The following is a 107,770-nucleotide window of genomic DNA, read 5'->3' on the forward strand; positions in this document are numbered from 1 at the left end:
GCCTCCAAGATCATCTTCCGTTCCAGAGTCCGCTCCGTGGAGCAGGATGAGACGTGCTCACGTTTCTTCTTCCAAAAGGTACACAGAGAGCGCTCTGTGATCAGCAGCCTGAAGGAAGAAGACGGCTCAGTAAAGTCATCACGGTCCGACATTCTGAGGATCAGCAAATCCTTTTATGCCGGACTGTATGACGTGAAGCCCACGGACAGCACGGCCTCCCAGTCCTTCCTGTCCTCTATCACGGAGGTCCTAGACCACAGTACGCGGGAGAGCCTAGACAAACCGCTAACTCCTGACGAACTGACTAAGGCCCTCGAGTCCTTCGAGAAGAGTAAAACCCCCGGAAGCGACGGCCTGCCGGCGGAGTTGTATTCGGCTCTGTGGGACTTGATCGGCCCAGACCTGCTAGAAGTGTACGAGAGTATGCTCCTGGCCGGCAGCATGTCAGAATCCATGAGGAAAGGCATCATCACCCTCATCTACAAGCACAAGGGGGAAAGGGAGGAAATTAGAAATTGGCGACCCATTTCACTGTTGAATATGGACTATAAGATTCTGTCCAAGGTCATCGCCAACTGGGTCAAATCCGCTCTGGAATTGGTGATTCACCCTGACCAGACCTGCTCTGTGCCAGGCAGGAAGATCTCTGACAGCCTGGCGCTGCTCAGGGATACGATTGCCTATGTACAGGACAGGGGTGTGGATACCTGCCTCATCAGCTTGGATCAGGAGAAGGCCTTTGACAGAATATCGCACACCTACATGGGGGATGTGCTCTCCAAAATGGGCTTTGGGGAGGGAATTCGAAATTGGATCCAACTGCTCTACACTAACATCAGTAGCGCAGTCTCAATCAATGGGTGGGAAACAGATAGCTTTCCGATTAAATCTGGAGTCAGGCAGGGCTGCCCTCTCTCGCCTGTCCTTTTTGTGTGCTGCATAGAACCCTTTGCCGAGTCCATCAGGAAGGATCCGGGCATAAGAGGAGTGACGATCCCAGGCAGTGGAGGCACTCAGGTAAAAGCCTCCCTGTACATGGACGACGTCGCCGTCTTCTGCTCGGATCCGCTGTCGGTGCGCAGACTGATGCACGTCTGCGACCAGTTCGAACTGGCCTCGGGAGCCAAGGTAAATCGTGGGAAGAGCGAGGCCATGTTCTTTGGGAACTGGGCTGACCGATCCTTTGTCCCCTTCACTGTCAGGGCTGACGGCCTGAAGGTGCTGGGGATATGGTTCGGAGGGACCGGGGCATGCGTTAGAAACTGGAAGGAGCGAGTGGCTATGGTGAAAAGGAAACTGGGCATGTGGGAGCGACGCTCCCTCTCCATTGCGGGTAAGAACCTGGTCATCAGGTGTGAGGTACTCTCGCTGTTGCTGTACGTGGCGCAGGTCTGGCCCATTCCACACTCCTGCGCGATGGCGATCACTCGAGCCATCTTCCGCTTTATCTGGAGGTCGAAAATGGATCGTGTCTGCAGGGACGCGATGTACAAGCCTCTAGATAAAGGGGGAAAAAACGTGCCCAACATCGCCCTCATACTGATGGCCACCTTTGTGTGTGGCTGCATCAAGCGGTGCGTAGACCCTCAGTACGCAAACACCAAGTGTCACTACGTGCTGAGGTTCTACCTGTCCCCGGTGTTGCGAAGGATGGGTCTGGCCACGCTGCCGCGTAACGCTCCAAGTAGTTGGACCGTGCCGTACCACCTGTCCCTGGTGGAAAAATTTATGCAGAAAAACACCTTTGACCACAAGTCCATCAGGCAGTGGTCAGCACGTAACGTCCTAGAGGCCCTGAGGGATAAGGAGAGGGTGGACCCTGTGGGATGGTTCCCCGAGCAGACTGTCAAAGTCATTTGGCAGAATGCCTCATCGCCAGAACTTTCCAACAAGCACCAAGACGTAGCTTGGCTGGTGGTGAGAAAGGCCCTCCCCGTCAGATCCTTCCTACACGCCAGGAGTCTCACCCCCTCTGCACGATGCCCTCGAGGTGGCTGTGGTGGGGAAGAGACCGTTGTTCACCTCCTTGTGGATTGTGCCTTTGCAAAGAAAGTCTGGAGAGAGATGCAGTGGTTGCTGTCGAGGTTCATCCCGAGCAGTTCTGTGACACAGGACTCTGTGCTCTACGGGCTGTTCCCAGGGACACACACCGAGACAAACATCAACTGCAGCTGGAGGATCATCAACTCGGTGAAAGAGGCGCTTTGGTCTGCCCGAAACTTGTTGGTCTTCCAGCACAAAGAGTTGTCCCCGACCGATTGTTGCGGACTGGCACAATCCAAAGTCCAGGACTACGTGCTGAGGGACGCACTAAAGCTTGGGGCAGCTGCCGCAAAGGCGCAATGGGGAAGGGTCGCTGTCTAAGACCTTTCTACCACAGCGCACCGAGAGACTGGGAACTGTTTAGAGCCCCTCGGGCTGTACAGATCAAAATGAAAGGCTGTAAATGATTGTAATATTGTTTGTACTGATGCACCTGCTGATACATTTTGTAAAAGTTTAACCTGGATTGTACCCTTGTAATGTTGTTTTTGAAATGGTTCTGAATGTGATTGAAGATTTTTTATGAATAAAGTATATTTTTACAAAAAAAAAAAAAAGTCAATGTTGAAGATTCATAGGGTGGAAACGTGCAGTAGCAGGCGGGTAAAATGATGTTTTAACCACCGGCCGCGATGGTGAGGTTTTACGTTGTATCATCCCAAACCCGCCACATTAATTATGCACTCCTAGGAACCACGCCATTTCCATGGCGGGTGGACTCTCATTCACCTCCCCGCCATCACCCTGCCACCGCATCACGCCAGGCGCCATATTTAAAGTATAGCTGCACGCGCACACCTCAGTGTTTCCAGTCTATCACTGCTGCATGGAAGACATGGCCATGAAACTGAAGAAGACTGCAGCTCCCTGGTTCATCAACGCATCCCTTGAGTGCCTTTTGGGTGCTGTAGAGGCCCACTGGGATGTCCTCTACCCCCGCTCTGGCCACAAGATGGGCAGCAGCAGCACTAACCCGGCTTGGGAGGTGGTGGCAGTGATGGTCAGCGCCAACGCCTTTCAAAAGAGGACAGTTACCTAGTGCCGCAAAAGGATGAATGATCTCCATTCTGCCGGGTAAGTCACTCTTCTCATCACTCACAACTCACATACTCACAAATCCATCATACATCCACAGTGATCTCACTCACTGTCGGTTTAAGGGACATCACCATTCACCCTCTCACACTCACCATCATTGTCCTCACCCCGTCCATGGGACCACTCACCTACACAGGCCAGGCATATTTATCATCTGGCCTGGCAGGCATCCTGCTTACATTCTCTCCACCTCTGTTTATGCAGGACAAGCTGGCACACAACAAGAGGGAGAGGTTACAGATCGGTGGCAGAATGCCCAAAATCAAGGTCCCCATGGACTTTGAAAACAGAGCCATCCACCTGGCCAGCGAGGATCTGGATCATTCCTGTGCTGAAGGTGAGGTCGGCGCTGCTGTACCAAGTGAGGGTCCAACAGTACAACATCCAGCAGACAACCATGCTGTGAGTGATGTGTCCTCTTTCACCGGCCACTGCCACGCACTAATTATCTCCCCTTGCTTCCGCAGGCACATCTGGCAAACAGCCAACAGAGTCCATGACCCACGGCCTCCAATCGAGCCCCAAAAAAACCCCTGAAGAGGAATCAAGAGGCACCCTCCCTGAAGTCCCGTCACAGCGCTCACCCACACCCTCCACCAGTGCAGAGACAGACACCTCGGTGGGACCGAGCTTTAGACTAACCCCAGGATCACAATCTGGGAGCACATTGCACCGTCTTATCCATAGCAGGTGGAAGCAGAGACTTCCCAGGTTTCTGGCACTCGGAGGACTGCTGGAGGCCAGAACTTTGCTGAGTCCGAATCAGATGACGAGCTTCTGGACTCTTGAATTCTGGAGCTGCAAAGGCAAGCTTGGGAACATCAGGAAAGGATGTCCACTGCACTCCTTAGAGTGCAAGGCACAATGGAGGAGTCCATCCGCCTTCAGGCTGAGGTGATAGCGCCAGCATGCCAACGCACCGCGGTCAGCATTGGTAGGATGGCGGCCGCCATGGAGACCTTGGTCCAGGACTTAGCTGCTGCGCAGGCTCAACTCCATCGCTGATGGCATAGTTGGCTTCCAACAGTATGTACGTGAGAGGGGTGCCGGGCAGCTTGATCTCACTCCAGCTACCCCTGCTCCTCAAGGAGTCAGCCTGGGGCCCTCGGGCACCCACAGGGAGGAAGATCAGCAGGTGCACTCTCCAGGGCCATCCATCCAGGTGACTCTGAGACTGTCTGGCCCATCTGATTCCTCTCTTCCTGTGACCCCAGCAGTTCCAGCCCCACAAACCAAGGAGGGTGCACCGTCACGCAGCAGGACCCTGAAAGCAGGCCAGGGCCCTCTGGGGCCCTCCGGCCCTCCCTCCAAGTCACAGAATCACAGAATCACAGAATCACAGAGCAGAAGAGGCCCTTCGGCCCATCGAGTCTGCACCGACACGTCAGAAACACCTGACCTACTTACCTAATCCCATTTGCCAGCACTTGGCCCATTGCCTTGAATGTTATGATGTGCCAAGTGCTCATCCAGGTACTTTTTAAAGGATGTGAAGCAACCCACCTCCACCACCCTCCCAGGCAGTGCATTCCAGACTGTCACCACCCTCTGGGTAAAAGCATTTTTCCTCACATCCCCCCTAAACCTCCTGCCCCTCACCTTGAACTTATGCCCCCTTGTGACTGACCCTTCAACTAAGGGGAACAGCTGCTCCCTATCCACCCTGTCCATGCCCCTCATAATCTTGTACATAATCAGGTCACCCCTCAGTCTTCTCTGCTCCAACGAAAACAACCCAAGTCTATCCAACCTCTCATCATAACTTAAATTTTTCATCCCAGGCAATATCCTGGTGAATCTCCTCTGCACCCCCTCCAGTGCAATCACATCCTTCCTATAATGTGGCGACCAGAACTACACACAGTATTCCAGCTGTGGCCTCACCAAGGTTCTATACAACTCCAACATGATCTCCCCACTTTTGTAATCTATGCCTCGATTGATAAAGGCAAGTGTCCCATATGCCTTTTTCACCACCCCGCTAACATGCCCCTCTGCCTTCAGAGATCAAGTCTTGGCCCTGCAGAGGACGCCCACCAAAATCATCACAGACAGGGCGTCACAGTCAGCTGGCTGCCTCCACCTCCACTGTGGATGTCCAGGGAGCACCAAGACGTAGCGGCAGGATTAGGAAAGTTAAGGAGAATTAGTTGCACATCCTGGGCACGGGTGTTAATCGCTTGTACGTAATGTTCATTATTGTCAATAAACTCCTAAAAATGTCTCCCTGCCTATGTCTCCTTGTTCTGATGAGCAGTGTTCTTGTCACTCAGATGTGAAACCTTTCTGCACAAGATAAAGGCAGGTGTCTCAGCCCAGGGCCTCTTCCCTGTGCTTTGTGCAGCCTTCAGCCCAAAGTAATGGTCCAGCCTCACACTGCCTGGAACCATTACTGATGCCTGCACTTCGGTGGTTGTTATAGGGTTGATCATCAGACAATTTTTCTTAGTGGAAATATTTAACTTTATTTACAAGACAGGAGTAGCAACTACACATGTGCATCAAGCTCCATAGCTAAAGAAGAGGATCCCTGCTGTGTTCACGCATTGGTTTACATAGATCATGTGATTTTCTAACACAGGATTATTCTTAAAGCTACAGTCCAACATTTCCCAAAACTATAATTACTACATTCCTCCCCCTTTAACTTTTCTGTACATTTTGTATTTACAAGGATATTTATCTCATGACATTACAATATTTACACGGGTCATGAAATTACAAGTTCAGTCTTTCAGGTGGTTTCCTGAACCATGTGGAATGTTGCAGCTCCAGAACTTCAGATTCTTTTGTAGAAAACACATTCTCTGGAACTGCATTAACATCAGGTACCTCATTAGGCACTTGCAGTTCAGTTCAGTTCACTTCCACTCTGACAGAGACTTCGGGCATGTCTGACCTTGGTTGAGCAACTTCAACAGGAACCACTGGTTCAGCAATGGTTACAGGTGGAACATTATTTTGCTGGGGTATCTTTCTTTTTCTTAATGACCCACATGCTTACGGGTGATCCGGCCCTCCACTTCCACGTGGTATGACAATGATCTGGTCACTGAACTCACTTTACCAGGTAACCACTTTGGTCCTCTACCGAAATTCTTTACATATACTGCTTCTCCAACAGTAAATTGTTGCTCATGACTATGCAAATCATGAGTCACATTTTGGTTCCCTTGACTTTTCTCCACCTTCCCCTCCAAACTAGGACGTATTAGGCTTAGTCTTATATGAAGTAATTCTGCAGGTGTTGCTCCTGTTGTAGTGTGGGAAGTTGCTCTGTAGTGAAATAGAAAATGAACAAGTTTGGTCTCCAGCGAATCACTTGTTAACTTTATCATTCCTGCCTTCAAAGTTTGTACTGCCCTTTCCGCCAGTCCATTTGATGATGGATGGTACGGTGCAGTCTTCACATGGTTGATACCGTTGAGGCTGATAAATTGTTGGAACTCAGTGCTCATAAATGCAGCACCATTATCTGAGACGATTACCTCTGGCAACCCATGGATGGCGAAGCTCTGGTGTAGTTTTTCTATGGTAGCGCTGGATGTTGGCGACTTTACCTCATAAATGTCTAACCACTTGGAATGAGCATCTATAATCAGTAGAAACATGATTCCAAGAAAAAAACCGACGTTGTCAATGTGCAATCGCACCCAGGGTCTATCAGGCCACTCCAATGGGTGTAATGGGCCTGCCACTGGCAACTTTTGTAGCTGCTGACATTGCACAATGTTTTACCACATCTTCAATATCACCATCCATCCCTGGTCACCAAAGTTAACTTTGCGCTATCATCTTCATTTAGAAGATCTCTGGATGGGCACTGTGTAGCTCTACCAATGCTCTACTCTGCAGGAACTACTACCTGTGTGCCCCATAATAATGAGCATTTTGACTGCTCATCTCGTGTCATCAGTTAAAAAATGGCTTCAATTCATCGGAGACTGGTTCTTGGGGCCAATCATGTAACAACTGGTCTCTCACTCAAGACAGGACTGGATCACGATTCATCCAGTTTCTTAACTGTTTGGCACAGACTGGCGAGGAATTTAGAAAATTCATCACTAATACGAGTTCCTGTGGAACTGGGACATGTTCATTATTCTCTTGCAAAGGAAGACGACTCAGGGCATCGGCATTTGCTACATGAATCCCTGGTCCATGTACAAAGGTGTATTCATATGCTGCCAAAATTAGGGCCCATCTTTGTATTCTTGCACAGGCTATGGGAGGTATAGCCTTTTCCTCGCTAAACTGACCCAAAAGTGGTTTGTGGTCTGATGCTATCATGAAATGTCGCCTGTGCACATATTGGTGGATTTTTTTTACACCAAAAATAATCGACAGACTTTCCTTTTCAATCCTTTCTCAGCTGTGGTAAATGTCCTGGATACATAGCCTATCGGCCTCTCTGTGCCATCGTCCATTTTGTGAGATAGTATCGCTCCCATTCCATAGGATGACGCATCACAGGTTAGCACCAGTTTCTTTGGCTGGTCACAATGCACTAACAAATTTGAAGAGTGTAAGAGCTGTTTTACTTTCATGAAGGCTTCTTTTTGGGGTGCCTCCCAAAACCAGCGCTGGTTTTTTACTTAGCAGTGAATGTAGAGGGGCTAGAACTGTGGATAAATTTGGTAGAAATTGCCCATAATAATTGATCATCGCTGAAAATGATTTAAGTTCAGAGTGTTCCTGGGTGCAGGTGCCTCTCTTATTGCTTTAACCTTCTCTTCAACCGGGCGTAACCCTTGGACATCTATCCGGTGGCCCAAATACATGAACCCATTTGCTTGAAAAGTGCAGTTTTCCTTCTTCAGGTGCACTCCTGCTTCTAAGAATTGTTTCAAGATTTCCTCTAGGTTAGCCAAGTGTTCCTTTTCTGTGGATCCAGTTATCAGTACATTGTCTAGGTAGACCACAACCTGAGGTAGTCCCTATAGTAAGCTCTCCATTGTCCTCTGAAAAATGGCACAGGCTGAGGAAACACCGAAGGGCAGGTGTGTCTATTGGTATAACCCTTTGTGGGTATTTATGGTGGCAAATTCCCAGAAGGAGCCATCCAGCTCCAGTTGCTGATATGCATGACTCATGTCAAGCTTTGTATACATTGTCCCTCCTGCTAGTTTGGCATATAGGTCTTCAATCTTGGGACTAGAGTACCTGTCAAGTTCGGCTGCTCCGTTGACCTTTAGTTTCTAATCCCCACCGATCCGGATGGCCTGGTCTGGTTTGAAGTGCTGCCCACTCTGAGAACTGAACTGCTTTTATGACACCCAGCCTCTCTAGCCAGTTCAACCCAGCATCAACCTTCTCAGGGCACATTGCACCCTGTGGTGGGCAGGCCCCACAGAGTTCTCTCATTCTCTTTGTGTGCTCTCAGCGCCTTTAAGGAGGGGCTGGCCCCCATCTCTTAGCATCTGTGACTACTGATGCTGTGCTCCTTAAGGGCTCAGGTGCTGAAGGCAGACAAAGGATCAAACGCTTCTAAAGTTTCATGGCTGCGCCTCTGTATGATCCTGATCACAGAGCACAAGCGAGCTGCTCTTGGCCAGATATGAGTCAGACATTCACAGAGGCTATGTGAAGATTTATGGAGTGCCTTCACTGCATGTCGTCATCATCCTCCTGCAATCGAGCAATGATTAGGGACTCCACTGTGTCTCTATGAGAGGAACATTCTCACAGAGAGTATTTGTGCTTCCATAAGCCAAACTGGAGACAAATATTCACAGATGTGATGTGAGGATCTATGGGGACACCTCAGTGCATGTTGTCATCATCCTCCACAAATCTGGCAGCTATGTGGGCCTCCCGAGTGCACCTGCCTCGTCTAGCCAGTGAGAGAGCCTCATCCCCGTCATCGTCACCTCCGAGGACCTCCTCATCCTCATACCTGTTGGCATCCTCCTCATTGGAGGAGATGTGCAGCTTCTCCATCTCCTCCTCATCCAGCTTGTCTCCCCGTTGCAGCGCCAGGTTGTAAAGGGCGCAGCAGACAACGATGATGCGTGACACCCTCTGCGGACTGTATTGCAGGGCTCCACCAGACCGGTCCAGGCACTGGATCCTCATCTTCAGCATCTTGATGGTTTGCTCCGCCAAGTTGCGAGCTGCAGCATGAGCCTCATTACACTGTTGCTCTTGTTGCAGTCTGAGGCTGCTGCATGGGTGTCATCAGCCTCGGCCTCTGCAGGCAGCCCTTGTACCCAAGGAGCCAACCCTGCAGCTTCTGTGGACCCTGGAAGACTTCAGGGATCTGTGACCGACTGAGGATGTAGGCATCGTGCACACTCCCTGGAAACAGTGTACACACCTGCAGGATGTGTTTCTGGTGGTCACAAACCAGCTGCACATTCACCCTTGCGGTTGATGTAATCCACCGGGTGTAGCGATAGAGAGCTGAGCGCCACATGAGTGCAGTCAGTCTCACCCTGAACCTGTGGGAAACCAGAGATCTGGGCAAATCCAATCGATCTTGCATCCTGGCTGTCCTGGTCCCAGGCGAAATGCACAAAGTTGTGTTCCCCCACAAAGATGGCATCCGTGACCTCGTGGATGCTTTTGTGGGTGGAGGCTTGTGATATCCCACAGAGGTCACCTGTGGAGCCCTGAAAGGAGCCACTGGTATAGAAATTGAGCACTGCTGTCACTCTCACAGCCACTGGCATTGGAAGCCCTCCATGTCCCCGTGGTGCCAAATCCTGCAGTAAGTGGCAGATGTAACCGACCAGTTCCCTAATATGTGCAGTCTTCAGCGACACTGGTTCTCGGTCAACTGCAGGAATGAAAGGTGACGTCTATAGACCCTGGATGGCCCTAGGTGCTGACCAGTGACCTCGCTGTGGCTGCTCATCAGCGTGTGCGGGAGCCCCAGCTGCCTCTTCTTCCTGAGGTTGCTGCTCCTCCCTCTGCACAGCCAGGGGCCTCTGTCGCTCTCTTCTCTGTCGTCTTCGCTCTCTATAGGCCATCAGGCATACAGCTCATTCACCGGGCTCCATGATCCTGATGTACTCCTCCTGCAGGATGAAAGAGAGAGACGTGGTTAGCACGGGTGTACTAAGAACCTGTCCTGGTTAAGAGTGAAGGTGCCTTAACACTTCCTGGAGAGTGCTGGCCACCACTTGGATGACCAGAGATTAGTGCACTGGTTACCTTGTTAGCTCGAACCATGGGGGAGACTGGTCCAAACCAGGATGCTGACATTACAAGGGGCTGTGAGCACCTCCAGCAGTGACTGCTCCATGGCCAGCGTTAGGGAGGAGATTGTACAACGTATGCAGTCATCCAACTGCTCTGCAGTCCACTAAAATGCTCATGAATTTGCTGTCTGCCTAGGGGTGGGGCGAGGGGTGTTGTGGGGAGGGGTGTGAAAAGCTTTGGAGCACTTGGTGGCACTTTAATGCCTCTGCAATGCTTGAGTGGGCAGATAAGCTAGAAGCCCAACTCCAATCGTTCCAATGTGGCAGTGCCTGAACTTCTCATTTGCAGCGGAGTGGTCATGTTACACAGGTTTCCCTAATGTGTGGCCACTTCCCTCGCCCACCCTACCCCGACCCCGAATGCCTGTGTGCTATACTCAATGGCAGGGCTGCCCTTGCCCGTGCACCCCCACCCCCCCACTACTAAGTCATGGCAGGGCTGCCCTTAACCCCGACCCTCCCCAATACCCCTGAAGCTTGAAGTCCAACAGGTGACCCTGGCGAACGCTGCACAACGTTACTGTGTACTCACCTCCGAGTTCCATTCAAAGTGGAGGCCGCCAAGTGCACACCTTTTATGTGCTGTTGTGAAACACGTCGGCGTGCTTTCCCACCGATGTGGACTGACAACCCAGCAGTGGGGGGATGATTCTGGCGGGCTGGCCTGATAATGATATGCTGATGTATTATAATGAGGTTCCTGACGTCTGATGGTGGGAAATGCGGCCCACCATTGGAGGGCTGGGCAAACAATCGTGAACTGGTTTCCCGCCATCTTAAAACCGATCGTTCCATATTGTCCGCTCACCCCACCGATCACACCCAACGCTGGCGGGCAAGGAAAATCCGCCCATAATCTACTGAATGAATCATTTCCTCCATATATCTGTCCTAATTGGCCAGCCCCTGATCCTGAGATTATGACCCCAGTACTAGGCTTTCCAGCCAGGGGAAACTGCCTCTCTGCATCTACCCTGTCAAGTCCTCAAACCATTTTATACATTTCAATGAAAGCACCTTACCTTGTTCTAAACTCCAGAGAATATTGGCCCATTCTTTGCAATCTCTCAAATCCCAAGAATCAGCTCAGTTGCACTCCTTCTAAGCATATCCTCTTTTTAAGGAGACCAAAATGTTACAGGACAACAGATGTGGTCTCTCCAAAACCCTGAATAATTGCAGCAAGACTTCCTTACTCTTATACTCCAGCGCCCTTGCAATGAAGGTTAACATGCTATTTTCCCTTCCTAGTGGCTTGCTATACATGCATGTTAGGGTTCAGTAATTCATATGCAAGGACACTCAAGTCCTTCTAAATACTAACATTTACCAATCTCTCATCTTTTATCAAAATCTGCCTTTCCATTCTCTCTACCAAGATGGATAATTTCACATTTCCCCACATCTGCCTCCCTCTTGCCCAATCGCTTAACCAGTCTATATCCCTTTTGCCCCATTTTTTATGTCCTCCTTACAGTTTATTTCCCCACCTAGCTTTGTGTCATCAGCAAACTTAGATATATTGCACTCGGTTCTCTTATCAAAGCCACTAATGTAGATTGTAACTAGCCGAGACTCAAACGCTGATCCTCGTGACATTCCATTAGTTACATCCTGCCATCCCAAAAATGAACCATTTAATCCTACTCTGTTTTCTGTCCATTAGTCAATACTTTATCCACGCTAATATATTACTCAAGTCCTATATGCCTGAGCCTAAATGTTGTATTACAACCTCTTGTGTGATGCCTTATTGGATGCCTTCTGAAAATTCAAATATATTACATCTGCTGGTCTCCACATATCTATCCTGCTGGTTACACCCTCAAAACACTTTAACAATAATAGATTTGTCAAACATGAATTCCCTTTACTGTCAGGGACTAAGGCTCCACAATGTACATTTATAAATATATATATATATATATTCACTGTTATTTCAAAAACTTAACTCTTGACGTTGGCTGAACAAGATCCTTAAAATGGCTGAACCTATGTCTGTCTGTGATCCCAGAACAAAAGAAGCCCCTTTGCAGTGTCGGGAAAACTTACACCTTGTTATCACTAACGATCCAACTAATGGAATGTCACGAGGATCAGTGTTTGAGTCTAAGCTATTTACAATCTACATTAATGACTTAAATAAGAGGACTGAGTGCAACATATCTAAGTTTGCTGATGATACAAAGCTAGGTGGGGAAATAAACTGTAAGGAGGACATAAAAATGGGGCAAAGGGAAATAGATTGGTTAAGTGATTGGGCAAGAGGGAGGTAGATGTGGGGAAAGTGAAATTATCCATCTACACAGCTGAAATTCAAAGAGAGCTATACAAAAGTCATCTGCATTTAATAACCCAGGCTAAGGCAAAAGACCCTGCAACCTTTCTTTCAATTCCTAATGGCTGAGACATTTAGCAATCTTCGAAACCCAGCCACATTCCAAACAATGGATAGAGGTCCTTTCTTGGAGAACAGGTGGAGAGGTTGGGGTCATGTGACATAAGCCTCTGGCTTTTTAAACAAGTAATATTGTCTTGCTGAGCTGAAGAACTCAGTCTACTGTTTACCATCTAACTAGTATCCTCACAGAAAAGGAGCACTTCCAAGGCCCTATCTACGCTGCTTTTCTGCTGGAAATTCTGTACCATCGCCCATAAAATTGATTCATCTCCGCGTGCCTATCGCAATCAGATGAAGTCAACACCACTGGAAAAGTGAATTATACAGCATCACTTTTCAGCCCGCTGACTTCCATGAAGGAATACCTCATTGGACTTTCATTCTGGACTCTGGAACCCATGTGAAACAATATTTATTATCTCTGTGGTCCCTGTACTGTAAAACCTTCTTTCTATCCCTCTTTTTACTGTATAAATGCAAGGGGGTGATGTTGCAACCCTCCTTTCTGTGTTTTGAGTATGTGCAAATAAACAAACCCTTCGAATTCATCCCATCTCGAGTTTAATAGAAAACTGGATCCCACCAAAACTGAGGGATTGGGGAATACACCACTGCTTATCAACCTTTCTGTTTACAGACAGGTGGTGAGAGGAGAAATTAGTACTGTTTAAATTCGCCTCCCTCCTGTCTATAACATTTTCATAAAAATTTGTTGACTCTGCCTAATCATTGTGTGATTTTCCAAGATCCCGGTTATTCCAAAGTTAGTAGTAGATTCTAGTATTTTCCCTATTACTGATGTCAGGCTAACAGTCCTTTTAAATTTTTTTTTTCTTTTATGGTATGTTGACATTGCTGGCTAGGCCAGCATTTGCTGTCCATCCCTAATTGCCATTGAGCAGCTGGTGGTGATTTGCCTTCTTGAACCGCTGCAGTCCATGTGGTGTAGGTACACCCACAGTGCTGTTAGGAAGGGAGTTCCAGGATTTTGACCCAGCGACAGTGAAGGAATGGTAATATAGTTCCAAGTCAGGATGGTGTGTGGCTTGGAGGGAAACTTGCAGGTGGTGGTGTTCCCATGCATCTGTTGCACTTGTTCTTTTATGTGGTAGAGGCTGTGGGTTTGGAAGGTGCTGTCGAAGGAGCCTTGGTGAATTCCTGCAGTGCATCTTGTGGATGGTACACACTGCTGCTACTGTGCGTCGGTGGTGGAGGGAGTGAATGTTTATGGATGGAGTGCCGATCAAGCGGATTGCTTTGTCCTGGACAATGTCAAGCTTCTTGAGTGTTGTGGGAGCTGCACTCATCCAGGCAAGTGGGGAGTATTCCATCACATTCCTGACTTGTGCCTTGTAGATGGTGGACAGGCTTTGGGGAGTCAGGAGGTGAATTACTTGGCGTAGAATTCTCAGCCTCTGACCTGCTTTCGTAGTCATAGTATTTGGATGGCTGGTCCACTGAAGTTTCAGGTCAATGATAAAACTGCAGAATGTTGATGGTGGGGGAATTCAGTGAGGTTTTGCCAATAAATATCAAGGGGAGATGATTAGATTCTCGACTTTAAAATTCTTGGCCTTGTTTTCAAATCCTTCCATGGCCTCTCCCTATCACTGTAAACTTGTCTAACCCTACAACCCTTGAGATAACTGCACTCCTCCAATTTTGGCTTCTTGCGCATCCCTAATTTTAATTGTTCCATCATCAGCGTTCATGCCTTCAGCTGCCAAGACCCTAAACTCTGGAAATCCCCCCTAGCTCATTTTCTTCCTTTAAGACACTCCTTAAAGCCTATTTCTTTGATTAAGCTTTTCATCATCTGGTAAATGGGATTAGGCAGGTAGGCCAGGTGTTTCTCACATGTTGGTGCAGACTTGATGGGCCGAAGGGCCTTTTCTGCACTGTGATTCTGTGATCATCTGGTCTAATATCTCCCTATTTGACTCGGTGTCAAATTTTGTTTGATAATTCCTGTGAAGTGCTTTGGGATATTTTGCTAATTTAATTTAACTTGCATTTACACAAATGCAAGTTGTCCTTTTTTATCATTGTTGTCCCGATACCTCCTAGTGTGGCTTGGTTATGGTTGCCAACCCTTCGGGACTGGCTTGGAGCTTCTGAGGATTAAAGATTAATCTCCTGGATACTGTCGTGAGAAAGCCTGGAGAAAAATCATTGGGACTAAAAAAAAATGTGTATTTTTTTTCTTTTTCTTTGAACACTTCTGTTTATTATTGGTTTTTTGAGAAAAAAGGCTATTGGATGGACAATCAAGAAAGATCTTAATGAGTAAGGAATGGTCTTTTTGCTTTCCATTTGGTGTGAGAAAGGTGTGTGCCATGAGCATGGATCCATTGAATGACCAATGGTGGGAGCTAGAATGTGGAGCAATGGGTGGCTAAAGCTCAAATGATGTAGTCTCCAGGAATACATTCAACATGAGGTGGCAACCTTAGACTTCTTGTCAAATTTTGTTTGATAAGCGCTCCTCGGAAGCGCCTTGGGATGTTTTACTATGTTAATGACGCTATACAAATGCATGTTGTTTTTGTTGTTGACAGAAGGGACCAATGGTATCTGCTTTGGCCCCCGACCATGCGACTCCCAGCCGGAAGTTCAAATGAATTGCTTGTCATAGGAAATAAAGATCACATTATTCACCTAGAGTATTGGGATTTCCATGATGTTTGGAGAGCCTACAACTTTGCCTTTTCCCGATTAGAAATTCATATTGAAGAAAACACCAGCTCGCTTTGTTAAACTTAAATTCATCTGAAAAATTGCCTTCTAATCTTACTCAAACTGCCAATTGTTCTTTTCTGTAAAAAACGTGTTGCAGCAGCTCCCTGGAGGCTAGTTCAGGTATTCCAAAGATCTCAGTGACAGACACTTTGATCTACAAACAGCAGCTGTAAGCGTATTAGCTTGGTCTAGACTTGTAGGCTGGCAGCTGTAGTCTCCCACACTCCACCCTCCCATCTGATTAAATGCCCTGCTCACTTCCAAAGACGCCATGAGACAATTAGGTCATTAAACTCCGCCATTAATTCTAATTCACCCTCTTACTTCCCTGATGAGTGTATCTAATATTTTCCAAGTTTATTTCATTTTGCAATTTTGTTACATGTTTATTATATGTTCTGTCAAATTTATTTGAAAACTTAACCTCCATTTTCTTTCAGTGTGGTTGATTAATGGAAACACAGAAGTTGCACTATTCCTCTTTGCCAGAGGGTGAAAGAGAAGGTGTTGATTTTAACTCCCTACACCCAATAGAAGTGGGATGGCCAAAAAAAAATCAAAGTGAGGTGATCAAATTACCAGTTGACACGCTACTATAATTTCAACTTGGACCTCCTGTTGGGTAGCTTAGGCTCCCACCTAGATCAGACAGAAGCTTCATTATCTCATCATGTCAGGATCCAATGATAAACTTTGGGCACTATTGCAATTCTGAGGCCATATTCAGAAGTATTAATCTAGATTTATGTGCTCAGGTCCTGGAGTGGGAGCTTGCACCCATGACCTTCTAACTGAGGCATGCCTGCTATTACTGAGCCAAACTGACCCATTGAGGAATTGAACTTTATCCTCATACTTCATGGTATTAATCCCTTGGTGTGATATGCATCTGTAATGATCTGCATTTTCTATTGTCACACAGGTAAGGATCGTTTTCTTAGATTTTTTTTGCAATGTTTCAGTTACTCCTTACCTATGAAAAGCAATCAGCCACATGAAGTAACCTAATTTTAATCCTGACCGCTCAACAGCATTCACGCTTTCTATTATTTTAACCCATGAGTTTTACGAACGTCAAGCCGCCCACACAGGTAGGCAGGAGCCTCACGAATATTTAGATGTCAGGATCCAGTGACATATTTCGGCCTTGCTGCTATATTAACAGTGAAATACATATTTTATACACAGTTTGAGAGCCGCCAGCAAAATCAAGATGTTATTCTCTTATCCTGCTCAACTGCTAAAGTTTTAATGTCAAGCATGTTTTCAGATTTCTTGCTGTTCCTACATCTGGGGATCAATTCAGCTGTCCTTTCTGTAGCTTCCACCAATGAAACTATTTTATTTTTTATTCGTTCTCCCATCCCAAATTTGTGTCGAACAATCCACTCTGTCTTAATGGCTAGATTTGATATCACTAGTTCAGGTGCCACTATACTCATCCTTTTGCTAGCATCTTTGGGGGAGATGGTTGCATAGAGGTATTGTCAGTGGATTAGCAATCCTGAGACCCAGGGTAATGATCTGGGGACCTGGGTTCAAATCCCACCACAGCAGATGGTGAAATTTGAATTCAATAAAAAAAAACCTGGAATAAGTCTGATGATGACCATGGAGCCACTGTCAATTGTCATAAAAACCCATCTGGTTCACTAGTGTCCTTTTGGGAAGGAAATCTGCTGTCCTTACCTGGTCTGGCCTATATGTGACTCCAGGCTCACAGATTGGCTCTTAAATGCTGCCTGAAACTCAGTTCTCAAGGGCAATTAGGGATGGGAAATAAATGCTGGCCTAGCCAGCGATGCCCCTGTGAACGAATAAAAACAAATTTTTCTATCAGCATATGCTGCACCATACTTCCAGTCCTTGGGCACATTTTGCCTACTGAACCCTAACTATTACAAAACAAAAACAGAATTACCTGGAAAAACTCAGCAGGTCTGGCAGCATCGGTGGAGAAGAAATCAGTTAACGTTTCGAGCCTTCACGATCCTTCGGCAGAACTGAAGCATAGTTAGGAGAAAGGAGAAATATAAGCTGGTTTAAGGTGGGGGGGTGGGGGGAGAGAGAAGTTGAGGGTGTGGTGATTGTGGAGATAAGCAAGCAGTGATAGGAGCAGATAATCAAAAGATGTCACAGACAAAATGATCAAAGAGGTGTTGAAGGTGGTGATATTTGTCTAAGAAAAGTGCTAATTAAGAATGGAAGACAGGACACTCAAGGTACAGCTCTAGTGGGGGTGGGGTGGAAAGACTAACAAGGTTTTAGTTTTAGATTTAAAAATAATGGAAATAGGTGGGGAAAGAAGAATCTATATAAATTATTGAAAAAAAAAGGGGGAGAGGGGAGAAACGGGGTGGGGATGGGGGGAGGGGGAGTTTAAGATCTAAAGTTGTTGAATTCAATATTCAGCCCGTTCTCCCATTCGGTATTAGTAGTCACATAAACTGACACTTTTCATTCTAAATCATTTTTTACACATGGAGTTTACGGCATAGCGATGTCCACAATCACCTTCTCCAAAACAAAATGTTTAATCAGTACTTGCAATTTACATCATGATAAAACTCTCCAGTATCAGGAAGCTGCAAGAGCTGCTGTTTTATATTTCTAAAGAAGGAGAGATAATTATTTAGCACTTTTCTTTCGCAGTTACTCTGGAAGAAAATCAGGAGGTTTGTTGTCATTTGAAATGAGATGGATTAGGGCGTTTAACTGTAGATGGTCTGCCTCCAAATTTGAGGGAGGAAATCTGCTCAGTTAGTGGAAGTAATGGAGGGCCACATCCCAATAAGCTGCCAAAGAGAGTTTGTGAACACATTCTAGTTCGACTTCTAGTGAGGTCAGACATACAATTCCTGTTAGACTCAGAGGAATTTGAGTAAACAAAAAAAAACCCTGCATTTATATAGCACCTTTCATGACCATAAGGTGTATCAAAGCACTTTACAGCCAATGAAGCACTTTTAAAATGTAGCCACTGTTGTCGTGTTGGAAACGTGCATACAATTTGCACACAGCAAGCTTCCACGAACAGCAATGATAATCTGTTGTCGAGATGTTGGCTGAGGGATAAATATCTACCAGGACATTTCTTTGAAATACTGTCATGGGATCTTTTATGTCCACCTGAGATGCCCGACAACACATAAAACAATGTTTTTTTTTAAAGACAACATAAAACAGCTCACCCATATGTGCAGGTCACAATCTACAAATGCTGAAGTTGTGGTTTACATGGTGTAAAAGTTGGCTTTGGCTTCATATAGTGAAAGAGTTCCTGAATTGAAAAGTGCTACTGGAGGAGATGGGGGACGGGAGGGGAAGTGCTGAGAGAAGCCTAGTGCAAAATGAAAAGAAAAACCAACTTCACGCCATTGTTACTTGCCTGCTAATAACTGGCTCAAATAAACATCCCTCACGCTTTTCAGCAGCAGATCTGTGGCCTGAAAATTACTAGTGGAGTTGAGGGAGAAAATGGAAGGATTCACATCCTTGCCATAAAAATGAAATAGAGGGATGATTTAGTAAAACAATAAGATTTAACATTCGTCAATATTTTGTCTAGAAATCTAATTTGATTGTGCAGTGGCCTCTGACAACTGCACTGAAAGTAACTAGAACTTCATCACTGCATTTATGACCAAAGTTTCACTCATCTTATGTGTTCTGGATATATCATCAGTTTATGCAAAATTTAATTGACACCACAACCTGAAAATTTGCTCCCAAAATAATGCAGTTCTGCTCTGCATGGGCTCCTATTGTTCATCTGCAAGGACAGAATGGAATTGTATTATCTGTCCTGAAGACTTCATCCATTATGAATAAAGGAAGAACTGTACCCAATCCCCCATTACTCCCTGCTGGTGATCAAATTAGTCAGTAAATAAACAATCTTAAGAAAAGCCTCAACAACAGCGTTCGTGTTAGAAGTCAAATAGTTACAATCAACTGTAATCAACTTTGATATCTATTCCTGCTATTTTTTTTGAACATGTTACTGTAAACGCTGAATCCTCAGGGTCAGTGGTTATAGAGGATTGACTAAGCCTGATGGTGCAAAACAATTGAAATGACACAACTGAACAAACTGGTTTAAAGAATGCTGCATGCAATTGCTTCTGATTGCTAATGCGACCAAAATTATAAGTGGGTGTATAAGACGGATATGACCCCTGTACCTCTATTGCAACAAATTCAGCCGTTTGTTCTGGGGCTCAGTAGCTCTTCAAAGCCAGTTCTGGTGAAAGGTCAATGACTTGAAACGTTTTTATTCCAGTTATCTTGATGAGACCCTTATGAATCGCTGGCATAAAATAAAGGCATGTAAATGCTAATCATAATTTCTATCTTCCCCGATTATTTAGTCCTGAATTTAGGCCTCCATGACCTGCCTAAAAGAAAGACTTGCATTATATAGTGCTTTTCCCAATTTCAGGTCACCCCAAAGCCCTTTACAACCAATGAAGTACTAATCTCACTGCTAACGTCCTACAAATGTATGAGTCATAGAACATCCCAAATATCATTTCCTAGAAGACAACACATCCAACCACTATGATGTGGGATGTGGTTTTTAAAATAATTTTCTTGCCCACATGTTTTTAAATCTGTCATGGAAAATTCACTCCCATGTATAATCCTAACCTTCCCTGGTTGGTTCAGTGGGCTAAAAGAATTAACATGAATGCGTTAATTCATTTACTGCTAATATTGCACAGTATGACTTTTACTCATCAGAAAAAAATTACGAAAGAAAACAGAACTTGATGAAAATGTACAACAAGGGCAGGCCCTTCAGTAAGAGGAAGAGAAGTTAAAGTCTCCCTTCGGAAGAACAGCTCAACATAACATTTTGCTTACTGCAAAGAAATATTCACCAAACAGCAATTTGTAAGTGATTATTTTTCGATCAGCAATTTTCTTTGCTGCATCTCTGACATGATTAACTCTTTGCTGGAGTAAGGTTCTGCTTACCAGGGCAAGATTCAGCAGCGGCCACTGCATAATGATCAGGAGTAAAGATCCCTTGGCTGATTTCCCCATCCCACAGCACAGGGTAACAGAGGAATCAACCAACTTTGTACAGGTCAGGAATTGAACCCAGCACCTGTAATACACTGCCTTTACAAACTGAGTCATCATGGGAGTTATTTTTTGTGTCTGGAAAATGCTTTTACAGGATGTTGTTACGTTGTGATGGTGCTGATAATTCTCAGTCAGTAGCAGTGCTCTTTAACAAGTTTCATCCTGCACAAATGTTGTATTATTCATTCACAGGATATGGACATTGCTGGCAAGGTTAACATTTATTGCCCATCCTTAATTGCCCTTGAAAAGGTGGTGAGCTCCCTCCTTAACTGCTGCAGTCCATTTGCTGAAGGTATTTCTACTTTGCTATTAGGAGTTCCAGAATTTTGACCAGGTGACAATGAAGGAACGGCTACGTAGTTCCAAGTCAGGATGGGGTGCAGCTTGGAGGGGAACTCACAGATGGTGGTTTTCCCATGCATATTCTGCCCTTCTCCTTCTAGGTAGCGGAGATTGGGATTTGCAAGGTTAAAGAAGCCTTGGCAATTTGCTGCAGTGCATTTTATAGATGATACACACTGCAGCCATGGTTCACTGGTGGTAGAGGAAGTGAGTGTTTGAGGTGATGGGTGCAGTACAAATCAGGAAGGCTGCCTTGTGCTGGATGGTGTCAAGCTTTTTCAGTGTTTTTGGAGTTGCACTCATCCAAGCAAGTGGAGAGTATTCCGTCGCACTCCTCACATTTGCCTTGTAGACGGTGGAAAAGCTTTGGGCAAAAAGGAGGTGAGTCCGTGGATGTAGAATACCCAGCCTCTGAGCTGCTCTTGTAACCAAAATATTAATGTGGCTGATCCAGTTAAATTTCTGGTCAATGGTAAAACCCCAGGATGTTGATGGTGGGGGTTCAGCAATTGTAATGCTGCTGATGTCAAGGGGAGATGGTTAGACTCTCTTGTTGGAGATGGGCATTGCAAATGTTACTTACCACTTATACTTGCCACTTGCCCAACCCTGAAGTTGTCCAGGTCTGACTGCAAGCGGGCATGGACTGCTTCATTATCTGAGGAGTTGGGAATGGAATTGAACATTGTACAATCATGAGCATTCATCCCAACTTCTGACCTTATGATGGAGGAAAGGTTATTGATTAAGCAGCTGAATGCGGATGGGCCTAGGACAGTACCCTGAGGAACTCCTGCAGCGATGTCCCAGGACTGAGATGATTGACCTCCAACAACCTCAACCATCTTCCTTTGTGCTAGGTATGACTCCAGTGAGTGGAGAGTTTCCCCCCGATTCCCATTGCCTTCAATTTTAATAGGGCTCCTTGATGCTACACTCGGTGAAATGCTGCCTTGATGTCAAGGGCAATCACTCTCACCTCACCTCTGGAGTTCAGCTCTTTGTCCATGTTTGGACCCAGGCTGTATTGAGATCAGGAGCCAAGTGGTCCTGTCAGAACCCAAACTTAGCATCCTTGAGCAGCTTATTGGTGAGTATGTGCCGCTTGATAGCATTGAGGGCTACATCCTCCATCATTTTGCTGATGATTGAGAGTAGGATGATGGTGTGATAATTGACCAGATTGGATTTGTCCTGCTTTTTGTGAACAAGTCATACCAGCAAAAATTTCCACTTTCTCAAGTCAATGGCCAATGTTGTAGCTGATACTGGAACAGCTTGGCTGGAGGCACAGCCACCACTGGAGCACAAGCATTCAGTGCTACAGCCATGTTTTGTCATACAATAGTCTCTGCTGTATCCCATATTGTTTTTTGATATCAAGCAGAGTGAATCGAATTGGCTGAAAATTGGCATCGTGATGGTGAAGACCACAGGAGGAGGCCAAGATAGATCACCCACTTGGCACTTGTAGCTGAAGAAGACGTCAAGTGCTTCAGCCTTGTCTTTTGCACTCATATGCTGCCCCACCATCAGTAAAGTTCATGGAGCTTCCTCCTCCTGTTAGCAGTTTTATTCTCCACCACAGCCTGATTATGGCAGGATTTCATAGCTTAGATCTGATCCATTACACGTGCAGTCACTTAATTCTGTCTGAAGTATGCTGCCTCCACTGTTTAACATGTCTGTCTTCCTGTGCTGTAGCTTCACCAACTTGGCACTTTATGTTAAGCATGCCTGATGCTGCATCTGGGATGCTCTTCTGCACTCTTTATTGAACCAGGGCTGATCCCCTGGCTTGACAGTATGTTAGAGAGGGGGATATGCCAGAACATGAGGTTGAAGAGTAGGGTGGAATGTAATTTTGCTGCCCGCAGCACCTCATGGATGCCCAGTTTTGAGCTGCCGGATCAGTTTTGAATCTATTCCATTTAGCAGGCTGATAGTGTCACACAGCATGGTGTATTCAGTATGAAAGTGGGACTTCATCTCCACAAGGACTATGTGGCGGTTACCCCTTCCAATGCTGTCATGGACAGAGTGCATCTGTGACAGGTAGATTGGTGAGGATGAGGGTTTTCCCTTAGTTTGTTCCCTCACCACCTACCACAGCTCCAATCTGGCAGCTATGTCCATCGGGACTCATCTAGCTCAGTCAGTCGTGGTGCTACTGAGCCATTCTTGGTGATGGACATTGATGTCCCCACCCAAAGTACGTTCTGTGCCGATCCTACCCTCAGTACTTCTTCCAAGTGGCACTCAACATGTAGGGGCACTGATTCATTACCTGAGGGAGGGCAGTAGGTGGTAATCAGCAAGAGGTTTCCTTGCCCATGTTTGGCCTGATGCCATTTATTGGGTCCAGATTCAATGCTGAGGAGTTCTAGAGCCACTCCATTTCGACTGTATAGCAATGTACCATCACCTGTAGTAGGACAGGACCGGAATGATGATGAAGCAGTCTGGAAACTTGACTGAAAGGTATGATTCTGTGAGTATGACTATGTCAGTCTGTTGCTTGACCATTCTATGGGACAGCTTTTCCAATTTGGCACAAGTCCCAGATGTTAAGGAGGTGGACTTTGCAGGGTTGATTGGGCAGGGTGTGCCTTTGTGTTGTCTGGTACCTACATTGATGCCAGGTGGTCTGTTCAGTTTTGTTCTTATTATATTATTTTATCTCTTTGATACAGCTGAGTAACTAGCTAAGCCATTTCAGAGGGCTGTAAAAGTCAACCACATTGCTTTGAATCTGGAATTACATATAGGTCAGACTGGGTAAGGCAGGATGTTTTGGATGGCGGGATTTCCTCCCCCACTACCCAAAGAGTCGGCGGGGATACTGGCTGCCCCCCGCAGTCGTTTAACATTCAGTGGGGCATTATTTGGCTAAGGGAGAGGCTTCCACCCCCATCTAGGGAGGAAGGCCCGCCTTAGCGAGCTGCCAGCCAATCGGATGGCCAGCAGCTTTGTAGTCCCAGCAGCTCCAGGTTCGAGCGGTGGCCATTGCTGGGATACAACCAGTGGGTAGGGAGGCCAGACTGAAGGCAAGTCCAGGATATCGGCGGCACCTGGCTGGCCAGCCCCAACAAGGGGAGGAGGGTGGTTGGAGCGCCGGGTTTCAGAGGCCAGGGAGTGAGGGGGAGGTTAAAGAGGGGTATGACCTTTGGAGGTGTGCCTCCAATGGGCATAGGGAAACGAGATACCATGCCCCTTGCCTGACCCCAGACCGTGCAGCTAAAGCTGCCGGCCCCCCACTTGACGTGGGCCTCCCCCTCCCATGGTAGAATAGCGGTGGGGACAGGATGAGGCACTTAAGTGGCCCATGGGTGGGTGGGTCACCTGGTGCTTCCACTGCTTGTCTGTAAAACGGGAGATAGGTTGGGGGTAGGCGGGTAGGTGATGGGCACAAACCACACTTCAGGAGACTCCTCACCTTCAAACCTGCTGGCGGGGGTACTGTAAAATTCCACCTCAGATTTTCTTCGCTAACGGACATTGGCGAATCAAATGGCTTGTTCCATCAGTGCAGCAGTTTCATATTCACCATTTCTGGTGGGGGCTTTTTATCCCAGATTTATTTAATTACGTTAGCTCCAAGTGAATTTAGTTCAAATTCTCCAACTTCCATGATGGGATTTGAACTCCTATTGCCAGAACATTAGCCCAGTTTTCTAGATCACTAGTCCAGTAATATAAGCATTATGCTACTATACCCATAATGTTCCCTGTTGCTGAATTGTGCCAAGCCAAATCATGTCAAGTCAAATATACTCCTGTATGGTCTTGTTTAATTAACCAGCAAACATGTTCAGAAATTCTGGTTCTCCTGCTTGAGATAACCACCTACAGACTAATTGACCCCAGGGAAACTACCTGTGGCTATATTCTTGTTGAAAATGATCAGCAGAGTTACACCCAAAACAAATATCTTTTGCTATGCATGAAAATTTAGCTAAGAAATGGACATAAAGTAATCAAATCAGCTTTGCAGTATTACTGTCATGGTAATTTCCTAAATTATCAAATAAGTAGTCATAAACCGCATGTATGGCAAAACTCCAGTGCCTATAGTTTAAAGTTGTAAGCAAGACAGAATCCGTAAAACTGATTAATTTGTACATACAACAGAAAAGACTCCAACAGCAGGAATAAGAGTCAAACGGCATAGTTAGGTTTTAAAAAAATTCTTGCCATGCATTTGAGGACCAAACAAAATGGTCATTTACATTGGTAAGAAAAAAACATTCTGGGATTTTTATTGCAACAAGAGTAACTTCTCGAGCCTATTCTGCCATTCAATTAGATCATGACTGTACCTTAACTCCATTATATTTGGATCCTATTGCTTGACATCCTTACCTAATAAAAAACCTGTTTACCTCAGTCTTTTCGGGGATTTTTACTGTCCTTTGTGTGAAAAAGTACTTTCTGATTTCACTCTGGTCCAGCTCTAACTTTAAAGGTTGTGTCCCCTTGCTATGGATTCCCCACCAGGAAAAATAGCCTCTCTGTATCTACTCTATCAAATCTTTTTATTAATTTAAACAAATATAAACATGGGACGGTAGTACACGTGTGTCGTTCTCCTGAAACTGAATGAAATATAAAAGTGCCTACAATGTAGTAACATTTTAAAGGGCCTCACATTTCTTAGAAGGGAAGAAAGATCAAAGTAATTTCCTATTTAACAAAGGATTAAGGGGTGATTTTAACTTCCAGGTGTCAGTTATATACCATGAGACAGACTTCCACCTGAAATTGGAGGGTGGGAGTCAAAATTGGTTGGGATAAAGTCCCCACCTATGACCTCCTTGCCCACAGGGAACCTTAGCATTATTGTTAGATCATTTATCTGGGACAACCATGGCAAGGAACTTTGCTGCCACTAACTTTTGCTAGTGGGTTGGAGACTGTGGGTATTAGTCAGGCCCGCAGTTAAAATGTGGTGTGTATGTGTGTGTCTCAATTATGTCATGGTGACTCTGTTTTGACATTTAAATTAGGGCCCAGTTCCCCTGGGACCAAGAGTGTGACAGATCTCACATCTTGTTAGAAGTGTTAATGTCTGGAAGTTTGTCTCTTACTCCAAACATTCCCCCTACTGAGCCAGCAATTAGAGAAATTAAAACAGTCTATTCCACTATCTTGTCAATACGCCTATTTTTAACATTTCAAAAGAGCTATTCCAGCTACCCAAGTTTAATTAGCGCCTGAGCAAAGACACTGAAGTAAACAGCAAAGTAAGCTTGTTTAGGACAGATGTGCCTGAAGTCAGGCAAGTAAAAATGGTGTAGGATCAGAATTCATTGGGAACACATCACAAACCTCTGCAAACCAACCCTCCCACCTGTCTCCCACCCACCCCATCACCTTATCGTTCTCCACCCATTTTGTTCCCACCTGGTGGGGTTAAAATCACCTTTAGCCTCAGGAGAATTTTGATTGATCTTTTTTAGAATATCCATTTTCTTTCCCATGTAGATATATGGGAATTGGATCTCCTTGCTCGCTGCATGATAATATGACACTGAAGGTTGTTGACAGCTTCAAATACCTAGGCTCCACAATCACCAGCAATCTGTCAGTTGATGCAGGAATCAACACGCACACTGCAAAAGCTGCAGCTGTTAAGTCCAAGAGAGTGTGGAACAACAGCAACCTTGAGGAAAATGCCAAACTCCAAGCCTTCATCTGCAGTGCACTTCTCTACAGTAGTGAGATCTGGACAGCACAGGCTAGGCAGGAGGAAAGGCTGAACAGTTTCTACCTCCGCTGTCTCAGACAGATCCTCAGCATATCTTGGCAGGACAAGATCACCAACTCAGAGGTCCTGGTGTGTGCTAATTCCATCAGCATACGCTCATTACTAAGCCAAGGACATCTACACTGGCTGGGCCATGATCATCGGATGGATGATGGCCATATACCCAAAGACCTTCTGAACAGTGACCTGGCCACAGGGTCACGACCTCAATGGTGTCCATACTTCTACAAGGACACCAGCAAGTGAGATATGAAGATGGCAGACATTGACACAGACAGTATGGTGTCAGCTGTCAATGGCCATGACCTCTGGAGCCTGACTGTTTGCAGGGAAGACGTGAGGAGAAATGGAAAACTCAGCTGGCTGAGAAGAGGGCCCAGAGAAAACAGAAGCCAGTGAATGCTGCACCTTCTCAAGCTGCCTTCATCTGCAACAAGTGCAGAAGGGACTGCCATGCCAGAATGGGGCTTCTGAACCACATCAGGCAATGTGTAACACAGAGATAATCATAACAGCACAAAACCATCATCTCACAAGATGTGGAAGGCTGCCAATGGGAACTTCCTGAGTGCTAAGTATATCACTGGAGGAGAAGTATCCTACAGCTTCTTCATTAAAAAACACACGGCACATGACAGTGAGAAATAGCAAAATTTCTTTATTTTGTGTAATGCCAGATAGCTAGGCCATAATTGATTTAATAATTCACTTTGTTCCGGAAGACTTCATTCTTCTGTGGCATTGGTGACCAATATATGTAAATGGCTACATGCAGCCATCAAACCTCAACAGTGTAAACATCTGTCCCAAATAGGTTTTCTTTGTTTGCGTCAGTATCTTTGCTTAGAAACTAATTAAACTTGGGAGCTGGAATAACTTTTGAAATGTTAAAAATATGCATATTGACAAGGTAGTGGAATAGACAAATTTAATTTCTCGAATTTCTCAATAGGGAAATGTTTGAAGAAAGAGACAAACAACCAGATATTAACACTTCTCACAAGGTGTGAGAGCTGTCACACTCTTAGTCTGTTTACATCAAGGAAATAACAGGAGAGGCTTACAATAACAACAACTTGCTTTTATATAGTATAAAAACAGAAAGTGGTGCAAAAAATCAGCAGGTCTGGCAGCATCTGTGGAGAGAGAAGCAGAGCTAATGTTTCGAGTCAAGTTGAAATGAGGGGAATCACGTGAGTCTCACTCACAGGATAATGGAAGAGACACATCGAAGAAGGATTGTGTCATTGACCGTGTCAAAGGCTACAGCAACATTGTAAAGAATGTAGAAAGATGGCACATCAGGGTCAAAATCTCAGAGGATGCCATTTAAGACTTTGTTAGGGCTGTTTCAGTGCTGTGGCAGGGTGAGAAACCTGACTAGGTTCAAACAGAGTTGTGGGAAAGATATGCTCGGATTTGGGAAGCAACAATACACTCAAGGATTTCGGAGAAGAAAGGGAGGTAATAGTTTAGAAGGACAAATGCATCAAGGGTGGATTTTTTGAGGTGGCAAGGTGATGATGGCAGATTTGAAAGGTTGCAGGGTGGTACCTGAGGAGTGGGAACCATTACAATATCAGCTGGCATGGGGCCAGGAAGGGAAGTTTGCTGGTCAGCAGTTCAGCAGGAATTGGCTCAAGGTGTTAAATTGGAAGGAACAATGAGTCAGGAGTAACAAAATGGTTGGTAATGCAAAAATAGAAGCTAGGGTTATTTTTACATTCCATGACACATCCCACGGCACTAGTTGTTCAGTTTTATTTTGGACAGGAGATTCAAACTCTGTATCTGAATTAAGAATTGGATTATTATGTACAATAATGCACCAGGAAGGCCTATGAAGAGACAAATCTTGGAGTCTAATAAGTGTTAAGATTTTTATTTCAGTAAGCTGTTTTGAACTCATTCCAGTTTTATAGGGAGTGAATTTCCACAAGGATTTCCTTGTTCGGTTGCCTCAAAATAGCCACTAATACCTTACAGAACAGCACAAACCCAATTTGTTGAAGGGTTTCCATGGTTCTTCCATCAGAATTACAACAGATAATTTTGGGAACCCCCATGGAAATTCACCCATGTTGCTCTTAGGCATTGTAATGATTTAGGACTTTATGGTATGATTTTGTTTTTGTTTCAAACTGATTATTTTTAGCCTATATACACTTAGAACCATAGAAAAGTTACAGCACAGAAGGAGGCCATTCGGCCCATCTTGTCCATGCCAGCCCGAGGACACCCAGGTGCCCTTTCTAATCCCACCTTCCTGCACCTGGCCCATAGCCCTGCAGCTTACAGCACTTAAGGTGCAGATCCAGGTACTTATTAAAAGAGTTTAGAGTTTCTGCCTCTACCACCAACTTGGGCAGCGAATTCCAGACACCCACTACCCTCTGCGTAAAAAAGTCCTTCCTCATGTCCCCCCTACACCTTCTGCCACTTATCTTGAATCTATGTCCCCTGGTTCTAGAATTCTCCATCAAGGGAAACAATTTTATCCTGTCCACTCTATCTATTCCCCTCACAATTTTGTACACCACAATCAAGTCACCTCTCAGCTTTCTTTGTTCTAAGGAAAATAACTCCAACCTATCCAATCTCTCCTCATAGCTACACTTTTCTAACCCTGGCAACATTCTTGTAAACCTCCTCTGCACTCTCTCCAGAGCCAATGCGTCCTTCCTGTAATGTGGTGACCAGAACTGCACACAATACTCCAGTTGTGGCCTCACCAGTGTTTTATACAATTCCAACATTATATCCTTACTTTCATATTCTATACTTACATGGCATTTTCCATCATTTCCATGAATGAAAGGAAATTAGGCTTGCATTTATTTAGAACCTCATCTCTTCTCTCAAATGTCCCAAAGCATTTCCCAGCTAGTGAATTAGTAATCATTACTCTCACATATGATCACAACAGCCATCTTACAAAGTACCAGTCAATTTTTTTTGATGGTAGTGGTTGAGGGATGAATGTTGGCCACAACACCAGAGAGCTCCTGCTCACTAAATGGTGTCATGTGATCTTTACAGCCTACCTGGAACAGGCAGAACACAATTACATATTTCATGCTAGCTTGTAATGTGTGCCCAATTCCTAATTTGAACACTATTTCACAATATTATGTGTTAATTGTCAGGGAGGCGATGGCGTCTTGTTATTGTCACTGGACCAGTAATCCAAAGGCCCAGGGTAATGCTCTGGGGACCCAGGTTCAAATCTCACCACAGCAGATGGTGGAATTTGAATTCAATAAAAAGCTAGAACTAAAAGTCTAATGCTGACGTGAAACCATAGTCGGTGGCTGTGTAAAAATCCATCTGGCCTTTAGGAAAGGAAGTCTGTTGTCCTTACCTGGTCTGGTCTACATGTGGTTAACTCTTAAATGCCCCCCTGAACTAGGGCAACTAGGGATGGGTAATAAATGTTGGCCTAGCTGGCAATGCCCACATCCCATGAACAAATAAAAAAAAACCTGGCCACACTAGTTCACACACTGCATGTACAGACTTGCAGGTTATATAAAAACTAGCCTGCAAAAAGGAAACCACCTTCTCTTTGTCACAAAAACAAAACAAAGGTGTTGGGAAAGAGCCCGAACTGACATGTTAAGTTAGAAATCCTGTCATAGACTGGAAAATCTGCATCAACAGGCTGTAGCCTGAGTTCAGGTGTTAGTACAGTGGTACAGGAGAGATTAATCCAAGGGAATGATCCAGGAGGAAAGTTTCTTTCATAAGCTACATGTAGTGGCAAAATAGTAGATATGGTCTTTTTGCCTATGTGTACTATTTCATAACATATAACGCCCAGAGGAAATATTCCTTAAACCTCATCCATCCTATATCTGTAACAAAATTTATATTTTTCAAAAAATTATCAAAACCCTACTGAGGTTAATATTTTCGTTGGTAAGAGGAATACCTTGTAACAAAAATATACTCACCCTAGACATTCCTTAATCTACTCAGCCAACTATAGAGTTGAATTTCATACGGTGATGTGGTAAGCTGTAGGGAGTTTCAAAGTGTTGACACATTGATGTTTTAATCAGGACAGGCTCCCTCCCTATATGTTAGGTTCATTGTGCATTATGGCTGATCTTTTTTCCTCACCAAGCCCATTTGCCAATCTAATGCACTGGCAGTGTACAAATATCACATTCCTAAAGGAAATGTTCAGACCACACATCAAATATTCCCTACAAGCTAATAACGATGATGGTTATTCTGTTCCAATAAGTATCCAGGATAGAATTGAAAGATTGCAAATATAAAGTTAGAGGCACCTCTGCACATTTTCATGATTCTGTTTCCTCCACAACACAATGAATGAACTATTCTGCAGATGGTTTTGACAATGCAAAGATTCCTGCGTTTACCTTAAGCTAGTGTCACTCTATTGTGATAACACTGTGTGAATAACTCAATTCTAACTTTAAGATAATCATGAAGGACATAATAACACAAAAGCAAATAGGAGATCATGTGCTAACATATTGAACCCATTGAGAAAAATGCCCTGTTGATCAACTTTCTAATCAGCATTGTTATTAAAGTGTCACTTCCCTCTCCATTTCTGGATGAGAAGCAGTGACTGGCTCAGGTTTACTTATCTCACATGGTGAAATACTCTAGGGAGTGATTCCTCTCATGACAGCATGTAGTGACATCAAAATACATAAGAACACAAGAAATAGGAACAGGAGTAGACCATTTGGCCCCTGGAGCCTGCTCTGCCATTCAATAGGATCACGGCTGATCTTGTGTTTCAAATCCACATTGCCATCTGACCCTGATAACCTTTTTGATTCCCTTGATGAACAAGAATATATCTACCTCTGCCTTAAAAACATTAAATTAATCTGTTTCCACCGCCTTCTGAGGCAGAGAATTCCAAAGTTGACAACCCTCTGAGAGAAAATATTTCTCCTCATTTCTGTCCTAAAAGGGTGACCACTAATTTTAAAACAGCACCCCCTACTCCTGGGCTCACCCATAAGAGGAAACATCCTTTCGACATCCACCTTGTCAAGGCCGTTCAGGATCTTATATACTTCAATCAAATCACCCCTCACTCTTCTAAACTCCAGTGGAAACAAGCCCAACCTGTCCAACCTATCCTCAGAAGATAACACTCATTCCAGGTATCAATCTAGTAAACCTCCTTTGAACCTCCTCCAATGCATTTATATCCTTCCTAAAATGAGACCAAAACTGCACACAGTATTCAAGGTGCGGTTTCACCAATGCCCTGTATAACTGAAGCATAACATCCTTACTTTTATGTTCAATCTGTGATGATTTCTTCTATTTCTGGTGAAATTGTAAACAGATCAAAAAAAAATCTTTATCAATTCACTCGAACAAAGGAAGGCCTGGAAACTTATTTGTGCAATTTCCGTTTTTCAGCCAGGACTGACAGGCTGGCATTTTGCTGCTTTTATGCAAATGAGGAAGACCAATTTTCTATTGCCCTGTCACTGTTCCCTTTAGTTGCACCTGGATTATGCCCCAATTCAGACACGGTCCAATTTCTCAGTTGGCGTTAATTTACCACCAGAATTTTTATTGCATCATTACCACTCAGCTCCATGCTCACCTATCCCACCACTTCCTGTTCAAAATCTCACCCTGGTCAAAGTAGCCAACAACATCCTTGCAATGGTGGCTGTGATGCCATAACCCTCTTCATTTTCCTCAACCTCTCCAAAGTATTTGGATAGAGTTGGCCTCACCACCAGGTTACTGGCCTACAACTGTAGGCAGCTACATTTAAAGTGGCCCATCTTTTTAGGACCAAGGATTCCCAGTGGGAAGTGGCCTATGTAGATGCATCCTGAGGCTGAGGCTGTGTGTGTGTGTGCATGTGTGTAAAATGTATATAAATGTACATATATCTAATCTGAGAGAATTTTCTGTAGATTGGCAATTTATAAATCCCAAGTTTCTGCCCTTAAGGGGGATCAAAATCAGGAAGAAATTATTGACATTTGCTGTCTTTTAAATGTTTAATATTTTGAAGTGTGACAAACAGGTGCTAAAATAAGTATTTATACATATAGACATGGTAGCCAAACTTCTCCTGCACTTCAAACAACAACAACTTGCATTTATATATCACCTTTAACTATTTTAATGGGTGTATTAAAGAAGGAGAGAGAGGCAGAGAGGAAATTCCAGAGTTTAGGGCTGCCAATGGTGGAGCAAAGTCAAGGATGCTGACCCACAGACATAGAAACATAGAAAATAGGAGCAGGGGGTAGGCCCTTCGAGCCTGCTCTGCCATTCAATATGATCATGGCTGACCCTCTATCTCAACGCCATACTCCCGCTCTCTCCCCATACCCCTTGATGCCATTAGAGTCTAGAAATCTATCTATTTCCCTCTTAAATATATTCAGTGACTTGGCCTCCACAGCCTCCTGTGGTAGAGAATTCCACAGGTTCACCACCCTCTGAGTGAAGACGTTTCTCCTCCTCTCAGTCCTAAATGGACTACCCCGTATCCTGAGACTGTGACACTTTGTTCTAGAGCCCCCAGCCAGAGGAAACATCATCCCTGCATCCAGTCTGTCCATCCCTGTCAGAACTTCATACGTTTCAATGAGATCCCCTCTCATTTTTCTAAACTCCAGTGTAATCAGGTCTGGTCCTCATATGGCAATCCTGCCATTCGAGGAATCAGTCTGGTGAACCTTCACTGCACTCCCTCTATGGTAAGAAATAAAGTTCAGGGCCAGAAATAAAGGAGGGTAAATGAAACACCTACATTTCACCAGGTCGGACTCCCTAGAAATTCGGGTTCAAAAATATGCCACATTATATCATCTAGAATTGAAGGTCTAAATTCCCCGTACAGCCTGAATTCTGAATCTGATCTTAACATGCCCTAACATGCAGAATTACCTCAAACCAGCACAATCCACTCTCGCCACCCTTGTTGGAAACTTTAAACTGCCGATAATAAAAGTAAAATACTGCTGATGCTGGAAATCTGAGGTGAAAACAGAAAAAAACTGGAAAAACTCAGCAGGTCTGGCAACATCTGTGGAGAGAGAAACAGAGTTACCGTTTCGAGTCCGAATATATCGGAACTGTGTAAAATTGGCAATATCTGAACACTCAATCTCCTTGTTTAACGATTTTTGCTGATCTTTGAAAGGCTGGGCATGACCGCAGGCTCCGCCCCGAGCACAGTTGCATGTTGCTTTTTGGGATGTAACACATTGATCCCAGATGCTGCAGTGAGATCCTACAGAAGTCCGAGTTGCCACACCGTTCTTACAGCAAGCAGCGTGATTCCCGTCAGCATCCACTGAAACTGGGAGTGGGTGGATTTACTGGACGAGCCTGGGAGCCGCTGTCGCCTTTACCTGTCGCCAGGTAGTTCCCGGTTCACCCAAAATTGGACAAACATCCGGGCGCCAGCCAATGAGCGAGGGAGAGGGATGCACCTGAAGACGTCACCTGGATTTCGGGGAGTGAAACAGATTTGGAGAATTGTTGAATGTTAAGTGGACAGAAGAGGGAAGTCAGAAAACAGCAGCAACCAGGAGAATACATAAGGCAGCAGCCCAGCGAGAGAGCACAACTACCGCGCTTTGGAAACTCACTCGGATATTGCAATGAGGAATTTCACCCTCTCCACCCTGGGGATTCTCTTCCTCCTGCTCCAGGTAAACTCCGCTCTCGCTGCTTAAGAGTGAGCACCGCATTAATCTGAAAGACCATCTCTCTCGTTCTGCCTGACCCTCACCTTTTTGGTCGGACTCTTTTTGGGAGGGAGGTTCCTGCGCCGTGTGCCCCCTGGCCCCCGCCACACTTTGAGATTTTCACTTTTAAAAAAATATCTTGGCCCAACTTTTAATCTGAATTCGAGTTCGAGTTCCTGGAGAGTGCGAACTATCCCAGTTGCTGTGTATCCAGCCTCTTTGGGTTGGCGTTGGGGATGGTGGTGTAAACTTAGGGGGGGGGGGGGGGGGGAAACGACAGAGATAACAAAGCTGTCTTTTTAATGCTCACCTGTCCAAATTCACAGGTTTGTCGCGGCGGAACTTCCAGGCGATGTAAAGGTTTCGACCAAAACAGCTACGTTTTCGCGGTGCCCGTCCTGGAGCCGGGACTAATCCTTGGCAGAGGTAAGAGCCCAGGAATTTCCTGAGTCTGAGCAGGGGGAATAACGCGGCGGGGAAATGCAGGGGAGAGAGAGAGAGTGGGGGGAATTTACATGGGGAAAGAGCTAGAAAAGGATTCGGCCAGGATCGGGAGTGATCCTGGAGTAACGTGGGGGGTGGGGAACGATTATTATTCAGTGAGAATGAATTGAAAGTTAAAGGTGCGCTGGGATGTGGAGGAATCTGAGATTGTCTGATTTTCCCTCAGTCGTCCGGAGATTTTAGAATGTGTGATAAATAGGGTTAAGGAGAATATCCTGTGCTAAGGGCGGTGACTGGACTTTCGATTCCGAAGTTCTGACCGTTTTAACTTGCTGTTAGAACTGTGGAGTACAGGTGTGTATCTTCTAACCCCACAGCCTCTGCGCTTACCCAGGCAACGGAATGTTTCAGCAGTGAGTTGGGGGCTTTATCTGTTTTTCAGTGAATTTTTTTGTTTGCATTTCGAATTCAGTGAAAGGAGAGTGAGTTCAGGTGTGTAGTCACGGAGATAGCGTTATCTGGATCTGTGTCCCCTTGTCTAATCTCATGTCAGTCAACGGGGTCTCGTCTGGTTGATATTGTCAGGCTATTTTTTTTCTATAGTTTTCTAACTATGGTGCACAAATGTAAAATTCTGATTCATCACTGTTACTTATATCGAGTGCAGCTAATTCTGAGAGCTTTTAAATCAGCCCCAGGGGGAAAAAAAAATAACTGAGCAAAATGAAATTTCATTTAGGAAGAAAACCCAATGCCTTTTGGCTTCCAAATAAGCCCCTAATCAGGCTTTAGTGTCATTTATTAGGTAGGCTGCACCCTATAGCAGTGAGAACTTCCCTTATGCTTTAATCAATTGTGCTTTCTTTCAGTTTATAAACTTCTTAGCATAACTTTGTTCAAAGGAAATGGGCTGTTAATTCTAGTCTTTATTTTGTGGGTGGTTTGCCTACTTGTTGAAATCCCATGCGTATGCTTGATTTGGATCTAATTTTACAAAATGGAGATAAAAACAATGAACTACTGCGGATGCTGGAAATCCAAAACAAAAACAGAATTACCTGGAAAAACTCAGCAGGTCTGGCAGCATCGGCGGAGAAGAAAAGAGTTGACGTTTCGAGTCCTCATGACCCTTCAGCAGACTCGAAACGTCAACTCTTCTCCGCCGATGCTGCCGGACCTGCTGAGTTTTCCAGGTAATTCTGTTTTTGTTTTACAAAATGGATGCCATCCAAACTTCACAACATAGTCCAGCTCACCTGAAAATGTCTTCTGTGCCAGCAATACCATTTAGTGCCTGTAGGTGAAATGTGGTGTTTAAGATGGATGCTTTCCACCAAAGTACTGTATTTTTCTATGTGCTGGACGGAAATTAATTGGGCGAAAAACTGACCCTTGAAGTCTTTGTATTTCAGCTGAAATCTGTTTTACGAAGTTTGAGATCCTCAGAGAACATGCTGTATAATTTTCATTGTATGATCCACCACAATTTTTTCTAAAAAGCTTGTGTTGGGGAAAAAAAAGGTAGCTGCCATCTCATTAAAGGATTTAGTTTAAGACAACGCTGACTTAATGCAGCAATGATCCAATTCAGTCTTTGCACTCACTCTATATGCAAAGTCAAAAGATCCTTTTAGTACCATTATCTGCTCCACTGGTTGCCACAGTACTAATATGTCACTGAGGTTTGCTCTACATTTAGTTTATGTTCCTGCCCTGCTTGCATCATCAGGGTAGATATAATTGAAGCACCCACATGACTCTGTAATATTGTTCCAGAGATAAAGCACAAAAGAGCAGATGAAGTGGTTCATTGTTGAGAGGATTTTTTTTCGTGAGATGAAGAGTTTCATTACTACCCATGAATTGGGTAGTTCAACAAAATGCTGTAATGAATTCCTGAATGCATGACAACATAAATGTATTCAATCTTGCATTTCTCTTTTCTTTCTCCCTACCTGCTGTTTGTTTTACTGTTATTACGTTTAATTGCACTTGTGATCTTTGCATTTACACAAACCTACTCACAATGAAAGGATGAATCACAAGAGGTGTGACGAACAGGATAACATATCTTTTTGCATTAGAAATAAATGTACTATGTTTCCTGGTGAGGCAATATTTTTGATGTAGCGTAAGGTATCTCATAATATATTGTACTTTAATTACAAAACATCTTGCTACTTCATATCACTCCAGATGCCTTTCATTTCATATCACCCACAAACTGAGTTTTGGTTGATAACCTGAGAAATAATTAAGTTTCGTATGACTCAAACTGCATGATTATGACACATGCATATCTAACTGTGACGGAATTTGAGGTGGTGCTCGATTCTAGAAATCCTTTCTTGAACATTGCTGAAAAAAGATATATTTTGTCAATGAAAAGCTTTGGCAAAGGTTTTTTCAGCATTGCTCAAATCCTTTCCATCAATTCACTTACAATTATTTAACCTTGGCTACAACCTCACTTTCTAAATGTGATTAAAACTATTTTCTCGCGTGCAGGGTAAAAGCCAATGCAGACTGATTGGACTGACTGGCTTGTTTGCATGAGACAACATTTGTATGTCCCTTTGTATTGACTAGGCGTTTTATTTTAAAGAGTGCTTTGTGAAATTGTTTTGCAAATTGTTTATTCATGTATGGAAGTGAAGAGCCAAGATCTCTTCATGTTTCCATTGTGATGTAACACGCTGTGCGACTTTCAATTATTTTTCTGAATCACATGTCTGCAAAAAAAATGACAGGTTTGGGCGCAGAAGGAACAAAATACAGAAACTATAACATTATGCAGTTTAATTGGGTAATGGAGACAGCTTAACAAATTAGATTTTTGTAATTATCATGAATTGTACTATGCCATCAATATCAATAGACAAATCTGCTTGTTGGAATGTGGGTGTAGATAAGATGTGTCCCTTGGCTGATAAATCTAAAACCAGGGGGGTGGGGGTGGAACATAGTCTTAAATGGCCTGTCCCTTATCCTGAGATTGAGATGAGGAAGAATATCTTCACTCCAGAGGTTGGTGAATCTTTGGAGTTCTCTACCCCAGAGAGCTGTGGAAATTCAATCATTGAGCATGTTCAAGACAGAAATCTGGATTTCTGGAGACTAATGACATCAAGGGATATGGAGATAGTGAGGAAAAGTGGCATTGAGGTAGATGATCGGCCATGATCTAATTGAATGGTGGAGCAGGCTCGATGGGCTGAATGGCCTACTCTTGTTCCTATGAATCCTGGATAAAGTAATTTGCAAATTATTTTAATGATCCAGTTCCAATTGAGAAAATAATTTACTGCCAGTCTTATCTACCAATAAACTTAAAGACATCTATTCAAGTTCTCACAAGATTGAGTATCCCACACCTTCTAATGCAGAGTAATAGAGTGGCCCTTCCCAACAGTAACAGGTATTTATGTGGGGTTGGTGGAAAGAGGAGGAAATCCCATGGTTTTGAAGTTGCTAAGAATAAGAAAGTAAGTTCTTGTTTGAAGTTCTATCAATATTATGGTTCCTTTCAACCTACAACATCCAACAAAAAGCACACATGGGTTCTGTTTGTCATTTAGTTCACTGGACTTGCCAAATTCAAAACAAATCTGTATAATGAAAACAGTTTAATTTTTGCTTGAATATCATACAGGTTGTTTAATTCATTTTAAAGGCTACTCTCATCAGGAAAAATATTCTAGTTAAGCTGCCTTTTGTTTATAAATACCTGACTGCACTGATGCCATACATTACTTTGTTGCCCAAAGCAAGTTGGACTGAAGTCTATTCCCTCCTCGAATTGAAACAAAATGTATGTTGAAAATAATGCCCTTTAGACTTCGCACAATTTCCAAGGGAAAATGAAGATTGACCAAATGAAATGAAAAACAACCTTGTTCAATTTGTTTTAAGCATTAGTTGTTTGTACTCTTTGTGTGTGTGTGTGTGTGTGCGTGTGTCTTGTTCCCTTCTTCTTTTGCCTTACTTCCCCCTCCTCCACCCAAAAATGTCTGCTCTAGTTTCTTTATATGTCCTGGGTTGGGGGAGAGGAAAAATACATGGTTCAATCCACATGGGAGCATCTGCCCTACTTCAGAGATATAGGGCAACCTGTAATTTGTCTGTATGTGCTTAACATATTTTACAATTCAATAAAGAGTGCCCATAATTCTAAACGCACTCAATTGTTGCTCTTGGCAATCATTATCTATGGCAACCATACGGCCTTTGGCTTGGTTGTTTTTACATTTTTGCAATGGTGACCTGCCCAATAGTCTTTTTAGCCACTGTGGGTATGATATGGCGTTAGCAGTAAAGTTAATTGCTAACTGGCTCAGTGGGTAGCAATCTTCCTTTGAATCACAATATTCTGGGTTCAAATCCCACACCAGGGCTTGAGCACAAATATCAAGGTTGACGCTCCATTGCAGTACTGAAGGAGTGCTGTGTTGTTAGAGGTGTGTCTTTCAGATGAGACATTAAACTGAGGCCCCATCTGCCTTTTCAGGGAAGGTGAAAGATCCCATGGGTACTCTATCAAAGAAGAGCAGTGGAGTTATCCCTGGTGTCCTGGCCAATTATTTATCCCTCAATCAACATCACAAAAACGGATTATCTGGTCATTATCACATTGCGTTTGTGGGAGTTTGCTAAGTGCAAATTGGCTGCCGTGTTTCCTACATTGCAACAGTGACTACACTTCAAAAAGTGTTCCCATTGGCTGAGATAAGCACTATACCAAGTCTTTGTCTTTTTCTTTCTTCCCCTACTCAGTCCATTTGTTATGCACCCAGTGAATCCAATATTTGTGGCTTTTATAAGTCCAGGTTTTGCCTACAATGAGCAGATTTACATGTCTGAAATTTGAGGTGTACCCAATCTGTGCGTGCATTCAGGAGTCTGCTAAATTTGTCAAGTCTTTTTTTAAAAGCCCCTCAGGCAGTTGCTGAAAGCAGATATTAAGCCTCTCCATATATGAATTAAGATCTATTTGAAGACTACTGTTTCTGACTGGCAGAGAAGGTACCAGCCCTGCCTCATTCAGGAATCTTCAATGGCTGCCAACAAAGATCAGTGCTTTTAAAATTACACTTAAAAAAAACATTGGGCAAGTCCCTCTCTTCCTCAATCTCTGTAGTTGACTAGTTGCCACAATTGCTGCCACCCCCACCAATGGATTTACTTTTGGGTAGCCGAGTTGAAAGGAACAATATTCAACTTCCACATTGCGAGAACAGCTGCTACCCGAATTGCATCAAAAAAAAAGCTAGTTGGCTTTAATTTCTAAAGGTCATAAGAAATAGGAGCAGGAGTGGGCCAATCAGCCCATCGAGCCTGCTCTGCTATTCAGTGTGATTATGGCCGATTGGATTGTGTCCTTAACTCCATTTTCCTCCACCCCCCCCCCACCCCTACTCCTCCCATAACCCTTGACTCCATGAACTGGGACAGGGAAAGCTCAAGATACCAGAGAATTTTAAGAAATTGCTGTTCACTATGGAGCACAAATTATTTACAATTTGTAAAGCTTTCCCACAACCCAACAGAAGAACAAATCTGTGTTTTGCCTTGTTACTATGTGAATGAATACTTTTGGACCCAATTTAAGTGAGATTTTGAGATGAAAACTAACTTCTGAAAAAAATTTTGCCCCTCTTTTTTTCTCTTTACACCTACACCCCTCTAATTTCTTTGTACCCGAATGCAGGAGCCTTCCATTCTTGTCCAAACATAGTCAGTGAATGTTAGGAGGTTATCCTGCTATAGGGAATAAAGCCAGTTCCTATCCCAAGTCCAGTTACAATTTCTAATTGGGATTACTGGGTAGCGAGTAGGTATGAGGAAGTCGGGTTGATTGTCCTCTCCATAGCCCTGGAGCAGTAATGCTCGTTTTATACTCTAAAGACCCCTAAGCTGAGATCAGCTAAAACAGCACAGGCCAGAAATATCTCAAAAGATTTTCCTGGTCCGTTTGACTCCATAGAATTCAATTTTTTAAAACAAACTTCCTTTTACAATACTGACATGGTATAATGCAACACTGTCATGCAGATTACATATACCATAAACAAATATAGTAACTGTCTAGGGTTGTGTATGATTTGTGACTTTTATATTAGTTCAAAAGAACATGATAACCCCTCTTGTGTGTAGCTGTGTAGATCTAGCTGAGTCTCTGCAAACAGCCACTCACTGTGCTTGGAAGGAAACCTCAAAGTGCCTGGGTGATAGAAACTCTGTTGCCATTTTGCTTGACTTGGTCAGCCACAAAGATAAATCACTAACCCAAATGAAATCCATTTGCACTTCAGCAAGCATTTTGGATCAGTATTGTTCAAGTATTTCTACTTGATTTGCCCAGCTGTGTTTGAACACCTTAGAAGCCCCTCCAAAAATCAGCTTATTTTTCAGATGTATCCAAGATGTTACATGCACTTGATGAATGACCTCAATACGCTTGGAACTGAGTAATTCATTCTAACCACCATATTTTATGGAATTAGAATCTGAATTTTGTGTTGTACATGGTTCTCTCCCCTCAGATACTGCTCCCCCTTTTTCAAAACTGCTGTCACAACCATTCCCCCCTCCCCTGAACATTCTCATTCACAATCCCTTCATCCTTTTTAAATGATTGCTCCCAAGTCCAACATTCCTTTGATCTCCAAAGCCTTCAGTGCATATTGTCACTCAAATCTATCTATCATTCCCACAGCTCCCCATTTGAATATCTTCAATTGGGTTTCTGTCAGTACAGCACCAAAATCACAAATGCCATTCTCTGTATGACTATACTTCTTCTTCATCCTTTTCGATGCCTTTACAGATGTAGACATGGTCAACCATGCTGGCCCCTCTGTTCTTCATCTCACTGGCAGTATCCTCACTAGGTTACAGTATTGCCTAACCAATCAAAGAGCATCTCCAGCAATAGCATCTTCTCCTCCCCATCCATTCTTATCTCTGGAGCCTTCTCACTTCAAAAGATCTATCCTTGGCCTCCTTATCTCCTCATCTACATTACCCCTTGCCAACATTGTTTACAGACAGGAACAGATTCTGCAATTACACTAATAACACCTCTTCACCTCTCTCAGTTCTTTCACTGCTTCTGTGTTGGCAGAAAGTTGGGCAAGCATCCAATTTTACAGGAGTTGCAATTTTCTCTGGATAAAACATTTGAGTAGATCAAAGTTGTCTTTGTCCCACCACAATCTCCATATCATCACCACTGATTTCCAGCTAAACTGTTGGCAATCTTGACATCCTCTTGATGCTGAGCTGAACTTCCAACCTGCTATCATCTGAATCATAGACTGCCAAGTTGCTCCCCTGTCACATTGCCAGCCTCTGCCCTTCACCTTATCTGCTGCTGAAACCTCATGCTTTTCTTACCTCCAGTCTCACTATTCCTTTGCTGTCCTATCCCTATCTCTAATCTCCTCCAACCCTACAGCCTCTGAGATCTCTGTACTCCTTCAATTCTGACCTCTGCTGCATCCCCAATTTTGATCACTCCACTATTAGTGGCTGTACCTTCAGTTGCCTAGGCCCAAAGTTCTGGAATTCCCTCCTTGCATTCCTCCGCCCCTCTACCCCACTTTCCTTTAAGACACTCCTTAAAATCTACCTCTTTGACAAGCTGACCGAATATCTCCTTGTATGTCTCGGTGTCATATTTTGTTTCATGATGCTCCTGTAAAGCACCTAGGGACATTTCATTACATTAAAGGTGCTATATAAGTTGTTGTCCTGGTCAGCCTCCTGACCTCCACCTGTAAACTTTGCTCCCTGTACCCCTGTCCCACACAAGTCCTGCTCACCCATCTCCCACTCTTTCCCCCCCGCCCGTTACTGACCTACATTGGCTCCAGCCTTCATTGTCATTTAATTGTCTATAAATGCCTCAAGGCCCTCCCTGTATCTGTACCTTCCATTAGCTCTAACTTTTCCCCTTCCCCCTAGAACTCCCCATTCCTCCAACCCACATTTCTGTGGGTTCCTTGCCTTCATCCACTGTGCACAAGAAATTCCCTCTCTATTGCTCTATCACTGCAACTCCCTATGCTTCCTTTTAAAAAACCCTCCATTATCTCAATTTTAGGCCTAGTGTCAATTTTTTTGATATTTCCGTAAAGTGTCTTGGGACAGTTTTCTACATAAATTCACCATAAAAATGCAAGCTGTTGTTGGTATTGGTTTAATGGGGAGGGGAAGTTTGTTTTCAGATTCCAGCTTCCATTGTAACCTCTTAAACTCTGAACTAGAGGCAATGTCTCTTCAAGTATGATTTGTGTATCTGTCTGTAAGATCATTTATTTGAATGTCACCACATTAGATGATGAATTACATCATTGTTGCTGAATAAAGATTTGTCAGTTGGAAATGTGTTCAGCTAGTGGGGGTGGATAGCAAAACTAACCAAGTACCTGGAAAATCTTTGTTTCAACGAAGTTCAAGACAGTTAAATCAAGTTGTTATCTTTGGCAACAATTATTTTTAAACTAATTTACAATGCTGTTTCTCCAAAGCGACCTGCTTGATCAAATGTGATTGAAATGTAGAACTGGCCTTTTTAGCACTTGAGGGCCATTGACTATGAATTGGCAGCTTTAAAATATTTTCCTGGAGTATATTTCTGTTTGGAAAGTGGAAGTCAACAGAAAGTGTTGGTGGTGTGGAATTTGATTTGTACAATTAATTTTGCACCATAGCGGATTTAAGAACAGAAGTCAATGTGGATAACTTAAGTACAGCAAAAGCAAAATACTGTAGGTGAGGAAATCCTAAATTAAGAACAGAAAATGCTGGGAATACTCAGCAGGTCAGGCAGCATCCGTGGAGAGTGAAACAACAGTTAATATTTGATGTCTGTTACCCTTCATCAGAATGGTTCCGGTGAAGGCTAACAGACCTGAGGTGTTCACTCTGTTTCTCTCTCTGCAGATGCTGCCTGACCTGCTGAGTATTTCAGCATTTTCTGTGTTTTAGTTCAGTTCCTCCTAGAACACTTGAATCCCGATTGAGGAAAGCCAGGGCAAGTTCCCAAGGTAAATGTCTGCTTTGAGTATTTTTCTTATCCTTCTCTATGGACAGAATCATCCCAGATTTGCACTAAGTTCGGTAGCGGGTGGGAGAAAGGATGGTTTACCTGTCGGCCGCAATGGTGGCTTTTGGCACCATATCCTCTTGTTCCCATCTCTAATTCTGCAGCCACGGGAAAAATGCTGTCCCGCTGGCAGGTGGGCCACGCCATTACCTTGCTGCTTCCTCACGCAGGGCACCATGTTTAAACTGCAGCTGCACACACACTTCTCAATGCTTGCAGCACAGGAGGGCACCAGTGAAGACATGGCCCCAAAAGCCCCCCGATTCAGTGACGCATACTTGGGACACCTTCTGGCATGTGGAGGTCCGCCACAGTGTCCTTTACCCCAGCTCTGGCCACAGGAAGCCCATCAGTCTCACCACTCCGGCTTGGGAGGCAGTGGCTGGGATGGTCAGTGTCAATGCTGCACACATGAGGTCAGCCATCCAGTGCAGAAAACGGATGAATAATCTCATCTGTACCACCAGGGTAAGGCAACCATCTCAGCACTGAGCTCTCACAATCACAAGGCCATCACACCTTCACTGGCATCTCACTCACTGCTAACTCAAAGGACATCACCGCTCAGTCTCTTACACACACTCTCACATCACCATCTGGCCTCATCTCCTCTGGAGACTGCCTCCTCGGCCCTCACCATCTTGAGGCCACTTGCACAGATCAACATGTGCCCCCACACACACCCTGGGATACCCTCCTTCCCCAGTACAGCCCCTGCCCTTCAACCTCTCCCCTTGCCTGAGGCCACTTCTCCCCCTTTCCCAAACGAGCCCTGGCCCTGCAGCCATTGAAGAGCCACCCCTGCCTCATGGCTGGTCTGGTAGGTAGAGACCTGCCCGTGAGCCCCCCCTAAAAGCAATGTGATGCTGTCTGCGAAGCCTGGCGCTGATGACTTCAAGTGCTGACTGAAGAAAGGTAGGCAAGCAAACCTCGAAGCCCCGAGCAAAGTGAAGCTCACCAGGTGCCATGTTGCTTATTTAGAGTTGTGAAACGTGGGCGTGCAATCACACCGACGTGCCCAGGTGATCACCATGGGGGGCAGGGTGGGGGGGATGATTCCGGTGAGCAGGGCTTATAATTAGTTGCAAATGTATTAAAATGATGCTCCCAACATCAAGTGGTGGGAATTGTGGCCCCGCCATTGCCGGCAGAGCAGATGATCGCAAACTGGCTTCACGATGGCGTAAAACCGCTTTATGGCCTTCTCGCCATAGTGTCCGCTCATGCCCGCCGTGACGCCCGACACCAAAGGGGGCAGAAAGCTCCAGCCCGATATCTCTTTCAAAGAGCAGCTATAGGTTCAGTGCCCCTGCCTTCCCCACTTTGGAACAGAGTTTAGAAAAAGTTGCAAAGGACTCGGGAAGCCCGCCAGAGCTGACATGTTTTAAAACGTCCAAAATCAAACAGATGGGATTTTGGCTTCAGTTTGAAGGTTTTCTTTCCTGTCAATAGTAACCCAAAACCCCCCACTTCCACTTCCTTTCTGAGCAAATCTGTCTCTTGGTGGATGGGGGAGGGCAGGAGGGGAAAAAAAGTTTCTATCTCGAAAGACAAACCTGATTTTTGCCTTTTTTGAAATGTCCGTTAATTTAAAAAGAAAAGGTTTCAGTTTTTAAAAAAAAAAATGAGTTTGATAGGGGCTCTAGATCAAACTCAGTCACTCATCATTCCTGGCTGTTTGCCAGAATGGATTGCATTTTCATACTGGTGTGAAAATGGATCATGTTTCATTCTCCAGCACTAACATGCTTCTCTTGAGGTAAAGAGAGTACGTAAAGAGAGAACAATGGAATGGAATAATATTAGCTGCGTGTATCAAAATGTTCCACAAAACAGAATATTGCATTCTTCTGTGTTTTGAGGCTCTGCAAGTTTGAGCTGAGCTGGAGTAAACGTGCAGTTAGTGGAAGATGAAGGTCCTCTGGCATTATCAATATCTGTCTGTGCTACCTTACCTAATCTTTTTCCCTATGTCCCCTCTCCTGAATGAAACATTGGTAGTTTAAATTTGCTAAATTTGCCTTTTTCCCTTCTTCCCTTGCCCTTCATGGGGGAAAAAAAAACAAACACAACAGTAGTGACAACTTTGTCACTGGAGTGTGCAAACTTCATTCGAATGCATGGCGACTGAATGTCAGCAATAGTCCCTGACTATTGACTCTCCGACTTTGCAGTTAACGATTAGGTAATGCCACCTGATCAGTGGCTGTGGTTGATTTGAGGTGGTGAAATGAGCTCATCATACTGTCAGCCAAAATGAATGTTTTTGCAGATACCTGTAATCCTGGGTGTGCCTGCACTGGAATGCTGTGCTGTGTAAACAGAAAGCCTGGGGCGGAAAAACCAGTTTCGGTTGTTCTAACATAGGGCGAGGCAAAATAATTGCTATCCCTGTACGTTTCAGTGCCTGGAGCTTTTAAAAACCTGTCCATGGCATGGGAAGAAAATGAGATAGGATTTAGCTCTGAAGACATTGCTGTAATGTTGTTCAGCTTCAAAGTGATGAATATATTCTATTGATTCCTTTATGTTCATAGTGGAAGTTTTTCAGGTGAAATACTCTTAACATTAGAACATATGGTCCATCTACAAATGCAAAATATGCACTGTGCTTTGGGTTTTGGTTCTAGTCTTGAAACACTGGTTCCACTCGGAACTGAATTCTCTTTCTTCCTCTCTCTTTCCTTTCTTTCTCTCTCTCTCTCCTTTCTCTCTCTTTCTCTCTCTCCTTTCTCTCTTTCTCTCTCTCCTTTCTCTCTCTCCTTTCTCTCTTTCTCTCTCTCCTTTTTCTCTCTCTCTCTCCTTTCTCTCCTTTTCTCTCTCTCTCTCCTTTCTCTCTCTCTCCTTTCTCTCTCTCTTTCTTTTTCTCCCTCTCTTTTTCTCCCATTTTTGTCTCTCTCTCTTTCTCTCTTTTTTCTCTCTCTCTTTCTTTTTCTCTCTCTCTTTCTTTTTCTCTCTCTTTTTCTCTCTCTCTTCTCTCTCTCTCCCTTTCTTTTTTTCTCTCTCTCTCCCTTTCTTTTTTTCTCTCTCTCTTTCCCTTTCTTTTTTTCTCTCTCTCTTTCCCTTTCTTTCTCTCTTTCTATCCCTTTCTCTCTCTCTGTCCCTTTCTTTTTCTCTCTCTCTATCCCTTTCTTTTTCTCTCTCTCTATCCCTTTCTTTTTCTCTCTCTCTCTCCCTTTCTTTTTTTTTCTCTCTCTCTCCCTTTCTTTTTCTCTCTCTCTCTCTCTCCCTTTCTTTTTCTCTCTCTCTCTCCCTTTCTTTTTCTCTCTCTCTCTCTCCCTTTCTTTTTCTCTCTCTCTCTCCCTTTTTCTCTCTCTCTCTCTTTTTCTCTCTCTCTCTCTCTCTCCCTTTCTTTTTCTCTCTCTCCCTCTCTCCCCCTTTCTTTTTTCTTTTCTTTCCCTCTCTCCCTCCTCAGTGAGATTTGTGTTTGGCTCCTCACGGGTCAGAAGAGGCAGGAGTGCTCCTCTAAACCCCAAAAGGAAATGTTAGGGTTTTTCTTGCTTTCAGATTCCTCATATCTCCTGATCTCAGCGCCAGGGACCCATTCTGTCTGTGGTGGCTGCCTCTGACCAGCATGGTTTTACCGGTTGGCTGTTAGAACTAAATCTGCTTGCTACTGCTCCACAATGGATTGCAGCACACTTTACTGCATTCCTAGCTGTAGCTGCCTTTTTCTATTCAGTTAACCAATTTCCAAAGGTGAGGGAGGTCCACCCTATCAATACTTTAGTCAAATTGCTGCAATGATAATTCTGAAAACAATTTTATACAGTGCAGCACTGCACCTGCTAAGAGAGGCCAGTTACTCTTTTAGTGTGAAATTCTGTTTTAAAATGTGAATGGAACTGACATTTTGTCAGCACCTTTTGTACTCGAACTGATACAGAGCAAGTTTGCGTTGAGACTACTTCATGGACCTAATTAGTAGCCGTTCAGTGATTGATGGTTCAAAAAGAAATCGTGGTGTTCTGATCTTGGCACAGACTTGTTGCCAATTTGGTATTATAATGGCATAAGTGTTCTCTGGAATGGGAGGTCATGCTGAATAAAAGTAGCTGTAACCCATGAAGCAGTTTAAAAGGGGTTTTGCGACAACTGCATAGTAATGTGAGACATTGATGGGTTTCGGATGTGGAAACTTAAAACAAAATGCACTTAAATAAAAGAATGGATTGTTCACTATGTGGGTAACATTGGTTAGGGAGTAGCTATTGCCCATCTCTAGATGCACATGCCATACAGGACTGGAGTTACATGTAGGCCAGACAGGATTGAGGTAGAGGAACATGGGAAGACCAGTTGAGGTTATAGAATAGCCCAACTGCTTTTAATAGCACGTTTGTGTATGCACTAGCCCAACTTGCCATGATCATTTGCTAATGTCCTTTCGTTTGTCAGTCCAGGACCATAACCATTAGGCTACTGAACCCAGTTATTAATCTGAGTAATGCACTCATTTTATGACACTCTACAAGCAATTTACTCTGCATAAGACAGTTAGTGCAAAACGGTATATTTGAAGACACGTCAGAACAAAAGATGTTTGTTATTCCTATCTCTTAGCCATTCAAGCATTATTACAGGTTGGTAGCTTTTATAACGTGTTGCTGCTGTAATAATACAGTTGTCACCTCGATATCATTAGAGCCAAAGTGAACCCTGGCCATCAACTATATAATTTGCCTATGTTATTGATGCCCAAATAGATGAAATGGCCAAGCAATGAGTATTGAAAAAGCTGGCCATATCTTATGTGAACCTAGGTTTTCAAAGCCTTGGGTGCCTTCAGTAAAAATAAAGAATCCAAGCAATCAATTTAACGGTCAAAATTGCTTTAGTTTTGTCACAAGCAGCTACTCGGGGTTGTGGGTGGGGGGGAGGAAACAGGTAATAATTAGTTTCATGCTTGCATGTACTTATACATTTTAGGCAGGGAAATTTTACTGACGTTATTATGCAAATATCCACATGACACACTTGTTATTTTACTGTTTTGCGCATTTCTACAACTTCCCCAGAAAATTTATAGGAAGGAACATTCAATTAATGCATCTCTCTCTTTTTTTTAAAATCTGAATTGAGGGATTCGGGCTCGCAAAGGGTTACCTTGCAGGTGCAGATTTTTTCAATGTTTTCTCAACATTCTCTCTTTGTGTTTAGACTTGGTTTGAGTGTCATATTGCACTTCTGGAATTATCTCTTTGTATTCGTTCTGTGGCCCTTGATTAAAAAAGATTTCAAAAAGGTATCATTCACCTTTTTTAAGTTTTGAAGTCCCACTCTTTCACAGCTTTGAATTATCTGTATAATTATAAAACCTGCGTTAAGAGGTTATTGGGGCCTGTGGCTTGTGAATCCTCTTGGCTTTCAGAATCATGCAGTTGTAGTTTTTTTTAAATCCATTCATGTACAATATTTGTAGAAATGTAGATGTAGAAATTGCATAGCTTTTGACTTGTCCACATGTACTTTTTATATTTTTCAGGAGTTAGAACAAGATATATTTTTGTTCTGCATTACATAGCAGATCTCCCCTGCTATTCACTGTTGAAACTCAATATATCTAAACCTGAGCTTAGGTTGCAGAGTTAAGTCCATCATGTGCCGTCTCCCTTTTGCAATAGAATTGCTCCTTTATTTTTGTAGCTGAAGCTCGTTGTATCAGAAATTTAATTGTTTCAATCTTGGTCTTCGTTTTCCATATGCCTAAAGTATGTGTGTTGTGGCATCGAAATGGGAACTGTGTGAACCAAAGTGTTCAGATGTGCAATGAACAATTTGATAATGCCACTTCTGTTAAACTCGATATCACTTCCTCCTCCAAAGCCTTCAGTAGTTAAAATGTAAATCAGAATAATTATTATCCAGAAGTACGTTAGAAGACATTGGTAAAATTTGCCTTGGGAAGGAGTCAGTGTTAATAATGAACAGCTTAATGTGTAAAAGTCCAAATCAACAGCCTCCCATTTGGGCAAATTCATTGTTGTTCATTTACGAGTACTTGCTGTATCTGATTAAATGTTATGACTTTGAGTGTATCTAGGCATTAATTGTGAAGCAACCCAAATGCTATTGCAATGAAGTGTTGGCATAACCAACAACGTAGTGGCACATTATTGATTTGTATCTGGTTGTAAACAAAATTTAAGACAAAATATAGCACCGTGGTGTATTTTAAGCATTTGAAAATTAAACCAGTTGGCATATATATTGGACATTCCCCACTCCCTCAGTATCTTGATTGTGTCCTTCAAAAACTTGTAAAGAATTTGCTGCACCAGTAGAGGGGAAAATGAATGGGATGGATAACCGTAATAAAAACAAAAAATGCTTGAAAAACTCATTATGGAGAGAGAAACACAGTTAGCATTTCGAGTCCATATGACTCTTCTCTCTGAAGAGTCATGCAGACTCGAAACGCTAACTGTGTTTCTCTCTCCACAGATGCTGCCAGACCTGAGTTTTCCCGGCATTTTTTTGTTTTTATTTCAGATTTCCAGCATCTGCAGTATTTTGCTTTCATCAGTTTGGATACCCAACTTGCCCTGTGAATTCTGGTGATAGTAGTTCAACAGGTGTGTGTTAAGATTTAGAAACAATGGGCCCAATTTTTAACTCGATGGGTTTTGAATGCGTTAAAATTTCTCCCAAAATGTCAGTGATGGAATATTCCCTCTCCCAATTCAATTTTGGATAAAAACTGCTCTAATGTTCCATTTTCATGAGCCTTGTAAACTTTTTAGAACCTAAGGGGGCAGGATCTTCCAGTTGGTGAGTAGGGGCGGGGCCCGCTCGCTGACGCGGGATGACGTCGGGTTGAATTCCCGACGTCACCCCGCGTCATTTCCATTTTCAGGCTGGCGGGGGCGCAGCTGAGTCAGCTGTGCGCCCACCGACCTGTCAATGGCCTATTGAGGCCATTGAAAAACTAATTAAAGTCATCAATGGACCTGCCCATCCAACCTTAAGGTTGGCGGGCAGGCTGGGAGCCCTGGCGGGCTTCGGAAAAAGCATGAAACCTCATCCACGGGCGGGTTGAGGTTTCATGAGGATATTTAAATTTTTATTAAAGGTTTCAATAAAAGTTATGGATGTGTCCCAACTCATGTGACAGTGTCACATGAGGGGACATGTCAGGGAAATTTTTTTTATCATTTGCATTACAAATTTTAATTCCGAGCTGATCTCCCTGAGGCAGCACCTAGCTTCAGGGGGATCTGTGTGCTCTTTCTTGCTTGTGCACTCCCGGCTGAGGGAATCTCTCTCCCTTACCCGCACAGGGAGCGCATAGCACTTCCAAATGGACGCCCACGTAAAATAGCGCGCCCCCAATTGGGCCCACTGACCAGAGGCACGCACGCCCGCTCCCACACTCCCTCCTCCACCCCCTCCAAGGAGTTAAACGTGTCTCATTTTGGAATTGAGAGAATTCTATTGTCAAGAAGAAAATACAATGGACTGGATTTTGTGGTCAGTGGTGAAAGAACAGCACAAACCATTCACTATACCTACACCTACCCATAGACTTTTCGTGGGCTTTTGAGTGGCAAATTGGAGTTACTAGAGTTTCTCTACAGCACAGCACCCTCTAAAGCAGATCTGTGGTGGGTGTGAGCAGGGAAAGCAACTACGAGGCTCTTGAAGCAATCAGATTGATGAGCTCCCACCGAGACATGGTGTCTAATTCGGAAATATAAATTACAATATCTAAATGCAAAATAAAGTATAAAAAGCAGAATATAAAGAGAGAAAGCAAGATGCAATTGAGGGAGAAGAGACAAAAGTTAAAATATTTTTTATTTTTTTCTATCTCCAACAATAGTTAAATTCTGAAAGAATGAGAGTACATTTATAAAAGTTGTTTCTGAGCAGAGAAGTTGCTTGGCAGTAATTAAGACTTATCATGGCTTTTAACATCCACTTACACCTGAATGCACCAGCCTGAACTCTTTCTGGTGTATCTAGTGAGCAAATACTATAATTTCATGCCCTTTGAACGCTGAATCTCTCTGTGATGTTAAGATTATGGAGGAACGTGGAAAATCAGACAGCTTCCTGATTTCCGTGTTTAACTCCGCATTTGCAGGCGCGGGAAGTTGCTGGCTGCTTTACTCTATTAACATGGTCAGCACTGGTAGTCTTACTGTTGTTCCTGTCACAAAATCCAGACCATCAACTCTGTGGTCTGATGATGTCATTGGGACTGATGGTCCATTTTTTTAAGAATGCACCTGCTGGTATTGAGTGGGTTGCCTTGTGGAGAACCAATTGAGCAGGTTAAAATCAGGGTTAAATCGGCAATAATCATCTCCTGGGTGACTCGAGGGCAAGCAAATAACCGGAGTGATATTAAGGGCTGGATTTTTGCTCCAAGGGGGTAACTCAGGTTGGAAAATTTCCCGGCTTGGCACACCTGCCCACCTTCGGAAAAAGCACCCTGAATGGTGAGATTTGCACTGCGGGAGGAGGTCGAGGAATAGGTGCGGGGTGGAATCAGGCCCACTGCCCATGGACGCAGATTCGAGGCAGCCACAGGGGCTGCCATGTGCTGAGGTGGCCTAGTGAAAAGGCCCTCCTCAGTTTGCTCAGACTTTGTCCCAGTAGTTTTGTTAAATATTAGGCCCTCTAAACCTAACCTCTGACAGTCCCACCCCTCCCCATGCTCCATCCATACCAACTCATGCAAGCCCATACCCCACCTACTCCCAGTGGCCACCATACCTTTCATGCCAAACCATGCTCTCCACCCCACCTTCCCTTGCCCTTGCACCATCCTTGCCAACTCATCTAGTATCCACTATAGACAGACCTCCGGAACCATGGAGAGATTCTAAATATCTATACAGAGTTCACTTTCCAAAAAAAAATTGCTAAAAGCCCATTCAATACATTTAAATCCCTTCAAGCACTTAAAGCCTTAAAAAACAAATATTTGTATTCTTGACCCTACATCAAGGACAGCTAATTCTTTAATAACCTTGAGTTGTCAATCCAACTGTGAACTTACAGCCTCTCAACTGTGAACTTACAGCCTCACCACTGTGATAATAGGTTGTGGAAAGCGGTCAAACAGAAGTAATACTATAATGATAACACTTCGGGTTATGTCAACAAAGAGCTATTGAAACTGCTAGAACAGGTTTTTTTACTCAGAGACAAGCAGGCAGTTTTTTTTTCAAACTTTAAAGGGCAGGGGATTTAAATAACTTTAACTCGACAGTTCTATATACATTATCTGCCCTTCAAAAGCATTACACCCCCACCATAAAGTTGTGGAGAACACACTACAGATTGAGACAGTTCCTGCAGGGAAAGTCAGATTCTCCTGTACACGGAGTTAAAATGGTCTAGTCAATTTATAATTCCCAGCTGTGCATTTCACACCTTCCCCCAGGCACCCCACCTTCCCCTATTAGAGAAAATGGGATCTTCCGGAAATGGGGGCAGGACTTCCTGATCTGGGTCCTATCTGCCTTTTTTTTTAAGGTCCCCAAAGCCTTCACAACTTGTGAAAATCTGGCCCTAACTGTCTAAAGCCGAATTGTTTGCCTGGGCAGCACTGTAACATCAACCTTGCACATTATGTACAGGGTAGTGTGAAATTCAGTATCCTGTCACACACTGAGCATTTTGTACAGTACCTCAGTAATCCACAGTTGCAGGTTAATTCTATAACTGGCCTGGAGTTGAAATCGGAACATAGTCCAACCGAATTCCAAGATTCGGATAAATTACACCGGTGCTTAAAATAAACTAAATAGTACAATCTTTTTGTCAACTGTTTGGTTTTTTAATTTGCCCTAATTCTACCTGCTTAATGTGCTTTTAAAAAGCAATCTTAAATTTGTCTGAGGTAATTTTGATATCTTCTGGTTGGAATGTCCAAAGAGTGCTCTAGTTTGCTTTTCTTTTCATTCCAATTGATGTTTGAAATTATAACTCCCTTTTCCAGGGAGTGACGTAATTTCAGATTTCAAAACTGAGTTGCTTGACGCATTGTTGGCCGAAGCAGTCTTGAGGCTGTTATGAACAATTTACAAAGGCCTGTATTATTTATTCATTGAGAATAATTTGTACTTCAAACTGAGTCCTTCAAGCCAGCTCGGCTGCCAATGCAGATCAACTCTCACAGTTATTGTTAAAACATAACGGCAAACAAGCTAGCTAACATAAGTCCAATTGTTATTCAGAGGCAAATTTAATACAAAATTATGCTCTTTAATGTCTTTCCAGTATAATTCAAAAGGGGACAAAATTATTGAGGTGAGGTCTCAACTAGTAAGTAATTAACTAGTAAAAGCTTTCATCAACTTAATCGGGAATCTGGAAGTCTGCCTTTAAGCAAATACGGTATAGTAATTTACATCTTTGAATATTTAATAGATTTGTTCATCCATGGAGCATTCTGCCCGTGGCCAATTTATTCATCTTTGTAATTAGCTATCGTTTTTGAAGGGGCAGTGTGGTAATTGTGCTCTGGTTTAGAAATGGTTATAAGAACATCTTGTTGCTGGGTCACTGTGCAAATTACAAGTGGAGATTCTGCTGAGGAGGAGAATTTATGGTTTGGTTTAGTTTGTTAAAATGATCTTGGAGGGGAATTTTAAACATGCTAGTCAGGGTGGAGGGTAAATCTCTTAAAAATGTGAAACCTAACCAAAATACCAAGAACACATCAGCTTCCTGACATGGGGAGTGGGTGGAGGGGGTGAGTAACTTGCCTTCAAGAGGTTGTCAGTAATTTATATGTTAATGAGGTGCGTCTCAGATTTCAGAAGCCTTTTAGATTTCATGTTTGCAGGCCAGGTTTTGAAGGGTCTGTGAAAACCAATAGCTGAAGGGAGAGAAGGGGTGTCAGATCTGTCATGGAGGCACTTTTTATTGCATTGCTTGTGGCCCAAAAGAAGCAGGAATGGTGCTCCCAGGGCCTTCGAACTAACCAGCTGCCCCACATCCCCCTCGCGTACATACCGTTGGAAGCCAATTATGGTGTCAATGATGGAGTTCAGCCCACGCAGCAGTGCAGGCCAGATGTCCTGGATCAAGGTCTCCATGGTGGCAGCCAACCTACCAATGTTGACCTTAGTGCGTTGGCCTGCCGGCACTATCACCTCAGCCTGAAGGCAGACGGACTCCTCCATCATGCCTTACAATCTGAGGAGTGTAGCGGACATCCCTTCCTGATGTTCCTGAGCTTGCCTTTGCAGCTCTAGTAACTGTGACATGACTGAGTCCAGAGGCTCTTCATCTGATTCAGACTCAGCAGATTTCTGGCCTCCAGCAGTCCTCTGAGCACCAGACACCTGGGAAGTGCCTGCTGTGGATCAGAGAGTGTGATGTGCTCACCAGATTGTAATTACGAGGCTTCTGTAAAGCTAGGGCCCACCGAGGTGTGTGTCTCTGCGCTGGTGAAGGGTGTGGGTGAGTGATGTGATGGGACTTCAAGGAGGGTGCCTTCAGATTCCTCTTCGGGGCTTGATTGGAGGCCCAGGGTCGTGGACTCTGGCTGTTTCCCAAGTGTGCCTGCGAAAGCAAGGAGAGCTAATTAGTGCATGACAGTGGCCTGTGAAACAGGACACATCACTCACAGTATGGTTGTCTGATGGATGTTGCATTACTGGATCCCCACTGGGTAGAGCAGCGCTGACCTCACCGTCAGCACAGGAACAGTCCAGATCCTCACCGGCCAGCTGGATGGCTCTGTTTTCAAAGTCCATGAGGACCTTGATTTCAGGCATTCCTCCACAGTCTGTGGCCTCTCCCTTTTATTGTGTGCCAGCTTGTCCTGCATGAATAGACTTGGAGAGAGTGTAAGCAGGATGCCTGCCCAGTCAGATAAGTCTGCCTGGCATGTGTGGGTGGTGTGTGGTCCCATGGACGGGATGGAGGACAATAAAGGTGTGTGAGAGAGAGTGAATGGTGATGTGCCTTGAACTGGCAGTGAGTGAGGGCCCTGTGGATGTGTGATGGGGGTTTGTGTGTGTGAGTTGAGAACGATGAGAAGAGTGACTTCCCCTGGCAGAACAGAGAAGATCATTCATCCTCTTTGGCACCGGGTGGCTGTCCTCTTTTGTAGGGCATTAGCACTGATCATTGCCACTGCTCCCATGCTGGGTTAGTGTTTTTACTGCCCCTCCTGTAGCCAGAGCTGGGGTAGAGGGCCTCATGGCTAGTTTCCATGGCATCCAAAAGGTGCTCAAGGGATGCATCATTAAACCAGGAGGGAGCTGCAGTCGTCACGTCTTTCGGGGCCATGTCTTCCATGCAGCAGTCGTGGGCCGGAAGCACTGAGGTGTGCGTGCACGGCTGTGCTTTAAATATGGCACCTGGCGTGATGAAGTGATGGCGTGGCGGGCGAATGAGAGCCTGCCCGCCATCGAAACAGCGTCCTTCCTGGGAATGCATGATTAATGCGATGGGAGTGGGACGATACGGTGTGAAAAGCTGCCTTTTTGGCCAGTTAGTGAAACGTCCTTTTGCCCACCACCTACTGCACTTTTGCAAATCTGGGACAAATCCGCCCTCGTTTTTCTTTGAGCCTGTAATGCTCAGCTTTCTAAAAGGCTGCTCATTGGCTAAACTTTGAGCCAAGTCCTAAAGTTTGATTCCTGCTCTGTGCTGAGTTACTTAGTCTCAGCTGGATGGCAGCAAGAGTGTTGCAATTGATGCTTTCTATTGCTGATCACCTATGTCTGAATTTCACGATAAGACAGAATTGTCTTTTGTACAGCTTGGATATCCTTTGTTAATTATAATTACTTCACCGTTCATGGCTATGCCTTCGTTTGCCTTAGGCCCTAAGCTCTCTTGATTCTCTCCCTACACCTCTCTGTCTCTTCATCTCACTTTCCTCCCTTTAAGACACTCCTTAAAACCCACCTCTTTGACAAAGATTTCGGTCATTGGACCTAATATCTCCTTAACTGGCTGGGTATCACCCTTCATTCTATAATGTTCCTGTGAAGTGTCTCATGCCGTTTCATTACATTTAAAGGTGCTATATAAATATAAGTTGTCTTTTAATTATTCACTGACGCTCCCTCATTCGTATTAGTCACTGGGGTGGGCACCTAGAGTGTGCTCTGCGGAACTAGAACCCAGCAAAATGTCACTACTGTTAGGGGGGGGGACAAAGTAAACCCCACACACAACCTTGTTTTAAGCTGCAGAAAGCTTTCCCTGGGCATTGACAGATCCAATTGTACATTTCTGCTGAGATAATCTAATTTATATAGTGAGAATCCTGTTGTATCTCATGCAATAGGTGAGGGAGAAGTGCAAAATCCACCTAAAAGGATGGAACATTTTCTAATTTATGATTGCCATTAGCATGGAAATATGTCATTCAGCTGATTCATTCACTGCAGGCTTGAGGTTTGGTCTCATAAATTACTTAGCTTTTCTTTTGATTTTTTTTAAATATAGTTAACTTTAACTGCAGTGGACAGAAGGGTGTGATTTATGAAACGGACAATCCCCGCTTCCAAGTGGATTCCGATGGAAGCATTCTTGTTAAAAACCCAGTGTTCCCAGAAAACCAAACAAGTTTTCTTGTTACTGCACGTAATGAGGCTGAAGAGAAATGGGATGCTGTCATTAAAGTCCTAATAAATGGAGACGAGGTAACATTTTTATTTTTCATGTAATTGGAATTACCCTAACCACTCGTGCTGCATACATACTGCAGCCGCACTGCCGTGTTTGGAGAAGTTCTGTAAATATTGTAATTTTAATGAGGTTTGATGAACTGATATACCTTAGACTAAGAACATCCCAGATTTAACGGCATTAAGGAGCTGCAGCAAAATGCTAATGTTTTATTCTGTCCTGTGTTCTTTGTAAAATAAATTTAGCGCTTACATTTAAAATATTTCCTTAGTTTTGTTTTAAGATAAACAACACTAGCTCACCCAAAAGTTGAGCTCATTGTCACATGCCCTCGGAATTTTGTGTTTTAGCTGAAAGACTCTGCTGATGGTATGTCAAGGAACATACCGGTGATACGATTTCCACATTCTTCTGGTTCTTCACTGAGACGGAAGAAGAGAGAATGGGTGATTCCTGCCATCAGTCATTCAGAAAATCAAAGAGGACCATTCCCCATTACCATCACAAAGGTTTGTCTTCACAGTGCTTACGCTGGTACACAGTTACCCCGTTCCCCCTAAGCTGTGTACACACGCAGCATCACGGAAGTTATTGCACGGGTCGTTCGCAAGTGGTCCCCTTTAAGATTACGCGGCCTGCGCAAAAATATGTAAAGGCACCATACACTGAAATAAACGGGCCCCACCCAATTTTAAGAAGTTAGAGGTGACATAGCTGTGTGCCATTTTCAAGACCTTGGCATGGCGGGAGCTGGTTTTGGTTCATTGCATCACCATATCCAGTCAATTTTAAACTCCAAAAAACAATTCAGAACTGAGAAGGTAAGAACATACAAATCAAAAACCAGGAAAACAGCTGTAGAAAAAAACTACTGAAGACTTGTACAAACAACCAATTCTGACCCATGCAGGAGAACCTGCCAATGAAACAAAGGAGAAGATAAGCAAATTAACAGTGCAGAAAGCTTTTAAAAACCATTTTAGTCAGCTTTTTTTTCCCCACCTTCAACTGGACAGCTATGAATTCTAAAAAAGATTTTTAACTTTTTAAATTGCACATTTCACAACCTGATTTCAACTTTTGCTCTGTATGTTAAAGCACTTTAACATTCACACAAGGTTGGCACTGATGTCTTTTAAAAGCCTGTGCTTGAAGTTGATATTTTCCAAATATATCACAGCCTAATTAAGTAAAACATTTTTCAGTGTGCATCAATGAGACTTTTAAAAATATTCCTGAAAAAAGAGAAATGTCGAAGCTTTTAATATTGCACTCATCAGGACACTTCACAAGAATACCAATATAAGGGGAAAAACATCAATTTATATTGTATGTGAAGAAAGTGTTGATTGGTTGGGTAGTTCATGCATTCACGGATGTAGAAAACCATGAGGACAAACCCTGTCATATATATATCATGTGTAGCTCATTGCTCTTACACAGGTCCAGCAAGTGTTTTTTTTTTTAAGCTTACTTTTGAGCAAGGCTGTCCAATCATGTTGAACAGCAGGTCCAATGGATATGAATTTGGACCCATCATTAAGAATGGCGTGCATTTCGTTGACATGGTCACACTTGTTAAGGATGACTACTCCAGTCCCTTTGTCAGGTTTACTGATGTGTATTGCTGGGTTGGCCTTAAGGCCTCGCAACATTGTAAGACATTTATGTTGCATATAAAAGTCAGACCTGTCTGACTGGCAGATCATATCGGACAGCATGTTCACAATGGGGAAGGTACAAACCATACCCAACGAGCCCGTGCTCGCAAAACTCAAAACAGTGTCCAACATTAGATGTGATTCTGTGATTGGACAACTTACGCTGACAATCAGTTTAAGATTGTCAGTCCGGCTCGCGTTTGTGATGCATTTGCACGTACTGGAAGCTACATATGTTAATACGTAGGGCCCTATTCTTTGCAGATGGAAATAACATGTATGCCTATTGCACCTATTTCAGCTAAAAATAATTGAGAGCCATTCGCTGACTCATTCCTCAGCGTAATGCCTTGACCAATCCGGGTCAAACTGCCTGGTTTGAATTTCAAACAATGCTTGGCAGTTAACTGTCAGTCATCATCACTAGTGCATTCTCCATGGCAATGCCTCTACCAGAGTCCACTTACCAATCGATCAGCACTGTCTTTGCATACAGTATAAATTGTTGTTTTCCCCTTATAATTGGTATTCTTGCAACGTGTCCTGGTGAGTGCGAGACCAAAAGCTTTGTCTCTTTTTTTAGCAACACTCATTCTCAAATGACACTTTTTAAATCTTGTAGCTGTGTTTCCTCATTCTGTAAGAAGACAACACACGAACGATCATTTTGTTTCCATGGAAAACTCCAAAACATTCCGACAACAACATATTTTTCTCAGTGCAAATGTCAGTAGCAAAATTTCCAAGTTTCTTTTTCATGTTACAAATGATTTGGAAAGCTGACGGGCCATGAAGAAACTTTTCTTGAGTATAAGCATCATAGCAGCTTGTTTTTTTCAACTTGAGAGCAAGTCGAGGCACGAGACAGATGCCAATGATTATGCCATCATTGTATTTTATATCTAGGCATTAAAATGAAATACACTTTGTTGAACTTATTTAATTAGGTAGGAGTTACCAGCTTTCCTGATATATATAGTCATCCATGGCTGGATTTTATACCCCCCTGCTGGCGGGTTTGAAGATGGTGAGTTCATTAATTACAGCTGGCAGCCTGCCCATTGCCTGCCTACTTACCCCTTCCCTCACTGCAATTATAACAGCAGCAGGGGTGGCTACCTGCAGCCTGGCCACCAGTGGGCCAATTGAGACCCTTATGTGGGCAATGACTTCTCACTTAAGGGCCTCATCCTGCTGCTGCCTAACCGATGTCTGGAGAGGCCTACGCCAAGCGAACCAGCCTGGTAGATTTCCTTGTGTGGCCTCGGGGGGTGGTGGGGGGGGAAACAACCCTCCTTAACCACCTCCCTGACCTATTGGAGGTCCCCCCCAGCCCCCTCGCTGGGGCCTGTCCACTTTTCACCCAGTGAGACCTCCCCCATACACACCTAAAGCCTGATCCAATGCCAGACACCTCTGCCCTGAAGTAATGGAGACCTTTGGCCTCTAACTGGCAGCTCTCAGATGGGACTTCCTCATCCTGATGATGGACATCCTACCCCTAGCCTATTAATGGCCATTGGAGTTCCCCTCGGGAAACCAGCTCCTTGTATAATTCAACCTCTAGCCACTAGTTTCTTGCTTTTTTTGAAAAAAAAGTGTTTTTTTTAATATACACCAGTGAGATGGTGGTGCATCAAGATTAACTTGTTTCCTTTTTTTGGACATTTCTCTTAAGGAGGCACAGCTTGTATATTTATGAATCCAGCTGCTTTTTTTCTATAACTTGTATGTTTTGTTCACTGCTAGCATCTCTCACACTCTCTCTCTCTTTCACTCCCCCTCTCTCTCTCTCACTCCCTCTCTCTCTCGCACCCCCTCTCTCTCTCTCGCACCCCCTCTCTCTCTCTCGCACCCCCTCTCTCTCTCTCGCACTCCCTCTCTCTCTCTCGCACTCCCTCTCTCGCACTTCCTCTCTCTCTCCCTCTCCCTCTCTCTCTCGCACTCCCCCTCTCTCTCTCTCTCTCGCACTCCCCCTCCCTCTCTCTCTCTCGCACTCCCCCTCCCTCTCTCTCTCTCTCTCCCCCTCCCTCTCTCTCGCACTCCCCCTCTCTCACTCGCACTCCCTCTCTCTCTCTCGCGCACTCCCCCTCCCTCTCTCTCTTTCGCACTCCCCCTCCCTCTCTCTCTCTCGCACTCCCCCTCTCTCGCACCCTGAAACAATACAGCACAAACCAGAAACAGGTTTTACTCCTGCCTGATGCTGGTGTTATGCTCTTTATTTGCACATCCAAAGGTCCTAACACCTACTTGAGGCCTTGGCTGCAGCATTGGTTTGTCCTGAGGCAGCCAGCGCCTTCATGGACTGCACTTGGGGAAACCAATCATAAAGATTGTATGCAACAAAGGAGTTAAGGAATCTACCTGAATGTGGATCCAGGAACAAGAGGCTTGCTCCTTGTGACCCCACGTTTAATCCCCCTCTTGATCACTATCACCACTGACAGCTGACCCTCACTATCTGGCGAGTCCTGGGCTCCTCCCATCTGCAGGATTGGACCCTGCACCCCCAAAAATGTGCACTCCACACTTTCTCGCTGGAATTGCTGGATAGTAATTGGGATGAGAAACCTTGATGCCCTAGCTATTTGGTTTTGTTTTTGAACCCACAATCTTCTTTATCCTCTTTCTTCCCCCCCCCCCCCCCCCCCCAAGCCAAACTCACCAGAACTGATGTGATTATTCTGACTTGGGTTATGTGGTTTCAAAATTATGTTCTCATTGAATTGTGTTCGGTTTTTTTTCCAGATCGAGTCCAGTCTGCAAAAGGAGATTAAAATATACTATTATATCTCAGGACCTGGAGCTACTGAGCCACCCAAGGGAGTTTTTAGCATAGATAAGCACTCTGGTGCAGTTCGAGTGCATCAACCTTTAGACCGAGAACAAATACCTTCATATAAAGTGAGTTCCGTCACTTCTAATCCCTCCCCCTGCTGTGACACACTGACTTGTTGTTAAAATGATCTTTGCTACTTTGCATGAGTCAGGAAGCAACATTGAACAAAGGAATAACAATGTCAATCAAGTGACCTCTTCTCTCCTCCATCCTGTAAATTAATGATTCTCTACTCTCATCATGATTGCTCTGTTTAACTGGGAAGACCAAAGTCATGGGATAAGTTTAAAGTCTTGAGTAACAACACCGGTTAGCACAACCCATGCTCATTGGTTTATGCATATATTCCAATCTAGAAATCTAGCAAAGGCTGACCAATAGCTTCAAAACCAAAAACTGGCTGCTCAAGATAGAAGCCCATGGCATGAGAATGAGCAGTTACCTGGGCTTTGATACTTGGCTTTTGGTGTTGGGGAAGGAAAAAACATATATAGGAAAGTTTGAAAAGGGTAAACCAAATGTTGACAAGATGATCAATGGGGTTAGTCACTCTCTTCCAGAAGGTTTTGAACCTTTAATTTAAAAAAAACAAACATTATGTTTAATTTTAAGCACTTCTGAACTTAGGCCAATCATGTTTCCTTAGTCTGACACTCAAAACTTCTGATGTTTGAACAACATGAATAAAACTATTTGAAGTATGAAACACTCTGGGTTGGCAGCTTAAATTTGTTGCTACAAACTCCTGCTCCATGCTAATTTAGCTCTGTTTACCATAACAAATTGGGTATAAATGAAACCTGTAGTAGCACTGCTGCAAAGATACTCATTATAAAGTGTAATAGAGGAAACATGCTATCTATCTATAGTTTCTTAAAATTGAGGAATATTTTGTCACTATTCTCAAGCATCAGTTAGTGGTAAAAACATCTGTTTGCTTCAGTGGATTTGACACTTAAAATACTACCTCTGGAATGGGTGTGGGTGGGAGGGGTTGATTTACTAACCAACAAGGTAAAGTATATAGAGCTATTTCAATCTGTTAAACAACCAACTAGACCATGGGCTCTGTAGGATATATGTTTTTTGTTCAGTATAAAAAGTTGCTTATTGTAATGCTACGGTTACTGTAATGTCCATTCTTCTCATCCCTTCTGCATAGCTGGTTGCTGTTGCAAAAGATGATCTTGGTGAAATTGTTGAACAACAGGTAGAAATATTTATCAACGTCATCGACCAGAATGATAACAAACCAGAGTTTATCGCTTCGACTTTCTATGGCAATATTACAGAAGGAGCTGCAACAGGTAAATGGATGATTTCTGTTCCAGATCAGATTTCTGAATCCAGAATAAGCCAGCATTTAGCTGACAATAGTTTGCCCATGTGTTCTGATGGATCTGTATCTGATGGGGCAATCCCAAAGTTCAGCAATTGGGAGAGAAAAGAGAAATGCTTGCAACTGCAAGGCTTTCTGTGACCTTGCACCTTGCAGCCAATGAAGTACTTTTCTTTGGAGTGTAGCTGGTCACTGTTGTAGGAAATTTGGCAGCCAATTTGTGCACAGCAAATTCCCACAAAGTTCAATGTCATAATGACCAGATTTTTTTGTGATGTTGAGGGATAAGTATTGTCCAGGACATGAAGGATAACTCTCCTGTTCTTCACAGAGATATTGCAATGAGATCTTTTATGGCCATCCGAGAGGATGGGCAGGACGTCTATTTAACACATTACCTGAAAGGTGATGTTTCCGACAGTGCGGCACTCCCTCCGTACTGCACTGGGAGTGAGCGCCTAGATTTTTGTGCTCAAGTTTGCAGTGGGACTTGTACTCTCAGCCTCCTGACTTAGAGGTGGGAGTGTTACCAACTAAGCCACAGCTGGCACCTTGTTTTACATTGATATCCCAAACCTAAAGCATGTAAATTGATTCCTTTCATACAGCTCCCCTTGAAGTTCATCCATGCTTACATAACTCAAATATAGTTTTGAAAGGAAATTGCAGAAAAATCTTGTAGGGGAAAAATCTCATTGAAATTTTGATGTGAATGAGGAGTTTGTCCCCACTCTTATTAAAATTGGCTTTTGTAGCTCCAGTATATTACACCTAATTGTAGTGTTGCTTTTTCAGAGTCTGTGCATGAAATCTTATCATCAGTTTATTCTAAACCTTTGCTTTGTGTTTGAATGCTTTTGATAAGCTCTGAGCAAGTCACATGTGGCTGTCTTGTTAGAAGTGCCATTTCAATTGAGAGCAAAATTTGATTTTTAGAATTTAATGTGGACAAACAGCTGTTTAAATGAAGATCTCTAGTACAAAATATATACAAGTCCTGCAATATGGTACACTTAACAAGAGTTGAACATTCAATGCGATATATTGCACATAATCAGCTTGTCATTAGAGTTTCACAGAATGATGCTGAGTCTTTCTTGTCCTGAGTCTTTTGATTTGGTAGGAACTGCAGAGAGAGGAGGTGTCCATTGCTTAATCTAATCCAGCCGTGGCCAAAAATGCCTGTACTCCTATGGGACCCATCAAAAATGAATGGTTATTGCACTAAACCTTTAATTGTTCCCTAAATTGCTTTTAGAAGAAAATTAAGATAACTTGTAAAATAAGCATTTACCTCTCCTAGTTCTTGCAATTGACTCTGAAGGACTTCTGAATCTTCCAAAATACACTGGACCACAAATGTCATTCAGAACCCTATCAGGGTCTCTCTGAAAAATGCAGTGACTCACCTCCACTGTTGTTTACACGGGGGATGTTAAACGTAGCATTGCTCCAAGATCAACATGATTTCTGCTTTCGGCCACAAGCTAGCTTCTGAACGTGACAGCTTAGCTGCACAGGGAATGCTGCAGCAGTACGAAGTCCTCTTGAGCCTATGAAGTCCTTTTGCCCCAGACTTTTTCCAGGATGAAATTGCCTAACTTAGTTTTATAAAATGAAACATGTATAATAGAACCATGTTGCCTCCATATAGTAGCATTCAGCACACTGTTCCTTGTACACTGGCTAAAGTAGCATCTTAACTGGTCTTTAGTAAAATAGTCCTTTTTTTCATTATGAGCAGAATGAGGATAATATTGCAGGCTGAGAAGATAAATATTATTGCACCATCTCTAAAAGCATATATGTATTTGTTTTCCTCCCTTTATCAGCAGTGGTTCAGTTGGTAGCACTTTCACCTCCTGATTCAGATGATTCTGCTCAAGTCCCACTCCAGAGACTTGAGCTCAATAATCTAGGCTGAAACTCCAGTGGCTTAAGTGAGGGAGAGCTACACTGTTGGATGAAACATTTAACTGAACCCCTATCTGCCCTCAGATTTATTTTTTATTTGTTCAGGGGATGTAGGGCCAACATTTATTGCCCTTCCCCAATTGCCCATGTTCAGAGGGCATTTAAGAGTCAACCACATTGCTGTGGGTCTGGAGTCACATATAGGCCAGACCAGGTAAGGACGGCAGATTTCTTTCCCTAAGGGACATTGGTGAACCAGATGGGTTTTAACGGTAATCGGCAATGGTTTTGTGGTGGTCATCGGACTTTTAATTCCAGATTTTTGTTAAATTCAAATTTCACCATCTGCTGTGGGTGGGATTCGAACCCAGGTCCGCAGAGCATTCCCCTGGGCCTCTTGAATACTAGTCCAGTGTCAATACCACTATGCCATCTCCCCACTTGAAAGACATATAAGATCCCACAGCATTATTTCAAAGAAGAGCAAGGTGTTATCACTGACGCCCTGACCAATATTTATCCCACAATCAACATCACAAAAACAAATGATCTGGTGATTATCATATTGTTGTTTGTGGGAGCTTACTGTGTGCAAATTGACTGTGGCATTTTCTATATTACAACAGTAACTACACTTCAAAAGCACTTCGTTGGCTGTGAAGTACTTGCTAAAGTTCTGAAGTCATGAAAGGCATTATATAAATGCAGGGTTTTGTTTTTAACCCTGGAATTTTTTTGACATTTGGAGAAATTAATGTCAGGGCTTATGTAACCAGTGTTGGTGTGAGTTAATGTATGTTTGTTTTGGTAGGTACTGCAGTCATGACTGTAGCAGCCACAGACAAAGATGAAAAAGATAACTATAATTCTATAATTGCGTACTCCATTCTGAGTCAAAATCCTGAACTGCCTTTCAGCAAGATGTTTACAATTAGTTCAGCAACGGGATTAATAACTGTACAGCACGGGGGCCTTAACCGAGAGGTGAGTGACCATCGATAAATAAGCCTGTTGAGCAGAGATGATGGGTTTGTCACTAAAATATTAAACATTTTTTTCAAGGTGTAATCAGCTGTTGATTGAAGGTATGCTCTGATACTGTAGAGTGGCAGGGGTGGGGAAGATGATGGAGAAAATGTGATTGCCCTTTCAAAGAGACATTCTGGTGCAACCATCTTTCTCTCCATCCACATTTGGGCATTGCCTTGTTATAGTCATTAATTCACTGGAAATGGTTACATTGGGTGAGATGAAGTACACATGGAAAACTCACTAAATGTAAAACTGCACAAATGATACACAACAAATCAACTATCCCAAAGAATGGGGCCTGGATTTTCATGCCTCCAACCATGTTGGAACAGAGGTGGTGGGGGGGAGGGGGGATGTGAATTTAAAAGGGGCAGACGGGACCTAATTTTGGGATTCCCTCCCCCAGTTTGTGTTGGTGTGGAAGTGAGCCAGTACTGTACTGCCAGCCTGGCCGGTGTCGTTGCAGGGGTAGGCATCTCCTGTGATATTCATGGAGTCAGGCCGGGTTCTCTGTGACTCATGGTTCATCGCCCCTCAGGAATCGTGAACCATAGTCTAGATGACAGTACATTCTGTTTTTTATTTTGAAACATGACTTCAAATGTCTAACCCATGCTTCCCTAATGCCAACTCATGCCTCCAATGGCCCCTCATACCCTCCATGGCAACTCATGGCACTTCCTTCACGCTCACCCAGAATGCACTCTGTACAAAACAAATGAACCCTATAGCAATAATATATCCTGTGGAACTGCTGTAAAAGCACCTATTCAGATTTTTCTTTTTTTTTAAAAAAACTGCTTGCTACAACCCTATAAAAGTGTTAATCAACCAGACATTTAAGGTGTCAAGAATGGAAGCTATATGAGCTGCTGCCTTGAACCACTAGTCTGTTTGGTATAGGTGCAGCCACAGTGCTGTTAGGGAAGGAGTTCCAGGATTCTGACCTGGCGACAGTGAAGGCACAGTGATATATTTCCAAGTCAGGATGGTGTGTGGCTTGGAGGGGAATTTGCAATTGATAGCGTTCCCATGCGTCTGCTGCCCTTGTCCTTCTAGATGGTAAAGGCCACACCTTTGGAAGGTGCTGTCAAAGGAACCTTGGTGAGTTTCTACAGTGCATCTTGTAGATGGTACACACTGCTGCCACTGTGCATCAGTGGTGGAGGGAGTGGATGGGGTGTCAATCAAGTGGGCTGCTTTGTCCTGAATAGTGTCGAGCATCTTGTGTTGTTGGAACTGCACTCATCCAGGCAAGTATTCCATCAGACTCCTGATTTGTGCCTTGTCGATGGTGGACAGGCTTTGGGGAGTCAGGAGTTACTTGCCACAGGATCCCTGGCCTCTGACCTCCTTGTAGCCACAGTTTTTATATGACTGGCCCAGTTCACTTTCTGAGCAATGTAGAGTTGCCAACTGTGATTGAGTATTCTTGGAGGTTTCATCACACGACTTGCCTCCACACTCTTGCCATTAGTTGGCCAACACATCTACCCTTGACATACTGCCTTCCTTTGCCAATTGCAATGCAAAAAGAGTCATTGCCCAATTGGATGATGCTTGACTATCAGCCAAACAGCCTTTTATTTCCCATTTTTTCAATATTTTTATATTTGGTAAAGAGAGATGTTCAAAGAAAATGGCAAGAAAAATCTTTTAATGCCTTGATTTTTCTCCAGGATTGCATTCAGCAATGTCCTGGAGATTGAATTTCAGTTCCTGGAGACTCCAGGCCAATCTTGGAGGGTTGGCAACCCTAGGTCAAGGGCGACCCCCAGGATGCTGATGTTGGGGGATTCAGTGATGGTAATGTCATTGACTATCAAGGGGAGATGGTTAGATTCCCTCTTGTTGGAGATGGTCATTGCCTGGCAGTGAGTGGCATGGAACATGTGTGCCACACAGCCCAAGCCCAAATGTTGTCTGGGTTTTGCTATGTATGGGCATGGACTGCTTCAGTATAGTCGTGAATGGTGCTGAATATTGTGCATCTGCAAGCATCCCCACTTCTGATTTTATGATGGAGGGAAGGCCATTGATGAAACAGCTGAAGGTGATTAGGCCTAAAACAGCACCCTGAGGAACTCCTGCAGTGATGTCCTGGGGTTGAGATGATTGACCTCCAACAACTATTTTCCTTTGTGCTAGGTATAATTCCAATGAGTGAAGACCCTAATTCCCATTGACGTCAGTTTTGCTAGGGCTCTTTGATGCCACACTCGGTGACTGCCCTTGACATCGAGGCAGCATTTGCTCTCGCCTCTCTTCTGGAGTTCAGCTCTTTTGTCCATGTTTGGACTAAGGCTGTAATGAGCTCGGGTGTTGAGTGGCCCTGGCAGAACATAAACTGAGTGTTAGTGAACAGGTTATTGGTGAGCAACTGCTGCTTGATAGCAGTGTCAATGACTCCTTCTGACTTTGCTGATCATCGAGAGCAGACTGATGGGGTGGTAATTGGCCAGGTTGGATTTTCCTGCTTTTTGTCGGCAGGACATACTGGGGCAATTTTCCACATTGTTAGGTGGATGCCAGTATTGTAGCTGGGCTGAAACAGTTTGGCTAGTTCTGGAGCACAAATCCTCAGTATTATTGCCAAATATTGTCAGGGCCCATACCCTTTGTGGGATCCAGTGTCTTCAGCCATTTCTTGATACGTGCAGTGAATTTATCTTGCTCAAATCTTCCCAAAGACAAGGGAATCAAAGGTTATCAGAGTTAGATGGGAATGTGGAAATCGAAACACACGTGGATCAGCCATGATCTTATTGAATGATGGAGCAGGCTTGAGGGGTCGAATGGACTACTTCTGTTCCTATTTCTTATGTTCTTATGTCCTTAGATAAACATTAAGCCATTGACAAAACAGATTGTAGAAAAAAATAGCTTATTATAACATCATAAGTGTTAATCAGGAAAAGTTTTCCTTCTTCCTTGCTATATCAACAAAGTAAAACCTTTTATGAGCACTTGGGCTTTCAGCCACACCTCATTATGTATGCTTAGCTTAGAGCCCAGCCTCCTGTAAAAGGTTTTACTTTAATTAAAAACAAAGTGCTGGAAACACTCAGCAGACTGTGCAGCACCTGTATAGAGAGAAACAGTTAACAGTTCAGTTCCAATATGACACTTCTTCTGAACTGAAGGCAGTCAGAAATATGATGGGTTTTATGCTGTTGAGAAAAGGTTGCCGGGTGGGGGGGTGGATGTGGTGGGGTGGGGGTCAGGTAGAACAAAAGGGAAGGTCAGGGATAGGGTATAGGCTGGGAGGGATTAAATGACAAAGATGTCATGGAACAAAAGATAAAGGGAGTGGTAATGGTAGTAGTAAAGAGATAAAACATTGGTCCAAAGGAAATGTTAATGGCAGAATAAAGCTCTGAATTAGAGACATGTAAACCAGATGCAGACTGGTACATGGCAAAATAAAAAGTGAATCAAAATGGAAGACAGAATGTTGAGCCTAGGAGGCTGTAAAGTGCCTAATCGGAAGACGAGGTCTTTTTCCTCCAGTTTGTGTTGGCCTTCACTGGACCATTGTCTATTTAAGATGAAACTGGATTAATTGCGTTTGACATAGGAAGACACAGTGCTATGAGAGAATTTGTGGGAATTGGATTAGTTTTGAATTGCTCCAACAATGACGAGAGGCCAAATTGTCTGCTGCATTGTACGTTTAAAGGTTTAGAAATTCAGGCATGACTATTTTGGGTGCCTTGCCCACACAGTCTTAACAGCCCACACTCAAATGAGAAGGTTCAAGGAGTTCTGGATTTTGGTTCTTGAATCTTTTATAGTGTAGGTGATGCTGGGATAGGATGCTGTATAGGTTGTGCTCCATCGAGTTGGATTGCAAGGGTCCGGAGGAGGAATGGGTGAGTCTGAGTCTATGATCGAGGTTTGATGGGGGATCAAGTAGGAAGAATGTTGAGCTCAGGTGTTGTGTTGGGCGATCAGGGTCAGGGGTGCCATCAGATCTGGTGGGAAGATTGCAGATCTCCGGAGTTGATGGGGCGGGAGCAGGTGGTTGCTGGGATGTTGAGGCTAGGACCAGTGGAGAGATCGGGGACGGGGGAACCTGGAGGGCTGATGCTAGTAGAAGATCTTGGCAGTGACTGGTGTTTATGGCAAGTACTTAGCTTTTTTTAAAATTTGTGTGGTGTTTAACATTGCTTGCTTTTCCCAGAACCAATCACATTGCTTGCTTTACCCAGAACCAATCAACAGTGGAACTGGCTGGCTTTGTGGTAAACCAAAACTGCAGCAAGGACCAGAACCAGATGTTGGCTCCCTTATTTGTAAATGGACTAACGCCTGCTTCAGTAAAGGATGCCTCTTGTTTGTCCTTTATCAAAATGGAGTCCAGCATGATCAAACACCACTTCGGTCCTCAAAGCACCTGTGGCACCTGTACAATGTTCATATAGTGTTTGACCACTATTTGTCAAGCTACCAATATTTGTAAATAAAGGGGCATGAGAAGCTGAGATTTGTTTTGAACAATTGCGACTCAAAAACAAGGAGACTGTTGGCTGCAAGAGCATTAGTGCACTCAAACAGAATTTGATATATAGATATGTAATATATGTGTATGTTCTTCCATTTTGTTTTCCCCCAGAGTGTGAATAAATATACACTTGAAATTCAAGCAGCAGATATAGAAGGAAAAGGTTTCACCACCACAGCCAGAGCAATAATCTCTGTCACCGACGCTAATGATAATGTCCCAAAATTTGTGACAAAAGAGGTAAACTTTTCTTATCAAATGAGTTCAAAATGTCTCTGAGTGTGGTAACTGGCCCTTTAAACTTAAAATGCAAGTGAACTTTTTTTCTTATTTCATTGATGTGGATTTTGAGGTACTGTGTTCCAAAACAGTTGCGGCCATAACTTCCGTGGAATGGCAATCCCAGTCGGATTGCCGCTCTGCACCTAGTTACTTACACTGAAATGCAGCCGCACCTTTCTCGCTCGATCTTCCAACTTGGCTGGATGTAAAAAGTATAGTGGATGCAGGAACCCTCTCAGTTGAGTGCAGGAGAGTTGGGGGAAAGGACCCTCCTCTCCTTTTATTGCACAAGCTGCCATAAGGTTTAAAGGTCCAGCCACTTTGAAAATCCAGGGACAAGGTAAACGTGTAAGGTAAGTGGGTAGGATGGGAGGGGGTGAGGTTGGATGGGTGGGTGGGCCCTGGGTGAGGTTGGGGAGTGGAGTGGAGTGGTAGGGGTGGGGAGGCCGGGTGCTCGCTGCGTGTGAAGTGGTTGGAGGAAAGTTAGTTGCTCACCATGTGTGACGGATGGTGGGGGTTAGGGGAGGTCGGGTGCTCGCTGTGGGTGACTGGTGGGAGGATAGGTCGGGTGCTTTCCCTGGGTAAGGGGTGGGGGAGAGCTATAATTACCTAGGAGCTAGAAGTGGTTTTAAATGAATAGCTATTCCTGTAAGAACCATCCAAAGACTGCAATTTAAATCAGCGTTTCAGATGGTTCCCAGTGCAGGGCAATTGCCCAACATAAGTTTGGACTTCCTGGGCAATTGCTGTGCAATCCTTATGTGGGGGCCTCTGGGAGATCCTCCAGTGGTACACCCTGAATATGATGCTCTGGGGATCGGAAGTTATGGGTCAAGATGTATTGTATTAATTTTCTTTGCTTTCAGTTGTGTTTGCAAAAGTACCTTTACCTTGCTGGGAAAATCTATCAAATTAGGCTGACTTTGTACCCAAGTCACCGGTGAAGGAACAATGGTTTCACATAGTTAACATGTAGCCAGCTACAAATTTACAGTTGACTGAATTTTGATGGATCATGCATTTCTTTAAATAGTTCTAACATTGAATAAAGAAAGTAGTGGATTAAAGGCCATATTTGATCCAATTTTGTTTTCAGTTGATTTAATAGGCACACCATGAAATTAGTAGATACCTGTGGATAAACCTGAATTTGAGTATTGGTGAAAAATGACATGTCGAAGCTTTTTGTCCTCTTGCACCCATCAGGACATGCAAGAATATTAAATCTAAAGGAAACAATAATTTACACTTCATGAGAAGCGAGTGCTGATTGGTTGGCAAGTGGACTCTGATAGAGGTGTTGCCATGGAGAATGCACCAGTTAATTGATGACTGACAGTTAACTGTCATGCTTTGCTTAAATTAAACCTGGCAGGTTGATTCTGATTGGTCAAAGCATTGCCCCAGAGAATAGCTGTCACCTATTTAGTTCAGTAGGCACAGGCAAAGTGCTTGTACATGTTCTTTCTGTCTGCAAAGCACATGTAAGTGCTCCACACTGCGAGCCTGACTGGTGATTTCAAATTGGCTGTCAGTGTAATTCTTAACACAATCAGGATTGTTCAGCAAGTGTTGTCCATAAGACCATAAGACATAGGAGAAGAAATTAGGCCATTCTGCCGATCGAGTCTGCTCTGCCATTCAATCATGGCTGATAAGTTTCTCAACCCCATTCTCCCGCCTTCTCCAATTACAGAATCACATCCAATGTTGGACACTGTTTTGAGTTTTGCAAGCTCGGGATGGTTGGTTACAGCCTTTACCTTGCCTGTTGGGAACAGTGACTGGGACACGCTGTTTGATGTGACCCACCAGTCTTTGGGACGTACGACCTAATACCTAGCATCACACCGGCACTGAAATTCATCTACCATATTACTCATTTGAGAGCTAGGCAGAATATCTTTTTGGCTTGACGGCAGCCTCCTGTTAGTGGTGAACACCACTCGTGCTGCGATTGCATAGTAGCAGTGTGAAACAGCTAGCTTCACCTGTTACTCAAATTTTTGAGAAACCTTACACTTCCAGGGTAATCTGAGGTAGACTGGGCACTTTTTAGAGGTTGCCAATCGGTCCCAGGCCATTTGCTCACCATGCAAACTTGATGCTGAAATAGGGCGAATCAAAGCCATCCTGTGAAATGAGAGCTACCCTGATCCGATCATTGCACGCTGTACATTGGGCAAACTCATGAATGGGACTAAAGCCATCACTTTCAGTCCTGGAAAGTGCCCAGTGTACTTCAGATCACCCTGGAAGGGTAAAGTGTTTCAAAAATTTGAGCAACAGGTGAAGCTAGCTGTTTCACGCTGCTACTATGCATAGCAACATGTGTAGCATTCTCCATTAACAGGAGGCTGCCGTCAAGCCAAAAAGGTATTCTGCCTATCTCTCAAATGAGTAATGTATTATACGAATTTCAGTGCCAGTGTGATGCTAGGTTTGTCGGCCGTACATCCCAAAGACTGGTGGATCTTATCAAACAGCTCGTTCCATCGGCAGTTTCCCAACAGGCAAAATACAGACCCTACCCATCAGCCTGGGTTTGCAAAACTCAAAACCGTGTCCAACATTAGATGTGATTCTGTGATAGGACAACATTTGCTAAATAATCCTTAGTGGGCTAAGAATTACACTGACAACCAATTTAAGATTATCAGTCGAGCTTACTGTGTGGTGCACTTGTGTGTGCGAGAAGCTAACCAATCAGCACACTCTCTTATGAAGTATAAATTGTTTCCTTTACATTTGGTATTCTTGAGAATGTCCTGACGAGTGCAAGATGAAAAGCTTCACATGTCTTTTTTTTCCAGGATTCTCAAGTTCTGTATTACCAAATGACTGTGTGTTCGTAAATCTGAATTTCTGCAAACGGGTTCATCCAATGTTATTAGTGACCTAAAGGCCACATCTAGTGTTATGAAGCCCTGCAGGCCGGGAGGTCCTAGTTCTGATCACTGATGCACTGGATCATAATCCAGGGCCACTTGACGCTAGTGACAGGGATCAAGGTTAGAATTGCTTGTAATGCTGTCAAGGGCCAGTAGGCTCCCACTTGATGAATGGCTATTTGGACAAAAATGTCGAAGGGTTGGACTTGTGCAACAATTCAGCAGCAAATTGTTAGTTGTTTCAGGAAATTGGCATTGAAAGAGGGAGCAGTCATCCCATCAACCTGTGCTGAATTTGAATCCAGATCTTGAGATGGGGCATTGTGCTAATCTACTTTCTCTAATGACTATATTTTTCTGACCTGTAGGTTACTGTAGAAGTTCCTGAAAATGAAGTGGATTATTTCGTAACAAGCCTCTCTGTCACTGACGATGATGAGCGAGGTACACCCGGCTGGGAAGCCGTTTACAGGATAGTTTTTGGGAATGAGAGAGGACAGTTCAGCGTGAATACTGACTCAGAAAATAATGGAGTCCTCAAGATAGTTAAGGTAGGTCATTCCATTCTGATGGTAAATGTTGTTTATGTTGTTAGATAATTCAAAATATTTGGCAATTGATATAATCTAGGAATTGGTTTCCCACATGTCCTGCAGGCCATGGGTGTGATAATGGCTCCAGGGTCAAACACCAGGTGTGCACTAACCCAGTGATGATATTAAGGTACTAAGGTGTAATGTGTACATCTATTGGATTTTATTTCTCATTTTGATCATCAAGATGACTTAAAAGCCATTTTTAAGGGGTGTAAGGGAATGGATTAACATTTATGTAATCTATGGGAAAGCTCAATGTTTCACTAAATGTTAAAGATTTTTTTGGGTCTCCATACTGAAGGAAGAAGAAACAAATTAACATCGCTAGTGGTATCATTCATTCAAAGGTCATATGGTAAATTTTGACTTTGTACAATGGTGTATAACAGATGACAGAAAATCTGCCTGTTTTACATGTCTCCGTGTTTTTTTTCCATTACCTTCAATGGAAATAAAAATAGGAAAGATATAAAATGAACTGATTTGCTATCACCCATTTTACACTACTGCGCAGTCAAAATGACTTCCACCTTATTTTCAGTAATGATATGAGAGAATTTTGTTGAGAACGTTAGCTATTAATGATCGAAAACAGTTCAAAATGACATTTTAGTGAAAAGGTGGACTACCGACATCAGTTGTGTCAGGAGTTCCACTTTTCAGGTACTGCAATAATATAGTTTTCGTTGCAAAAGAAAAAGCAACCTAACGCTCCCTTGCTATAGAGATACAACAGAGTTGGAAAAGGCCCAGCAAAAGCTCATAGTCAACAGAAAATGGGATGTTGTGTGCAAGTTTTGTTTAAAGTAGTCCAGAGACTCAGTGGTACGCTATTGTGGCTGAGTGCTATACATTAGAATCGTTACATTAGTTCGAGTTGTGAAACTGAGCCTCAAAGACATGGGGCTGGATTTTATACGCTCCCCCCACCTCCCCCGGGGCGAGTGTGTTTTTGGGGGTTGGGGGGTGGCAGCATGTAAAGTCTGTCGGGTGGCTAGCCCCTCACCTTCCTGCCCACCCCCAACCTGCTCCCCATACTATGGGGGTGTGTAAGGCACCCACTAGCCCGCCAGCCCATAGGCTCTTAACTACACAATTAAGGGGCAATTAGGGCTTCAAAGGACTGAAGTCTGCCTGTGCCACCATAATAGTCTGTCTTCCACTGGTCAGTTTAAAGTGGGCAGGCCATTTTTTCACCAGCTTTGGTAAAAGGCTGGGAAGGAAGGTATCACCTCCTTTTTGGAGAGTGTCTTGTGTGCACTGGGGGCACCTGGCCCTACGATCATGCCCCTCCCATGCCTCCTCACCTGGCTTTCAAAACCCACCTCCACCTCCCTTACACCCCTCCCTAAGCTCCCCAGTCCCTTTCAATCCAAAGCCCCTGACTTAACCAAGTCTAGTGGCCATGTCCTCTTCTCACTGTTCAGTCCTGAGGCTGCTAGAGCTTTAATCAGATGGGCTGGGCTTCTACCCACTGAGGGCCTCGCATCATTTAAGGCCACCCAGAGTGTGTATTGGCTGCAGGGTGGCCTTGTTGAAAGTTAGTCGGTTTGGCACCGACTTTTACCCCCGTAAAATTCAGCTGCTGGTATTTTGTGGTCAAATGGCTCTAACATCTTAGAAAAAGTGTCTTCCCAAATTTTCTTTCACAAATAATGAGCAATGCCATTTTGTTAACATTGTACAGGTGACATTTCCTGTGAATGTGACTCATTGTCATATGCATATCAGTAAGCTTCAGTTTTTCTACAAACTTTTTTTCATGGAAATAATGCCTCTTTACTGCTGCATGTTTGAGTTTGTTGATCTTTTGTCTTTCTATATGTAGTCCTTGGATTATGAGAAGAGCAAACAGCATCGGGTGATCGTTGAAGTAAAGAATGAAATAGAATTCATCTCAACCATGCCACTCTCTTCTGCTACAGTCATCATCAATATAAAAGATGCTAATGAAGCACCAATATTTAATCCAGAAACAAAGGAAGACCAGCAACCTGAGAACCTGCCAGTAGGAAGTACAATAACTGCATACACCGCGAAGGACCCTGACACTGCTCAAGTGCAAACCATTAGGTATAAAATGGATTCTTTGGGAACATTTTCAATTTAGTGCTAACTTCCTGTTCCGAAATGTCTGGCAGATGGAGAACGTGCCACTGGAAGCTATTCAAAGCATTAACCTGTTGTATGTTCCCTGTTGTTGGGAATGTTGACGTCTCAGGGTAGATTCTAACTGTGTTGGCGCAAAGCAGATGGTTATGAATTGGCTGAAGATCATAGTTAGATTCTTGGGCAAGCAAGTAGATTTTAAAACCTGTAAAATGGCATTGTAATGTTTTGGCCCAGAATTTGCAGGTGTAATGACAGTGACACAGTGACACAGTGAGTACTTGTCATTGCTCTGTAAAATGGACAACACATTCTGGCATCCACACATGCATTGTTAAATATGCAAACCTGGAAGTTGTTGTCAGGTCAGAGGCTAAGAATCCTGCAGTGAGTAACTCTCCTTCTAACTCGCCAAAGCCTGTCCACAATCTACAAGTCACAAATATGATGGAATACTCTCTTCTTGCCTGGATGAGTGCAGCCCAAACAACACTCAAGAAGCTCAACACCATCTAGGATAAAGCAGCCCGTTTGGCACCCATCCACAAACATTCACTCCCTCCTCCACGGATGCATAATGGCAGCAGTGTCAAGCATCTACAAGATGCACTGCAGAAACACACCAAGGCTCCTTGGACAGTACCTTCCAAACCCACGACCACTACCATCTAGAAGGACAAAGGGCAGTAGATACATGGGAACTCACCACCTGGAAGTTTCCCTCCAAGCCACTCACCATCCTGACTTGGAAAAATATCGCCGTTCCTTCACTGTTGCTGGATCAAAATCCCAGTGAGAATAATGCTTAAGTTAAAATTCATGTCAACTCCCTGATTTTATACTGATTGCAGCTGTGAAGGCTGTAACAGCACACCCTGTAGAGGAGCAGCGTATACTTTTTTCTTATTCATTCAAGGGCTGTGGACTTCACTAGCTAGGTCAGCATTTATTGCCCATCCCTAATTGCCTTTGAGAAGGTGGTGGTGAGCTGCTGCTTTCAACCACTGCAGGAATTAGGGGTAACTGAGGTTTCAGTGGGCTAAGTCATCAATACTCAACAATGCCTCTGGCCCTGAAAACTTTTTATTTTAAAGTGTGAAATCTAATTCCCTCTGAATAACATTAAAATCACAGAATTTTAATGGCACAAAAGGTGGCCATTCGTCCCATCGTGTCTGCACTGGCTCTCTAAATGAACATTATGACCTAGTGCCATTGCCCTGCCTTTTCCCCGTGCCCCTGCTCATTGTTTCTATTAACATAATCACCTAATGCCCTCTTGAATGCCTCAATTGAACCTGCCTCCACCACAAAATTTGCATGGTCCTAAATTTTATTTTTTAAAGTTTGAAATTTCAGTCCTCCCTTAATCCCATATGCATGTCCCAATCTTTGTTTCTTTTCTGTACAATGATTAAAATGTGAATTATAATTTTATTTCTCAATTTGCTGTCTAAGTATTTTACAGTCTGGTTGATCAGCTTGCTTGTACTGTTGCTCAACATTGCAGATGGTGCCAAAATCAAAGTCATGTCAGAATAGAGGAAATCCACACTCTGGAGCCTGTTATATCTTTGTGGGCATTTCTTTTTTTTCACATCTGCAGTAGGTGGCAAGCTTTGGTGCTGAACGCAGAACCCAGACTTTGTTTTTGTCTCATGTACTTAAGCAAGTCGTTTCACGTGCGATTTAATTCCAGTCAATTGCACCATAGCTTTAGTCAATGGTGGTAGACTCCTTGCTATTAGAGTATATCCAAGCTGTAATTAACTTCACTGTCTTCTATGTGTCCTTCCATGACTGAAGAGTCCAATGAAGGATCAGCATGGACACCCACAGAACTGGCTGTTCGTGTTGTCATTGTTGGTGCTCGGGAGAATGTTGGCAGTTGCACCACCTCTGGCCTCCCTCTGGTCATGTCAGATGTTGCAAGCTTGGCGTAGATGGTCCTCAAAACATGCTGAATCAAATTCGCCTCCAGATGGGCCGGTTGGCTGCAGTGTTTTCTCAAGACTGGTTGTCTGCAATGCAGAAGTTTCTAAGGCTCGAGCCTTGAGCCATTAGTCAATGAGCTTGTGTTCACACGGCTTCATGCATGCAGCCTGCAGATTTGAGATCACTGCATATTTTTGTATCATTCTTTAAACTGAAAGAGGCTGGGAAATGTCATTAGCTTATTACAAGATGTACTGCATTGCTCTTGTATCTTCCTGTGTATTGTCACCTCTCTTTTTTATGTTTTATTATAATCTTTTTTCTTTTGAACAGTAAATACATTGTTTTCTCTCCCGCTGTATCTTCACTGGTTTGTAAATGACTAATTTTACAGTCGCTTCCTCTATGCTTTTCTATTGTCTCCTCCAGTGTCGTCGTCTCCTCCCCATGCCCTGGCAAATGCCAACAAAATGTGATGAGCTTTTAAGAACTCAAACTCTGTTTCACTACTTGATGTCATTCAACTTTGCATGATGGACATATTATCTAGTTGGTATTATCTGATAGAAATTGTAAACTTGAAAAAAATCAATAGCTTGTCTGCCATTTTTCTTGATACAATGTGTATGCCCCTGCCCACTCACAGACTGACCAGGTATCAAATGCCGTAGATGGGGCCTCCTTTGCATCCATGATCCCAACTGTTCTAGAGATGAAATTGGTGCGATTAAGGGTTCACTAAACAAAATGTTTGACGTGTGTTTAATGCTAAGGGTTTTTTTTAAAACAAGCAATGCTCATTTAAGTTGTCCCAAAAGAAGTCCAAGTACATTTTTCTCACATGCCATGATTACACAGTTGCAGAGCTTGTTACAGGCATTGTAATTCTATGCTGAAGTATTTGCTTACTCCTAAATGGCAGATTTGAATGAAGGTATATTGGGTTTAAGATGGAAACTGTTTTTGTCAATTTTTTCTGATGTTTTTTTTTAAAAAAGGTATTTGTGGCAATTTTTGTTGTGTTTTCCAGATACCGAATGGGGAGTGACCCAGCAAAATGGTTTGAAATTGAGCAAGATACTGGCATCATTAAACTAATTAATAAAATGGACAGGGAATCAGAATATGTTAAGAACAGCATATACACTACAACAATCCTTGCTTACGATGATGGTAAGTATAACTTGACTTTTTCAGTGTTATTCATGCCTTAATAGCTTGGCATCCTTTACCTGTGACTGCTGCAATATTTGTCTTCTAGTGGTTATGTCACAAGTTAGTGATGTGAATTGTCTTGGCTGATTTGGCAATTAGTTTGAAAATTCTTTTGTTCAAAATGCAGCAGTTTTTTTCTGTGGCGTCTCCAACTTCTGGTGCTTTAGGCCTGACTTGGGCCATAATGGCCATATCCTTTTTAAAATTACCACCTCATAAATGTCGCCCTCCATCCCAACTGCAAACAGTAGGTGAGGGGAAAATGAAACAGTTTCTAAAAGTAATATCTTCAGATTAGAATCAAACTGTACAAAACATTGGAAAAATTAAATTTATATTGGTGTTTTCTTCTTCCTCACCTTGCTTCTAAATTGCCTGCCTGCTTATCATGGTGTGTGTAATGAATTGTGATGGTACAACTTGGCTAAAACTATATAATGCCACGACGCATTGAGCCTCCACAGTTTTAGTTTGTAATTCTCCAACATTTGAAGCCCAAATAAAATTTCCAACTCCATGATTGATACAAAACCCCTCTCTTGTGCCCCACAGAGAGACGAGGCTTTGAAAAGAAGTAGTAGTGGAGGAATGTAGGAAGTTACAAATTCGTATGCACGGGTAACTTTATTCACTTAAGGAATCATAAACATTTAGCCTTGGCTTTCTGATATAGGAGGGTGGGATTATCCCTGGAGGGTGGATCGAGGAGAAACTTTCATTTTCCCCCTGTCCTGATCCCTTTGATCCTGGCTGTGTTTTTAGCCAGGGGGTATTTGCTTGCTGGATGTGAGTTCACCAACATCCCAGAAGAATAATAGTAGACTGGGAGAGACTTTCTGGGGCAAACCTGAATGGGTGGGGCTTTCACAATGGGAAGAAAGCAGTCGCTGAGCTGCTTAATGTTTTTATTTAAGAGAAACAGCTTATTCTGTCCATGCGCTCAGTGTGCTAATTATCCCACTGAGGCCTTTAATGCCAACTATTGAATTCTGGTTGCCAGGACTAACATGTGGCCCCTGGATCCAAGGATTGAGTAGTGAATGAAAGTAGGGGGGGAAAGAAACGTGGTTAATATTGTGTTTATCTCACATTAATTTCGCTAGTATGTACCTCTTCTCACATGGACTGTTGAATTCAGGCCGTCGAATCCACCCTCAACAAGGGGAAAAGAAAGGATATGGTGGCGCCAGTTCTAAGCCCATTCCTAACCCTATCCATGCCAGATCCACTTGAAAAGCTAGCTGTAGCAGAAAAGCCTCTGCTTTTATATTTCGCTTAGAAAAGTTTTATGAGTTGGGTTATAAATGGAGAAGGCAAGTAGAACTGTTTTGAAAAGTAACATCTGATGTGACAAGTTCTGCAACTTTGTAAGAAATTTATTTCTTTGATTTCTTTCCTCCATATCCTAGCTAATCAGCACAGTTAAGTTACTTGATTCAATGGGAAAATGCATGGTGGTTTTTATCTGCTGCAGAAAAATTGTGCCACCCACAGATTTAATGTGTGACGAGGCTTTAAAGAATGTAAATGATGCTCATTTAAACCCTTTAAAAGCTGAAGTTTTTTGATGAACAATGAGAAAGTTAAGAGGGCAAAGCCTTTGGGAATGATACTTGCAAGCAATAGGACTAAAACAAAATAAAATTGTAACCTTGAGTGAATTCTTCCCCAGCAACTCTAGTATTCTGTCCTGTTTCTTATTGGTTATGTTACTGTTGGTCTTTAACACACTATGCTGAAGGAGGGAATTTCCTTGGGTGTTCTGATTAGCCAGTGTAACTTGGAAAAAAATCCCCTTCATGCATTTGACCATTGACATTTCTTATGGGAATGATTTTATATAAGAACAGAAAAATGTTGGTTTTAAATCTTGAAAGGTGGCATCTGAGAAGTGGAAATATGCCAAATTAATATGGAAAAAGTAAATCTGAAATGTCACTTTAAATTGAGAGTAGGTCAAGGAAGCAGAGGTTCAGACTGGTAAAAGGCAAATTTGCCTTGTATCAGAAAGTTGTTTCACATGCGTGGAATTGATAGTGCAGTAGAGGCAACAAAGCTAGAGCCATTTAACATTAAACCTGGTGCAGCGATAGGGAGACTTTCGAATCTTTTCAGATTAATGAATTAAGGTGGGTTGACTGGATCCGCTCATTCACTGATCATGTGAAAGGATACTGACTGATTCAGTCAACTAATGAACTTTCACCAAGCTTACTTTAGGATTCAGAATTGCATTTTTGTCTCAACAGGGAGTCCAGCTGCTACAGGTACTGGGACACTCCTCCTGGAGCTTGAAGACATCAATGATAATGCACCCATCGCCACTGCTCCTTTACACCTTTTGTGCAACAATAATGCTGTCCCTGTCAATGTAACCATTATAGACAAAGACATCCCACCCAACACCTCACCTTTCACTGTGATGCTAGTTCATGGAGCTGAGCAAAACTGGACTATCAAAAATACAGAAAATGGTAAGCAACATGTATTTGAAAGGATAGTATTATTCAAAAAAAATAATAAATTCCTGTCTATTTTTCTCTTCTTTCCCAATCACTTTGGTCTTCCTCTTTCAGCAATTTTTTCCCCTCTGAAGGTGTTGACTGCTTGCTGGACATCAGCATACTTCTCTATTGGGAATCATTGGAGAATGATCAGTCTAAGTGAATATTTGTGCTTCCCACATTCCAACTCCCACAACAATGTGCATTTATCTAGCCTTTAACTTCATTTATCTAACCTTTAACTTCATTTATCTAGCCTTTAACTTCATGAAGCATCCCAAGATGTTTGACAAATGGGCACAAGGAAACTAATGCTAAGCTGGGAAGAAAAAGAATAGGAGAAATGACTGAAAGGTTGATCAAAGAGATTGCTTTTTAGTGATGGAGAGGAGCTCCACAGAGATGACTGGTGGCTGTTTCTCCAAAAGTGAAGTGGAGGGAGAGGAGATCGAAAAAGCCAAAGTTAGAGGAATGGTGTTGGGGAATGCAAAGCTGATGTAGATCACAGAGGAGGATAATGAGTGGTTGCAACTTAGTGTATGTATGCATGAAAACTTGGTCAGGTTGAGTTAACTGAGATTGGAAGTACAAGACCATGAGGGAAAATGTCAAAAAGTGAAAGTGTCAGGCATGTTTCAGGATCTTAAAAGCAGAGGGGATCAGTATGGATGGAAATGGGTGATGTTGAGGAGCTGGTTGAGTGTTTTGGTGATGGTAAGGATGCAGATCTTAAAGCTCAGCACAAAGCTGAACAGAGGGAGCAATGTTTGTGATGCTAAGACAGAACATTTTAACCACTGATAGCTAGCAGGAGAACTGACCAGTCAATGTCTAAACCTTTCTGATTTGATCTTGATCATTCAACAGAAAATCCACCACCTCAATGTCTCTTAGCTTGTAAAGACAATTTAATTGCCTGTCAAGAACTCCTGGGTTTGGGAGTTGTGATTTAAGAAACTATCAATTGTTAGCTTATTATGGACACCAGGTGGAAACTCTTTCGAGTTACTAACAGTCACAGATTGCAACTTCTTTCGAGTACAATCACAGTTCTTGGTTTTCCGGGAGTGGGACATGAACCCACAACCCTCTGATTCAAAGGCGAGGGTGCTATGAACTGAGCCACACCAGGTGGAATTGCACTGCTTGATATCCTTGGTGATTTTGAGAGCTAAACCTCGTTGCTTTCTGATTAGTGAGCCAGTGCTGTCTGCAAGTTCAGTGATTGGTGTGGGCAGGAAAATCCAAGCTCTCCTGCATGGAGCCAGGCTGGTAGTAATTGGTAGGGAGTGAAGGGGTGGAGGTTATGCCAGCAGTAATTGACAAGATTTCTTGAAGGCTACTTGAGTATTACAGCGTTTCTAGCTGTGTTGTCAGAATAGCCTGCAGCAGTTTCTTTAATGTCCTCTGGCCAGCAGCTGCTACCATTTGGTGAAGCATGTGCTGAGAATAACATAAGGCATCACTTGACATGTTGAAAGGATCATCCTGCCTGAAACAGCCAAGCCCATTTTCAGGATTGTCAAAGATGACAATTGGTGTTGTAGCAGGAATTGGCCATTAATTGCTGCACCATGGATTTTGCTTATCAAAAAAATGTATTTTAGCACATTTCAAGTTAATGAATCATTTGATTGACTAAGAGTCATAAAGCAACATATATAACACCTGGATTTTTTTTTTCCCCCTTCAGCTGATGTGAAGATGTTACAACTGATAAAAGAAATTGACCCTGGCATGTATGAAATTTCTTTGAAAGTAATAGACAGTGGAGAGCCAGAAATGTCTCAAGTCACAGGGCTGCGGATGGAGGTGTGTGACTGTCACGACAACGGAGCATGTAAAGACAGGAGAGCTGCTGCCGCTTTTGGAATATCTGGCATTTTGGCTATTCTGGGAGCTATCTTAGTATTGTTGAGTGAGTATCGTTTACATGCAATTTAAAACAAAACTTGCATCTAAAGAATTAACTTAATAATCTGCACTCTACGTTTTCAACAAATATCCTTTGGAGTAATTTTGAGTAGTCTTACTGTTCGATTCACAAAAGAAAAAAGATTTTTTTTCCCCTGCGTGCTGTAGCATGTGAATATTGATGTAGTGCATGTAATGTTAAACTACTGCATGTAAGTACTAAAGGATCTGAGAATCAGAATGCTACAGCACAGAGCGAGGCCATTCAGCCTATCATGCCTGTGCTGTCTCCAAATAGTCTCACTTCCTTGCCCTTTCTGCATAGCCCTGCATTTTTCCCCTTCGTGTGTTTATTCTGCACCATTTTGAAAGTTGTTACCAAGTCTGCTGCCACCACCCTTTCAGGTAATGCATTCTAGATCATAATGTCTTGCTGCTTCAGGAAAGAAACCTCTGCTCCTTTTGCCAATTACCTGATATCTATGTCCTCTGGTTACCAACCCTCCAACCACTCAAAACAGCATTTACTCTATCAAAACCCTTCATGATTTTCAACATCTATTAAATCTTCCCTCTACCCTTCTCTGCTCTAAAGAGAACGACCCCAGATTCCACTAACGTATTTTAGTTGCCCTTTTTAACCTCACCCTATCTGTCAATAGAAGTAGTGATCAGCATGAGTTTTTATTAATTTCCCCATATATCGCCTGGTTATGGCCTTGGACAGGACCACTGATAGATATTTGCCCTTTACTACCTCCTCCAAATGAAACTCTACTTTGAGGCATGGTCGGCAGAACTACAGCTTCTTGGCCTGTTTGATGAGTATTCCCTTCCTCCAAGATCTTCTGAGGACCAAGACAAGTATTCTGCTATTAGTTACATATATTAGACATGTAACTAATTAAACAGTATGCAAACTCAGCATTCCTGAATAATTAGGATGGTGTACTGTGCCACTTGTGGGGCTGTTTTATATATAATATGAACAGGGCCTTGGAGAGGAGATCTTATCTTTATATGCTACATGGACAGAGGTTTTGTGGCTGAGACATTCAAGCCCGGGTTGTCACAAGTTCAATCCTGATCTATTCAGATTGAGATTTTTAGATATATAAAGGATAAGAGAGAGGCAAAAGTGGATATTGGGCCAGTGGAAAATGACGCTGGAGAAGTAGTAGTGGGGAACAAAGAAATGGCGGAGGAACTGAATAGGTACTTTGCGTCAATCTTCACAGTGGAAGACACGAGTGACATCCCCAAAGTTCAAGAGAGTCGGGGGGCAGAGGTGAGTATGATGGCCATTACCAAGGAGAAGGCGCTAGGAAAACTGAAAGGTCTGAAGGTGGATAAATCACCTGGACCAGATGGATTATACCCCAGAGTTCTGAAGGAAATAGCTGAAGAGATAGTGGAGGCGTTAGTGGCGATGTTTCAGGAATCACTGGAGTCAGGGAGGGTCCCAGAGGACTGGAAAATCGCTAATGTAACCCCCCTGTTTAAGAAGGGAGTGAGGCAAAAGACGGGAAATTACAGGCCGATTGGCCTGACCTCGGTTGTTGGTAAGATTTTAGAGTCCATTATTAAGGATGAGATTTCAGAATACTTGGAAGTGCATGGTAAAATCGGGCAAAGTCAGCATGGTTTCATTAAGGGGAGGTCATGCCTGACAAATCTGTTAGAATTCTTTGAGGAGGTAACGAGTAGGTTAGACAAAGGAGAGCCAATGGATGTTATCTACTTGGACTTCCAGAAGGCCTTTGACAAGGTGCCGCACAGGAGGCTGCTCAGCAAGATAAGAACCCATGGTGTTAGAGGCAAGGTACTAGCATGGATAGAAGATTGGCTGTCTGGCAGGAGGCAGAGAGTGGGGATAAGGGGGTCCTTCTCAGGATGGTGGCCGGTGACTAGTGGAGTTCCGCAGGGGTCAGTATTGGGACCACAACTTTTCACTTTATACATTAATGATCTACATGAAGGAACTGAGGGCATCCTGGCTAAGTTTGCAGATGATACAAAGATAGGTGGAGGGACAGGTAGTATTGAGGAGGCGGGGAGGCTGCAGAAGGATTTGGACAGGTTAGGAGAATGGGCAAAGAAGTGGCAGATGGAATACAATGTGGGGAAGTGTGAGGTCATGCACTTTGGTAGGAAGAATAGAGGCATAGACTATTTTCTAAATGGGGAGAGAATTCAGAAATCTGGAGTGCAAAGGGACTTGGGAGTCCTAGTCCAGGATTCTCTTAAGGTTAACTTGCAGGTTGAGTCGGTAGTTAGGAAGGCAAATGCAACGTTGGTATTTATTTCGAGAGGACTAGAAAATAAAAGCAGGGATGTGCTGCTGAGGCTTTATAAGGCTCTGGTCAGATCACATTTAGAATATTGAGCAATTTTGGGCCCCGTATCTCAGGAAAGATGTTCTGGCCCTGGAGAGGGTCCAGAGGAGGTTCACGAGAATGATCCCAGGAATGAAAGGCTTAACATATGAGGAACGTTTGAGTACTCTGGGTGTATACTTGATGGAGTTTAGAAGGATGAGGGGGGATCTGATTGAAACTTACAGAATACTGAAAGGCCTGGATAGAGTGGACGTGGGGAAGATGTTTCCATTAGTAGGAGAGACTAGGACCCGAGGGCACAGCCTCAGAGTAAAGGGAAGACCTTTTAGAACAGAGATGAGGAGAAACTTCTTTAGCCAGAGAGTGGGGAATCTATGGAACTCATTGCCACAGAAGGATGTGGAGGCCAGGTCATTGAGTGTATTTAAGAGCGAGATAGATAGGTTCTTGATTGGTATGGGGATCAAAGGTTATGGGGAGAAGGTGGGAGAATGGGGTTGAGAAACTTATCAGCCATGATTGAATGGTGGAGCAGACTTGATGGGCCGAATGACCTAATTTCTGCTCCTATGTCTTATGGTCTTATGGTCTATTCAATCCCTGGCCTCCACTGTCAGTCAGAGCAACTGACTTTGGTTCTCATGAGTTTGAAAGAGAGAAAAACAAGACTTACGTTTATTTAGTGTTTTCTCAATCTGGTTGGGGGTGGTCCCAAAGCACTTTACAGCCAATAATGAATCTTTTGAAGTGTGGTTACTCATGTAACCTAGGAACTAAATTGGTCACTTTTTCTTTGTAATTATATCCCTCACATTTTTAAAAATAGGAATGGCATCCTTTTATTGAATTCAACATCCAGCAAATTTGAGAATGTGAAAGGCCATCCATTCTGTTCAAAAGTATTTTTTTAAAAAAAATCATTAAGTAGAAACATACATATGCCTTTTAAATAACCACTGATTTAATCTGAGTAAAGTTTATCTCAGTACAGTTGCTACATGCATTGGGCTGCTGTAATGCTTTCATGTTCATGAGCATACAAGTTATGTAATTTTGTGTGATTATGGTGCCAAATACTGGATCTGAGTTTTGGAATTTAAAAACGGCAATTAAAAAATCAAATTTTCTTTCAGTTTTGGTGCTGCTACTCCTACTCTTTGTAAAGAGGAGGCAAAAAGTCAAAAAGGAGCCCCTACTGCCTGAAGAGGATGTCCGAGACAACGTTTACCATTATGATGAAGAAGGCGGTGGCGAGGAAGACCAAGTTAGTATCAGGGTTTAAAATTAAACTTTTCAAGATAATCTTTACATTGAGTGGTTTACTCTGCACACTTGCACTGGAATCTGTTTTCGACACAGGACCCACTTATGTCTAGTGCAGTATGATTTCATTAGTTGTGAAGTGTATTAGACACTGAACTCTACTATTCTCAGCTGACCTGTGCTCCTCCAAATAGAACTGCATTGTTAAACATGAATCTTGCTATGAAAGATGGCAATATGGGTATACTCTACGAGAGTGTAAATGCATCTTTCAATGGAGGGGTCAACTCCACATGAGCTGGACTAAATGGACACAACATCCAAAAAGTTTTGACTAATCTGCTGTCAATTCCATAATAGGTCATAAATCACTAAAGTTGAAATTTGACTGGTGATCTAGGTCCCAAAAGGCACAAAACCAAAATTCAATGATAATGAATAAACTATTTCATTGATATGTAGAACTGGTTGAACTTCACATTCCAATTACCCAACTTGTATTAAGTCCACATGCCGATAATGGGTTTCAAAGTAAATGGTGAAAGTTATTTTCCAGTGTGAAGAGATTGATTACAACTTTTTTCATCTCGAATGACTGGAAGACAAAGGATGTAGAATGCAGGGCTTTTGAAGGGTTTTCATGTTGGAAGGGTAGCTCCCAATTTTTGCAGGGCTTCAAAGTTTTGTCTATTTGGCTAAGGCCTTTTCTGGTTTGATAGCACTCTTGTGACATGGCTAAATGGTGTCCTAGCATTGATGGCACTGCAACGGAAACCAAAGGCCTTGCGTTTAGAATCACAATGACAAGTTTTGAAATTTGGTTCAATGAATTTGTGTACACAAAATACTTTAAATACTAAGCCTGTCAGGCAGCATCTGTGGAGAGAAATAGAGTTAATGTTTCAGGTCAATGACCTTTCATCAAGATGTGCAGAATGTCATTATGCTGGACTTGCATTCCTAATGCATCAGAACATTTCCATCTCAAACTGGGCGATAGTTGCTTTTTTGCTGTCTCAGAGTGTGACTGCTGATGTAGGGTGATCTGTAATGCGCAATCCAGAGATAAAAGGCTATCCAACTCTGCTACCTAGTATTCCAGGATGGTAAATTTATAATTTACTAAAGTTTCTTTTGTAACCCCACTTTCTTTAATAATTTGATAAGACATTCTCAAAAAAAAATTATTTTTTTTAACTGCACTTTGCTATGAAACCAACTGCATGTGGTGGATCATAAGACATCAATAAAATAGGAATGACTGTAAATAAAATTCTATGACAAAGTTAAATAGGCAGGATGTACATGTTTTGGTACCAAATCAATTTGGGCTTTGACTGTTAAATCCCTAACTTTACTGAATCCAAATTATCCAGTATTCAGAATCTAGAATTAGCAATGTACATTTAAAAATATTGGCCATTTTTCATTCTGGTATTATCCCATTTCTCAAATTGGGCACCAACTAAAATAGAGAATCTGCTAGCCCTGTCAATTGGCAATGGCCTTTGTCAATTCTAATTTCTGAGTGAGCTTGAGTCCTGGCAGCTGGTTCCTTATTGAGTAACTGTAAAAAGAGGACACCTCTACAGGAATTTCTCGGGTTGCGTCCTAGTCCCAAACATCCTCAGCTCTTTATTAATGGACTTCCCTCCAACATAAAGCCAGAAATGAGATGCTTGCTGATGATTGCTCAGTGTTCAGTACCATTTGCAACTCTTCAAACTGAGGCAGTTCGAGCCAATATACAAGACCACCCTGGGCAACATTTCAGTCTTGGGCTGATGAGTGGCACACAAGAGCCAGGCAATTCCTATCTCCAACAAGAGAGAATCTAACCATCCCCCTCTTAATGCTCAATGGCATTACCACTGCTGAATCCCTCACTGTTAATATCATGTGCATTGCCATTGAACAGAAATGTAACTGGACCAGCCATATTAATACTGTGGCTACAAGAGCAAGTCAGAGATTGGAAAGTCTGCAGTGAGTAACTCATATGATGCCCCAGAGCCTGTCCACCATTGACAAGGCACCAGCCAGGTGTGTGATGAAATATTCTCCAGTTGCCTGGTTGAGTGTAGTTCCAACAACACTCAAGAAGCTTGACATCATCCAGGACAAAGCAGCGATCTTGATTAACACCCCATCCACCAACGTAAACATTCACTTGCTTCACCACTGGTGCCCTGATTTCAGTGTGTACCATTTACAGGATGCACTGCAGCAACTCACTCCGGATCCTTTGACAGCACTTTCACTTTCCAAACCCCTGAATTCTACTACCTAGAAGGACAAGGACAGCAGATGCATGAGAACACCAGCACCGGCACATTGTCCTCCAAGTTTCACACCATCCTGACTTGGAATAATATCACCATTTCTTCACTATCACTAGGTTAAAATCCTGAAACTCCCTCCCTAACAGCATTATGGATGTATCTACACCAGATCGACTGACTGCAGCTATTCCAAGGAGACAGCTCACTACCACTTTCACAAGTGCAATTGGAGCTGGGCAATTAGAGATGAGTCTTGTTAGCACATGCCATGAACAAATGTGGGGGGAAAAAATTAGACGCCCTGTGCCATTTTTGGATTTTCCCACCTGGCCACCACCTGTATCGACTCTTGTTCACTAATTCTGAGTGGTATAGGTCAGTTGTCAGCCTTGTCCAATGATAATTAAAGGGATCCTCAGCTATTGGTAGGTAAATCCAGATGGAGCTTTGGAGACATTATTCTGACCGTCATATATTGGTTTTCCACCTTGACAGATGTAAAAGCTTGTACAGTTGCAGCTATAGGTTTGGCACATGATTTCTGCTTTTACTGCTTCTGTTTCAGCTGAGAAATACTCCTCCTTTAAAATGCTGCTGCAGGCTCGACCACCTGATTTCACATCTCAATCTTGGCTGACTGTCCATTGGGAATATGTCTCACTGCCAATCATACAGGTTTTACACTGACTCCCACAGGCTTTTGGCATGCATGTCCAATCCATTTACTGCACACAGATAATCATCCCCAAAACGCCATTATTCCCATGTTAAGTGAACAATGTTTGAAAAAGAACTCCACTCTAATATTGTGTATAACCAGTTTCCACTTGTTTAACAGGATTATGACCTCAGCCAACTGCACAGAGGCCTGGATGCGAGACCGGACGTTGTTCGTAATGATGTGGCTCCGGTACTCTTGGCACCACAGTATCGGCCGCGCCCTGCAAACCCAGATGAGATTGGCAACTTCATTGATGAGGTAAGGCACGAACCATTATCAAAATGTGAAAACTAAAAGCGAATCTTATAACTAGTATTTTTTGTGCAGGAATGTGATTTGTACTTATTTTCTCTTGGTTTTTTTCCGTTACAGAACCTGAAGACAGCTGATAATGATCCAACTGCTCCTCCTTATGACTCCCTCTTGGTGTTTGATTATGAAGGTGGTGGTTCAGAGGCAGAATCTTTGAGTTCAGTGAACTCGTCCACCAACTCTGATTTAGACCAGGATTATGACCACTTGAACAACTGGGGCCCACGCTTCAAAAAACTTGCTGAGATGTATGGTGGTGGGGAAGAATGAGAAAATGGCATTGGACAGCCATTTTGGAGACTCGCTTTTTTTAATCACCTGTAATGCTTAAAAGCAATGTGAATGGGCCACATAAAGGGGAATGAATATGTGGCACTATTTGGTGACAGGTTGGGGTCAAACTGAAATTACACTTGTAACTGATCTTCAGTATTTGAAAGCAAGTTACTAAATTGCCACTAAAATTTAGATGAATAACAAGTTTTTCTAAGCTGGTCAGCATGGATTTACCTGGAGAGCTTTGTTTCCAATAGTCCATGACTCATGTAGTTCAATTTTCCCTAAATCTAAATGAGCCAAAGGTTATTCAATTTTATGTCCTAGTAGATTTTCTTCCTGGTCCAGAATCTTACTACTGAAATCATATATTTTGCAGCATGTTCTTTTCTTTGACAAAGAGACTTAATGTGAAGTATTTAGGAATGCTATAATACATTTTAAAATAGCTTTGTTTTAGTTAAATGTATGTTGCTTTTGTTTCACAGATACAATATTAAATTGATTTCCTTAATTAATTTCCACCACGTGCAGAATTCGGATACATCACCTGTGTACTGCTTGAAAAGACATTGTTAAATCAAACTATCATAGCTACTGGCCAAAATTGTTATAAGTTGACAGCACATGTGTTCTCAGGAAATATTCATTTGAGTTTTTAGGAAAAGCCAAACTTTATTTTTAAAAAGTAACTATTTCCCCCTTTTTATGTGCTAACACCTTGGGTAGTCAAAAATAAAATTCAAAAGAATAAAATCCTTCTTTTATATCACGGGTTTGAAGCCTGGTTTTGTGATTTAACAGGTAGGCATTGAGTTGCTTGACTTGAGTTGAAATCATGCATTTTCTAAGTAAGTAGTTTAACTATTGTATGGTTTTATATAACCATTGCAGTGTATGCACATTTGAGCAGCAATGTGCTTTATATGGATTGTGCTATTAGCCCATAATTTTAAATGTCAATGCCTAATGATTGGTATTGTAATCTAAATTCTCAGATTGCAACTCCAGCATTATATACAATGGAAAGGAGATGGGGTATATTTGGAACAGCAATTGGGAATCTAAAGTTTGGATTCTCCAAATTTTAGATATTCTTAACTGAAAGAGACTTTTACGTGAGCAAGAAACTTGCACTAGAGATTCTGATGCATTTGGAACCTGGAAGTTATAGGTTCTATGTGTTATCTCTTTCACCCCATTCTCACCTTAAACCCAGTCTTCAATGCAAGTGAAGATTTTTGATAGGAAACTTAAAATAGGTCAGTCTGTACATGAAAATGTGCATCTCATTTTAAAGCAATTCAGGCACAAACAGATTCTATTTCATTTCTTTTTTTCTACACCCCGCATGTTTGGGTCAGTTTGGTTTTAAATCCATACTGACAAGCAATTACCTCTTTGTGACTAATACATGTTAACTTGAGTCATGCTGGAAGACTAAACTATTTGTTCATTCTTGTTGGAGCTCTCAACACAGCACTCATGTCGATAAAAGTTTATTTTTCCTTATTGTAGAATTTTATAATTTTTGCTAAATTCTGTCTTTAGTTAAGGATATAATTTGAATGATGTGCATTGCAATGCAGACACTTGGATAAGTGTGGAGTGCAGTTTTAGGCACACTTCAGTAAACTTCAATGCTGGTGAAAGGGTTCGATCAAAATAGTCACTGCTAATTTTTCTACCTGTTAGATTGAGCATGGTCTGGTATTCAAAAGAAAATAATTGCTGACAACCAAAGCTAGTGCCTTTTTTTAGTGCCTTTTGAAGTTCACTGTAAACTGTATAATGTACTGGAATGCCTTTGGATATTTTTTCTGAAATGGCCATTTCAATTTATTTTTAATTTGCTCTGCTATTGACTACAGTAGTGATGTGTGTTCTTTTTTAAATAAATTTTTATAACACATTTAGCTTTGATTCTGCAGACTTTCCCTGATTTTGGTCAACCTGTTTAGTTTATAATCATGTTAGAATTTTAGGGAGTTATTTTCAAATAAGTACTGAATTAAATTAAATGAGCTATATATATAATGGTGAAAGGGCAGCACTCATCGCTGACCTTGATAAAGCTCTCTACAAAGATCTAGTGGGCTCTGTGGTGTCCCTGTCTCTCTCTCCACCCCCCCACCCCACCCCATTGTGAAGTGGCTTTCATTCTAGCACCATCTATGGGGATTCTGTCACAAAGTAGGCAAAGTGAAGTCATCAAGCAGACTGAGCAGCCAATCAACTTGAAGAACTCTCTCAAACAGGAAACCAGGCTGGAAATGTCCCTCGTCTTCTAATAGCCAACATTTCAGTTTGCTTCCTGGATTTAAGAGGTCTGGAATGATGGACTGCCACGTTATAAAAACATCATGACCGTCCCCAGGGGATCTGGTGTACATCTGCATGAACCTCTGCTCATGGTTGCACCAGAGCTGAACATTGATGGCAATAATGTCTTGTATTTGATTGTGTGAGCTAAGCTAGTTCATATTTGAGCCCAATCAGCTCTTCACCATATGCACACTTTCTAGCAAGGGCCACTGGATTGCAATCAGAAGCTGGAACCCTGGTTGGTTTTTCTCTCCCCCACCTGGGTGGCTGAGGCATTTGGAGCACCCCAAAAACTACATTGGCTGAGATCAACTATGTAGCTCTGAGAATCAAAGTTGAGACAAACCAGTGTGCAGTTTTACATCCCCTTGATTGTTCAATCAGTAAAGGCATTTTGCTTCAATAAAGGGATTTATTTCTCAGAATGAAGTTAACAGTACATCTAGGAGGCAACTACACTGACTACTAGATATTACCAAGGTTAACATTGCAAAGAAAAAATATGAGTCATATAATTGTTTCATTGAACCCTTTAACCTTCTATTTCCTATTCTATAGCATGTTCCCGGGGGGGGGGAAAGAACACATTTGTGAACCAGGATAAGATTTGGGTGGTACAGTTAGTTAGACGGCAGTTATTTAATTTCCAGAACCTGGGCTTGAATCCAATGCTGAAAAAGTGTCCAAGGTCTTTATCTGCTGGCTGTTAATGGATTGTATTAACTGAGATGGAGCAATCTCAATCCAGCTTCTAAATTATGTAAGGAGACACAATGTATCAACATTTTGCAAAATCTGGTATTGATTTAGCAATCCTGCTTGGATGCCAATATCATGGACTGGATGGGAAAACAAATATTTGTACTGGTTATAATCGGTACTGATTTGAGGTTGAGGTGCACAATGGTGACCTATAGGGGAATTTGTTATTATGCTGTTTTCATTTATGATCTGATAATGACTCATGCTGCCAATAAGGTGGCAAGAGGGTGGGAAAGTCCAAAAATAATTCTCAGATGACTTATGGGAATCTGTTATCTCAATTAAGTGACAAAACGTTTTAAGCATAGATTTCTCATGAAATTGACTCCAAATCGAAGTCTAGAATTAGGCTTCATTTATCACAGAAGAATATTTTTAATGCTTCTGTTGTTGTGGTAGGTTTAGAATGGAAAAAGCGCATGTTAAATCAGTTCTCTATGCCCTATCTTAATATGTGGATTAGAGGCTTGAGTAATTACATAAAATGATCCCAGAACTCCTTGCTCTTTTTAACGCAGACGATTCTCCCCTTCTATAAAAGTACACAATTGGCTTCCATTCAGTGTCCCTTGTGATAGCACACCTAAAAGAAGGAACTTCCAAGTGCAGGGAATTGCGAGTAAAGCCTAAGATCTACAACTCAATGGCACCAAAAGCTTTAAATTGTAAGCATCTACCTGGAACCTGTCACTTTATAGTGTGTTACATCAGGCAATATTACAAAAATCTCTGCATTTTTTGATTTGTCCATGGGATGTGGGCATCACTAGCTAAGCCAGCATTTATTGCCCATCCCTAGTTGCCCTTCAGAAGGCGGTGGTGTGCTGCAGCCTTAAGCCGCTGCAGTCCATGTAGTGTGGGAACACCCACAGTGCTGTTATGAAGGGAGTTATAGCATTTTTATCTAGCAACAATGAAGGAATGGTGATGGTCCTAGGTCAGGATCATGTGTGAACTGGATGGGAACTTGCAGGTGGTTATGCTTCCATGCATCTGCTGCCCTTGTCCTTAAAGGTCATGGGTTTGGAAGGTGATACTGAAAGAGCCTTGGTGAGTTGCTGCAGTACATCTTGTAGCTGGTAGACACTGCTGCCACTGTGCATCGGTGGTGGATGGGGTGCCAATCAAGCAGGCTGGATGGTGTTGAGCTTCTTGAATGTTGGAGCTGCACTCATCCAAGCAAGTGGAGGTTATTCCATCACACTCCTGACTTGTGCCTGTAGATGGTGGACAGGTTTTAGGGAGTCAGGAGGTGAGATACACCCCATAGAATTTCTAGCTTCTGACCTGCTGTTGTAGCCACAGTATTTATATGGCTAGTTCAGTTTAGTTTCTGGTCGACAGTAATGCCCAGGGTGTTGATGGCGGTTGAAACAATCATAATCTTCCACAATGTTAAGGGGAGATCGTTAGGCTCTCTCTTGTTGGAGAGGGCCATTGCTTGGCATTTGGGTGGTGTGGCTGTCGTCAGCCCAAGCCTAAATTTTGTCCAGGTCTTGCTGCATTTGAACATGGGTGGAAATTTTCCGTGCCCGCTGGTGTCGGGCATGCTTGTCAGCGTGAGCAGACAATATGTGAGAAGGCCAAAAATTGGTTTCACGGCATCATGAAACCAGTTTGCAATCGTCAACTCAGCCCATCAATGGCAGGCTGCGTTTCCCACCAGCAGAGGTCGGAAACCTCATTGTAATATGTTTGTATATCATAAGGCTAGCCCGCTGGACTCATTGCACCCCACCCCACCCCCGCAACAAACACACTGGATCATCTGCCTACATTGGTGTGGTTGCAAGCTGACGTCTTTCACAACTGCACACAAGTGACGTGCACCTGGTGAGCTGCACTTCGCTTGGGATTTCGAGGTTTGTTTACCTACCTTGCTTCAAGCAGCACTCATGGTCATTAATTCCAGGCTTCGCAGACAGCACCACATCACTTTTAGGGGGGCTCATGGGCAGGTCTCTACCTACCAGACCAGCCATAAGGTGCAGTTGGCTTTGTATGGCTACAGGGCTAGGGCTTGCTTTGAGAAGGGGGAGAAGTGGCCTCAGGCAAGGTGAGAGGCTGCAGGGTGAGGGCTGTACTGGGGAAGGGGTATCCCAAGGTTTGTGTGGGAGCACAAATTGATCTCAAGATGGTGAGGGCTGAGGCAGCGGTCTACAGAGCAGATGAGGCCAAATGGAGATGTGAGGGTATGTGCAAAAGAGTGAGTGGTGATGTCCCTTGAGCTGGCAGTGAGTGAGATGCCAGGAAATGTATGGTGGACTTGAGTGTGCAAGTTTAGAGTGATGAGATGGTTGCCTTACCCTGGCAGCATGGGTGAGATCATTCATCCTCTATCTGTGTTGGATGGCCAACCTCTCCAGTGCAGCATTGGCACTGATCGCCACTGCCTCCCAAGCTGGAATAGTAATGTTGCTGCCCCTTCTGCGGCTAGAGCAAGGGTAGAGAACATCACAGAGGGTCTCCAAAGCGACTAAAAGGTGCTCAAGGGATGTATCATTAAGCCTGAGGGCTGCAGACGTCTTGCCTTTTGGGGCCATGTCTTACAGCAGTCCTGAGCTGAAATCACTGAGAGGTGTGCACAGATCTGTACTCTAAATTTGGCACATGGTGTGATGAAGCAGCAAGATGATGGCGTGGTGGGTGACTCGGAGTCCTCCCGCCATCGAAACGGCATGTTTCACGGGAATGCATAATGAATGCGGCAGGTTTGGGATGATACGGCGTGAGAAGCCGCCATTGCGGCCGGCAGGTAAAATGTCGTTTTACCCACCCGCTACCGTATTTAGCACAAATCTGGGACCATTCCGCCCATGGACTACTTTAGTTGTGAAAGGTGCTGAATCATCCATGAACAATCCCACTTCTAACCTTATGATGGAGGGAAGGTCATTGATGAAGCAGCTGATGATGATTGAGCCTAGGACACTACCCTAAAGAATAGGGTTGTCCCATGACTGAGGTGATTGACCTCCAACAACTCCAATCATCTTCCTTTCTGCTAGGTATGACTCTGAGTGGAGAGTTTTCCCCTGATTCCTGTTGACTTCAGTTTTGCTAAGGCTCCTTTCCATCACACTCGATCTAATGCTATCTTGATATCAAGGGCAGACACACTTACTTCACCTCTTGAGTAAGCTCTTATGTTCATTTTGGACCAAAGCAGTAATGAGGTCAGTAGCTGAGTGGTTCTGGCGGAACCCAAACTGAGCATCAGTGAGTAGGTTATTGCTGAGTAAGTGCCATTTGATAGCACTGTCAATGATCCCTTCCATTAATTTGCTGATGATTGAGGGTAGGCTGATAGGTTGTTAACTGGCCCATTTGGATTTGTCCTGCTTTTTGTGAACTGGGAATATCTGGGCAATTTTCTACATTGATGGGTGGATGCCAGTGTTGTAGCTGTACTGTAACAGCTTGGTTAGGGGCGCAGCTAGTTCTGGAGTACAAGTCTTCAGCACTGTTGTCAGAATGTTGTCAGGGTCCATAGCTTTTGCAGCATCCAGTGCCTTCAGCCATTTCTTGATATCACATGGAGTGAATCAAATTGGCTGAAGACTGGCATCTGTGATGCCGGGCACCTCAAGAGGAAGCCGAGATGAATTATCCACTCATCAATTCTAGCTGAAGGTGATTGCAAATGCTGCAGCCTTGTCTTTTTGACTGATGTGCTGCAGCTTCTCCCATCATTCAATGAGAATGAGTATATTGTTTAATTGTCACCACCATTCACAACTTGATGTGGAAGGACTGCAGAGCTGAGATCTAATCCGTTGGTTATGGGATCGCTTAGCTCTGTCTATCGCATGTTGCTTCCGCTGTTTGGCATGAGGTAGTCCCGTGTTGTAGCTTTTTTTTTTGTAAAAATATACTTTATTCATAAAATATCTGAAAAAAAACAGTACAAAACATTTTGAAATGGCCATCACAGTGCAATGATATTCAAGTTATCTACTTAGATGATGTTGCACTCAGAGGTGCTTCAATACGATTGTGATACATGTAATATTCACTGTAAACATTCAATGTGGGCCATACAGCCCGAGGGGTTATACACCGTTACCAGTCCCTCCGTGCACTATGGCTGAAAGGCGTTAGACAGTGGCCTTTCCCCATTGTGTCTTTGCAGTGGCTGCCCCGACCTTTAGTGCGTCCCTCAGCATGTAGTCTTGGACCTTGGAACATGCCAGTCAGTAACACTAGATCGAGGACAACTCTTCGAACTGGAAGGCCAACAAGTGTTGGGCAGACCAAAGAGTGTCTTTCACGGAGTTGATGATCCTCCAGTTGCAGATGATATTCATCTTGATGTGCATCCCTGGGCACGTCCCGTAGAGCGCAGAGTTCTGCGTCAGGGAGCTGCTCGGGATGAACCTCGACAAAAACACTGCATCTCTCTCCATACCTACTTTGCAAAGGCACATTCCACAAGGATGTGGACATTGGTCTCTTCCCCATCACAGCCACCTCAAGGGCAACATGCAGAGGGTGTGAGACTCCGGGCATGTAGGAAGGATCTGACGGGGAGGGCCTTTCTCACCACCAGCCAAGCTACACCTTGGTGCTTGTTTGAAAGTGATGATGAGGCTATCTGCCAAATTACTTTGACTGGCTCCTCAGGATCAGGGTCTGACAGGATCCACCACCTCCTTTTCCTGCAGGGTCTCTATGATGTTACGTGCAGATCACTTGCCTGATGAGTTTGTGGTCAAAGGTGTTTCTCTGCATAAATTTTTTCACAAGGGACAGGTGGTACGGCATGGTCCAACTACTTGGAGCATTCCACAGCAGCGTGGGCAGACCCATCCTTTCCAACACCGAGGACAGGTAGAACCTCAGCACATAGTTACACCTGGTGTTTGCGTACCGAGGGTCTGTGCACAGTTTGATGCAGTGTAGAGAAAATACCATTTTTCCAATTTTACTGTGGGATACAGTGAAGCAGGCTTCTGGAAGCTGTGTGTGTGTGTGTGTAACTAATTTAATTAAATTGAAGACAGTCAGACTGCAAGGTTTAAATCATTAAATGGCTAATTTAAAAGCAGGCATTTTTGAAGTGGAGATGAACAAGCTAAGTTGGGATACCAGTAGATACATGAATAGGAATTTGCATTAGGAGATAAATGAGGAGTTGAGTTTTTAGCTGTTGAATTTCAAAGAGAAATAAAAGGAAGTTTTTATTTTTCCCGAAAGTAGTGGCCATAAAGACAACATGAAACGTTTTTATATTTTGGGAAAGGTAATTTCCAAAGAAAGTTAAGAACAATGGGTTTGAAGATGAAAGAGAAAAAATATATTTAAGAAAAGATTGAAAGCTGTATGAAAGGTGTGGCCATGTGATCTTGAAGAGTGTGCTGTGCAAGGACAGACTGGTGAAGTAAGCAGCCTCTAGCCACCCCAGAAAAGCGTTTGTTCCAGAAAACAAGGTTTTGTTACAAGCCTTGGATTTCCATTGTTGAGGGAGAGGGAGAGAGGTGCCTGTGAAATACCACCCCTTTGGCAACAGTGGGTGCCTTGCAGTAATATTACTGAATTTTTTATAGATTAAGAATCTACAAGGAATGTTGCCTGGAAAAGGTTGTTTATTTGTGAGTCTAGCTAAGTAGAAATCTTTAGGGAAATGTTATAGAACTAAGCTTAGCTGTGTAACTGTAATCTTGTGTGTTTAAGTTTTCTTTTCTTTTGTTAATAAATATATTCATTTAATATTTAAAATCTCCAAAAGTGGTAGTGGAATCTTTACTTATGACTTCAGTACACATACCTTCTCATAATAAATACAAATTGCAAAATCGTTGTGACAGCTTGACCAATTTTCCCTTTGGGATTTGGTCAGCCCAGCAATTACCATCTACCATATCATAACAGCAGCCACACAGAAGGGTGGCCATTCAGAATGAGGGCGATGTTAGGCACATTTTTTTCCGTTTTATCTAGAGGTTTGTACATTGTATGCCTGCAAACTTTGTCCATTTTCAACCTCTAGATAAAGCAGAAGATGACTTGAGTGATTGCCACAGTGCAGGAGTAAGGAATGGGCTGATCTGTACCACGTACAGCAACACTGAGAGTGCCTCACACCTAATGACCAGGTTCTTACCCACAATGGAGAGGAAGCATCACTCCTACATGCCCAGTTCTTTTTTGACCATAGCCACTCGCTCCTTCCAGTTTCTAACACATGCCCTGGTCCCTCCGAACCATATCCCCAGCACCTTCAGGCAGTCTGACCTGACGGTGAAGGGGACAAAGGATCAGTTAGCCTAGTTTCCAAAGAACATCGCCTCGCTCTTGCAATGGTTTACCTTGGCTCCCTAGACCAATTCAAACTTGTTGCAGATGCTCATCAGTCTGCGCACTGACAGTGGATCCGAGCAGAAGACAGTGATATCGTCCATGTACAGTGAGGCTTTGACCGGAGTGACTTCACTGCCTGGGGTCATCACTCCTTTAATGCCTGAATCCTTCCTGATGGACTCAGCAAAGGGTTCTCTGCAATACACGAACAGGACAGGGGAGAGGGGGCAACCCCACCTGACTCCAGACTTGATCAGAAAATTTTCTGATTCCCACCCAATGATTGAAACTGCACTACTGATGCTTGTGTAGAGCAGTTGAATCCAATTGCAATTCCATCCCTAAACCCCATTTTGGAGAGCACATCCATCATGTAGGTGTGCGATACTCTGTCAAAAGCCTTCTCCTGGTTCGAGCTGATGAGGCAGGTGTCCATCTCCCTTAGTCAGCTCATCCAGAGTTAGCAGTTTGTCCAGATCCTCCTCTGTACTTTCATCTAAGACCTCCATCATAGAGGACAGGAAGGACTGGGAGGCCGTGCTGTCTGTGAGCGTCATGTCATACAATCTGGCATAAAAGGATTTGCTGATCCTCAAAATGTCGGACTGTGATGACTTTACTGAGCCATCTTCTCCCTTCAGGCTGCTGATCACAGAGCTCTCTCTGTGTGTACCTTTTGGAAGGAGAAACGTGAGAATGTATCATCCTGCTCCACAGAGTGGACTCTGGACCGGAAGATGATCTCTGAGGCCTCCAAGGCAAAGAGTGATGCTTGCTGGTTCCTCACCTCTTGGAGGTTCTCCTTGGCATCGACCCCCATCGACTGCAGCCAAAGTAGGTTCTGCAAGTTTTTCTGGAGTCGGGACATTTCCCTCTGTTCCTTTCTATCCTTCTGAACACCTCTGAGGATGAAAAACCTCTTTGTCCTTGATTGCTCCCCACCAGTATGTCATGGACTCAAAGAGGGGTTTCACGGTTCTCCAACCTTTGTAATCATTTGAGTTCCTCACTGTTTTCTGGGGTCAACAGTTTCACGTTAATCTTCCATGTCCCCCTGCCAACCCTCTGGTCTTCTTGTGTGACTGTTGGCCAGTAGGAGGCAGTGGTCAGAGAAGAACACTGGCTTGACATCGGTAGATCTGACCACGAACGCTTGGGACACAAACAGGAAGTCTATCCTGGAACGGATGGACCCATCTGCAGGTACAACAGGTAATACGGAAGGCAAATGGAATTTTGGCATTTATTGCTAAAGGAATAGAGTATAAAAATAGGGAAGCGTCGTTGCAACTGTACAAGGCATTGGTGAGTCCACACCTGGAGTACTGTGCACAGTTTTGGTCCCCTTACTTGAGGAAGGATGTAGTTGCATTGGAGGTGGTTCAGAGGAGGTTCACTAGATTGATTCCAGAGATGCAGGGCTTGTCTGATGAGGAGAGATTGAGCAGTTTAGGCCTATATTCGCTAGAGTTTAGAAGGATGAGAGGAGATCTAATTGAGGTATATAAGATGCTAAAGGGGATAGACAAAGCAGACGTGGAGCAGATGTTTCCCCTTCTGGGGCATTCTAGACCGAGAGGCCATAGTTTTAGGCTAAGGGGTGGTAGATTTAAATTGGAGATGAGGAGGAATTAGTTTTCTCAAAGGGTTGTGAATCTGTGGAATTCACCACCTTAGAGTGCAGTGGATGCTGGAACGCAGAATAAATTTAAGGAGGAGATAGACAGATTTTTAATTAGTAATAGGTTGAAAGGTTATGGGGAGAGGGCGGGAAATTGGAGTTGAAACCGAAATGAGAACAGCCATGATCGTAATGAATGGCTGGGCAGACTCGAGGGGCTGAATTGCCCCCTCCTGCTCCTAGTTCTTATGTTCTTATGTCTGGCTGCGACCAGGTGTATCTACGCTGCAGGGTTGCTGAAGACGTCGTGCAGCTTGACATCCTTCACTGTTTCCATCAGGAGTCTGGACTTGGCATCCAGTCTGCTGTCAGCCCTGCCGGATCGGCCATGCCGGATCGTCCAGCCGCATCGATGATGCAGTTGAAGTCACCGCCTGGAATGACCGGCCTGGAAGTCACCAGCAGCAGTGGGAGCGGCTGAAGGACAGCCAGCCACTCGCTGTCTTGAGCCGGGGTGAACACGTTAATTAATCGGACAGGAGCATTATTGTACTTTACGTCTGCTATGAGGAGGCGCCCGCCCACCACCCCTTTAACTTCGGAGATGGTAAAGTTGCCTCCCCGCAGCAGAATATCCAGGCCGGAGGAACGTGCATCATTTCCACCTGACAAGATCGATGGCCCATGGGACCACCATTGGAACCATTGTCTGTAGGAGCTGAGGTGTGGCGTCGCACACTCATGCAGAAACTGCAGGTCAGCTTTGACCTTGGCAAGGTAATCCAAGGTCGTAACACATCGCATAGTAGATTTAATGCTACTCACATTAATAGACAGAATCTTTTTAAAGTGTTAAAGTAAACCCCATTTTAAAGTGTTTTGTCGCTTACCAGACCTGTTGTCTTTGACAGTTCCAGTCCTTGGGTCAGGTCCTGCATATCCATAATGTTCACAAATTGTCTCACTTTTGTTGGGCTGAGGAAACCGCCCTGAACCGCCTCATTGGAAATGTTCCACCTGGGTGACATCGGGAGGTTCATGCGAGGAGCGAGGTTTGGATAGTCCTCTTTTGGAGACAACTTTCCCATCCATTCTCCCTCAGGAATATTGGTGCTCCCAGCTTCCCAAAGCTAGGGTGCGCTGAGCGTTTCACTGCTCCTGGATTCTTGGAGCTGGGGTGAGCTGGTCTTTTCACTTTGAGGCCAAAGTTGGGGTGTGTTGGTCTCTTTGTCATTTCCAATGTTGTGGAGCTCGGGTATCTCCTCCTCCACCTCTCTGGAGCTGTGCCACTTCTTCTGTAGGTGCCGCCCTTGCCTTTCTTCATTTAAAGAGCAACAGCCCCTGTCATCCATGTCAGATGGGAGATGCCTCCTGCCGATCATCTGGGAAGTGGCTTGGTCCCTTCTTGGATCTTTCCTCCTTTTCTTCTTCCTCACCAGCTGACAATCGCCCGGTTGATCCTCTGCTGGTTACCTGTCCATTGATTCGCTCTGCTGAGTAGTGGGAGGTTCGGGGTTGGTGCTGTTGTTTGGCTGTCTGCTTCCACACTCTTTTCCTTCCTCCTGCCTCTCCCTCTGTCCCCCTTTGTCCTATTCTGCTCACTGGAGTCTTTGGTGGGTGGAGGTTTGCAAGTCCCCTTGGCATTATTCACATTCATAGTTTCATCTGCTTGCCCCTACTTGGTTTTCGCTGCCTGTGCATAAGTGAGACAGTGTTTGGGGAAGGCCTGTAGAAATGGCCTGCCCCACCACACAGGTTGCAGCACTTAGTCTGCTTGCAGTCCTTTGTCTGATGCTTTTCCTGCTTGCAGTTCTTGCAGATGATGGCACTGCATTTGGCCGCCCCATGACCAGATTTGCCGCAGGAGCGACAAACTTTGAGCTGCTCAGCATTGACAAGGTTGCCACAGCTTCCCCGATAGTGAATCTGGAGGGATGGTGGAAAATTGCTCCTTGACCATCCATCTTGAGAGTCACCTTGACCTGCCATTTGCTGGTCCAAATCCCGAAGGCATTCTTGGCCTCAGTGCAGTTCCCAACCGTGTACCTGGTGAGGAAGGAGAGCACATCACCAACAGGAACATGGGGGTTGTAGAGGTGCACAGTCACTAAGTAGTCCTGTTATGATAGCAGAGTAAACAGCATTTATGCTGTGAGAATTCTCAGCTGTGGTGGTTCTACCTTCTCCTCGAACACCTCCTGGAACTTCATGCAGGCAGCAATGTTCTTGAAGGCCACGTCAAAGTATCCAGTGCTGGGGAGGTCCTGCAGACAGTAGATGTCTGCAGCTTCAAATCCACAGGATTCCAAAAGGATTCTTTTAATGAAGAAGGCACAGTCAATGTGTGTACCTCCTTCACTGTCTTTCACCGCCACCCTAAAGGTGTTACATGGTTTGGGGCTCGATTGGTTGCAGCCATCACCTCTTTGAGTTCCCGATGTGTAGCTTCACCGGGTTGATACCTCATTTTTAGGTGCTGCTTCTGGCATGCCCTCCTGCACTCTTCATTGAACCAGGATTGATCCCCTGACTTGGTGGTAATGGTAGAGTGGGGGATATGCCAGGCTATGAGGTTACAGATTGTAGTTGAGTACAATTCTGCTGCTGCTGATGGCCCAATGCGCCTTATTGTTGCCCAGTCTTGAGTTGCTAGATCTGTTTGAAATCTATCCCATTTACCATGGTAGTAGTGCCACACAACACGATATTGGCATCCAATGTGAAGGCGGTGCTTGGACTCCACAAGGACTGTGCAGAGTGTCACGACTCACTGGGTATAGTGTGCTGGAATCTCAAGCCCCACTGTTCCCCGAACCGCAACAAATGTGAAAAGTTTGACCAAACCACCAGATTGCCAATTCTACCCAACTGCTTAATTTAGGTTAACAGAGTACGAGTACCAGGTTTGTAAACTTAATAAGTAAATAACTGTTTTTTGAACAAATTGTCTTTAACTAGTGGCAAAAGAAAGTAATATGAACTGCTAACCTCTAACTCAATAATTTAAACTCTAGCCCTTCTTAAACTCCTGTACACAGACACAGAAGACACACAAAACATGGATTTTAAGGGTGAGATAAAACAGTTCAATAGCACCAATCTGGACTACAGGATTAGATGGGTTGATTTTGATTGATGTCTTCCAAATTCCTTGCAGTTTGTTGTTGATGACATGAGGTGGTCTCCCAACACTTTTAGTCTGTGGTTCACTGGTTGAAAAACTTGTTGTTCAATGTCTCTACTGGTGATTTTTCCTCTTTTCCCCTTGACAGAGGTTTTTAGAGAAAGCAGGTTACAGAGATGTGAGGGATAGCCAGCTAGCTATTATGGCAGAATTGCTGGAATCTTACAAACACAGGAAAGAGAGGTTTCAGGTCTGCCCTCTTTGCAGGCTAAGAGTGGTTCTTCCTGCACTATTACCACACAAAACCTTGGTCACCTGGTCAGGGGCCAGTTAGAATGCTGTCATTAGGCAGTTCCCCCTAGGAATCCAGGGTAGATTAGTGTTTCTTTGTTATGGTGTTGGACATAAACTTGAAAGTGGTGAAGAGACAACAACAATGCAAAAGTTTCTTTTTCTACTGTAGAGTACTTCCTATGATATTTGTAATAGAACTGCACCTACCCTCAATTCACTAGCATCAACCGCCATTTTGAAAGGCTTGGTAAAGTCAGGGAAGGCCAACACTGGTTAATTTATTAAGATTGCCATCAGCTTTTCAAAGGCTGCTTGGCATTCTGATGATCATACCACTTTTGCCTGTTTTCTTAACAGATTGGTTAGAGGTACAGCAATGCTGAAATTAGTCATAAACTTGCTATAAAACTCACACATTCCCAAAAACCTTATAATTTTTCATTTGGTTTTAGGAATGGGAAATTCTATTAGAACGTTCACTTATGCCGTTCTAGGCAACACCTGCCCTTGTCTGCTATGTGACCTAGGTAAGTTACCCTTGTTTTTGCAAATTCACTTTTGGCCAGATTTATGACTAAGCCAGCTAACCGCAATTGCTTAAATAGATCCTCTAAATTGCTTTATATGTTCTTCCCGTGTGTTACCATATATGACGACATCATCTAAATAAACCACACAGCTAGGTACGTCAGATATGACTCGAGTCATAAGTCTCTGGAATGTAGTTGGGGCGTTTTTAAACCCAAATGGAATGACTGGACGTTGATACAAACCACTTGATGTAACAAGGGCGGATATTCCTTTGCCTTTAATGTTAATGGCACTTGCCAGTACCACTTCAATAGGTTAATTTTAGAAAGAAATGAGGCACTGCCCACCCTATCAATGCAATCCTCTAACTGAAGAATCGGATATGAATCTGTCTTCGTTACTACATTCACTTTCCTATAGTCTATACAAAATCAAGTGGATCTATTCAGTTTAGGAACCAACATGACCAGTGAGCTCTAGCTGCTTTGGCTGGGCTCGATCAATTTATTTTTCAGCATATATTTGATCTCTGTTTCTAACTGAGCTCATTTTTCTGGGCTCAACTGATAATGATGTTGTTCTATTGGCACTAAGTCTCCTACATTCACATCATGTTTAGCTAACGTAGTACATCCGGGTGTATCCCTACAAATTCACTTATACTTCTTAAGTAACCTTATTAGATCTTCCCTTGGTCCTTCCTTTAAATATGAGAACACAGTGTCTAACTGTCCCGGTATTGACGTATGGCTATTCAAATTGTAGGTGGTTCACTTTGTGCACTGTCTTCTTCTCCTTCTACCTGACTTATACTGTCTTTGTCATTCTTCACAACTCTGACCACCTGGCACACTTGCTCTTTCTGATCATCTCCTCTGCGATGATACTGCTTCAACATGTTTATGTGACATAACGGTTTCTTCGTCCTACGCTCAGGAGTATCTATCAGATAAGTCACTGCACTAATTCTCCTAACTATCTTGCAGGGGCCACTGAATTTCGCTTTCAGGGTTTTACCTGCAAAGGTAATAATACCAATACTTTGTCTCCTGCTTGGAACGTTCTAGTTGTAGCATGTTTGTCTGCCCATTCTTTCATTTTGGCCTGGGGAATTTTTAAGTGCTCTCATGCTACTTTACATGCTCCTGTGAGTCTTTCTAGAAATATGGACACGTAATCCAACATGGAGGATTTGTCTTTCAACTTCAGGAGCTTTTCCTTAAAAAAATTTAATGGATCTTTTATTTCATGACCATAGATCAATTCAAATGGATTAAATCCAGCGGATTCACTGGGAGAATCTCCGGTAGCAAATAG

The 107,770-nt window shown here is 43.4% G+C and overlaps 1 protein-coding gene across 1 annotated transcript; it reads left to right on the top strand.

Moving 5' to 3' along the window:
• The first annotated feature begins 34,250 nt into the window (after positions 1 to 34,250).
• Positions 34,251 to 92,268, top strand: cdh31 (cadherin 31). The gene is made up of 16 exons (XM_078544468.1): positions 34,251 to 34,371; positions 34,734 to 34,833; positions 57,386 to 57,582; positions 57,919 to 58,077; positions 61,978 to 62,133; positions 63,231 to 63,375; positions 66,133 to 66,305; positions 70,969 to 71,097; positions 74,399 to 74,581; positions 76,455 to 76,699; positions 79,701 to 79,843; positions 82,135 to 82,359; positions 84,083 to 84,307; positions 87,776 to 87,906; positions 91,026 to 91,166; positions 91,281 to 92,268. The coding sequence occupies exons 1-16, from the start codon at positions 34,321 to 34,323 to the stop codon at positions 91,488 to 91,490; spliced, it is 2,613 nt and encodes an 870-aa protein (XP_078400594.1). The 5' UTR covers positions 34,251 to 34,320; the 3' UTR covers positions 91,491 to 92,268.
• The last annotated feature ends 15,502 nt before the right edge of the window (positions 92,269 to 107,770 follow it).

Source organism: Cetorhinus maximus, chromosome 6, assembly GCF_964194155.1.
Source record: "Cetorhinus maximus chromosome 6, sCetMax3.hap1.1, whole genome shotgun sequence".
Taxonomy (NCBI): domain Eukaryota; kingdom Metazoa; phylum Chordata; class Chondrichthyes; order Lamniformes; family Cetorhinidae; genus Cetorhinus; species Cetorhinus maximus.

Excerpts from the sequence above, each read along its gene's own strand:
- cdh31 (XM_078544468.1), top strand. The coding sequence starts at position 34,321 with ATGAGGAATTTCACCCTCTCCACCCTGGGGATTCTCTTCCTCCTGCTC. Across the intron at positions 58,078-61,977 it reads TCCCCATTACCATCACAAAG|ATCGAGTCCAGTCTGCAAAA; the intron begins GTTTGTCTTCAC and ends TTTTTTTTCCAG. Across the intron at positions 66,306-70,968 it reads ACGGGGGCCTTAACCGAGAG|AGTGTGAATAAATATACACT; the intron begins GTGAGTGACCAT and ends GTTTTCCCCCAG.